Source organism: Anas platyrhynchos, chromosome W (genome assembly GCF_047663525.1).
Source record: "Anas platyrhynchos isolate ZD024472 breed Pekin duck chromosome W, IASCAAS_PekinDuck_T2T, whole genome shotgun sequence".
NCBI classification, from domain to species: Eukaryota; Metazoa; Chordata; class Aves; order Anseriformes; family Anatidae; genus Anas; species Anas platyrhynchos.
This window is the reverse complement of record NC_092620.1, coordinates 10,619,222-10,763,400: the sequence shown is the minus strand read 5'-3', so window position 1 is coordinate 10,763,400 and position 144,179 is coordinate 10,619,222. Positions and strand designations below refer to the sequence as shown.

General features: G+C 46.0%; 2 protein-coding genes across 5 annotated transcripts; both read right to left on the bottom strand.

Annotated features, from left to right (window-relative positions):
• Positions 1-59,622: 59,622 nt before the first annotated feature.
• Positions 59,623-133,303, bottom strand: LOC101795426 (zinc finger protein 131). 4 transcript variants are annotated; one of them, XM_072030469.1, is made up of 7 exons: positions 133,151-133,303; positions 82,666-82,804; positions 80,981-81,082; positions 80,543-80,687; positions 73,783-74,471; positions 69,282-69,412; positions 59,623-61,816 (listed from the first exon to the last, which is right to left on the bottom strand). In XM_072030469.1, exons 1-7 carry the CDS (start codon positions 133,301-133,303, stop codon positions 61,199-61,201), a joined length of 1,977 nt encoding a protein of 658 aa, XP_071886570.1. In that variant the 3' UTR covers positions 59,623-61,198. The 4 variants fall into 4 exon arrangements, with proteins under 4 accessions (XP_071886570.1, XP_038025405.1, XP_038025404.1 ...); XM_038169477.2 differs by lacking the exon at positions 133,151-133,303 and adding an exon at positions 88,675-89,364; XM_038169476.2 differs by lacking the exon at positions 133,151-133,303 and adding an exon at positions 85,038-88,300.
• On the bottom strand, positions 102,668-108,145 carry LOC140000530 (uncharacterized). The gene is made up of 2 exons (XM_072030472.1): positions 103,152-108,145; positions 102,668-103,051 (listed from the first exon to the last, which is right to left on the bottom strand). The coding sequence occupies exons 1-2, from the start codon at positions 104,193-104,195 to the stop codon at positions 102,920-102,922; spliced, it is 1,176 nt and encodes a 391-aa protein (XP_071886573.1). The 5' UTR covers positions 104,196-108,145; the 3' UTR covers positions 102,668-102,919.
• Positions 133,304-144,179: the final 10,876 nt, after the last annotated feature.

Sequence of the window (144,179 nt, the reverse complement as noted above, 5' to 3'; positions counted from 1 at the left end):
TTAAAGCTTCTTCGATGCTGTACATTTTCTTTAAATATGAATATTAGTTTAATTTTCCTAGTAACCTTAGGCAATTACTCCACAGAGTGTGACACTTCTTGTAGTTGAAGCAAGAAGGCCTCATCCTCACGCTCCCCTTGACTGGGTGGCCTGTAGTAGACCCTGACCAGGAGGTGTCCTTTATTGGTGTGGGCGTTAACTTTTACCCACAAGCTCTCAGCCTGTCTGTGGCTGTTTCTCAGAGGCATCTCTTCTCAATCAATCCCTTCCCTAACACAGAAGGCAACATTCCTGCCCCTCTTTCCCTGCCTATCTTATCTGAAGAGCTTGTAGCCCTCTATACCAGTGTTCCAGTTGTGTGATCCATGCCACTACATTTCTGTGATAGCAATCAGGTCATATTTGTCTAATTGCACCATGGTTTTCAACTCCTCCTGCTTGTTTCCCATGCTGCATCCATTGGTATAGAGGCACTTCAGCTGGGCTATGTCCATAGAATGTTCACAAAATGTCCACTGTGTTCTTTCACTCCATGACTTAGCTTTTATATGTTATGGTAGTTGTTCATGACAGGAGAGGCAGCGTGCTGCGTGGAGTTATTGGATGCAAAAGCCAGCTCAAGTCAGGTCACTGCTGTACTTGCACTGTGTTTTGTAAGCCTCTGTTGGTTTAAGTGGTTCCTCCTTTAGGACTTCCTATAACATGCAACTCAGATCATGGGTTACAGTATCTTAAAGGTATATTCATCTCATTTTCCACCCCTGGTCCCTTCAGACCAAGCCATAGGGTGGTGTAACACTGCAATGAACTCTGTCCCTCACCCCTGCTCCAGCCTGGGTTTGTCTACAGTCCCTTAGAGGAATCCAATATGGCCTTTTCCATTGGCCACAGTCATTTGAGAGGTCCCTTCAAACACCTGCTGTGTTGTGGTCTTATCCACAGCCAGACACTTTGAGATGTGTGTTTCTTTGGAAGACAAATGTCATCACTTCAAACGTACCCCCCCTTCCTCTTTCTTTACCCTAGCTTTTATTGCTGAGTTTGATGCCATATGGCATGGAATATCTCTTTGGTCAGTCTAGGTCAACTGTCCTGCCTGTGTCCCCTCCCAGCCTCTTCCACACCCTGAGCCTCCTCACTGGCAGGGCAGCACAAGAAGCAAAAAATACCTTGTTTCTGTGTGAGAAGTACAGTGTGAGAAGCTGAAAAGTCCTTGTCTTAGTGTAAGCACTGCTCTGCAACAACTTAAAACATCCATGTGTTATCACCACTATTTTCATAAAAAAATACAAAACACAGCATTGTGTGCCAAAACCATGACATGGCATCGTGCTGAACAATAAAACTTGGGGGGGGGGGGGGGGGGGGAGGGTGGACAGCACTTCTCAGGGTGGGGCTGGGCATCTGGGCATCCATCAGCAGGTGGTGAGCAATTGCACTGTGCATCACTTATTTTGTATATTCTTTCATCAATGTTATTATTATTCTCCCTTCCTTTTCTGTCCTTTTAAACTGTCTTTATCTCAACTCACAAGTTTCACTTTTTTTTCCCTCCATTTCTCTTCTCCATCCCACTGCAGGGGGGAGTGAGTTAATGACTGTGCAGTGCTTGGTTAAGCCGTGACAGTTCTCAGGGGTGCAGTAGCCACAGTGCCTTGCAAGCAAATAAACAAACTTTGAAAGCAAGTCATAGTATCATAGAACGGTTTGGGCTGGAAAGGACCTTAAAGATCATCTAATTCCAACCCCCCTTCCATGCGCAGGGACACCTCCCACTAAATCAGGTTGCTCAGAGCCCCAACCAGCCTGGCCTTAAACAATTCCAGAGATGGGCCATACACAACTTCTCTGGGCAACCTGTTCCAGTGCCTCACCATAATAATAAATTTATTCCTTATATCTAATCTAAATCTAAACTCTTTTAGTTTAAAGCCATTAGTCCTTGTGCTATCACCACACATACATACACAAATAATTCAACAATGTGACAGGCAACTACTAAACAAATTAGAACACATTTGTTATAACACACTTTGGATAGATCTATCCTTCTCTCAACCCTTCGTGAACCATATTGGGGGCCAAAAGAACTGTTGTGGTTTAACCCGGCAGGCAGCTAAGTACCACAAATAGCTAAGCTATTTGCTCATTCCTCACCCAGTGAGACGGGGAAGAGAATTGGGGAAAAAAAGTAAAATTCTTGGGTTGAGATAAAGACAGTTTAATAGGACAGAAAAGGAAGGGAAAGTAATAGTAGTGATAAAAGAATACACAAAACACGTGATACACAACACAATTTCTCACCACCAATGGACTGATGCCCAGCCAGTCCCCAAGCAACAGCAGCCCCCTCCGAGCTGCCTCACCCATTTTATTGTTCAGTATGACACCAAATGTTATGGAACATCCCTTTGGCCAGTTTAGGTCAGCTGTCCTGGTTCTGTCCCCTCCCAGCTTCTTGTGCACCCCCAACCTCTTTGCTGGTAGGGCAATATGAGAACCTGAAAAGTGCTTAGCTTAGTGTAAGCACTACTCTGCAACAACTAAACATCAGTGTGTTATCAGCATTATTCTCATCCTAAATCCAAAACACAGCACCATACCAGCTACTAGAGGGAAAATTAACTCCATCCCAGATGAAACCAGGACAGGCAGAGCGCTCAAATACTTCCATTCCTCCTAGATATTTCAAAGATGAAGTTAAACACTTACCTAATCAAGACATGCCAAGTATATGTTGTGGTGGTTTTACCTTGCTGGGCAGATGAACTCTACCACAACCATTCTCTCACTCCCACTCCTTAGAAGAAGAGGGAAAGAAGAAAGTAAGCAGAAAAGAAGAAAAGAAAAGAAAAGAAAAGAAAAGAAAAGAAAAGAAAAGAAAAGAAAAGAAAAACTAAAAACTCACGGGTTGAGATAAGGATAATTTAATTAAAGGGAAAAAGGAAGAGGGAAAAAAAAAAAAAAAGCAAAGGCCATGTGGAAGCACAGAGAGAGAGAGAAAAGAAATTACTCTCTACTTCCCATCAATGACCGATGTTCAGCCGTGTCCCAGGAAGCAGGGCCTCAATGCACATAGCAGTTGTTTGGGAGTGCAGACATCTTCATAACGAGAGCCTCCCCTCTTCGTCCCCTTTTCCACTTTTTCTTGTTGAGTGTGACATCATATGGTATGGAATACCCCTTTGGTTGGATTATGTCAGCTGCCCTGGTGATATCTTCCCACCTCTTGCTCACTCCCAGCCTGCTGGCTCTTGAGAGGGTTTGGAGAATCTTGATGCTGTTCCAGTATTGCTCAGCAGTAGACAAAACACTGGTGTGATACCAATGCTGTTCTAGCTACAAGTACAAAGCACAACATTGAAGGGATGCAAGACACGGACTCCTGATGGCTCTTGAACAGAAGGCCTTTATTGCCCTTTTTCACTACTACATATACTTTCCCTGTAGCCCCAAGCGCTGTCCACACACCCGAATCTGTCATACAATTGGTTAGAGACCCTCAGACACGCACCTCGAGCCAGCCAGCAACTGGTCACTGCCCAAAGCTCATCTTTAACACTGTAGCCAATTTACTTTGTTTCTACTGCTTATTTCCTCATTATCTCTAATTCAGGGATGTGTGAAACAGTGCGGAGCCACCTGCGAATTCCTTTCCCACAATTTCCCCTTTTTTATTTTCAATCAACCAAATGCTTTCTATAGATTTTTCTATCAAGCACCGCAGACATTGCAATAAGCAAGGTACAATAAGCAACAGGGTGAAAATCACATGCAGAATTACGATTGTAAAGTAGTGTGCATGCTAAAATCTACATCAGTCAACAAGACACTAAGCGCTAGGCATGTTGCTTTGCAGCGATGCTGCTTCTCACTCACACAGCACAATCACACAATCACGCAAAGAGGCCTCTTGCACTTCTCATTCATACCACAAGAAAATATCACTTAAAATAATTTGTCCACGGCTTCAGGAGGCCCTTGTCTACTCCCACGGTGAGCAGCTGAGAGTGGAGACCCCTCTGAGGAAAATGCTCGGGGTACACCTAGGGGCGTCCACTCCACAGTCGATCCCACAGCCGAGCAGAGCGGCTCCTGGCGCAAGGAATAATGCTATTATGGTTTTGTATAATTACACCAAAGAGATGCATTGCGATAAGGAGCAAGTGTGGCATTGATGATTAGTTTTATGATTTGTTTTTTGCCTGAGCAATTGAACCTTACGCATGCTGTTGCTGTTGCAATTCCCAGGATATCTAATTCCTGTGGCTCTAGGGGCGCTTACGGCAAGTAGACAGTCCAATCTTTGTCATCTGCCGGGATCCCCACCAAACATGTCGTAAACGGGTCATTACACAGAATCACAGAATCACAGAACTGTAGGGGTTGGAAAGGACCTCGAAAGATCATTGGGTCCAACCCCCCTGCCAAAGCAGGTTCCTCAGAGCAGGCTGCCCAGGTAGGCGTCGAGACAGGCCTTGAATATCTCCAGAGAAGGAGACTCCACAACCTCCCTAGGCAGCCTGTTCCAATGCTCCGTCACCCTCACCATGAAGAAGTTCTTTTGCATGTCAGCGCGGAACTTCCTGTGTTCTAACTTGCAGCCATTGCCCCTTGTCCTATCTCCACAAACCACTGAGAAGAGGTTGGCTACATCCTTCTGTCCCCCACCCCTCAGATGTCACTCCCCGATAGCTCCATCTGTCCCAGCAGTCTTTCAGGGCAGAAGAGATGGTGTGTGATGTTAAATCGTTGCACATTGAAGCCTGTTCTGGTTCCATCACACCACTGTATTTGTCCAAATCTATTAACATTGATTCATTGTTATCTGCAGGACTTATTGTGATACCATTAACAGGACATTAATACATAGCACTCATAATGGTGATGACATACAGTATTAGATAATAATTAACATAATACAATTCAACTCATGGGCTATTCTCACCCGGTATTAAGATACGCCTTGAGGTACACACTAGACCTCCCCATTCTTTTGCATTACGCACCAAGTTCACCCAGGTTACTGGGCAAATGGAATCCAACGAAACCCGGGTTTTCCTTTTCCTGAGGCAGGAGTAGCCCAGACTGTCTTACCCAGCATGTTCCTTACATGCACTACGGGGACTTTAACCCCTTCTACAGTACATAACAGGTTTGATTGGGCAGGTCCAGCTGGGTTGACAGATCCCCTAGTACTGACTAACCGGGTAGATTTTTCCAAATGTGTATCCCAATGTTTGAATGTTCCAGCACACGTTGCCTTCAGTGTAGTCTTTAACAATCTATTGTATTGCTCAGTTTTCATGGAGGCTGGTGCATGATAGGGGATGTGATACACCCATTCAATACCATGTTCTTTGGCCCAAGTGTCTATAAGGTCATTTCGGAAATGAGTCCCATTGTCTGTCTCAATTCTTTCTGGGGTGCCATGTCGCCATAGGACTTGCTTTTCAAGGCCCATAAACAGTGATCCGGGCAGTGGCATGGGGCACAGGATATGTTTCCAGCCATCTGGTGGTTGCTTCCACCATTGTAAGTATGTGGCGCTTGCCGTTGTGGGTTTGAGGGAGTGTGATGTAATCAATCTGCCAGGCCTCTCCATATTTATATTTCAGCCATCGTCCTCCATACCAAAGAGGCTTTGACCGTTTGGCTTGCTTGACTGTAGCACATGTTTCACAGTCATGAATAACCTGTGCTATAGTGTCCATGGTCAGGTCCACCCCTCGATCACGAGCTAATCTATATGTTGCACCTTGATGGCCTGAGGTGTCATGGGCCCATCGAGCTATAAGTAATTCACACTTATATTGCCAGTCCAGGTCCACCTTAGCCACTTCAACCTTAGCAGCCTGATCCACCTGCTGGTTGTTTCAATGTTATTCAGTGGCCCGATTCTTGGGTACGTGAGCATCTACGTGGCGTACTTTACAAGCAGGTTCTCTACCTGGGAGGAAATACCTTTCCACAGTGCAGCAGCCCAGATGGGTTTGCCTCTGTGTTGACAGTTCCATTGTTGTAACCACCACCACAGGGCATTATCGATATTAATTGTAATATATAATAACAAGCTTTGACTTCTTTCTGATTCTCTCCCTCATCCCACAGAGGTAGGGGGGTGGGTGAACAAACGGCTGTGTGGTGCTTAGCTGCCAGCCAGTTTAAACCACAACAGTCCTTTTGACACCCAACGTGGGGCTCAAAGGGTTGAGATAACGAAAGATCTGACCAGAGTGTGTTAAACCAAAATTGTTATAAGTAGTACATCTGCTTAATAGTTGCTAGTCACAATGCTGATTGCTTTGATCTCAGGTCAGCTGTGCCTGTTTTCCAAATTGAGTTATATAGCACATTACTTACTGTACGTGTTCACAGAATCACAGAATTGAAGGGGTTGGAAGGGACCTTGAAAGATCATCGGGTCCAACCCCCCTGCCAAACAGGTTCCTTGGAGCAGTTCCTGACGGGCCTTGAATATCTCCAGAGAAGGAGACTCCACAGCCTCTCTGGGCAGCCTGTTCCAGTGCTCTGTCACCCTCACCATGAAGAAGTTCTTTCGCGTGTTGGTGCAGAACTTCCTGTGCTCTATCTTGTGACCATTACTCCTTGTGATATCCCTGCAAACCACTGAAAAGAGGTTGGCCAAATCCCTCTGTCTCCCACACCTCAGGTATTTATACACATTGATGAGATCCCTTCTCAGTCTACCTTTTTCCAGGCTGAACAGACCCAGGTCTCTCAGCCTTTCCTCATAAGGAAGATGCTCCAGGCCCCGTATCATCTTTGTGGCCCTCCGCTGGACTCTTTCCAGGAGATCCCTGTCTTTCTTGTACCGGGGAGCCCAGAACTGGACACAGTACTCCAGGTGAGGCCTGACCTCAGGCCAGAGTAGAGGGGGAGGATCACCTCCCTTGACCTGCTGGCCACATTCCTTTTAATGCATGCCAGGATGCCATTGGCCCTCTTGGCCATGAGGGCACACTGCTGGCTCATGGTCAACTTGTCGTCCACCAGGACCCCCAGGTCCTTCTCCTCAGAGCTCCTCTCCAGCAGGTCGTCCCCCAGCCTGAACTGATACATGTGGTTGTTCCTTCCGCGGTGCAGGACTCTACACTTGCTCTTATTAAACCTCATTTGGTTTCTTCCTGCCCAGCTCTCCAGCCTGTCCAGGTCTTGCTGAAAGGCAGTACAGCCTTCTGGCTCCCAGCTTTGTGTCATCAGCGTACTTGCTGAGGGCAGACACTATTCCCTCATCAAGGCTGTCAATAAAGATGTTGAACAAGACTGGACACAACACTGACCCCTGGGGAACACCGCTAGTCACAGGTCTCCAGCCGGATTCTGCGCCGCCGATCGCCATCCTCTGAGCTCAGCCAGTCAGCCAGTTCTCAACCCACCTTACTGTCCACTCCTCTATCCCACACTTTCTCAGCTTTGCTATCAGGATGTCATGGGAGACAGTATTGAAAGCCTTGCTAAAGTCAAGGTAGACGACATCCACTGGTCTCCCCTCATCTACCCAGCTGGTGATGCCATCATAGAAGGCAACGAGGTTGGTCGAGCACAACTTCCCCTTCCCTTCCATGCTGACTACTCCTCATAACCTTCTTCTCTTCCAGTTGCTTGGAGATGGCATCCAGAACGAGCTGTTCCAACGCCTTTCCAGGGACAGAGGTGAGACTGACTGGCCTGTAGTTTCCTGGATCCTCCTTCTTGCCCTTCTTAAAGACCGGAGTGACATTGGCTATCCTCCAATTATCAGGCATCTCTCCTGTTCTCCAGGACCTTTCAAAGACGATAGAGAGCGGTTTGGCGATCACCTCTGCCAACTCCCTTAGCACACGTGGATGCATCCCATCGGGACCCATGGATTTGTGTGCGTTGAGCCCACTCAGACGCCAGACGCTCCCGAACCACTCCCTCATCAACCAGGGGGGAGACCTCCATTTCCCAGACTCTTTCTCCTCCCTCCAGGGTCCAGGAGTCCCGGGGGGGGGGGGGGGTCCTTGAAGCAAAGACTGAAGCAAAGAAGGCATTTAGTATCTCCGCCTTCTCAGCGTCTCCCATTACCAGGACACCCCCCTCGTTCAGCAAGGGACCCACATTATCCCTAGTCTTCCTTTTACTGCTTACATACTTAAAAAAAAACCCTTCTTATTATCTTTTATCTCTTTTGCAAGCCTCATCTCTAGGTGGGCTTTAGCCTTCCTTGTCGCGTCCCTGCAGGCCCTGACAACACTTCTATACTCCTCCCAAGAGGACAGGCCCTTTTTCCACATTTCATAGACCGTCCTCTTCCTTTTGATCTTATTGATGAGCTCCTTGCTCATCCATGCGGGTTTCCTGCCCCCCTTCCCCGATTTCCTACTCTTAGTGATGCACCGATCCTGAGCTTGGAAGAAATGCTGTTTAAATGTAGCCCAGCTCTCACATGCACCCTTGCCTTCTAGCAACCTAGCCCATGAGATACTCCCAAGCAGGTCCCGGAAGAGGTCAAAGTTGTCTCTCCGAAAGTCCAGGGTTGCAATCCTGCTTTTAGCCTTACTTCTTCCACCAAGTTCCATCTTGAACTCCACCACCTCATAGTCACTGCATCCCAAGCTGCCCCCGACCTTCACATCCCTAACAAGCCCATCCCTGTTGGTAAGGACAAGTTCAAGGAGCACCCCCCTCCCCGTCGGCTCTTCCACCACCAGCGTCAGAAAATTGTCTTCAGTGCATTGTAGGAACCGTTTGGACTGCACATGCTTGGCTGAGTTGCTTACCCAACAGATGTCTGCATAATTGAAGTCCCCCATGAGAACCAGTGCCCGTGATCATGAGGCTACTACCGGCTGCTTGTAGAAGGCCTCATCGACCTCCTCCTTCTGATCTGGTGACCTGTAGTACACCCCCACAACAGTGTCCCCAATACCAGCTCACCCCTTAATTTTCACCCACAAGCTCTCCACTGGTTCTTCACCCTCCCCCAGGTAGAGCTAGGTACACTCTAATTGCTCCCTCACACAAAGGGCAACTCCTCCCCCTCGCTTCCCCAGCCTGTCTTTCCTAAAAAGGACATAGCCCTCCAGAACAGTGTTCCAGTCGTGCAAGCTGTCCCACCACGTCTCTGTGACTGCAACAAGATCATGGCCCTGTTGCCGGACACAGGTCTCGAGCTCATCCTGTTTATTTCCCAACCGACGTTTTCCCAATGAGAGCCCACCCCTCCCCTCTTCTTCCTGTTTCCACCTTTTATTGCTGAGTGTGACATCACATGGTATGGAATATCCCTTTGATTGGTTTAGGTCAGCTGCCCTAGTGTTTCTCTCCTCGCTTTTTGCCCACCCCCTAGGAGGGTTAGAGAAAGGCCCAATGCTGTGCCACTGCTGCTCAGCAGTAGACACAACACTGGTGTGATAACACTGCTGTTCCAGCTACAAGTGCAGAGTACGGCACTGTATGGGCTGCTGCCGGGAAAGTTAACATTCCAGCCAGACCCAGTACAACCTCCACCCCTTATTCCATAACATTTGTGTCACACTCAGATCCCCATACTTTAGCATACAAGCATTCTCATCATTATTCCTTGTCCTTTAACAGGACAAGGATTTAACAGGACAGGATCAATAGGCAGGTGTATCTTTTCATTCCATAGGTCTTTCTTGGAAAATGTTCATAAGAACTGTTGATGATTAGGTCTTCATCTGCCAAAGTGGCCACTCAAGGCAGGTGGAGTTGGATGTCTGGACACCAGCACCAGCTTAGCTCAAGTCCTTGTTGCACTGCCCGGCTCCTTGCAACGTTGACCTGTCGTTGATCCTACAGCATCTTCCTACAACATATAACTTAGATTACAGATTAGTTTTCTCTCAATGTCAAATCTCCTCGAGGCACACACTTGATATCCCCATTCTTTTGCATGACCCACCAGGTATACCCTGGTCCTTGGGCGAAGACAATCCCACGAGTGGGTTTGCCTTTTCCCGAGGCAGGAGCAACCCACACTGCCTTCCCCATCCACCTTCCTACATGTACAGTATGTTTTGCACAGCTGGTCCAGTACGGACAGGCCCAAGGGCTACTGCACGAGCTATTTCTTGTTTGATTTGTTCAAATACCTGTTGTTGCTCAGGGCCCCACTCAAAATAGTTTCTCTTTCGAGTCACTCGATATAGAGGACTCACAAGCTGACTATAGCCTGGCACATGCATTCTCCAGAATCCCACAAGGCCTAAGAAAGCTTGCGTTTCTTTTTTGCTAGTTGGCGGAGACATTGCTGTTATTTTATTGATCACATCCATTGGAATATGGCGACGTCCATCCTGCCATTTTACCCCCAAGAACTGGATTTCCTGTGCAGGCCCCTTGACCTTGCTCTGTTTAATGGCAAAACCAGCTTTCAAGAGAATTTGGATTACTTTCTTCCCTTTCTCAAAAACTTCTTCTGCTGTGTTGCCCCACACGAGGATGTCGTCAATGTACTGAAGGTGCTCAGGAGCTCCCCCTTGCTCCAGTGCAGACTGGATCAGTCCATGGCAAATGGTAGGGCTGTGTTTCCACCCCTGGGGCAGCCGATTCCAGGTGTATTGGATGCCCCTCCAAGTGAAAGCAAATTGCGGCCTGCATGCTGCTGCCAAAGGGATGGAGAAAAATGCATTAGCAATATCAATTGTGGCATACCACTTGGCTGCCTTTGACTCTAGTTCGTACTGAAGTTCTAGCATGTCCGGCACGGCAGCACTCAGCGGTGGCGTGACTTCATTCAGGCCTCGATAGTCCACTGTTAGCCTGCACTCGCCATTAGACTTTCGTACTGGCCATATAGGACTATTAAAGGGTGAGCGAGTCTTGCTGATTACTCCCTGACTCTCCAGTCGGTGAACCAACTCATGGATGGGAATCAGGGAGTCTCGGTTGGTGCGATATTGCCGTCGGTGCACCGTTGTAGTAGCAATTGGTACCTGTTCTTCAACCTTCAGCAATCCTACAACAGAAGGGTCTTCTGAAAGGCCAGGCAGGGTAGACAGCTGCCTAATCTTCTCTGTGCTCAAAGCAGCTATGCCAAAAGCCCACCGATATCCTTTCGGATCCTTGAAGTACCCTCTCTTGAGGTAGTCTGTGCCAAGGATACACGGAGCCTCTGGGCCAGTCACAATGGGATGCTTTTGCCACTCATTCCCAGTTAGACTCACTTCAGCTTCCAGTACAGATAGTTGTTGGGATCCCCCTGTCACTCCAGAGATACAGGTGAGTTCTGTCCCTTGGTAGCCTGATGGCATTAAGGTACATTGTGCGCCAGTGTCCACTAGAGCTTTGTATTCTTGTGGTTCTGATGTGCCAGGCCATCGGATCCACACAGTCCAATAAATCCGGTTATCCCTCTCCTCTACCTGGCCAGAGGCAGGGCCCCTCTAGCCCTGGCTGGAGCGTCTGCCACTTAATTCTTGCAAATGAGAGGTAGAGGTCCCTTCATCAGGGTCAAGAATAACATCAGCTCTTCTACTGCCTCTGGGGTACTGCCCAATAGAAACTGGAGCAGCATTTCTCTTAGGAGCCCCTCTTCTTGCTGCTGTATTTCCTTTCAGTTCACATACCCGAGCAGCTAGGGTTGAAGTAGGTACACCATCCCATTTCCTCATATCTTCCCCATGGTCACGCAGATAAAACCACAAGGTGCCACGTGGTGTACGTCTTGGGTACTCTCTCTCTTGAGCAGGCGAATGCTGATTCTTAGTGGCTGAAGTATCACTCTGTCTAAATGAGGGGGAATATACTTGTTCCACGAGCTGGTCAAGTCCTTTAGACAGTTTCTCCACAGCTGAGACACAGGACTGTAGCGGAGCAGAGAGATTGTCTTCATATTTTTGAAGCTGGCAGGACACATCATACATTGTTGGTGCCATCCTCTCATCCCAGCTAATTACTGCCAGGGTACTGGCATGTGCTGATGGTGCACTCCGCACAAATTTACGCCACATGGATGTTGTGCACTGGACTTCATCAGGGTCTTGAGGTGTCTGGGCATTGTCCAAATCACTATAAATCATCTCCCGCACAGCTGATTCCCGCAGATGCTTGAGACCTTTATCCATAGATGTCCACTTGCCTATGTGATATACAATATCTTCCTTATGGGGATATCTTTCTCTCACAGCTGCCAGGAGTCGTCTCCAGAGCCTGAGGGCCTGTGCTCCTCTCCCGATTACTTTGTCAATTACCCTTTCTCTAGAGAGGGATCCCAGCTGCTTGGCTTCATTGCCTTCTAATTGTAGGCTATTGGCCCCAGCATCCCAGCATTGAAGCAGCCAGGTGAGGATGTGTTCACCTGGGCGTCGACTATAATCCTTTGGTATTTCTCGCAACTCACTCAAGGATAAGGATCGAGTGATTTCTGATTCCTTTATGATTTCCATCTCTTCTTCCTGCTGTTTTTGTGATGGCCCTGCTTTAGAGGTGCCTGCCATTTCCCCTTCTCCCTCCTTCTTAGGAGAGGCTTCTTCCCTTACTAAACGAGCTGACCTCCGTTTCCATTGTTTTGACTTGACTATGGGGGCGACTGATACCATAGTTGGTTGGTCCTCTGGGTCAGCCACAGCATGTGTTACTTGGTCATCAGATTCAGAGACTTCCTCCCTCTCTTCAAGTTGCTGGATGATGTTAAACAGTGTTTGATAGGAATAAGCCAGGACCCAGCACAATGCTGCAAGCTGTCGTTCTCCAGCATTATCAGGGTCAGGACATACAACTCTCAAACATTCTACCAAGTTTTTAGGATTTAGCACTTGCTCAGGGGTAAAGTTCAAAACTATTGGAGGAGACACTCGTGACAGGTATCTGCCAACATCATCCCACACACCTTGCCACTCACCACAAGACTGTTTCGGGACAGATTCCCAAGTAAGTTTTCTAAACAATCGACTAATCTTAGAGAGAAGAGGAAACCCGTTATTCAGAATTAGAAATAGCAATACATGGGTTACAGATGGATCTTCAAAATACTCCCAAACTGTTGTAATTAGCCCACTGTGAAAGAAGGGAAAGGTACCATTCCTAATATTATTAATAAACTGGTGTCCAGATGAGAAAAGGAAGGCAGTGTAGTTCTGAACATTCTCTGAAAGATAGTTTCTATGAGACCCAAATGATAACAGCGCAGAGCCTGAATTCCAGATTAAACCCAAGGTCAGTGCTTGGCAGCACAGCGAATTAAAAAAAGTGAACACAGATTGTAGCACTTTGTCGGATCGGATATATAGGAGAAAGGAGAATATGACACAGATTGCATGACATATGAACAAAGCTATTATTAACAGGACAATGTACATGGTTACTAGCAAGCGTGTTAGTTGTATGCGTTTAATCAATTCTATTGTTATTTCAACCCTTCGAGCCCCACGTTGGGCTCCAAAAAGGACTGTGGTGGTTTTACCGTGCTGGGCAGCTAAACCCCACAACCGCTCTCTCACTCCCCCTCCTTTAGATGAGGAGGGGGAGAAGTAAAGCAAAGAACAACTCACGGGTTGAGATAAGGATAATTTAATTAAAGGGAAATAATAATAATAATTAAATAAAGATTATTATGAACTAAACAATTTAACTAAGGGGAAATAAAAAGGGAAAGGGGAAAAGGGAGGAGAAAAGGGAAAAATAAAAAGAAGGGAGGAAAACAAACAAATAAAATAAATGAAGGCTATGTGGAAGTGCAGAGGAAAGAAATTACTCTCTACTTCCCACAAATGAGCAATGATTGACCACGTCCTTGAAGCAAGGCCTCAACGCACGTAGCCGGTGTTTGAGAGGAGGACCGACGTTTTCCCAACGAGAGCCCACCCCTCCCCTCTTCTTCCTGTTTCCACCTTTTATTGCTGAGTGTGACATCACATGGTATGGAATATCCCTTTGATTGGTTTAGGTCAGCTGCCCTAGTGATGTTTCTCTCCTCACCTTTTGCCCACCCCCTAGGAGGGTTAGAGAAAGGCCCAATGCTGTGCCACTGCTGCTCAGCAGTAGACACAACACTGGTGTGATAACACTGCTGTTCCAGCTACAAGTACAGAGTACGGCACTGTATGGGCTGCTGCCGGGAAAGTTAACATTCCAGCCAGACCCAGTACAAGGTCTCGAGCTCATCCTGTTTATTTCCCATGCTCCGTGCATTGGTATACAGGCACATTAGGGAAGCAGCAGGCACAGTTACCCCTGGAGGGATGCAAGGAGAAGAAAAAGAAAATTCCGGACGATGTATCGGACAGGGTATCCTTCTCTGAGGAGCCCTCGGACAATCCTATGGGACAACTCAGAGGTTTTTCCCTACTGTCTTCAACAGTGACAGCAGTGACAACTTCACCCAGCCCTTCTCTGTCACTTTTAGCTCCCCTCCCTTCCCCCGTCAAACCTAGTTTAAAGCTTTGGTAATTAGCCCAGAGAGCTTGCTCCCCAACACACTTGTGCCCCACTTACTGAGTTGAAGTCGGTCAGCAGCCCACATACCCGGCTTCTCAAAGGGCTGTCCAAGATCGAAATACCCAAATCCTTAGTCCAGACACCACCCCCTCAGCCAGTCGTTCACCTGTCCCATTCTCCTTTCTGGGTCCCGGTCACCCAGAGGGAGGTGTAAGTAGTACATCTGCTTAATAGTTGCTAGTCACAATGCTGATTGCTTTGATCTCAGGTCAGCTGTGCCTGTTTTCCAAATTGAGTTATATGGCACATTACTTACTGTACGTGTTCCCTGTGTGGAGTGATTGCCTACAGTAACTTGGAAAATCAAACTGCTATTCATATTCTAAAGAAAAGTACAGCATTGAAGAAGCTTTCAGGGCAGGGCATAGTTGCGTTACCTGAGTGTTCCCTAGGTTTCTAACCTTGGATGTTAACACATCAGGGGAACCTGGTGTGCTAACTCTAAGGAACAATACGGAGCGTAGAGTGGCATGGAGACACCGCGGCTAGGCTCTGTGACAAGAGGGGGACTCGATTGTTCTTGTGCACACCAAAACTGAAAAACTGCACATTTGCCACCCTGAGCCAAAGACCTGTCATGTTTTTGACAAAATGCTGTACTCTAGTGAACTTTTGCTCATTATAATAACATTATAACACCAAAACACACCTCCACCCAAAAAGCTACCCACCTCCAAGGTGCGACTACCCCTCACGGAGCACGCGCTCTGAATTTCTTGGAGCCTATACCTTTAAATGAAGGTGAGAAAACTTTTCAGCAATCCTGACTAAGATATGCTTGACTAGAGTCACTCAGGCTCCACCTAAAAGATAGAAAATAATATAAATTGGCTTAAGAGAGAGGGGATGTCAGGGAAGATACCATCATGAGGACCTTCTGACTTCTGGGATCAGTTGACGGGCTGAGCCTCTCTCCCCCCATTGGGACGCTGTGGGATAAGGTTTGATCACTTGGTTATACTGGGTGTCTCCGTGGAAACAGAAATTTCTAGAGTCTTTGTGCCTTCTAACGTGTTAATAGCCAAGCTGTGTACCTGTGTATTTTATGCATGCTAGCCTGCTTTTGCAGACAGTGAATTTATCACTGGCAACCCAAAGAACCTGCGTACCTGTTGCTGTAATAAATTGCACTTAATTGCATTGTTCCTAGCCGTGATAGTTCTCATTGAATGCGACTAGAGTGAAGCCATGCTACTTTATTGGTGAATCTGTCACCGTGACAGTTCAGTACCCTGAATCCGACCAGACCCATAACAGTTAATCGGCTAAACCCCTTAACGTGACACGCTCACAAGCTTTCATCCTGATGGGGGACTTCAGCCACCCAGATGTCTGCTGGGAAAGCTATACAACAGGCTGTAAGCAATCCAGGAGACTCCTAGAGTGCGTTGAGGATAACTTCCTGGTCCAGGTATTAGACAAACCAACTGAAGGAGAAGTGTTTCTGGACCTGGTGCTCACCAGTGCAGATGAACTCATTAAAGGGGTCAAGATTGGAGGCAGTCTGGGCTGTAGTGACCACTCCCTGGTTGAGTTTATGATCTCAAGGCATATGGGCCTGGCTAAGGGCAAAGTCAGGACCCTGAGCTTCCAAAGAGCGAACTTCAAGATATTTAAAGACCTAGTGGACAAGATGCCCTGGAACACTGTCCTCAGGGACAAAGGAGCTGAACAGAGCTGGAAACTCTTTAGGGATGCTTTTCTTAGAGCACGAGAACTCACTATCCACCTGTGCAAGAAAGCGGGTCTCTCCTGGGACTGGTACTGTTTAATATCTTTATAAATGACCTAGACAGTGGGATCGAGTGCACCCTCAACAAGTTTGCAGATGACAGCAAGCTGAGTGGTGCAGTCGATACAACAGAAGGAAGGAATGCCATCTAAAGGTACAAGCTTGAGAAGTGTCTGAGAATTCTGGAGTACTATTTTTGCAAATTTATTTCCTTTTTCTTACATCCAGAGTGTTATTTTCTAGTTCTTCAGTTATAGCTGAGATATTTACAATAGCTTTTTCTAATTCACTCACCCCTAACCAAGGTAAAAAACACCTTGCAAAACAATGAGCTGCCCTGTTTCTCTTTACTAGAGGATTATCTGGAGTCTGGTTAATTCTGCGTATGGTCTCAAGGGAGCTTTGGCTTTGTGGGTCTTCAATAATAGTTACATTTGGAATTATTGCCCCCAGGGTGCAAGCTCCCTTCCATCCTAGAGGAAACACCTTCCTGGCTTTATGGCCACATAGCCAGTACCACCCCTTGTCATTTCAGACAGGCCATCCGGTTACAGGATTCTCACCTTGTATCTGGTGTGCACTATGTATAGTAGCATTCCCATGGGTACCATATTCGGTACAGTATGGATTATTCCTTACTTCATGGATAATATGTCCGCACCCAGGGTCAGTACTATTGTCCCCTGAATTTCTATAAATGTTGTTTAAAAAGCACCTTTGATAACACGGTCTATTGTAGCCGGGATTATGTATAGGGAGATCAACTTCAAAATCGATTCCTTCCCGGGACTCAGTATTATCCATCATTTTTAGAAATCTAGAGAATCCAGACACAGTTGCGGCTGGAAATAGCAATCAGGGACAAGGCCTTTTCAGTTTTTCTAGGCATCTGGGTGCAAATCCAGCAATTATTTTGAGATAGAACTCGAGAGATATTCTGTATTAATTGGAAATGCTCTAAATGTAATTTAGAGGCTGGGAGTGCACATGGAGAGCTCCCCTTAGGCTGGGGACATTCATGACATCTTGAAAAATGCTCAGATTCTAGCAGGATCTGTTTTTGTGTTTTGTTTTTTTTTAAAAAAAAAAAAATTCCTCACTGGCAGGACAGTATGAGAAGTTGAAAAGTCCTTGGCTTAGTGTAAGCACTGCTCTGCAACAATTAAAACAACAGTGTGTTATCAACATTATTCTCATCTGAAATCCCAAACACAGCACCATACCAGCTACTAGGAGGAAAATTAACTCTATCCTAGCTGAAACCAGGGCACTCACTGTTCTAGCCCACCAGTGATGGGTAATAAATTATATTAATCTGCCTATGCTGAGTCTGTTTTGCCCATGATGATAATTGTTGAGTGCTCTCCCTGTCCTTATCTCAGCCCCCTGAGCCCTTTCCATCATATTTTCTCCCGTTTTCCCTTTGAGGAGGGGAAGTGAGAGAGTGGTTGTGGTGGAGCTCAGCTGTGCAGCAGGGTCAAACCACAACAGTCCTTTTTGGTGCCCAACATGGGGCGTGAGGAATTTGAAATAAGGATGATAACTGAGAGATGTAATGGGCAAAACATGGATTGGATATTGTCTAAGAATGTAATAGTTGCAAAGAATTTAAGACAGTAATTAAAAAAAAAAGTCAAAAGAAAACATTTCAGTAGTGCTAATGCAAAGTATCCACTCTTCTGCAGCATATAAATGATTGTTTTACATGCTTGATTATATGAGTTATCTTAATTTGAAGTGTAATCAGCTCCCTTTGTTGGAGTTTTCTCTTGATAGCAATTCAGTTGTAATTAATGTTGACAACTTCTTGCATCAGCAATGATTTTTTTTTTAAGTATTTTATTTCAAGGTCTTCTTGCTTATTCTTCTTTGTATTTTAGTTTTGGTTTGTTTTTCCCCATATGGTCTCCTCTGTCCCAGACCCCTTTTGTCTGCTTGTTGCCACTTGAAACAGCTGATGTCTTGCTAAATGGAAAAAAAGAGATGCAGGTTCCCTTTCAGCATCAAAGAGCTGGAGCATCAGTAAGAGCTGGGTTTGGCCTGTTTCCCAGGTGCAGATTATATCATCTTTGGTGGTTTTGGTCTCTGGTGACCCAGGATTTGATGACCTCCTGAGGATGTGTTTGGCAGAAAAATGAAAGCTCTGAAGTTAAGAGATATCCAAAACCTAGCCTTATGCGTCACATGAAAATATAGTCACTGAGTAATATGCATTGAATATACATGGGAATATAGGTTGTAGTTACCAAAACATCCTAATTTGCATTTGAGTGCTTCAAGTGTGAACTAAGAAATACAAAGGAGACAAGGCATTTTTGGTTTATTTAAAAATTACAAACGTAGCACCAAAACTTGTGAAGTGTGAATAAAGCCCATTGTTAAGTGTGCCAAGTATAAAGTCTGCCGTGCAGTTTATAAAATATGACATGGCTTAGATGTGTGCTTTATCCTATCATAAGAGCTGATTCCTTTCTTAAAGACATGTTCTTTGGGATATGGATGGGACATCATAGGGACATGTTCAAACATTTTTTTCTTATGTACTTTGTATAAAATAATTCTGTAGACACCTGTTACAGAGCTGTGCACGTGTCTTCCCCAGTTATTTTGAATTTGTTCTTCTGTAATTCACATTTTTTTCAGAGTATTTTTCACTTCAATTTCTTCCTCTTTGAGTGTACTGATTTCCGCTAAGTACTTTGGATCCAGTTTAAAACTCTCAGAGAGAGTTTTGATGCCGTGGAACTTGAGGCTGGGAATGATAAGGTTGAGTCCATATGGGTTAGGATCAGCGGGAAGGCCAACAAGGCAAGTATCCTGGTGGGGGTCTGTTATAGACTGCCGAACCAGGATGAGGAGACTGATGAGGAGTTCTACAGGCAGCTGACAGAAGTTGTGAAATCGTCAGCGCTTGTTCTTGTGGGGGACTTCAGCTTCCCAGATATATCCTGGAAGCACAACACAGCCCAGACAAAGCAGTCTAGGAGGTTTCTGGAGAGCGTGGAAGATAGCTTCCTGACGCAGCTGGTTAGTGAGCCTACCAGGGGAGGTGCCCCACTTGACCTTCTCTTCACAAACAGAGAAGGACTGGTGGGAGATGTGGTGGTTGGAAACTGTCTTGGGCAGAGTGACCATGAAATGGTAGAGTTCTCCATTCTCAGAGAAGCCAGGAAGGGGACCAGTAAAACTGCTGTATTGGACTTCTGGAGGGCTGACTTTGAACTGTTCAGGACACTGGTTGGCAGAGTCCCTTGGGAGGCGGTTCTGAAGGGCAGAGGAGTCCAGGAAGTCTGGGCGCTCTTCAAGAAGGAAATCTTAATGGCGCAGGAGCGGTCTGTCCCCACGTGCCCAAAGACGAGCCGGCGGGGAAGAAGACCGGCCTGGCTCAACAGAGAATTGTGGCATGAGCTTAGGAGAAAAAAGAGGGTTTACAATCTTTGGAAAAAAAGGGTGAGCCACTGAGGAGGACTATAAGGATGTTGCGAGGCTGTGCAGGGACAAAATTAGAAAGGCCAAAGCTCATCTGGAGCTCAATCTGGCCACTGCCGTTAAAGACAACAAAAAATGTTTTTACAAATACATCAACGCAAAACGGAGGACTAAGGAGAATCTCCATCCTTTACTGGATGCGGGGGGGAACTTAGTTACAAAAGATGAGGAAAAAAAGGAGGTGCTTAATGCCTTCTTTGCCTCAGTCTTTAGCGGCAAAACCAGTTGTTCTCTGGATACCCAGTACCCTGAGCTGGTGGAAGGGGATGGGGAGCAGGATGTGGCCCTCACCATCCATGAGGAAATGGTTGGCGACCTGCTACGGCACTTGGATGTGCGCAAGTCGATGGGGCCGGATGGGATCCACCCGAGGATAATGAGAGAACTGGCGGAGGAGCTGGCCAAGCCGCTTTCCATCATTTATCAACAGTCCTGGCTATTGGGGGAGGTCCCAGTCGACTGGCGGCTAGCAAACGTGACGCCCATCTACAAGAAGGGCCGGAGGGCAGACCCGAGGAACTATAGGCCTGTCAGTTTGACCTCAGTACCAGGGAAGCTCATGGAGCAGATAATCTTGAGAGTCATCACGCGGCACTTGCAGGGCAAGCAGGCGATCAGGCCCAGTCAGCATGGGTTTATGAAAGGCAGGTCCTGCTTGACGAACCTGATCTCCTTCTATGACAAAGTGATGCACTTGGTGGATGAGGGAAAGGCTGTGGATGTGGTCTACCTTGACTTCAGCAAGGCTTTTGACACTGTTTCCCACAGCATTCTCCTCAACAAACTGGCTGCTCATGGCTTGCACTGCTGTATGCTTCGTTGGGTTAGAAACTGTCTGGATAGCCGGGCCCAAAGAGTCGTGGTGAATGGAGTCAAATCCAGTTGGAGGCCGGTCACTAGTGGCGTCCCCCAGGGCTCGGTGCTGGGGCCGGTCCTCTTTAATATATTCATCGATGATCTGGACGAGGGCATTGAGTGCACCCTCAGTAAGTTTGCAGATGACACCAAGTTAGGTGCGTGTGTCGATCTGCTCGAGGGTAGGAAGGCTCTGCAGGAGGATCTGAATAGGCTGGACCAATGGGCTGAGGTCAACTGTATGAAGTTCAACAAGGCCAAGTGCCGGGTCCTGCACCTGGGGCACAATAACCCCAAGCAGAGCTACAGGCTGGGAGATGAGTGGTTGGAAAGCTGCCTGGCGGAGAACGACCTGAGAGTATTGGTGGATAGTCAGCTGAATATGAACCAGCAGTGTGCTCAGGTGGCCAAGAAGGCCAACGGCATCCTGGCTTGTATAAGAAGCAGCGTGGCCAGCAGGTCTAGGGAAGTGATTGTCCCCCTGTACTCGGCTCTGGTGACGCTGCACTTCGAGTACTGTGTTCACTTTTGCGCCCCTCGCTACAAGAAGGACATGGAGGTGCTCGAGCGAGTCCAGAGAAGGGCGATGAAGCTGGTGAGGGGTCTGGAGAACAAGGCCTATGAGGAGCGGCTGAAAGAGCTGCATTTGTTCAGCCTGGAGAAGAGGAGGCTCAGGGGCGACCTTATCGCTCTTTATAAGTACCTTAAAGGAGGCTGTAGCGAGGTGGGGTTGGTCTATTCTCCCACGTGCCTGGTGACAGGACGAGGGGGAACGGGCTAAAGTTGCGCCAGGGCTGTTTTAGGTTGGATGTTAGGAAGAACTTTGTTGCAGGAAGCACGGCCGAAAGCACGACAGACACCAGTAGAGTCAGATCATGCTCCATTTTATTGCCCGAATAGCCTTACTTTTATAGAGAACTTAACAGGGGTGGACAGTGTTTCACACAAGGTTATTGGTCAAAAGCACTCAGACAAACAACTATAAGAAAACAACCCCACCTGCAAGAAAACAACCCCTTGTGATTAGCAGTCACATAGACCTTGTCCTTGAAGCCAGCTACTGGTAACAATATTTTTCTGAATTCCTCAATTGGGCGATGTGGGAACACTGTCATGGGAACTTCTCATAGTTGCCCTGGTAGCTTGGTTTGCTCAGCTACAGCAAGCCATGGGATTTTTGCTGTTTCAAGAAATCCCTCAACAGAACTTCTTTACTGAGAGGGTTGTGAGGCATTGGAACGGGCTGCCCAGGGAAGCGGTTGAGTCACCATCCCTGGAGGTCTTTAAAAGATGTTTAGATGTTGAACTTAGCGATATGGTTTAGTGGAGGACTTGTTAGTGTTAGGTCAGAGGTTGGACTCGATGATCTTGAGGTCTCTTCCAACCTAGACAATTCTGTGATTCTGTGATCTTGTTTTTTTCCCAAATATTTTTGAGATCAGCCTCAATTCACCCCGTTTGGCCTACATATATACAGCAACTGGCATTAATTATAGTTCAACCCCCTCCTTGCAAGGCTAGTAATAAATCCAGTACCATTAGATTCTGGAATACTATTTTTGACAGACTTGTCACCTTTTCTTGCAGTGCCCGGATCACATCTAGAGTGTTATTTTCTAATTCTTCAGTTATGGCTAAGATAGCTTTTCACAATAGCTTTTTCTAATTCACTCACCTCTAACCAAGGGATAAACCACCTCACAAAACTGTGAAATGCCATTCCTCTCTCCACTAGAGGATTAATTGAAGTCCTCTTGATTCTGTGTAGATAGGTCCCAAGGAGGCCTGTGCTTTGGATTTACATATCCTCAGTAATGGTTATGTTCGGAATTATTACCCCCAAGGTGCAAGCTCACTTCCATCCTAGGGGCAACGTTTCCTGGCCCCATTGCCACATAGCTAAAACCACCTTTTGCCATTTGGGACTGGCCATCCGGTTACTCAATGATTCCTGAGCTGTGTTTGGTGTGCATTGTATAAATTAGCACTCCCATAATTATCATATTTGGTAGGTTTAGGCTTTTCCCCAATTACACATGGTATTCATTTTTTCCGTCAGCTTTCCTTACTGACAGGATAGGAGCGTTAAAGAGAGACATGCATGGCTCCAGTAACCCATCTTTAATCAGCCTGTTTATAACTGGTTTAAGACTAATTTGTCCTTCAGTTGAGATAGGGTATTGCTTCTGCTTTATTGCCTCATATCCTTCCCACATACCTGTCTTCAGGGGACTGATATTAAGCCCTCCTCCATTTTCCTTCCCTGACTCATACCATGGGGTCTCTCTCTTTTTCATCAACCTCTCACAATAACTTCATTGACACCGTTATTCCAGTCTAACAACTTACTATTCAAATGCCCAATTTCATCATCAAATCCCTTTCCAACAAGTTAGTCCCTGCCTCGGGTATATACAATAATTGCCCGGTGATCATTTTATCCCCTGGTCTCAGCTCGGTGCCCCCAAAAGTGGCACTCTTATCCCAGTCCCTTCTATCCCCATCACCTTTATGGTTTCATTAGTTAATTTAAGCCCTGATACTTTATGGGCCAGCATTGACCTAGCTGTCAGAGTGTACTGGGTTTACGTAGCAAGGTTCTGGCAGCGGGGAGGCTGCAGGAGTGGCCTCTGTGAGAAGAATCCAGCAGCTGCCCCATGTTAGATAAGCACCAGTTTCAGCCGGCTCCAAAGGGACCCACTGTTGCCCAGAGCCGAGCCATGAGCAATGCAGTTTAAATCTCTGTGAAAGCACATCCAAGAAAAGGAAAAAAAAAAAAAAAAAAAAAAAAAAAAAAAAAAAAAAAACTGCTGCACAACAGCAGCTGGGAGACTGAGGAGTGAGAAACAGCCTGGCAGACATCAAGGTCAGTGAAAAAGGATGGGGAGGAGGTGCTCCAGGTGCCGGAGCTGAAGTTCCCCTGCAGCCTGTGGAGAGGCCCATGGTGGAGCAGGCTGTCCCCCTGCAGCCCATGGGCTCCATGGAAGAGCAGATCTCCATGCTGCAGCCCATGGAGGAGTCCACGGTAGAGCAGGTAGATGTCTCCTGAAAGAGGCTGCGGCCCATGGAGAGAAACCACAGGAGGAGAGTCAGGGCCAGAGCTGCAGACCGCTGAGAGGAGCCCACACAGGAGCAGGTGATCTGGAGGGATTTGTCACCTGTGGGGGACCCAAGCCAGAGCAGCCCGCTCCCGATGGATGGACCCCACGACAGGAACCCACATCTGGAGCAGCTCCCAAAGAGACACCACCCGTGGAGAAGCCCATGCAGGACCAGCCCAGGAAGGATGGAACCCCGCAGGAGGGACCTCATGCTGAAGCAGGGGATAAGAATGACCATGAAGAAGCAGAGGAAATGAAGCACCATGGACCCACTCAGCCCCCCACTCCCTGTCCCCCCACGCCGCTCGGAGCGGGGAGGAGGTGGAAGAGAGTGGATGGGGGAAGGTGCCCCCAGCTTGTTTCTTTGTTTCTCACTGCTCCAGACCGTCAGAAATCAGTAATAAATTTTATTAATCTCCCTATGCTAAGTTGTTTTTGCCTGTGATGATAATTATAGTGATCTACCTGTCCTTATCTCAACCCTTGAGCTCTTTTCATCATATTTTCTTCCCCTTTCCTTTTGAAGAGGGGGAGTGAGAGAGAGGCTGTGGTGGATCTCAGCTGCCCAGCTGGGTAAAACCATCATACCCAGTATCTACTAGAAATACAACTTCTTCATTAGGTCCCACCACTATATTTATCAAAGGCTCTCAGTGAGACTAGCATTCTGAGAAGCCCTGACTCCCCTATTCTAATTTATTAACAGCAATCTCCCCTCCTTCTTCCACTCTGGACACTCTTGTTTGAAGTGGCCGTCCCGGCCACACTTAAAACATCTTCTCAAAGCCTGTCCTTGCTAGGATTTAAGCTGCAACACAGGTAGCTTTCCTTGCCTGCCTCTCCTTCATCTCTCTTGCTCTCCTTTCCATCCTGGGCCCAACTTCCCCTGAAAGTTTTCTTCCTCTATCTCCAACCCTCTGCCTCACTACATGGTCCACTGTGAAGATCTGGGAGAGGAATGGTTGGAGAGCTGCCAGGCAGAGAAGGACCTGGGAGTGATGGTGGACAGTCGGCTGAATATGAGCCAGCAGTGTGCTCAGGTGGCCAAGAAGGCCAACGGCATCCTGGCTTGTATCAGAAACACTGTGACCAGCAGGGCTAGGGAGGTGATCGTCCCCCTGTACTCGGCTCTGGTGAGGCCGCACCTCGAGTACTGTGTTCAGTTTTGGGCCCCTCGCTACAAGAAGGACATCGAGGTGCTTGAGCGGGTCCAAAGAAGGGCGACGAAGCTGGTGAGGGGCCTGGAGAGCAAGTCCTATGAGGAGCGGCTGAAGGAGCTGGGCTTGTTCAGCCTAGAGAAGAGGAGGCTCAGGGGTGACCTTATTGCTCTGTATAAGTACATTAAAGGAGGCTGTAGAGAGGTGGGGGTTGGCCTGTTCTCCCATGTGCCTGGTGACAGGACGAGGGGGAATGGGCTAAAGTTACGCCAGGGGAGTTTTAAGTTAGATGTTAGGAAGAATTTCTTTACTGAAAGGGTTGTGAGGCACTGGAACGGGCTGCCCAGGGAGGTGGTGGAGTCACCATCCCTGGAAGTCTTCAAAAGACGTTTAGATGTAGAGCTTAGGGATATGGTTTAGTGGGGACTGTTAGTGTTAGCTTAGAGGTTGGACTCGATGATCTTGAGGTCTCTTCCAACCTAGAAATTCTGTGAAATTCTGTGAAATCATTAGTTTCGCTCTCTGCTTTTCCTTCTCATCTCCCCTCCTGACATACACCTTCAGGGCCTCTTGCAGGAGGGTCTCCAGTGACTGTTCACCCCATCCTCCCACCTTCTGGATCTTTTTCCATGTATCTGACCAGGCTTTAGTCACAAAATGAACTTTCAAGATCCCTTGGGCTACTAGGTCCTCAGGATGCATCCCCAAGTACTTTCTCATTCTGACCTCAAGTCTCTCATATGATTTCTATGTTGTGGGCTGTTATGATCCCAGTTGGGGTCAGCAAGTGGATATTTCTGCTCTATAGGAATTACTCCCGGTCCCTGGAGGCAGGGCGGGGTTGGTTCTTTCCCATTCCTGCATAGCTGCCCGCCTAATCATTCCCCACTCTTCTCCAGTGAACAACATAGTCAAGACTGATATCATTCCCCCCCCCCGGGAATATCAATTAGGCCCTAGAAACTTATCTAACTCTTCTCCTAGTCCTATAGGTTCCTCAATTAAAGACTTCTTTTCCTTCTGAAAACTCCTAACTTCCCTGCTGGTAGTGGGGCAGTCCACATAACATATTTGTTCTTGTCCCACTGGGACCTCCCTAAGAGGATAAATACGAGTGTTAGTACTGTTAGTATCAGGGAAGGGGAAACTCTCAATCTCTCTTCTACCTTGTTCTTGCCAGAGCCTAGAGTGCACTCCTTCTCTAGGGACAGTGTTAATTGCAGTCCCTGTCTCCCTTCCTGGAGTGACTGCTGCTGCCACCGGTGCAGTATTGGGATTACAAGGAGGGGGTAAATTGCCCAAGGGTTCCCATCGACCTGTCCTTCCCTCTGACTCCTCTTTCTCCTTGTCCTGACTCTTTTTCAGTAAAACCTGACTTACCTCCTGCACCCAGCAGGCATCATAAATTAACTCCTCCTCTGAAAAAGGAGTCTTATTGTTTACATATAAATTTAAAACCTGAATTTCCATCAGACCCATATTTTGGCCAAAATACCTTTGTTCCCTTAATTGGTTCCTTTGTCCAGATTAATACGCAGTATTTAATCATTTTCTTTTCATCATTTCCTCTAATTTTGGGATTATTTTTCCAATTTCTTATCATTCTTCCTAAAGAACTGTTGGTAGACACTGCCCCAGGTATAGAATCATAGAATTTCCCGAGTTGGAAGGGACCCACAAGGATCATCGAGTCCAACTCCTGACTCCACACAGGTCTACCCAAAAATCTGAATTCAGAGCATATGACTAAGAGCATAGTCCAAATGCATCTTTAATTTCGACAGACTCGGTGCCGTGACTGTGTCTCTGGGGAGCCTGTTCCAGTTCATGACCACCCTCTCAGGGAAGAACCTTTTCCTGATATCCAAGCTGAACCTCCCCTGTCGCAGCTTGACTCCATTCCCAAGGGTCTAGTGATAGCACTAGTCACTAAAGAGAAAAGATCGGTGCCGGCCCCTCCACTCCTCCTCGTGAGGAAGGTGATCTCCCCTCAGCCTCCTCTTTTCCAGGCTGAACGGGCCAAGTGAACTCAGCCGCTCATCATACGTCTTCCCCTCTAGGCCCTTCACCATCTTCATAGCCCTCCTCTGGACACTCCCCAATAGTTTCACATCCTTTTTGTACTGTGGTGCCAGAAACTGCACACAGTACTCGAGGTGAGGCCAGACCAGCACAGAGTAGAGTGGGACAATCACTTTCCTCAACCGATTAGCAATGCCGTGCTTGATGTACCCCGGGATACGGTTGGCCCTCCTGGCTGCCAGGGCACACTGCTGGCTCATGTTCAGCTTGCTGTTAACAACAACACCCAGATCCCCCTCTGCAGGGCTGCTCTCCAACGTCTCGTCCCCCAGTCTGTATGTATAGCCAGGGTTGCCCCTTCCCAGGTGCAGGACCCAGCACTTGCCTTTGTTAAACTTCATGCAGTTGGTGGTCGCCCAGCTCTCCAGTTTGTCCAGATCTCTCTGCAAGGCCTTTCCACTGTAATAAATGGCTCAGTCTTCAAAATAGGACTATCATTTACTTTTCTTTCTGTTATTGTTTAACCCAGCGGGCAGCTAAACAACACACGGCCGCTCGCTCGCCTCCCCCCCTCCTTCTCTGGGATGGGAGAGAGAAATGGGAAAGTGAATCCTGTGAGTTGAGATAAAGACAAGAAAATAATAATAACAATAATAATAATTACAATAATGATAATAATAGTACTACTAGTAATAATGTGTACGAAACAAGTGATGCACAATGCAATTGCTCACCACCTGCTGTCCGATGTCCAGCCTAACCCCGAGCAGTCCGGCTCTCCTCCCAGCTCTTGCACCCCCAGCCTGGCCACTGGCAGGACAGAGTGAGAACCTGAAACGTCCTTGGCTTGGTGTAAGCACTGCTCTGCAACAATTAAAACATCAGCATATTATCAACACTCTTATCATCCTAAATCATAACATAGCATTCTACCAGCTACTAGGAAGAAACACCCTCATCATCAATCTTTGAACAACAATTACTAAAGTTAAATTTTCCACAGACTTCTCCTTCTTGTGCTAGTAAATAATCCAAAGCTAAGTGATTTTGATACAAAGCATTTCTCATCTTGGTATTTTGCTTTGCAATTAATCCAAGTGCCTCTCCGGTTTTATTTATAACTATTTCGATTACAGCTTGTAACCTAATTATTCTATTAAGTATATATATTGGGGTCCTATAGCCCCAGGATCCGTCTTCTGCCCACCTAGCTGGACCATAATAGGCAAACGCCTTCAATCAAGGGGTTAGGCCCGCTTTCAGGGTCGATTCAGGCTTGTTTTACCATTTGGCCTGTCAGGGTGATCCAGCTCCTGGAAAACGAATCACAATTTTATATAGGTTTAAAAAAAAAGGTTCTTATGTTATTTTCTCGGGACAACCTGACCTTAGTGTGGTAGAAGTCTGGTCGAGGCCCTCTCACTCGGCAGTCAATACCCATAGGGGTTGCCTCCCTCGGTAGACCATACACACCGTAGTGGAGGGTCCTGCCCCGGTCTTGCCTTCTCCCTTTCCTCCCTTCAGGCTTGTCCCCTTTATTTGGCATCCTTAATTCATGCAGAGCCTCGTTGCCAGAATATTAGTTCTTCCTTAGCAGCTTGAGTTTCAGTTCCCCAGGAGCGGACTCAACCCTCCAAGTTTCGGTAGTTACTGGTCCTTTTATTCTGGATGCGTGGGTCCAACCCCTTTCTGCTGTTCTCACAGCTGTTTCAGTAGTCAGTAAAACAAGGTACAGTCCCTCACATCAGGGGTTCAGTGATTCTTCCCTACAGGTTTATTTATTAAGACCTTGTCCCCTGGTTGTATCTTATGAATAGCAAACCCTAAAGGTGGTGTTTGAGCCATCATTCCAATTTCTCTTAGCTCTTGTAATCTCCTTCCAATAGTAATTATATATTTCTGGATGCTACGATCCTCAACTACATTGTTCCCTAGAGTCATCCCTTGAGAATAAGGAGAATAAGGCATAGATGTCCTGGTTTCAGTTAGAATTAATTTTCCTCCTAGTAGCTGGTGGAATGCTGTGTTTTGGCTTAGGATGAGAAGAGTGCTGATAACACCCCGATGCTTTAATTGTTGCAGAGCAGTGCTTATACTAAGCCAAGGACATCTCAGCCTTTTGCTCTGTCCTGCCAACGGGCAGGCTGGGGGTGCAGTAAGAGCTGGGAGGGGACAGACCCAGGACAGGTGACCCAAACTAGCCAAAGGGGTATTCCATACCATCTGACGTCATGCTAAACAATATATAGGGGTGGCTAGCCGGGGGGAGGGGGCCGGACTGCTCGGGGTTAGGCTGGGCATCAGTCAGCGAGTGGTGAGCAATTGCATTGTGCATCACTTGTTTGTACATATTATTATTACTTTCCTATTATCACCATTGTATTTTTATTATTATTATTGTTATTATTATTTTTGTTATTATTATTTTCCTGTCTTATTAAACTGTCTTTATCTCAACTCACGGGCTTCACTTTCCTTTTCTCTCCCCCGTCCCAGAGAGGGAGGGGGGAGGGTGAGCGAACGGCTGCGTGGTGTTTAGCTGCCAGCCGGGTTAAACCACGACAGTCTTTTTGGCGCCCAACGTGGGGCTCGAAAGGTTGAGATAACGGCAGATCTGATCGGAGTGTGTTAAACTAAAATTGGTGTAAGGTTTAGACCTGCTTAATAGTCACTTGTCATGATGCTGATTGCTTTAATCTCAACTCTGCTGCGCCTGTTTTCCAAATTGAGTATTATAGTACATTATTTTCCGTATTTGCTCTCTGTCATGTTGTTTATCCTCTCCGGGCCCTGGTTTCAGATCATTATGGTACTGAGTGTTATAGCAATGGCTTATGAGACGATAAGATATCTGGTCATGACTCTAACTTGGTATTTATACTCAGTAACATCGTGGACTCTGTACTTTGGAAACAGTATCTTGGGAACTATTAGCAATTATACCTATTGTTTTTCTCCATTAGAGAGTCAATCTGTGGAGGGGAAAGGGGAAGATATTTTTTCTTACTTGATTACTCTCCCTTTCTCCTTCACCACCCCTGTATCCTCCTGGATCACTCTGCCTTCCTCCTTCACCACCCTCTTATCCCCTGAGCTTGTCACAATAGCTCTCCAAGATATTGAATATTCTTGGGATACTCAGACCACCATAGTCTTGTTGTTCTGCCTCATGAATGCACTTCAGATCCTGCTTAAAGTTAAACAACTACTTAGGAAGCTCATCCGGAGATCTGCCCGGAGGCAGTATAGTTGTGGGTGGCAGGGAGTATGGGTGGATATGGGCAGGCATCTAGAGCAGTTGGCACCCCCAGTGTTTTGGAAATTCACCCCTGAACAATGGCAAAATCCTCAAAAACTGGCAGAATGCTTGAAAAAAAGGTGTCATGATTCTGGCAGTTCCAAAGTGACACAAATCATTGTAACGTGCTGGGGCCTGGCTCATGCCTATCGAGCTGCCATTGATACTGCTATCAACTTAGTGACAGACCCTGCGGCCACTCCAAGCCCTGTGACAGATCCAACGGCCACTGTGACCCCTACGGTGGACTCTGCAGCCGCTCCAGTCCCAGCTCCTGCAGCCGCTCCAGTCCCAGCTCCTGCAGCCGCTTCAGTCCCAGCTCCTGAAGCCGCTCCAGCTCCAGCTCCTGCCGCTACTCCAGTCCCAGCTCCTGCAACTGCTCCAGCTCCAGCTCCTGCAGCCGCTCCAGCTCCAGCTCCTGCCGCTACTCCAGTCCCAGTTCCTGCAGCCGCTCCAGCTCCAGCTCCTGCAACTGCTCCAACTCCAGTTCCTGAAGCCGCTCCAGCTCCAGCTCCTGCAACCGCTCCATCTCCGGTTCCTGCAACTGCTCCAGCTCCTGCAGCCGCTCCAGCTCCTGTGGCCGTGTCAGAGAAACAAGCTGTAGCAGTGCAAGTTGACCCTGCAGAGGGTATTTCAACCCCTGTAACAGGGTCAGAGAAATGAGCTGTAGCAGTGCAAGTTGACCCTGCAGAGGGTATTCCAACCCCTGTAACGGGGTCAGAGAAACGAGCTGTAGCAGTGCAAGATGCCCCTGCAGAGGGTATTCCAACCTCTGTGACAGACCCTGTAACAAAGTCAGAGAAACGAGCAGTAGCAGTGCAAGCTGCCCCTGTAGAGAAGGTGAAAAAATGGTATAGAGATTCAGGTCGTTTAGAACGCAGAGAGTCTTCTGCCAATCAAGGTAAGTCTTCTGCCAAATCTTGGTATAGAGACGACGAAGATGACGACGACGCTGGGCCATCAAGGATTCAGGAGGAGGAAGATGAGGATGCCGAAAAATCAACAGTAACTACCCGAAGCCTAAACGAGCGCGAGCTACGAGATGTGCGAAAAGATTTTGGTCGCTGTATAGGTGAGCAGCTTGTCACCTGGCTGCTCCGGTGCTGGGACTCTGGAGCCAATTGTGTGGAATTAGACGGCAGGGAAGCCAAGCGGCTGGGATCCCTTGCTCGAGACGCCGGCATTGACAAAGCAATTGCAGATGGAGCACAATCCACCAGCCTCTGGAGGCGTCTCCTCTCAGCTGTGAGGGAAAGGTATCCCTTCAAGGAAGAACTTTTATGTCTACCAGGCAAGTGGACCACTATGGAGAAGGGAATCCAGTACCTGAGGGAATTAGCTGTACGGGAAGTGATTTATGAGGATCCAGACCTCAGACAAACATCCAAAGACCCAGATGAAGTCAGGTGTACACGACCCATGTGGCGGAAGTTTGTACGGAGTGCACCATCATCATATGCCAGCTCATTGGCAATAATGGCCTGGAAAGAGGATGAGGAACCCACAGTGGATGAAGTGGCTAAACAACTCCGGCAGTACGAAGAAAGTCTCTCCTCTTCCTTACAGGCCTGCGTCTCAGCTGTAGAGAAACTTTCTGAAGAGGTCCACCAACTTAAAGAGAATATATCTTCCCCCCAACCTGAACCAACCAGTGTCCAACGACCGAAAGAGAACACTTGGGAGAAACTTTCTGAAAAGTTTCACCAACTTGAAGAGAGATTATTCTCCTCCGTACCTGTACAAAGCAGTGTCTCAGCTGTCAGGGGTAGGCGTTCACCCACACAAGGAAGACAATATGGTGGGTACTCACCCCGTGCTACCCTGTGGTTTTACTTACGAGACCATGGAGAGGACATGAGAAAATGGGATGGAAAATCTACCGCGACCCTAGAGGCACGGGTACGTGAGTTGCAAAAGAAAACAATCAGGAAAAAGGGATTCTCTGAAAAGTTTGCTGCTCCAACTTCCAGCAGACAGTCCTTCAAACACAGAAACGAAGAAGATTCTGACCAGGATTAGGGGGGCCCTGCCTCCAGCCAGGGGGAGGAAAGGGACAATCAAGTTTATTGGACTGTGTGGATTCAATGGCCTGGCACGTCAGACGCACAGAAGTATAAGGCTTTAGTAGACACCGGTGCACAATGTACTATAATGCCATCGAGCTATAAAGGACCAGAGCCCATCTATATTTGTGGAGTGACAGGGGGATCTCAGCAGTTGACTGTATTGGAGGCTGAAGTGAGTCTGACTGGGAATGAGTGGGAAAAGCACCGCATTGTGACTGGCCCGGATGCTCCATGTATCCTTGGCATAGACTATCTTAGAAGAGCATATTGCAAGGACCCAAAAGGGTTCTGGTGGGCTTTTGGTATAGCTGCCTTAGAGACAGAGGGCATTAAACAATTATCTACCTTGCCTGGTCTCTCAGAGGACCCCTCTGTTGTGGGGTTGCTGAGGGTCGAAGAACAGCAAGTGCCAATCGCTACCACAACTGTGCACCGGCGGCAATATCACACTAACCGAGACTCCCTGATCCCCATCCATAAGCTAATTCGTCAATTGGAGAGCCAAGGAGTGATCAGCAAGACCCATTCACCTTTCAATAGTCCCATATGGCCAGTGCGAAAGTCTAATGGCGAGTGGAGACTAGCAGTGGACTATCGCGGCCTGAACGAAGTGACGCCACCACTGAGTGCTGCAGTGCCGGACATGCTGGAACTTCAGTACGAACTTGAATCGAAGGCAGCCAAGTGGTACGCCACAATTGATATCGCTAATGCATTTTTCTCCATCCCTCTAGCAGCAGAGTGCAGGCCACAATTTGCCTTCACTTGGAGGGGAGTCCAATATACTTGGAATCGGCTGCCCCAGGGGTGGAAACACAGCCCTACCATTTGCCATGGACTGATCCAGTCTGCGCTAGAGCAGGGGGAAGCTCCTGAACACCTGCAGTACATCGATGACATTATTGTGTGGGGTGACACAGCAGAGGAAGTTTTCGAGAAAGGGAAGAAAATAGTCCAAATCCTTCTGAAAGCCGGTTTTGCCATAAAACAAAATAAAGTCAAAGGACCTGCACGAGAGATCCAGTTTTTAGGAATAAAATGGCAAGATGGACGTCGTCAAATCCCAATGGATGTGATCAACAAAATATCAGCCATGTCTCCACCAACTAACAAAAAAGAAACACAGACTTTCCTAGGTGTTGTGGGGTTTTGGAGAATGCACATCCCAAATTACAGTCTGATTGTAAACCCGCTCTACCAAGTAACCCGTAAGAAGAATGAGTTTGAATGGGGCCCTGAACAACGACAAGCCTTTGAACAAATCAAGCAGGAAATAGTCCATGCAGTAGCCCTTGGGCCAGTTCGAACAGGACCAGATGTAAAGAATGTGCTCTACACTGCAGCCGGGGAGAACGGCCCCACCTGGAGCCTCTGGCAGAAAGAACCTGGGGAAACTCGAGGTCAGCCTCTGGGGTTTTGGAGTCAGGGATACAGAGGATCTGAGGCCCGCTATACTCCAACTGAAAAGGAGATATTGGCAGCATATGAAGGAGTTCGATCTGCTTCAGAGGTGGTCGGTACTGAAGTGCAGCTCCTCCTAGCACCCCGATTGCCGGTACTAGGCTGGATGTTCAAGGGAAGGGTCTCTTCTACACATCATGCAACTGATGCTACATGGAGCAAGTGGGTTGCACTGATTACTCAGTGGGCTCGAATAGGAAATCCCAGTCGCCCAGGAATATTGGAAGATCATAGAATATCCTGAGTTGGAAGGGACCCTTAAGGATCATCAAGTCCAACTCTTGACACCGCACAGGTCTACCCAAAAGTTCAGACCATGTGACTAAGTGCACAGTCCAATCTCTTCTTAAATTCAGTCAGGCTCGGTGCAGTGACCACTTCCCTGGGGAGCCTGTTCCAGTGTGCAACCACCCTCTCTGTGAAGAACCCCCTCCTGATGTCAAGCCTAAACTTCCCTTGCCTCAGCTTAACCCCGTTCCCGCGGGTCCTGTCGCTGGTGTTAATGGAGAAAAAGTCTCCTGCCTCTCGAGGAAGTTGTAGACTGTGATGAGGTCTCCCCTCAGCCTCCTCTTCTCCAGGCTGAACAGGCCCAGTGCCCTCAGCCGTTCCTCGTACGTCTTCCCCTCCAGGCCTTTCACCATCTTTGTAGCCCTCCTCTGGACACTCTCCAACAGTTTCATGTCCTTTTTATACTGTGGTGCCCAGAACTGCACACAGTACTTGAGGTGAGGCTGCACCAGCGCAGAGTAGAGCGGGACAATCACCTCCCTCGACCTACTAGCGATGCCGTGCTTGATGCACCCCAGGACACGGTTGGCCCTCCTGGCTGCCAGGGCACACTGCTGGCTCATATTCAACTTGCTGTCTACCACGACCCCCAGATCCCTCTCTTCTAGACTGCTCTCCAGCGTCTCATCGCCCAGTTTGTACGTGCAGCCAGGGTTTCCCCGTCCCAGGTGCAGGACCCGGCACTTGCTCTTATTGAACTTCATGCGGTTGGTGATCGCCCAGCTCTCCAACCTATCCAGATCCCTCTGCAAGGCCTTTCCACCCTCAACAGAGTCCACAACTCCTCCAAGTTTGGTGTCATCAGCAAACTTGCTCAAAATACCTTCTATTCCTACATCCAGATCGTTTATAAAAATATTGAAAAGTACCGGCCCTAAAATGGAGCCTTGAGGGACCCCAATGGTGACCGCCCGCCAGCCTGACGCAGCCCCATTCACCATAACCCTTTGGGCCCTGTCCATTAGCCAATTGCTCACCCATCGTATGATGTTTTTATTTAGCTGTATGTTGGACATTTTGTCCAGTAGGATCCTATGGGAAACCGTGTCAAAAGCCTTGCTGAAGTCCAAAAAAATCACATCAGCTGGTTTCCCTTGGTCCACCATACGGGTGATCTTATCATAAAAGGAAATCAGGTTAGTTAGGCAGGACCTACCCTTCACAAACCCATGCTGGCTGGGACCAATGACTGCTTTGTCCCCCAGGTGCGCCTCAATAACTTCAAGAGTCATCTTCTCCATGATTTTACCAGGCACTGACGTGAGACTGACAGGCCTGTAATTGCTAGGGTCTTCTTTCTGACCCTTCTTGAAAATCGGCACAACATTTGCCAGCTTCCAGTCTACCGGGACCTCTCCAGACTCCCAGGATCGTTGAAAAATAATTGAGAGAGGTTCTGCGATGACGTCCGCCAGCTCTTTCAGCACCCGGGGATGAATCCCATCCGGACCCATGGACTTGTAGGGATCCAGGTGGAGTAGCAAATCCCGCACACGTTCAGGGTCGGTTGGGAGTTTGTCATCCCCACCGTCCCGGTCCTCCAGCTCAGGGCACCCTGGGTCCCGAAGCCCATCATCGGCATTGAAGACAGAGGCAAAGAAGGCGTTAAGCGTCTCTGCTTTGCCTATGTCATTGTCTGTGAGGAGACCTTCCCTATCAAGGAGCGGCCCTATGTATTCTTTAGTTCTCCTTTTTCCATTCACATATCTAAAAAAACCCTTTTTATTATCTCTCACAGACACAGCCAGCTTCAACTCTAGGTGTGCTTTAGCCACACGAATTTTCTTCCTACAAACACGAACAGCATCCCTGTATTCTTTCCATGTCACCTGACCCTCCTTCCAGTAGCGAAACACTCTCTGTTTCTGCCTAATCTCCATCAGAATGTTCCTGGTCAGCCACGCTGGCCTCCTGCCCCGCCTGCCTGACTTGCGATATTCAGGAACTGCCTGATCTTGTGCTTCTAGGAGGCATTGCTTAAAGAATGACCAGCACTGGTGGACATCGAGGCCTTCAAGAGCAGCTTCCCAGGGGACCTTGCTGACTAGTTCCCTGAGCAGCCTGAAGTCCGCCTTCCCCATATCTAGGGATGAGGTTTTGGTGGCACTTTTACTTCTGTCACCAGTCGCCCAGGAATCTTGGAAGTGATCATGGACTGGCCAGAAGGCAAATACTTTGGGATATCATCAGAGGAGGAGGTGGGTCGTGCTGAAGAAGCCCCACTGTACAACCAGTTACCAGAGGATGAAAAGAAATATGCCCTGTTCACTGATGGGTCCTGTCGTATTGTGGGGAAGCATCGGAGATGGAAGGCTGCTGTATGGAGTCCTACGCGACGAGTTGCAGAAGCTGCTGAGGGAGAAGGTGAATCGAGTCAGTTTGCAGAAGTGAAAGCCATTCAGCTGGCTTTAGACATTGCTGAACGAGAAAAATGGCCAGTTCTCTATCTCTACACCGATTCATGGATGGTAGCAAATGCCCTGTGGGGATGGTTACAGCAATGGAAGCAAAACAACTGGCAGCGTAGGGGCAAACCCATCTGGGCTGCTGCATTGTGGCAAGATATTGCTGCTCGGGTAGAGAACCTGGCTGTGAAAGTACGCCACGTAGATGCTCATGTGCCCAAGAATCGGGCTACTGAAGAACATCAAAACAACCAGCAGGTGGATCAGGCTGCTAAGATTGAAGTAGCTCAGGTGGACCTGGATTGGCAGCATAAAGGTGAATTATTTGTAGCCCGATGGGCCCATGACACCTCAGGCCATCAAGGTAGAGACGCAACATACAGATGGGCTCGTGATCGAGGGGTGGACTTGACCATGGACGCTATAGCACAGGTTATTCATGACTGTGAAACATGTGCTGCAATCAAGCGAGCCAAACGGTCAAAGCCTCTTTGGTATGGAGGACGATGGCTAAAATATAAATATGGAGAGGCCTGGCAGATTGATTACATCACACTCCCTCAAACTCGCAATGGCAAGCGCCACGTACTTACAATGGTGGAAGCAACCACCGGATGGCTGGAAACATATCCTGTGCCTCATGCCACCGCCCGGAACACCATCCTGGGCCTTGAAAAGCAAGTCCTATGGCGACATGGCACCCCAGAAAGAATAGAATCAGACAATGGGACTCACTTCCGAAACAACCTTATAGACACTTGGGCCAAAGAACATGGTATTGAATGGGTGTATCACATCCCCTATCATGCACCAGCCTCCGGGAAAGTTGAACGATACAATGGCCTGTTAAAGACTACCTTGAAAGCAATGGGCGCTGGGACGTTCAAAAACTGGGATACGCATTTGGCAAAGGCCACCTGGTTAGTCAATACTAGGGGATCTACCAACCGAGCTGGACCTGCCCAATCAAACCTGTTACGTACTGTAGATGGGGATAAAGTTCCTGTAGTGCATGTAAAAAATATGCTGGGTAAAACAGTCTGGGCTACTCCTGCCTCAGGAAAAGGCAAACCCATTCGTGGAATTGTTTTCGCTCAGGGACCTGGATACACTTGGTGGGTGATGCAAAAGAACGGAGAGGTCCGGTGTGTACCTCAAGGAGATTTAATACTGGGTGAGAATAGCCCATGAACTGAATTGTACCATGTTAATTAGTATATTATACTGTATGTTATCACTTCCATGACTACTAAAGGTGACTGATTAGAATGTATGGAAAAGAGTGTAACCTGAGCATGACATAAATGGTATGGAATAAGGGGTGGATAGATGTCCTGGTTTCAGTTAGAATTAATTTTCCTCCTAGTAGCTGGTGGAATGCTGTGTTTTCGCTTAGGATGAGAAGAGTGCTGATAACACCCCGATGCTTTAATTGTTGCAGAGCAGTGCTTATACTAAGCCAAGGACATCTCAGCCTTTTGCTCTGTCCTGCCAACGGGCAGGCTGGGGGTGCAGTAAGAGCTAGGAGGGGACAGACCCAGGACAGGTGACCCAAACTAGCCAAAGGGGTATTCCATACCATCTGACGTCATGCTAAACAATATATAGGGGTGGCTAGCCGGGGGGAGGGGGCCGGACTGCTCGGGGTTAGGCTGGGCATCGGTCAGCGAGTGGTGAGCAATTGCATTGTGCATCACTTGTTTGTACATATTATTATTACTTTCCTATTATCACCATTGTATTATTATTATTATTATTGTTATTATTATTTTTGTTATTATTATTTTCCTGTCTTATTAAACTGTCTTTATCTCAACTCACGAGCTTCACTTTCCATTTCTCTCCCCCGTCCCAGAGAGGGAGGGGGGAGGGTGAGCGAACGGCTGCGTGGTGTTTAGCTGCCGGCTGGGTTAAACCACGACAATACCATATAACATTTCATATGGTGATAATCCAGTCTCACTGTGTGGTTTAGTTCTTATGTTTAAAAGTGCCAATGGTAAGCATTTCGTTCATCTGTGTCTCGATCATTAATTTAGCCAATTGTTGTTTTATTGTTTGATTCAGTCTTTCTACTTTCCCTGAGCTTTGTGGGTGCCATGGAGTATGGTATTCCCACTGAATACCTAATGACTGAAATAATAATTTTATTATTTTAGAAGTAAAGTGTGTGCCCTGATCAGAATCAATGTACTGGATTATCCCATATCTAGGTATCAGGTGTTCTAATAGAATTTTTACCACCATTTGTGCCATAGCTCGTGCTACGGGATAAGCTTCTACCCATTGTGTTAAATGATCTACTATTACCAATAGATATTTCATTCTCTCTACTTTGGGCAATTCAGTGAAATCAACTTGTACTTTCTCGAAAGGCCTATAAGCTGTTTTGTTTTTGTGTTTTTTTTTACAGTGCTGAAGTAAAGGTTTATTTGCTCCTACTAATCACCAACAGGGCGTCGCTATTTATTTCATTGACAATTAAAGCCTCCACAGTAGTTAAAAAATACTTAAATTGCCACTGCTCTACACATAGGCAGAAAGGTTGGGTGTGTGAAGCTAAACATACATGTTTAGCTTGCTCAAAGACTGGGTCTTCTTCAGGAAAAGGAAGCGTCTAAACTCTATTTGAAAGTGTGACATAAACTGTAAATGTTGTAGACCACAATTCTACATGTCCAAAATATTAGTTTAAACAAATAATAGTGTATTAAGAAAGTCACAGGAAAATTAAATCAAGTCTAGATAAACAGTGAATGTGTTTGGAAAAGTTCAACAAGGCCAAGTGCCGGGTCCTGCACCTGGGGCGCAATAACCCCAAGCAGAGCTACAGGCTGGGAGAGGAATGGTTGGAGAGCTGCCAGGCAGAGAAGGACCTGGGAGTGATGGTGGACAGTCGGCTGAATATGAGCCAGCAGTGTGCTCAGGTGGCCAAGAAGGCCAACGGCATCCTGGCTTGTATCAGAAACACTGTGACCAGCAGGGCTAGGGAGGTGATCGTCCCCCTGTACTCGGCTCTGGTGAGGCCGCACCTCGAGTACTGTGTTCAGTTTTGGGCCCCTCGCTACAAGAAGGACATCGAGGTGCTTGAGCGGGTCCAAAGAAGGGCGACGAAGCTGGTGAGGGGCCTGGAGAGCAAGTCCTATGAGGAGCGGCTGAAGGAGCTGGGCTTGTTCAGCCTAGAGAAGAGGAGGCTCAGGGGTGACCTTATTGCTCTGTATAAGTACATTAAAGGAGGCTGTAGAGAGGTGGGGGTTGGCCTGTTCTCCCATGTGCCTGGTGACAGGACGAGGGGGAATGGGCTAAAGTTACGCCAGGGGAGTTTTAAGTTAGATGTTAGGAAGAATTTCTTTACTGAAAGGGTTGTGAGGCACTGGAACGGGCTGCCCAGGGAGGTGGTGGAGTCACCATCCCTGGAAGTCTTCAAAAGACGTTTAGATGTAGAGCTTAGGGATATGGTTTAGTGGGGACTGTTAGTGTTAGGTTAGAGGTTGGACTCGATGATCTTGAGGTCTCTTCCAACCTAGAAATTCTGTGATTCTGTGAAAGACAGGGCCGGTGATTGCTTATGGAGCAGAAGCAGCCTACCAGAAGGCATATGAAACAAAGGCATTATCAAGCACAGGTTCTCAAAAGTCCTTTCCAATTCCCAAAAGACTTGGACCAACATCTCCAGTGCATTTGCAATTTCAGTCGGTTTTCCCAGTGACATCCACAATTGCAAACTGTGGCTTTTCTATAGATCTACATGTAATAAATGTGGCTGCTTGTTGAAATTCTTTCTTATTTATCTTCTGATAAGTTATGCAATGTTGTGTAATTTGCTTTGCTATTTTAAAAAAACAACAACAACAAAAAAAAAACACAAACAGTGCAACCAAATTGTTTTAGTAAATGATCACTTAACGCCTTTGTACCCCAATGTGTTTGTGCATGCAAATGTCCCAATATTTGCTTCACATAATCTTTTGGCAATATCTCTTGCCTGTCTGGCAGTGTCCATTTTCCTTGTTCTAATTTAGCCCCTATTTTCTCCAGTTTCGTTTGTTTGTTTTGTTTTCCATTGGATTTCATAGTCGGTCCAAAAATTCTGTAGGGGTTTCTTTTGGATTTTGTTGGAACAGATTCTCAATTCCCAATTTAACCAGATTTTGGTATTTACCGTTCATTATTTCCAGGGTGACTATAGTCTCAGCGTGGGGTCGGTTAGGGGAATGCAATCGTCAACAGTTCCCTGAGCGGTCTCATTGGCAATCTGAGCTCACTCATAAACTCAAGTTGTTTTAAGGGTTAACTGCTTTTCTGTTTCCATGACGACTCTCTCGGACCCATCATGGTCCCTCTGCCCCAGAGGGCTCACAACCGTGATTTTGAGATCACAGCCTCCTGTTGAGGCAGAACTATTAACATTCCTACATCCTCTTTCCCTGCTCATTCAACTTCAAACAGCTCTGTTAAATACTACATGCCACACCTTTAACACCTTCAACAACCCTTTCAACCCTTCCTTTATTTTTCTCCAGCCTGTATTTTTCTCATGCCAACACCAAAGGCTAAGTCAGGGGCCAACTTAATTCCACTCCTTTTCCCTCTAAGATGCTGAAACAACATACCAGTATAATACATTTAATCCTATTTTCCTTCTCTCCTCAAAACCAACATTAATCGCAAGACAGTGTTATAGTCGATTGATCCATAAAGTGGCCATTTAGTTTATATAGTGGCCACCACTGATTGCAATACTTAGTGAAAGTCCTCTTCCTTTCTGTGCCCCCAGTTCTAACAATATCCTTCGAATGTGCCAATGTGCACCCAAGGAGGCTTTCTTTAAAACGTCTTTGTTTTGGATATTACCCATTTCCTTGATTTCCCATTCCCTTTTATTTGTTTATTTATTTATGTATTTATTACTATTCCTTACTAGTTACTGTCCTTTGTTTCAATTTCCATGCAAACCTTTTTACTGCGGGTTTTTACTATCTTTTCCTAATCTTCTTCCCAAATGTCCCAATTCTCTGGGATTAAACTCTTCTTCCCACATACAAACTTTACTATTTCAAATTATTAACGAGCCCCGTTTCAATCATAAATCCACGGAACTTCAGGAAAACAGCTGGAGCACGCAGCCTTCAGTCTTCTAGACAAACATTACCACCTTTTCCACAAAAATTTACATTTCAGCAGGACCGAATTTCAAGCCGAATGCCAATTTTTCTCATGCACTTTGTTAGTAAGCCCATACAAAACAAGGAATCTGTTGGGAATTGGCATAATTGTTCGATCTAAGCTTGCTTTAAGCAACCAGGGGTAGGCCTTAGAAATCTCAGGGCCTGCTGTAACTGAGCAAACCAAGCTGCCAGAGTAACTGTGAGAAGCTCCTACTGCAATGACTCCCATAGTACCCAATTAAGGAACTCAGATAATACTGTTATCAGCAGCTGGCCTCAAGGACTAGGTCTACGCGACCGTTAAGCACAAAGGGGGTTGTTTTCCTAACTTCTAATCAAAAGGGGGGTTCTTTTCTTGCAGGTGATGTTATTTTCTTAACGGTTTTGTCTGGGTGCTTTTGACCAATAATCTTGCGTGAAACACTGTTCATCTCTGTAAAATTCACTATAAAAGTTGGGCTATTCGAGCAATAAAGTTGAAGCATGATCTGACTCTACTGGTGTCTGTCGTGCTTTCGGCCGTGCTTCGCAACAAATGGCGCCCGAACAGGCTGAGACCTGAACAGGACCTGAACAGGACATCGCAGCAAGACAGACATCGCACCGGAGCGGACATCGCAGCGGCGCCGGGGCGAACATCGCAGCGCAGCGGGACACCGGCGGCGCCGGCACATCCGAACGCAGGTAAAGCGGGAGACCAGGTACATCGGGGACCAGCGGCGCCGGGTGCCGGGACATCGGTGCGGCGCGGGAACCAGCGGCGCCGGGACATCGGGGATCAGCAGTGCCGAGCGCCGGGACATCGGTGCGGCGCCGGGGCCAGCGGCGCCGCGACATCACAGCGCTGAGCCTGAGCCCGAGACTGAGACATCGGAGCGGCGCGGGACATCGGAGCGCCGCCGGAACATCGGACCGGACATCGGAGCGGACATCGGACCGGCGCCGTAGCCAGACACCGAGCCGCAAACGCTGTACACAGGACTTACGGTGAGACGCGCTACTCCCGGTCAGAGACGCGGAAAACGCGGTACTCCCGGTGAGAGACGCGAAAAACGGTGGGCCGCGGGGACTCACGGTGAGAGACGCGGTACTCACGGTGAGAGACGCGGGACACGGTGGGACGCGGGGACGCGGGGACTCACGGTGAGAGACGCGGGGTACGGTACCGCGCAGGACATTGAAGTAATCGCGAGACACTGAAGTAATTGCGGTAGAGGTAAAAGGGACGATAATCCCCGCACCTGCACTTTGACAGATGAACGGGACGTAAACGCGCAATCCCCGCACCCGGGAGCGCCCGGGAGCACCTATAGACGGTCCCTGCCAGTCACTTGTCTTGCAAAGGTTGTAACAGTATAAACGAAGGCATGGAGAGACAAGCGGCCTATGATTTGCTCAAATGTTTCTTAGAAAAGCGAGGCACGCAGGGAATAAACTGCAAAAAGGAGTTACCAGGATTGTTAGCATATGGTGTGGCACAGGGTTGTTTTACCAATCCGGATACAGTTTTTGAACAAGCAGAGTGGCGCAAATTCGGGGACAAATTGTTTAATGAAGTTATTAATGACAATAAGACTGCTAAAAAATTATTGAAGCCTTGGAAAGCAGTCACTTATGCCTTAGCTGCACATCAGGCTGAGCAAAGAATCGCTGCTGCTGCTACAGAGCGACTGGGTTTGCCAGGAAAAGCTGGTAGTGTTAACCCTCAACTGGGAGAGATGGAGGGAGCTGGGGATTGCCCATTGCCCCCTTCAGTGAGAACGATAACGCTGCCATCCTCTGAACCGTTATCCGTGCCCCCACCACCGACAGCACCACCACTGACTCCTACTCACGAAAGTGGGGAGATGAACGAGGAAATAAGAGAGCAAAAACTAGACAGAAAAAATACGAACCCGTTCACAGACGGTGTTCAACAGAGGCAGAGGATGTGGAACCAAATAGCAAATGAGGCCCTATGCGAGGGGGAACGCGAGATAGCTACACAATTGACTCCTGAGGCCTTCCCGGTAATATATTCACCACCGGACGCCCAGGGTAATATTACGGTTAATCTAGTGAATTTGGACTGGAAATTGTTAACTCAGCTGCGGTCCACAGTAAATGACTCAGGTCTGAAAGGTGAACCTACGAGACACATGCTGGACTACATTTGGGGAACAAATATCTTGCTTCCAGGAGACATACGCAGCATAATGAAGCTAATTCTGACCCAACACCAGCAGCTTTTATTTAATGCCCATTGGCATGCTGCTTGTCAAGAATGTGATAAGACCACCGGGAGACCCTTTACATGGGGTCACACTGGAAGAGTTGATGGGAATAGGACCGTATTTTAGGACAGAAGCACAGGCATTGCTGGGACCTGATAAAGCCAAGGAATCAATGAAAACGGCCAGAAGAGCATTGGATCAGATAAAGGGGCCAGGGGGAATACCTTCCTACATGGGAATCAAACAGGGTAGAGAGGAACCATTTGGGCTTTTTATTGATCGCGTTGCAAACGCCATACAGGCGGCAGGGGTGCCCGATTACCTCAAGGGCATGATATTAAAACAGTGCGCAATTCAGAATAGCAACCCCTCTACTCGCAATATACTAGCTTCCCTACCCGGGACATGGACAATCGAGGAAGGGTTGGAAAGAATGTCTCAGGTACCAGCAGGTCCACAGGCTATGTTAGTAGAAGCAGTAAAGCAATTAGGTGACAGCATGAAAGAACAGGCACAGGCTGTGAAACAGCATGTTCAGTCTACACAGAGTCAGGTCCTTGCAGCTCTTGCTCCTTTGAAAACCGCCGGTTCACGCTCTGGTGGTCGAGTACCACCCTTTAGTGGCCAATCACCACATCGCTGCTGATGTTATCGTGGTGCTTTTGGACACGTGAGACGAAACTGCAGAGCTGGGGCAGTATGGTGCCCAAATTGTCAGTCGAATAATCACAATGAAGCAGCATGTAGACGCAACGTGCCGGGAAACGGCCGAAACAACGGGAAGAGTCGCCCCGCGACGACACAAAACGCGGCCGCATACACAGCAACACTGAGGGGGAACCCGTTCCTCTCCGACCAGCCACAAGAGGAAGCCTCGGCCTGGACCTGGCAACAGCAGTAGATTGCACATTGATGGATTCAAAACCTGTTCGCATTCCTACAGGTGTCAAAGGACCAATTTGTATTAATGGACAAGCTGTGGGTGCATTACTTATAGGGAGGTCATCAGCGACCATGCTGGGACTTCAAGTATTAGTGGGACTTATTGATAAAGACTGTCAAGGAGAAATTCAAATAATGGCTCAGACGTTGTTTCCACCGTTATTTGTGCCTAAGGGCACCAAGATAGCACAATTGGTTCCGTTATCACATCTTGCGGAAGCCATTTTGCCCACGCAGGAGCAACCACGAGGGCAAGGAGCATTTGGCTCTACGGGAAATGTGGCTTTGTTAACTGTGGGGTTACAGAGAAGACCACGACACATGGTCACGGTGCAGTATAAAGAAGAAACCATAAGAATCAATGCCTTACTTGACACAGGAGCCGATGTATCTATAATTAGCACATAAAACTGGCCGCAGCATTGGCCAACATTTGAAACTAATACCACGGTAGCCAGGGTCGGAGGCCTGACACTTGCCCGTCAGTCACCACCCCTGCGGTGGACAATAGGGGACAAAGTGGTGAAATGTTGTGTCTCTGTTATTCCGTTGCCTGATGGGGTGCACGCACTAATAGGGCGAGACATCCTTGCTCAAGTGGGGATGGTTCTTACCTCAGAACACCCTTTATAGATATGGCCATTGTTTGGACTTTCCCGATCCCACTCCGGTGGAAGAATGATAATCCAGTGTGGGTCGAGCAATGGCCGTTAAAAAGGGAAAGTCTGATACAAGCACATAAGCTGGTTAAAGAACAATTTCAACAGGGGCACTTAAGGTTGTCAACAAGCCCGTGGAATACACCTATCTTTGTGATTAAAAAGAAGTCGGGAAAGTATCGACTGCTCCACGATCTGCGTGCAGTTAATAAGCAGATGTACGATATGGGAGCAGTGCAGCCAGGGTTACCTAATCCTGCGATGATACCTGAGGGATGGCATTTACTCATAGTGGACTTAAAGGACTGTTTTTTCACGATTGCTCTTCATGAAAATGATAGGCACAGGTTTGCTTTTACACTTCCTGCAATAAACTGAGAAGGGCCGGACCAGAGGTTTGAGTGGACGGTCCTGCCGCAGGGAATGAGAAATTCGCCGACTCTATGTCAGCTCTATGTCGACGATGCGTTACAGCCGTTACGACGGAAATGGTCAGGAACAATAATCTATCATTATATGGACGATATTCTATTAGCACAGTCAACACCATTTTCTTCACAACAAAAGGATGAACTGACGGAGCAACTTAAACAGAGAGGATTAGTAGTTGCCCCCGAGAAGGTACAGGAGACAAGCCCATGGAAATATCTTGGGTGGCATATCACTGATGCTACGATTCAACCACAGAAATTGACAATACAATCAGACCTTAAGACTCTTAACGACGCTCAGAAGTTGATGGGTGATTTGCAATGGATTCGACCAGTGGTTGGTATTCCCAATGAACTGTTAAATCAACTACGACCTTTGCTACGAGGGACAGACCCCGCAGCACCAATTCAGCTTACAGACCAACAAAAACAAGTACTACAACTAATAGCCTCAATGATTACAACTCGGGCTACACATCAGCGTATAGAGGGTGCGCCTCTTGATCTAACAATAATGTGTGGCCCCCAATATTTGATGGGTGCGATAACACAGCAAAAAATAAAAACGGGGGAGAAGCAGGGAGAGACGGTGGTATTAGAATGGCTAGCTCCTCTGTTGCAGCCACGATGGACAATTCAAGAAAAAATCACCACATTAGCAGAATTAATTAAAAAGGGACGAAGCAGAATTTTGCAAGTAGACGGGGTCCCTCCTAACACCATATGGCTACCCATAAGATCAAGTGATCTGGAATGGTATATACAAAATTCTGAGGAACTGCAAACTGCTCTATTGCATGATGGAGCCACATTAATAGCAAAATCGTTACAATCTCCTGTCTTGTCCTGGATGAAAAACCAGGGCTGGATAAGCAGACCAAAGCGATCACCCCAACCAATTGCAGACGCAGTAACAGTCTTTACAGATGCTGGTAAGCGCTCCAGAACTGCTGCAGTGACATGGAAGGATGAGCAGGGCTGGCAGCATCAGATTTTGCAAGCTCAGAAAGAGGATTCACTACAGACACTAAAACTGTTCGCAGTAGTATGGGCGTTTGTAAAATGGAAAGATGTTTCGTTGAATGTTGTATCTGACTCTCTTTATGTAGTAGGCATAGCCAATCGCATTGAGGATTCAAGTTTGCGAGAAGTGCAGAATGGGCGACTGATCCAACTATTGATGAGCTTGCGGCTTGCCATCGCACAGAGAAGTGAACCGTATGCAGTGATTCATATTCGCAGTCATCAGTGGGAACAAGGACTTGGAGAAGGGAATGCCCGAGCCGACCGATTAGTTGCTGCTACAGTTACTGAAGCTCCACTATCACCATTTTGCCGAGCACGAGAAGCTCATTCCATATTTCACCAGAATGTGAAGGGACTAGCTCGAGCCTATAATTTGTCTAATGCTGATGCTCAAGCAATCGTAAAGGCTTGTCCTATATGTAGTCATCATAATTTAGGAATTGGACTCGGGTGTGGTGTTAACCCAAGAGGGTTGAAAGCTAATGAAGTGTGGCAGATGGATGTCACGCACGTTGCAGCCTTGGGACTGTTAAAATACTTGCATGTAACAATAGATACCTATAGCCACATGATATGGGCTACTGCACAGCTCGGAGAAAAAGCTCGGGATGTGCGGCGGCACCTCACTAGCTGTTTTGCTGTGTTAGGGGTACCTAGTACTATTAAAACTGACAATGGTCCAGCTTATAATAGTAGGCCACTGAAGCAATTTATGCAATTATGGAATATCAATCATGTTACTGGTATCCCACACTCCTCCACAGGACAGGCGATAGTGGAAAGGGCAAATGGGACAGTGAAACGGTACTTAGAAAAGTTCAGAGACATTAAAGACATAAAAGAAAGAATAGGGAAGGCTCTTTTTGTACTTAACCATTTATGTGTGTTTGGCGACAGCACTGAGCCTCCTATAGTACGTCACCATGCTGGGGCAGAAACTTTTAAGCCACCACGCATGAAGGTGTTATACAGAGACATGAAAACAGGGCAATGGCTAGGCCCTGCTGAAGTGATTTACCTGGGGCGTGGTTACGTTTGTGTTTCTTCCCCTACAGGTACAATCTGGGTGCCTAGCCGATGCATAAAACCAGCCGTTGAAAACAAAAGTGACTGTCGTCAGAGGTAGAATATTGAAGAGTAAACAGCAGATAGAGTCAGCAGCCAAACTGCACGAATGAGATTGTGGTATGATTGAGAGTGAGATGTGTCAGAGGCCTCTGGATGTACGATTGTGCTGTGTATGTGTGATTGTGCTGTGTGAGTGAGAGTGCATATAACCATAGTTCAGGTTATCGTTGCCATAGCGCAGGATTACAGAATGTAACAATAGTTCAGGTTATTGTCACCATGGTGCAGGATCTTGGGATATAGCAATAGTACCGGTTATCGTTGCCAAAGTGCAGGATTCTGGAATATAGCCTTAGTACAGGTTATTGTTACCATAGCATAGGATCCTGGGATATAACCACAGTGCAGGCTGGCAAAAATCATAGAAAGATAGATTTATTAGAAAGATTCAATATGATATCAATCCTTTTAATCAATAGTTCACTGATTTGTTTGAAACAATGCACAGATGGTTACTGGGATTAGTCAAAGGGGGATTAGGTTTAAGTGTGTCACTATTAAGTTGTGTTACTTACTATTAGATTGTGTTACCATTAAGTGCTTACAGTAATTATAGTATCATTAGGGTTAAGTTGCATAGTTGTGTCGATCACCATTAAGTAATTAGGTTTAAGTGTGTTACTATTAAGTTGTGTTACTTACTATTAGATTGTGTTACCATTAAATGCTTACACTAATTATAGTATTATTAGGGTTAAGTTATATAGTTGTGTTATGTTGTATATTTGACACCTGCTGTAAAACCAAGTACTGCCTGTGTGATAAATTGGTGGGGGTTTGTTCATTGTCTTTGAGGAACTTGGAGAATCTGCTGAGGAGATAAGGTTGTACAATTTAATGGCCTTGATAAAGGGGGAGGATTAAGCAAGCAGATACCAGGAGGGGGTGTTGGGTAAACATCCTTGAGTGAAACCAGAGTCTGTGAAATTCCTTACCACGAGACATCCTTTTTGCCACTTCACTTCCCCCACCTGAACATGAAGCAGAGGAACAACGACCCCCCTCTCAACAATAGACTGCGCAGCCTCAGCCAGTTCAACAAGTCCTGATAAGCCGGAATTTGACTGCTATAAAACAGCAACCCTGGAAAGGGAAGTTGCGTGCTGTGGTGGAGCGGAGACTCCCCAGCCGCCCAGCGCTGTTTTGCTTGTGTCTGCTTACTTGATTAATAAAATAATTTCAATAGACCAGAAAATTGTGTGGTCTAAATTATAACAATTTGGTGCCGTGACTCGGATAAAGGCATCAGACTGAGGCGCATTTCAGGGGAGGCGCCCCGCCGAGTTCGGCAGCCTCTGAGAACGCAGGCCTCACTCGGGACCTTTTACCGACAAACCCTAAATTGGATACAAGCAAATAAAACCGGTAAACCTCAGGCAACCTTTGTGCACGAAGACCGAATGAAGACTCAGAGGAGGAGTGAGTAAAAAACGATAGGCCGGTGTTCCGTTCGGTTGGGGTTGGGTTTCCCAGAGTGTGACAACTGAGACGTCCAATTGCGGACGAAGCGAGAGTGGACCCCTCGGTAGTGCGGTTCCCACATCCCACGAGGGACTGGGCCACGAAAAGGGGGAGTGTGTGTGTGTGTGTGAGGGCACTCTGGAAGATGGGCCAGAAAAAGAGTAAGCTTTCTGGTTCCATGGGTGGGGGAAATAGTGGTAAGGATATGTCCTCCATTCCCCCCGATAGTCCTCTAGGAATAATGATTAAAAATTGGAATGTTTCCCCTTTTAGGCGGGGAAGGAATAAAGTAAAAATGATACATTATTGTGTTGAAGTTTAGGATGGTAAACAGATTCGAGGAGACCACCTTTACTGGCCTGTATTTGGGTCTTTTGAAGATTGGGTTTGTCAGGCCTAAATATTTATGTAAACTCAAAGGAACCCTTTAGTCTGGAAGAAAGTGAGTATGCGCACCTCTGGATAAATTCAGATATGAGGACGCATCTACATCTCTAAAAGAAAAAGGAAGGCAGGATAAAAAGAGAAAGGACTTAGAAGTCCTAACACCGCCCCCACCCTATATTCCACCGCCCGCACTAACAGCTCCCGTCCTTAATGGACTCCCCGAATTAGCTAATCCAGGAAAATCGGAATCGGATCATGAAACACAGGGGCCGGTAACCAGAAGCAGGGCAAGAAATCAGAAATCTGCTTTAAGGGAGGGATTATATCCCCTACGAGAAATAGTGATGGGGGGACCCCAGCCAGGAATGGAATATGTGGCCATCCCCATTAACTCTGGGGATGTCTGAGATTTTAAGAAAAGGACAGGAGGAGGGTAAGCGAGCTTTAATGGCAACTGGCATGTTTGCAGCTGCTGAGGAATAATTCTAACTGGAATAATAACTGTACATTGTGTATTGTATATATAAAAGCCCGGGCATTTTTGTTAAAGTACACTTTTATACACATGTTAATATGTAAATTTGTAAATATGTAAATATAAGGACTGCCATTGAGGTGTATGTCTAAGGGAACAAAATTTGCCCAGGCATATTATCGGCTCATCAGGTTTAAATGTCCTCAGTGTAATTGTCAAGAGGCAGTTAATTTACAGTGGTCTGATTTTACTTGTGTATCTATATATTGTAGATTTTGGAGGGATTGGGATTGACTAGTAAAGAGCTTCTAGGAAAACAGTGGAATATTGACCACTGTAGATTACAATAGGAAAAGTTCAGAGCAAAGAAATCCCGAGGAAAAGCCCTCTAGGATGTATACTAACACATTGGAGGGATGTAGTGGGGTGAGAGGGTACAGAAAGTAAAAGAACTCTTATCAAATATTGTAATCAATGGTGGCCACTTTATAAACTAGAGGATGGAGCAGAGTGGCCCCTAAATGGAACTATTAATTATAACACCATATTACAGTCAATGTTGTTTTTGTGGAAAGAAGAAAAATGGGATGAAATATGGTATATTGATTGATATGTTGTTTCAGTATCTTGGAGGGAAAAGGTATGGAATTAAGTTGGACTCTGACTGAGCCTTTGGTGCTGGTATTAGAAAAGTACGGGCTGGAGAAAGATAAAGGAAGTGTTAAAAGGGTTGCTGAAGGTGTTAAAGGTGTGGCATGCAGTATTTAACAGAGCTGTTTGAAATTGAATGAGCAGGGAAAGGTGATGTAGGCATTCTAGAAGTTTTGGTATATTTGCATATTTGCTGTGGTGTTTGTTCAGTTTCCCAAGCATCGGGGTGGGGGGAACAGCCTGCTCCACCAGGGGCCTCTCCAGCGGCCGCAGGGGGGCTTCGGCTCCAGCGCCTGGAGTGCCTCCTCCCCCTCCTTCTGCACTGACTTAAATGTCTGCGGGAGGGTTTCTCGCTCTCCCAACTGCTGTTGAGCAGCAGATTTTTTTTTGTTTCTTTGTTTGTTTTCGTGGATGTGCTCTCACAGAGGCACGGACTGTGTTGCTTATGGCTTGGCTCTGGGCAGCAGTGGGCCCCTTTGGGGCCAGATGAAATTGTCCCTTATCTATCACAGGGAGGTTTCTGGGTTTTTTCTCACGGGGGCTGCCACTGCAGTTTCCCACCCCCACACCCCTCACACCCCCCCGCCCCCCCAGAACCTTGCCATCAAACCCAATACACTGGGGCAGCTAAATGATTACTGACTTGTAAAGTATCAGGGATTAAATTAACTAATGTGATGGGGGTAGAAGGGACTGGGATAACAGTGCCACTTTTGGGGAATACTAAGCTGAGACCAGGGGATAAAATGATCACTGGACAGTTATTGTATGTATCCAAGGCAGGGACTAACTTGATGGGAAGGGATTTGATGATTAAATTGGGCATTCAAATAGTAAATTGTTAGACTGGAATAACAGTGTTATTAATGGAGTGCTCTCTGGCCCTGAGAGCAAACATACATGTATATTCACCTCTGATTGGAAAGGCCCTGAAATGGGGGCGGAAGCAACAATATAGGTGGACAATTTTACCTCAGGGGTTTACAGGGCCACCTATCTATTTGGGTAAATTCTAAATAAAAGATTTTGGAGCAATTACAACCTCCCAAGGAGGTATTAATGTTACAAATATGTGGATCATTTTAAGGAAAATCAATACTCCCTGATGGGAGAGAAATGCTGAATAAAGTGATAATGAGGCAAATATTAACTGTTTTACATCAGAAGAGTCATTGGGAGGTGCAAGCAATGTGTGATGTTGTGCTAAGAAAGCATATCTGTGTAGGAATATATACTTTAGGGAAACACACATGCAGAGGATGTACCATATGTCAAAAGGTAAATAAAAAGGTCTTCTGTAACCCATCTAGAGGGGGACGGGAGCCAGGGCTTTGACCTTTCCAAAGTATACAGGTAGACTTTACTGAGTTACTTGTTTGTCCTAATTGACCACGTGACTGAATGGGTGTAAAGCTTTACTGCAAGGATTAAAGCAGGCCTTAGAGATTGAGTGGGATTTTCACAGCCCCTGGCACCCCTCCTCTTCTGGAAAGGTAGAGCGAATGAATGGTGAAATTAAGAAACAACTAATAAAACTTATGCTGGAAACTAAGGCTTCTTGGGTAAAATGTTTACCCCTTGCACTGTTAAACATATGGATGCAGCCCAGAACTGATGTAGGAATTTCTCCTTTTGAAATGCTATATGGTATGCCCTATGACTTGGAATTGCCACTTGATCACCCTCAATTCTAATTAAGACTTGGAAAGAGACTTTTTTAACACCACGATGGGGAAGGTCCCTATGTTGTTTTGCTTTCTACAGAAACAGTCGTCCGGACTGTGGAGAAAGAATGGACACATGCCATCCGTGTTAAAGGACCCATCTGTGACAAGAAGTGGGAGATTGCTCCAGGAAACAAAGACCTGAAGCTCACATTGTGACGAACTCCATAGGTACCGTGGGTTAAGGTAGAGGCTCTCCCCTGAAGAACACTACTGCTGCCGAGAAGAACTAAAACCTCGTAGTTGGCTGCAACCCAACTGACGAGTGAGGCAGAGGAGTGAATAAGTGGGGAAAGAAATGGGCCTCAGCCATTCCTATCGGTATTTGGGGGTTCTCGCAGTGATTTCATCCTGCATAGTGACTCAACACCACCCCCACCAACCTTTTAAATGGACTTTAAGTCGATTCGAAGATCAACAGGTTATTGCAACCCAGATAACATCGGGGGGGGGCAAGCTTTACTTCTACACTATGTCAGCTGATCTCGAGGCCCTGATGCTGGGAATATATGGGATTTTATTTCTGCCCAAGTTCTAACCTGGGAAAGGGGTACTGTAAATGCCTGAATGTGTATTGTTGTGCATACCGGGGGTGTGAAACCGTTGCTACAGACTGGACACTCGGGGCTGGTCAGGATAAATTCTTACAAGTGGGATATTGGCTGCAAGGTTGTAACCGACAATTGGATCCTTGTTACAGGTGGCGAGGGCATGGTATAGGGTATACAGGAACCTTCCATGGAAATAAAGAAATTTGCAAGGTTCTATATATAAATATAACAAACTCAGACGATACTAGCTGGGTACTAGGGAAAAATGTCAGATTTTACTAACATGGAACAGATAGGGGAGGACTCATACCAATAAAGAAGGAAAAACCCAAGACTTCCAAGGTAGTCGGGCCTAATAAAGAGTTATTAGGGGAAGGTTTGGTTGTCCAGACTGTAAAGATACCTGGGACTGCCCAACCTACTACAGTGTTTTCTAATAAGTCAACAGAGTTATCCTTACCCACACTGCTTCCAAGCATTGTGAAAAAAAAAGAAAGGGGTTGTACCCGAGAGTAGTACGTGGAAAGTTATAAATGCTAGTTTCCAGGTACTAAATCGAACTAATCCTGAGATAACTGAAGGGTGCTGGCTATGTGTAAGTGTTAAGCCCCCATATTATGAAGCTATAGGAGATATGGGGAGGTCTGAATATTCAAACGAGTCAAATCCTTCCAAGTGCAGTTGGGGTCAGGAAATTGGGATAACTTTGACTCAAGTTATGGGAAAAGGTAGATGTATCGGCACAGTTCCAAGAGATAAAAATGATCTGTGCCATGCCACTGAAAAAAAAAAAAGGTACCAAACACACAAATGGTTAATTCCTGCAAATAACACTAGGTGGGTATGTTCATCGTTGGGAGTCACTCCTTGCCTATCTTTAAAATTGTTTAACACATGTCACGATTTTTGTGTACAGGTGGTCATTATACCAAGGATTCTATACCACACTGAAGAGTATATGTATACCCATCACACAGTGGCTGAATACCATCTGGTAAAGATCATACTGGGGTGGTAAGAGATACAATGACTAAATTGCGGGAAGGATTAGAAAAACGCAAAAGGGAAAATGAGGCTCGTCAGAATTGGTATGAATCCTGGTTTAATTACTCACCTTAGCTTACTACACTGCTAACAACCATAGCGGGGCCCTTGTTGTTATTTATATTAACACTGACTTTTGGACCATGTATATTCAATCGAGTAATCGCAATTGTGAAAAGACAATTGGAAGCTGCTCATCTTATGTTTGTGCGTGCTAAGTATGAATCTCTTGAGCAGGAGGAGGACAACGCAGAAACTTTGATGCTCAGCAAGCAAATATTGCAAAAATTCAATGAACAAAATATGTTAGAAAAAGAAAAAGGGGGGATTGTGATAAATTGGTGGGGGTTTGTTCATTGTCTTTGAGGAACTTGGAGAATCTGCTGAGGAGATAAGGTTGTACAATTTAATGGCCTTGATAAAGGGGGAGGATTAAGCAAGCAGATACCAGGAGGGGGTGTTGGGTAAACATCCTTGAGTGAAACCAGAGTCTGTGAAATTCCTTACCACGAGACATCCTTTTTGCCACTTCACTTCCCCCACCTGAACATGAAGCAGAGGAACAACGACCCCCCTCTCAACAATAGACTGCGCAGCCTCAGCCAGTTCAACAAGTCCTGATAAGCCGGAATTTGACTGCTATAAAACAGCAACCCTGGAAAGGGAAGTTGCGTGCTGTGGTGGAGCGGAGACTCCCCAGCCGCCCAGCGCTGTTTTGCTTGTGTCTGCTTACTTGATTAATAAAATAATTTCAATAGACCAGAAAATTGTGTGGTCTAACTTATAACAGCCTGTACAAAAAGAAAACGGGGGAATTGTTGGGAATTGGCATAATTGTTCGATCTAAGCTTGCTTTAAGCAACCAGGGGTAGGCCTTAGAAATCTCAGGGCCTGCTGTAACTGAGCAAACCAAGCTGCCAGAGTAACTGTGAGAAGCTCCTACTGCAATGACTCCCATAGTACCCAATTAAGGAACTCAGATAATACTGTTATCAGCAGCTGGCCTCAAGGACTAGGTCTACGCGACCGTTAAGCACAAAGGGGGTTGTTTTCCTAACTTCTAATCAAAAGGGGGGTTCTTTTCTTGCAGGTAATGTTATTTTCTTAACGGTTTTGTCTGGGTGCTTTTGACCAATAATCTTGCGTGAAACACTGTTCATCTCTGTAAAATTCACTATAAAAGTTGGGCTATTCGGGCAATAAAGTTGAAGCATGATCTGACTCTACTGGTGTCTGTTGTGCTTTCGGCCATGCTTCGCAACAGGAATCACTCCTGTGTATCTGTCAATATGGGGGTTTAAAAAGGTATTGACGCCTAAATAAATTCACTCTCCCCCTTCTTACCAAATTCTCAGGGCTCAAGCCCGAACCACCAAAGAAATGACTCTCTCCGTTCTACCGCTTTGATAATCAGTCTGCCCCCTTCCCCCCCCCCCCCCCCCCCCCCCCCCGCCAGTACTTGGGAAACTGACCAAACACAGCAGCAAATACACCAACAGTTCTCAACTGTTAGTTACTTAGATAATGCTCCCACCTTTTTCTTGTCACACTCAAAGCATTTAAGAGCAAAAACAGGATCACAAGATACACCGCCAGGCCCATATATTAGGCACCACAACTCAAAACTTGGATAAAACAGCACTTCTTTTCGGTCTGTCACGCACTTCGTTCGTCTCCGCCCACTCCCCTCGCGGAGAATACGGAACCACGGATCAGAACTCCTCACTCGTTTTGCAGCGACGCTGTGTCTCACTCACAGCACAATCATGCAATCACAGAGAGAGGCCTCTAGCACATCTCACTCATACCTGTCCTGGTTTCAGTTAGCACAGAATTAATTTTCTTCCTAGTAGCTGGTGGAATGCTGTGTTTTGGCTTAGGATGAGAAGAGTGCTGATAACACCCCAATGCTTTAATTGTTGCAGAGCAGTGCTTATACTAAGCCAAGGACATCTCAGCCTTTTGCTCTGTCCTGCCAACGGGCAGGCTGGGGGTGCAGTAAGAGCTGGGAGGGGACAGACCCCGGACAGGTGACCCAAACTAGCCAAAGGGGTATTCCATACCATCTGACGTCATGCTAAACAATATATAGGGGTGGCTAGCTGGGGGGAGGGGGCCGGACTGCTCGGGGTTAGGCTGGGCATCGGTCAGCGAGTGGTGAGCAATTGCATTGTGCATCACTTGTTTGTACATACTATTACTTTCGTATTATCACCATTGTATCATTATTATTATTATTGTTATTATTATTTTTGTTATTATTATTTTCCTGTCTTATTAAACTGTCTTTATCTCAACTCACGGGCTTCACTCTCCATTTCTCTCCCCCGTCCCAGAGAGGGAGGGGGGAGGGTGAGCGAATGGCTGCGTGGTGTTTAGCTGCCGGCCGGGTTAAACCACGACAACCGGTCCCAGTACTGACTCTTGAGGGACTCCACTAGATACAAGACTCCAACTCCACTCCATCCCATTAACCACAACCCTCTGGCTTCTTCTCTTCAGCCAGTTTACAGTCCACCTCACTACCCAATCGTCCAGACTGCACTTCCTCAGTTTAGCTGCAAGGATGCGGTGGGAGATGGTGTCAAAGGCTTTAAAGTAGCATTTTTATTCTCAATTGCAATGGTGGGCATCCTGCAAGCAGAAGCACAGAGCAGAAGTGTATTATAACCTTATATCCCCTATTACCAATGCTTGATTCCTCCAATTTCCTCATTGGCTGAGTACTACAGGTTCACAACCTATTCAATACTTATTACTATACCGTATATTGTACAATTATATTTGACCAACCGTTAATTTCTCCTTTACATTTTTTTCCTTCTTCTCTCGTGACTAGAGAGCCCGTGATTTTTGTTTTTACTGATTTGACATTGCTTATCTTGTTTTTCTTAGCTATCCTCCTTATTTTGGGACAGTGGGACCTTCCTCTTATGTGCTTAACATACTCCCCACTGTCATGCCTGCACAATCACTTTTGAACATGCAAGGTTACTGGAGTTTTCCACTGCAAAAACACAATGTAATTCTCACAATTTGAGCTGGTGAATCAGAAAAAGGTTCCATTGTCTGTGAGAACTGCCTGAGCTGGCAACTGGTTGACAAAAACAATTGCTATAAAAAAAGTGTAGCTCCAAAGTTACAAAATATTTGTACATATAGCAGCAAACACAAGTCTAAGAACAAAGCTGTTAGCAACAACAAAGATCCAACTGCATATTACATTTTCATATGATAGTCCCTGTTGAGGAGATGCTTCAATCCTTAAAAATAAGCAACCAAATTAAACATCTATTATAAATGTAATATAAAAAATCATTTGATATAATAATCAATTACAGAATCTCTGTGACAGTACCATATCCCGCACCATTAGCTAGGTAAAAGTTCTACTGCAGATTCACAAACAAAAGCAGAGGCTGCAAGATCCTCTTCTAGTGACTGTTTTGCACAAGAATGACATTTGATTTCATCCTCATAAGTCTGCAGATTAAACTTTCTTTAGCTCAAGGAAACTGTTTTCCAAAAAAGCAACCAATCCTTTCTTATATTGTCTGAATAATTCAGCAGCTCTCAAACTGTTGATCAGCTCCCTTTCCCTTCCTTGCCCTACTTTCAGAAATAGTTTTTGGCTTTTCATGAGTATCACATATAAATCCTGAAGTCTACCCGTAACCTCAGTCTGAATTTAATGCTCACATTTTATAACAAAACACATTTCTGCCTCATTAAAAAAGGGACTTTTCAGAGTCCAGTGCTTGGCTGTTTCAAAGCCCTGCCAAGGACTTTCACTGAGACAGTTTCACAAAGTTGAACATATTTAATAAGGTGACAGATATAACAGATTTGGAATTGCTGTTGATAAACACACTTACTGCAATAGCACTGATATATGATAATAGTGCTAGCAGAATACTATCCCAGGTATTTCTCACCAAATGGTGAAGGCACAGAGCTTACCAAGACGTCCCTGTTTTGGTGGAGGAGAAAGGGCACAGCCTCTTTTAGTTTTCCAATTTCTTCTTTCTCCCCCCCAGCTCTTTTTTTTTTTTTCTCCTCACTAAATTCATCTTCTCTTTCTACTTCTCTCTTTTTTTTTTCTTTCTTCTTCCCCTATTTTTAACACTGACTCCTAACAGTCTTTTATATCCTAGCCTTATCTGCTCCCTCCCTGGGGTGACATTTTGCATGATTCGGATGAAGAGTTGAGTACTATAGTTGCATATGTTTAGCATCTACTTCTTTAAGCTCATTATCATATTCAGGGATGCAAACTTAATATTCATTTTACACATAACAAAGCAAAAGGTTTCACTTGGGCACCGTGTATTCTCAAGATTCTGTTCTGCCTCCAAAACAGGGCTGTCCCACCAACACAAGACTCATAGCAATCTTAAGGACTTCCATCCACAAAGTTTGTATAAGAGATAAACAAGAACAAGCTGCTCAACTCCCATTTGCCCAAAGCTGGTGCTCATCAGTCACACTAACAAGTCTATTCTCCACAACCTCACGTGTTTCTGTTCATTCCGTCTTTTCCATTTCTCACTGCCTAAACCCCATTGCTTTATCTGATTAGTTTCATTCTGCATAAATTCAACTATTGACTCTATACGCCAAGACATACTGCAGACTGCAAGCATCAAGTGCTGCTGTATGCTGACCTGTTGCAAGCAATAGAACAATACAGGTCTCTGAGGATCAACAGTATATACGTATTTATAGGGAAGAACACCTATGGTGCTGGGTAGTTTGGAGAGGTCTGTGTGTCTATAAAGACGTTTGGGGTAGAAAGACCGTAGCAAAGAGACCACTACAGAGAGCAGCCACAACTTCTGATTCCCAAAAACTTCCCCCCCCCGCCAGTATCAGTTGCAGCATGGAGACATGGGGGCTTCCACTGGACTGACTCATGAGGTAGGATCAATTTGAACTTCAGACATTTGGGAAGGGAATTATAGGTAGGGAATTGGGATTTGCAAAGGGAAAAACTTTCCAGTGGAGTTATTGCTTGAAGAAAGCCTTTCACCCTGTCCCTAAGGCCTTCCCCCATGTTGAACCCAAACCCTTAACCCAGCATAGCCTCCACTCACACAGACAGGCACTGAAAGGCAAACTCTGCCTTGCTCAACACCTGGGAAAGGAACTCTATGGGTACAAATCACAGTTAGGATCTGAGACTGCTTTCATCCTGTGTAGAGGAGGAGCAATACAGTCAGCATCCTTCTCCTTTCTCCAGTAAAGGCAGAGATAATATGTTCCCTGCATGTTATCAAAAACTGGGCTTCTTATCAAAAGCCAACTATAAATACAATTACCAACTTTCACTTGCATGATTAACATTGGGCCACATTCTTCCCTTAGCACAGAATTACATCACATACTACTTGAATCTCAGGAAACACAACACGTCATTAAAAAAGAATGCAAGTTACATTAATCACATTGTTAAAAATTTTAATTGAGATCCATGTTTGTTTTGCAACAATTTCTCAAAGGGTAAGATGAAACACAAGAATTGTTTTGAATGAGACTAAATAGAAGCACAGATTTGAGGAAATATTTCTACCTTAGGAGAAGACTGAATAGAAAAGCTTGATTTTAACTAAGATCTACAGGATTACTAAGTGCATTAGGGAACTTCCTTGCAAGAATTCCTCCCTTCAGTTAAGGCTTTGAAAAGAAAGTTTTTCATAAGTATGGAATGACTCTAATCTCAAGGTAATAATTGAGAATTAGAAGTCCTTAGCATGGCTGAAAACAGAGCCAGACCAATATTTTCTAAACAAACCACAGTAATGAACTATTTATCTCATTAAAATGAGATTGACTCTTAACACTGGGATCTGGCACTGTAATTGCCAGTCACTCAATTGTTCCTAGTTTATTGGATGAAGCAAATAATGAACATTTCATGGTTGGTATTGCTTTATTGTTTAATATTGATTAAAATATTTACTCCTACTTTTAATCCACAGTTTAGCACTCATACTTTTACTTCTATTTTTAGCGTGTCATCTTTTTTGTCAAGTGTCAGAATTTAATTTCAAAAAAACAGGAACCTGATACCATAGAAATGAGTCTTCTCAATTTGTTTAAACACATTCATTTTCAAAAATGAAGATTTATAAAAGAGTATGCTGATAGCTTTCTTCCAGCTCATGTTTAGCACAGATTCTACTGAGCTTTTCCTATTTTAATGTGTTCCTTTTAGAATGTCCTATTGCCTCCATATGGAATGTTTCCTCCCTCAACCTGCCTCATTCTAAATTTAATGCAAAAAAAAATCAGTAGTTGACAATTAACTTTAAGCAAAAATATAAAGTATTATGACATTACTTACATTGCCTTTTACTGAACTAGGTTCTTGAACACACTAGGACCTTTGTGGAAATTTAACCAGTCAGTGTTGAAAAGGCACAGGATTTTTGTGCTCCAGCAAAAATGGTTTTCTCCCATACTGAAAGTTCAGAAGTTCCAGCTTGATATAAAGCTTCTCAGATTAAAGAAATGCAGGGACTGCTGTTAGATACAACACTGCAGTTGGATGGCAAACAGCCCACCCAGAAAACTCACAGGTACCCCATTGGTCATTTATATTAGAACCCACCAGATTTTACTAATTCTTCTGCCACAGACACTCTGCAAATCTATAACAAGAGTTTGCTTCTATGGCAAGAAGAAAAGAGGTTACTCTTACATATACCCAAGGATGATATAACAATAATTTGTGAGGATTATCAAAATCTTCACAAAGCCGTCCATCTCTATGGTATTTTGCTCTGTGTTATTACATGAGTGAGTTATTTTTCACATATGAGAGAAATTTAGTTGTACACAAAGAAAACTAACTTTGGTCCACTTGTCCGTATTTCTAAGGAAATAACATCGGAAAGATGACCACTGATGGTTCAAAAGCCAATGTAAAAGTTAACAAATATAATTTGGCATTTCATTTGTAAACCTGCACAGTGTGGTTGATTGTCCTAGTCATCCACCTTTTCATTCAGTGTCCACTAATTGTCTTCAGCTTGTTCATGATCTTCCTTATCTACATCATCTATGTGACTGGATTTCCTTTTTTCTGCTTCTCCTTGATCAACACTTTCATATTCTACTTGTTCAAGGTTTGTTCCATCTATAAGTTCAGCCCGTACTTCTTCCATCTGTATTTGATTTACATGCTCAACATGCAACTCCTCCGCATGAACTTCAGCACCTTGTTCAGTCTGAATGTGCTCAACTTCCAAATAACTAATTTGCACCTGTTCTTGCAGTTCATCCATCTGCATGCCTTTCACTCGATTGTCCTGTATGAGATCCTGGTGCATCTGTTCCACAGTTACCTGTGCAGGATCCACTTGTACCTGAATTACTGGTAGGACGTGGACTTGCTCCACCTGTTCTATTATAGTCATTGATGTTACTGGTTCAATATCCACAGCTTCCACTGGAAGAACCTCTTCTGTCACTAGTTGTTCTGAAATATCATGCATGTCTTTGAGATGCCTTCTAAGCTCACTGCCTTGCATAAACCACAAATCACATAAGGTACAGTGGTTGGGTTTGTCACCAGTGTGTGTTACCAAGTGATCTTTAAATTGATCCCAACTGTTAAACATGCTGTTACAAACCTGAAACAAAAGATACAGTATGTTAAACAGTGCCAACAGAAACATGACAAAGCATAGTGTCTATTTAAGACCACGGCTTCACATAGTGTAGCTTCTTGCCACTTAAATTAAAAAAAACAAAACACCAACAACAAAACAAACATGTTACAGGTAAAAGCTCAGAAGTCAGTGCAGTGTCCTGCACTTGGATTGGGGTAATCCTAAACATGAATACAGGCTGGGTGATGGGTGGATAGAGAGCAGCCCTGTGGGAACTTGGGGGCGTTGATGGATGAAAAACTCAACATGAGCTGGCAACATGGGCTTGCAGCCCAGAAAGTCAACCATATCCTGGGTTGCATCAAAACAAGCAACTCGGCCAGGCATGCACAGGCCAAACGGTTCCTACAATGCACTGAAGACAATTTTCTGACGCTGGTGGTGGAAGAGCCGACGGGGAGGGGGGTGCTCCTTGAACTTGTCCTTACCAACAGGGATGGGCTTGTTAGGGATGTGAAGGTCGGGGGCAGCTTGGGATGCAGTGACTATGAGGTGGTGGAGTTCAAGATGGAACTTGGTGGAAGAAGTAAGGCTAAAAGCAGGATTGCAACCCTGGACTTTCGGAGAGACAACTTTGACCTCTTCCGGGACCTGCTTGGGAGTATCTCATGGGCTAGGTTGCTAGAAGGCAAGGGTGCATGTGAGAGCTGGGCTACATTTAAACAGCATTTCTTCCAAGCTCAGGATCGGTGCATCACTAAGAGTAGGAAATCGGGGAAGGGGGGCAGGAAACCCGCATGGATGAGCAAGGAGCTCATCAATAAGATCAAAAGGAAGAGGACGGTCTATGAAATGTGGAAAAAGGGCCTGTCCTCTTGGGAGGAGTATAGAAGTGTTGTCAGGGCCTGCAGGGACGCGACAAGGAAGGCTAAAGCCCACCTAGAGATGAGGCTTGCAAAAGAGATAAAAGATAATAAGAAGGGTTTTTTTTTAAGTATGTAAGCAGTAAAAGGAAGACTAGGGATAATGTGGGTCCCTTGCTGAACGAGGGGGGTGTCCTGGTAATGGGAGACGCTGAGAAGGCGGAGATACTAAATGCCTTCTTTGCTTCAGTCTTTGCTTCAAGGACCCCCCCCCCCCCCCAGGACTCCTGGACCCTGGAGGGAGGAGAAAGAGTCTGGGAAATGGAGGTCTCCCCCCTGGTTGATGAGGGAGTGGTTCGGGAGCGTCTGAGTGGGCTCAACGCACACAAATCCATGGGTCCCGATGGGATGCATCCACGTGTGCTAAGGGAGTTGGCAGAGGTGATCGCCAAACCGCTCTCTATCGTCTTTGAAAGGTCCTGGAGAACAGGAGAGATGCCTGATAATTGGAGGATAGCCAATGCCACTCCGGTCTTTAAGAAGGGCAAGAAGGAGGATCCAGGAAACTACAGGCCAGTCAGTCTCACCTCTGTCCCTGGAAAGGTGTTGGAACAGCTCGTTCTGGATGCCATCTCCAAGCAATTGGAAGAGAAGAAGGTTATGAGGAGTAGTCAGCATGGAAGGGAAGGGGAAGTCGTGCTCGACCAACCTCGTTGCCTTCTATGATGGCATCACCAGCTGGGTAGATGAGGGGAGACCAGTGGATGTCGTCTACCTTGACTTTAGCAAGGCTTTCGATACTGTCTCCCATGACATCCTGATAGAAAAGCTGAGAAAGTGTGGGATAGAGGAGTGGACAGTAAGGTGGGTTGAGAACTGGCTGATTGGCTGAGCTCAGAGGGTGGCGATCGGCGGCGCAGAATCTGGCTGGAGACCTGTGACTAGCAGTGTTCCCCAGGGGTCAGTGTTGTGTCCAGTCTTGTTCAACATCTTTATTGACAGCCTTGATGAGGGAATAGTGTCTGCCCTCAGCAAGTACGCTGATGACACAAAGCTGGGAGCCAGAAGGCTGTACTGCCTTTCAGCAAGACCTGGACAGGCTGGAGAGCTGGGCAGGAAGAAACCAAATGAGGTTTAATAAGAGCAAGTGTAGAGTCCTGCACCGCGGAAGGAACAACCACATGTATCAGTTCAGGCCGGGGGACGACCTGCTGGAGAGGAGCTCTGAGGAGAAGGACCTGGGGGTCCTGGTGGACGACAAGTTGACCATGAGCCAGCAGTGTGCCCTCATGGCCAAGAGGGCCAATGGCATCCTGGCATGCATTAAAAGGAATGTGGCCAGCAGGTCAAGGGAGGTGATCCTCCCCCTCTACTCTGGCCTGAGGTCAGGCCTCACCTGGAGTACTGTGTCCAGTTCTGGGCTCCCCGGTACAAGAAAGACAGGGATCTCCTGGAAAGAGTCCAGCGGAGGACCACAAAGACGATACAGGGCCTGGAGCATCTTCCTTATGAGGAAAGGCTGAGAGACCTGGGTCTGTTCAGCCTGGAAAAAGGTAGACTGAGAAGGGATCTCATCAATGTGTATAAATACCTGAGGTGTGGGAGACAGAGGGATTTGGCCAACCTCTTTTCAGTGGTTTGCAGGGACAGCACAAGGAGTAATGGTCACAAGATAGAGCACAGGAAGTTCTGCACCAACACGCGAAAGAACTTCTTCATGGTGAGGGTGACAGAGCACTGGAACAGGCTGCCCAAGGATGTCGTGGAGTCTCCTTCTCTGGAGATATTTAAGGCCCATCTGGACACCTACCTAGGCTGCCTGCTCCAAGGAACCTGTTTGGCAAGGGGGTTGGACCTGATGATCTTTCGAGGTCCCTTCCAACCCTTTCAATTCTCTGATTCTGTGAAAACCTCTAATGAGCACACACCTTAATATACTGCGTTCAGTTTTGGGCCCCTCACTATAAGGACATTGAGGTGCTATAGTTTGTCCATAGAATGTTAACAAAGCTGGTGAAGGGTCTAGAGAACAAGTTTTATGAGGAGCAGGCAAGGAAACTGGGGTTATTTAGCCTAGAGAAAAGGAGGCTCAGGGAGATGTCTCTATAACTACCTCAAAGGAGGTTATAGCAGGGTGGGGGTTGGTCTCTTCTCCTAAGCAACAAGCAACAGGAGAAGAGCAAATGGCCTTAAGTTGTGCCAGTGGAGGTTTAGGTTGGATATTAGGAAAAATTTCTTCACCGAAAGGGGTGTGAGGCATTGAAACAGTCTGTCCAGGGAAGTTGAGTCACCACCCCTGGAGGTATTTAAAAGACACGTAGATGTGGTGCTTAGGGACATGGTTTAGTGGTAGTATTGGCAGTGCTACATTAATGGTTGGACTTCATGATCTTGGAAGTTTTTTCCAACCTAAGTGATTCTATGAAAAGATGCGTGACCAGCAGATAGAGGTGGAGAATGACCTCTCTCAAAAGGTACTAAGCTACTGTCCATCATATTTGAGAAATTATGGCAGTCCGGTCAAGTTCCCACTTAATGGAAGAGGGGAAACATAACTCACATTTTTAAAAAGAGAAAAAAGGAAGACCCAGGGAACTACGGGCCAGTCAGTCTCACCTCTGTGCCTAGCAAGATTATGGAGCAGATACTCCTGGGAACTATGCTAAAGCATGGAAAATAAGGTTATCAGTGATGGCTAACATAAGTTCAGTAAGGGCAGATCACACCTGACAAATCTGGTGGCTTTCTACGATGGGGTTACAGTGTTGGTGTATAGGGGAAGAGCAACTGACATCACCTACCTGGACTTGTGCAAAGCATTTGACACCATCCCACTTGATATCCTTCTCTCAAATTGGAGAGACGTAGATTTGATGTGAATAGGCCACTCAGTGGATAAGGAATTGGCTGAATGGTCACGCTCAAAGAGTTGTGATCAACTGCTCGACATCCAAGTGGAGATCAGTAAAGAGCAGTGTTCCTTAGGGGTCAATATTGGGGCCAGTGCTCCTTACCATCTTTGACACTGACATGGACAGTGGGATTGAGTGCACCCTCAGCACGTTGGTTGATGACACCAAGCTCTGTGGTGTCATGTGCAGTAGACAGGCTGGAGGGAAGGAATGCCATGCAGAGGTACCTGGACAGGCTTGAGAGGGGGGCCTGTGCAAACCTCACGAAGTTCAAAAAGGCCAAGTACAAGGTCCTGCATCTGGGTTAGGGCAATCCCAAGCACAAATACAGGCTGAGGGGAGAATGGACTGAGAGCAGCTCTGAGGAGAAGGACTTGGGGGTGTTAATTAAAGAGAAGCTCAACATGAATCAGCAATGTGAGCTTGCAGCCCAGAAAGTGAACCGCATCCTGGGCTGTGTCAAAAGAACCATGATCAGCAGGATGAGGGAGGTAATTCTCCCCCTCTACTCTGCTCTCATGAGACCCCACCTGGAGTACTACATTCAACTCTGGGGCCCCCCAACATAAGGTTGATCAGAGGTCTGGAACATTTCTTCTACGAAGACAGGCTGAGGGAGTTGGGGTTGTTCAGCCTGGAGAAGAGAAGGCTCCAGGGAGACCTTATAGTAACCTTCCAGTACCTAAAGGGAGCCTACAAGAAAGCTGGGGAGGGTCTCTTTAAAAGGCAGTGTAGCAATAGGACAAGGGTTAATGGTTTTAAACTAAAAGAGGGTAGATTTAGATCGGACATTAGGAGGAAATTCTTTACTATGAGGTTGGTGAGGCACTGGAACTGGTTGCCCAGAGAAGCTGTGGATGAACTCTTCCAGGGATGAGGCAAGACCAGGTTGGATGGGGCGTTGAGCAACCTGGTCTAGTGGGAGGTGTCCCTGCCTATGGAATTAGATGACCTTTAAGGTCCCTTCCAACCCAAACCAGTCTATGATTCAGATGAACAGAGCGTCTATTATTACTATTTAAGAAATAGTGCCATTTCATAGAATCATTAAGGTTGGAAGAAACCTTCAAGATCATCTGGTCCAACCATCACCCTACCACCAATGTCACCCACTAAACTATGTCCCTAAGCACCAGGTCCAACCTTTCCTTGAACACCTCAGGGACAGTGATGCCAACACCTCCCTGGGCAACCCGTTCCAATGCCTGACCACTCTTTCTGAAAAGAAATGTCTCAGAATTTTCAACCTAAACCTCCCCTAGAACAACTTGAGGCCATTCCCTCTAGTTCTATCACTAGTATCACTAATTACCTGTGAGAAGAGACCAACCCCCAGCTCCCCACAACTGCCTTTCAGGTAGTTGTAGAGAACAATAAGGTCTCCCCTGAGTCTCCTCTTCTCCAGACTAAACAACCCCCATTCTCTCAGCCACTCCTCATAGGATGTGTGTTCCAAGCCCTTCACCAGCTTTGTAGCCCTTCTATTTATACATAAACAGGATACTTACTGAATTTATGAGTTTAGTACAGATTTTGAAATTTTTCTTATTTCAACCTTATGTGAAATTCACATACAGAAGCATGCCCCAATAAACATCTGTTACTAGAATTTTGAGCAGAAAACTGTATTTGTGTAATAATATTGCATGATGAAAGTATGATACAAATTGTCCTGTTACTGAAGTTCTAGATGTAGTACCACTAGCCCCCTTTCCCTCATCATCTTTATTTTGTTCACAGCAATGTGAGGTTTAACCAGCTAGAGTAAACTCTCCTATTCGGCTATTAAAAAAAATCTCAGTAGATAAAAATCTCTTAAAAACTCCATCCCTTTAAGTCTTCTCCACCTAGAAGTACTGCCTAGGCTGCAGAGGCACTATTTTCACAAAGCACTTGAGCACACTTTCATTTCTTCCCTTCAGCTGGCACTGACTGAGGTGAGTAGCCTGAAAATAATACACAGAAACACTGCAGAAACAAGGTGCCAGAGAGAGAAGAGTGGGATAAAGTCGTACTTGGAGTAAAGAAACAGACTCAGGAGTCTTTTTCAACAGAACTGTTCTCAGTTGCAGAAAGAAGCAAAGAACATGTTTCAACACTCCTTCACTGTCAGCAAGCATTTTTGAAACAGTGTTCCATCTCCTCTTAATTTTTGACAACAACACATAAGGATGATGGAGTAACTGACAGGAATTAACTCAAGGAACAGGTCATGTAATGGATCTGAATATCCCCATTTTACTGTTGAAGTCTGTTAAAAACAGGTTTATGATGCTAGTGCCAGGCTTCCTTCTGCCCAGACTCATGCTTTAGAAAGATGTTGTACAAGCGTTTAAAATATTAACCTTATAAATAAACACACAAAATTACTTAGTCATATATAAAGGTAATAACTATTAATAATGTCCAAGCACATAATTACCGCTCTTGTCACATGTAGCCTAGTTCAGTCCTCAAGACATACACTGAAAAGCAACAGAAGTGCTCATCAAGCAAGTACAATTTTGTTTTCTCCTCGTTCTGCAGTGAGCCAAGATTTTATTTATTGAATACTATTCAAATTTAGTTCTAAAGATAAAAAAAAAAAAAAAATCAAGAAAAAAATATCCAGGAATTACTGCTGCTGCTGCGGGCTGAAGTAACACTAATCTACATTTACAACATCTGTAAGAGAACATGGTATCAATTTAGAAAGAAAGAGCTATGACACAATGCAATTAAACCAAAGGGTTGCAAAGACAAAACAGTATATTCAGTCTGATGCTACTAGATATAACTTTGTGTTAACAGCAGTTCTCATGCTCAAAACAAACATCTTTAAAACATAGGTATGATCACAGAAATTAACTTTAGACTAGCATAAAAACTAAATGATGCAACAGAATCAGTGAAACTTCTAATTAAAGTGTGAATTAATTGCGTGTTGCTAATCATTCATCTGCAGTATTCGCTTTCTGTGAATAAAAAATGTTCTCTTTTGAAACAAATAAAACCAATGTCCAGCAGTTTTCTTCACTACACAAGCCAAATTAACTTCAAACCACAGCTTATCTGTCAACTGAATAGGATGAGAGCCTTGTTGGGTGGGGGGTGGAGAGAGAAGTGTATTTGAGACTGTTGCAGAACTGAAGCAGCAAAATGGCAAATAAAAAAAAAATGCTACAGCCAACCTTAGTTCTCATATTATCTAGCTTTTAAAAGCTGATTCTTAAAAGTTAAGTAACTTTCTTCTGAACAGCTTTTTGAACCTCAGTTACATATAGTGACCAAGTACTTCTTATGTCTATCTACAGCATTTATATTTGCTTAAAAGATATGGATTGTCATCATAAGATAGAAAGACTTTATAGATCAAGTCAATATATTGGGTATCAAACAGAAGAATAACAAAATAGGAAAATAAAATAGTACTTCGTAATTTGGACTTTAGTGAAGCATGCTCACAAGCGGGAAAGGCCTAGGTCAGTGCATCATGAAAAGGAAGCAGAAAGTATTATGAAGATCCATATCAGTAATTCCATGTTTTAAATGGAACTACTTGGACAAAATAATTTATCTGCATGTTGTGGTTGAATGTGATCCTTATATTTATTTTACTAATAGTAGTTCTTGGAGATATGAGCCCACTCTTATTGTCTTTCCTGTGTAGTATTCATTCCCTCAACACAGGAAGGAGGTATCTAACCTCAGACTGCAACTTCCATTACCCACCTGACATTCATATAGCTTCTTTCTTCCCTTTTTAGCTCCAGCTCCAGACTGACAGGCTGTCAAGTGACATTTGAGTGTGCTATTCCTAGCAAAACGTTCGTGGCAGTTTGGACATTCAAATGGTTTTTCACCTATCAAGACAAACACAGGGGTTTAAGTGTATAAAAAAAATGGTTTTCTGTCAGCTCTTCCTTTGTCCTCTCTCCATTTTGCATAGATTGATAGATATGCTGTAAAAACTTGGCCAACAAATATTCTACAGAAGAAAAAGACATTGCATGCAATCTTTATTTATGTAACTAAAAGGTAAAAAAACTAATGGGGAGTCATAATTCTCAATCAGACAATGACAATCTAATATAATTGCTAGTGCTGTTTAAAGTACATTCATTTTTTTTATGGAAGTTAGATTGCTATCCTGTCAAAATATCTTAATGAAATAGCAGCTATATAGTCTTTTCACCTGATAATATTTATACTTAAAGACTCAACATTAGAAATTATACAAAGTTACACATTACAGAAAGTATTAAAAAAAAATACAGTTTTATTTTTAAGAACAAAAACAGCTCATGCTCAAGAGCTGAAATTGAGCTCCAGACAAAGAAGCTGGCACAGAATGACCTGCTGACCATGAAGTAACAATTCATCAGCATTTTAAAAACATGCAAAGAAAAAGCACAGAAGGACATAGATGGGCACAAGCAAGATAAAAAAATCTTTCTATTTAGTCACTTTCTTTCAAACGTAGTACCAAAAAGAAGAACATTTTCCACTGGGAAGCCAGCTAAGGACAACAGCAGGGAAGGCTGAAAATAGGTCCTGTTTTCTTTTTTTCATCCGAGGTAGTATATTGTTATTACTGTCATGAAGTAGTAGCCAAGTACAACTGGTGTCTGTTTACTAATTTAATCACATACATACACAATGAAATTCAAAGAAATTAAAGTACAAAAAATTAGGAACAGTATGTTTCTTCTGAAAATCTGATAATTAATCTGTGAAGGTACTGGCATCAATGTAACTACTGAAACAAACTGCTTAATGAATTCCAAAAGAGGATGAATTCCAAATAAGGATTATTTCAGTGAATAATATAAGAATATATTCTAGCTAGATAAAATTTAAAAGCCTACATTTTTAGGAAGATGGTAGTTACGAACTGGGATGGAAAGCCAATAAACCTATATTTTCAGAAACACCCAACTAGCTTTTCAACAGAAATCCACAAGTAGCCTATAATTCTGGCTTACACACCTAAAGGCTATCAAAAAAAGTTAAATGGTATGAATATTCCCCTTAATGATTACAGAAGGCTATGTTTATAGAGACTGTTGTAAGGTAATACAGAGGATACTGAACTGCCACCAGTCTCTAATGTCAAAAATTACAGACTTTGCATGAGCAACCACATACAATGGCAAGCCAAGAAGATAAAACAGCACAAAACTCACACCGCAGAACTTCACCTGCCCTGTGATTTAGGCCATATTTAAATAGTTACTTGGAGTAAGCCACCACACAGTAAGGGACAGATTTATTCTATTCTTACTGAAATTCTTCAGTAATCTTCAACAGATTCTGACAAAAGTAACTGAAAGTGACAATTTAATGATAATGCTAGCAATATCCAAGGGCCAAAAGAACTCACGTGACTTCTTGCACAGCACAAATCAGCACTGTGACCCAAGTTGTACATCTCACAAGGGTGACAGAATGCATGCACGGCATGCCAGGCCGCCGTTACCTTGAGAGAGGCACTGGCAATGTGAGCAGGGGGCTGAACGCCTCTACTAAAGATGACAGCCTGTTTCTCTTCTCCTGAGTATGATTCAGCTGCAAGTTTAACCTCATCTAATTGAGATATTCTAAAGAGGGAGGTTTTTGACTGGATCTAGTGTTGATCTTTTTTTCACTGTATGAAGAAGAATGAGATTTCCCTCACCAATTGTGAGTAACTCACAGGACAGAAATTCTGAGAGAAGACAGTCTGATATTGTGCTGGTCCCTTTGTAATCCTATAGCCACAGGAAGGAGATGGTCCAAAATAAATATTGTTAACCCAAAGAAATGTCTAACAACACTGATTTTTATTTGCCTAATGTGTAAGAAATACCAAGGAATACATCCCTAACTATAAAGCTACCACGTCATTATTTGTGTTTAGAAAGAAAGAATAAACCCAGCTTTTTATTTTTTCCCCCCACAAGTACCCCAAAGGTAGGCATTTATCAAACAAACTCTTTGCAATTATTTATTCAAGGTATTCAGAGTCCACTTATTCACAACTATGGAAGATGTTAAAGTACACTTCCTGTAAAAACATATTTTAGATTTACCACACAATAGCAAAGCCCTTATTTTTTTCCTAACAAGTTTGTATAATCTGTATACAAATCACTTCACTTACAGAGTTTTCAGACGTTTAGCTGCTTGGAGCACATCAAAACTCCCTCACTTCCATCTTCACTCATGTGAGCAAACTCATGCTCCATAAAAGTTAAAATAAATAAATAAATTTGAGAAATATTTAGAAGTCAAAATTCCCAGTAAAATCAGAGGAAATCAAAGCTGTCCAGTGTCTCTTTCTGCTAGGGGATATAGGCTTTCCAAAATACCAGGATTAGACAAGCATATCGAGAGCAATAGCTTCCTTCTAAGATTAACTTCTGTATGAGGAAATTGCTCTTCTTGTGCAAGACAAATTAGAGCTATTGACTTCAAAGGATATACATTAAACCTGGCAGAATTTCTGTCCTGTGAGTTACCTACAATTGGCAAGCAAATTCACATTGATTCTCATGCAGTAAATAAAGAATCATTACAACATGCAAAAAAATCTTCCTGTTTATAAATTCTGGAGATGACTTTGTTAGTATGTTCATGGGCACATGACATGCAAGACAATTTTGAGTTGTTTTTTTTTTTTATGGTTTCTTAAGAGATTCAGAGGATTCTTAAGGCACTGTAGAAGTGTGTGAGAAAGAAGCTCCAAGGTTACCCTTCCTAATTTATTTTCTTGAAACAAGAGAACAGCTTTTGCTGATATCAAACTCCTACATCAAGAAGAATTACCAAAATTAATAAGGTGTCTATTTCTTCTGCACTTGTTACTTGAATGTCATTGCTGGTGCTGTGATTAAACAACAGCAGGATGAGATAGTTTGTAGGAAGTTTTCTTCATGGACTCTTCATTTTTCATTTTAGTATTCAACCAATGCTATACAGAAATCAGAGTTCAGAAAGTCTTTGGGCTCAACAGGATTTTTTCCACTGATCTTAGACCACAGTGAAATGGTAGTATCAGGTCTGATTTTAAGCTTAAGGCTTTCAAAATGCTAAACTAAAAGTAATTACATTCCATGTGTTATATTTGTATCAATAAATATTGATAAAGTACTATACATTGTTTGTGATATGCTAAGTTGCTTGGTCCCCAAAGTTCTTTGTCACAACAAACCACCACCACCATATGGTGATATTTGGTTTACTCTGTTAATCTGCCATAAACTTTTCTCTGAAAACGCTTTCATTACGTAGCTCGTAGTTGACTTAGCTATATTGAAGAAACACTTCCTACTTTATAGGGAATAAGGATTTGCCAAAGACTTTTTACAAATGCAACTTTTAAGGGGCTACTGGGATTAGACTGGATACAGCGTCATGTATCAATAATCAGGAGTCCCATACACAGATGCAAAGAAGTTCAAATAAAAGACTTCAACAACAAGCTGAGAAAGAAGAGGGATGCTACCCTCCATTAAATTCTTACTGATGACTCATGACTGACATATTAAATAAAAACATATGGAAGGATCAGGACCATATATTTTACATTCAAAGAGTTATCTATATAACACTAAGTATCTGTACAGACAGTAAAGACATTTCAATGAGATGAAGTAGCATGTTAACCTCCCACATTATAAGAAAGGAGCACAAGTAATTTTGTACTCAGAAGATGCTATTGTAAAATCTGCCTTTATGAAAACTGGATAACAAAAGTCTACTATAGTCAATAGAAATACTTTGTTGTGTTAGTTAACAAACAAAATCAAATCATGAGATGAGATGTTAAGAGCAAGGATAGGGGTGGTATTTCACCCTGACAAAATCACAGCTGCGAAAATAAAAGTAGCTACTCAGTTTGGCACTTTTTAAGAAGTAAACATGCCTTACAAAGTATTAAAAAAAAAAAAAAAAAAAGTTTAACACACTTGAGAGAAGCTTCATTAGGATTTTCTGGTTTTAGGTGCCTATTTTTAACCACTTTAAAAAAAAAAAAAAAATCGATTCCTCACAGTTTATATCAATGGGAAAAAAAATCAGCATAGAATCAACACCAAGATTCTATGATTTTAGTTGTAACTAGAAGCCAAGTATTTCTAGCATTTGGGACTTGCGTGTTCTCTTCAGCATATTCTCTACTTCCCCAAAACATGCAGAAATTCAAAGTGCTAGATTCAAAGCCACATGTACATGCCTATAGTAGTACTCTTACCTGTGTGCTTCCGGAGGTGCTCTTTAAAATGTCCAAAGTGGTCAAACTGTTTTTCACAGTACTGGCATATATGTATTTTTTTGCCAGGTCTTTGCTTCTTGCTGGCACCACCTTCATCAACGTGGTAACAGGTGAGGTGCTGTTTCAAAGCACTCTCTCGTAGGTACCTTTTATTGCATATGTCACACTTGTAACTCTCAGTAGAATGTGTTTTCATGTGTTCTTTAAAATGGTAAAACAATTTAAATGAACAGTTACATTTCTCACAGTGGAATAAATTGTTCATGTGTGATAGCTGAAGTTCCACAATTTCAATACCTTCTACCTGTTTGCATAAGGGATCAGTTGCACTGTCACCTTCTTCTTGGATCTGGCATTTTCGTTCTCCCTGACGATACTTGCTGGTAATATCTGCCAAAAGAGCCAAAGCAGATTCATCTGATGTACCCGTTGTCTGTATGCACTTTATGGATTGCTCTGCAAAAGCTACTTCTTCAAGTGTCTTGACGCTATCATCTTCCATTTCAATTGTCCCTTCAGCAATCTCAACCTCAATTTCAATAGGCTCCGATTCTGCAGATGGCAGTGTTTCTGTTATAACATTAGAGGTCTCAGCTATCTTCCTCTTTTTCACTTTATCTTTACCTTGTATTTGATTTGATTCTAAGGGTGATGAATTTTCTTTGTTCCTGTAAAGCATTTGCATAAACATGGTTAAAATCCACAAGCACTTACGTAATAATTCCTGCCTGATAGTGAGTTTCTGCATTAAACATTTTCTAGGTATTTCTCAAAGAAATTGAATAATGAATGACCACATATCCTGTGTGCATTTCAGAAGCTAATCTGTCCTTAACTGATACTCCTTAGAGCTGTAAAATAGCAAGGTTAAAGCTGTATAGCCTTTTACATAAGGTTACTGAAGTGTTTTAAAGTGCTGTGTCATGATTTTGGCTGGGATGGAGTTAATTTTCTCCATAGAGGCTCACACAATGCTGTGTTTTGGATTTCCGATAAAAATAGTGGTGATAACACACCAATATTTTTAGTTGTTGAAGAGCAGTGCTTACACAGAGCCAAGGACTTTTCTGCTTCTTATGCTGCCCTGCTAGCAAGAAGACTGGGGTGCACCAGAATGGCAGAGGGGACACAGCAAGGACAGCTGACCCAGATTGACAAAATAGATATTCTATACCATATGACATCATGCTCAGTAATAAGAGCTGAAACAAAGGAGGAAGGGGGGGAGGGGGTTGTAGTTGAAGTGATGGCATTTGTCTTCCCAAGAAGCCGATGAGCTCTGTTTTCCTGGAAGCGTCTGAACACCTGCCTGCCAATGGGAAGTAACAAATGAATTCCTTGTTTTGCTTGTGTGTGTGGCTTTTGCTTTACTTAGTAAGCTGTCTTATCTCAACCTATAAGTTCTTCCACTTTTACCTTCCCAGTTCTCTCCCCCATCCTACCTGGGGAGAGCAAAAAAGCAGCTGTATGGTACTTATCTGCCTGCCAGCATTAAACCACAACACTCTTGCTTGAATGACACAAAACACATCAATAAGACCAGTTTGGGCTAATGGTATAGGTTTATCTAAGAAACTTGTGAAATTCTGTACTTGGGAAAAAGATTTACCCAAAGGGTGGAGTTCCAACTCAAAAATAAGATTAAGACTTAGACTGAGGCACTGTATTACAATTCCTCCCCCTTATACTTTGGAGAAGAGCCTGACAGCAATACTCAAGTTTGCTTTTCTACCAAAAATCTTTCCTATGTTTCCTCCAGCTCTGTTCCTTTTGCCTCTGCACCAGGCACACACAACCCTCTTCCTCCAAGATGTCAGGGATAGGCAGAGCTGAGCGAGCCAGTGCTTTCAAGTGAGACCCTCAAGACTATCCACAGCACTTACATTTCAGTATTCAGTTTCAAAAATGGGCAGATGATCTTCCCCTCAAATCAGACTGAGGAGAGTATGCTTTTACTTTCCTCTGCAGCCTGATGAATCATTTCACGTAATCTAGTCCCTATCACTTCTGGGTCATCTAGTAATAGGCAAATATGGCTTCAAGTATTTATATGTCAAATGCCAGAAATATGTGGCTAATGACCTAATGCAGGATACAGCTTATCAAATTACACCTTACAATATCCATAGGAAGATAAAACAGTTAAACTTGCTGTTTCGTATACCCTGTATTTCTGTCTAGAAAGTGTCAAGTTACTTTGCACATTACCACAAGTAGCTCCAGAATTATATACCAAAAGAATCAACTGCTCAGGAAAGAGGAGACTAATATTCTTGAGCACACTGTGTGGTTCACGTGTGAAGCTTTGTATAAGGATACACACCATACAACTGCATTTTAAGGAATAACAGCTGGTTGTTTTCTTTCTAGTCTAGGTAGTAATGTCCAACTCTTGGATACATTATACAAGAGATTAGTGCCCTGGTTTTGGCCGGGATTTCATTTTCTTCCTAGTAACTGGTTGTAGTGGGTTTACGTGGCAAGGTTTTGGTAGCAGGGAGCCATAGGGGTGGTTTCTGTGAGAAGGATCTAGAAACTGCCCCATGTTTATGAACGGCCCCATTGTTTTCCAGAGCTGAGCCAATAAGCGATGTTGTTTTTCACCTCTGTGAGAGCATATTTAAGACAGGGAAAAAAAAGCTGCGTCACACAGCAGCTGGGAGAGTGAGAAACAGCCTTGCAGGTGCCAAGGTCAGTGTAGAAGGAGGGGGAGAGGTGCTCCAGGCGCCGGAGTCAAAGTCCCCTGCAGCCTGTGGTGAGGACCATGGTGAAGCAGGATGTCCCCCTGCAGCCCATGGAGTACCACGGGGGAGCAGGGTTCCATGCTGCAGCCCGTGGAGGAGACCACAGTGGAGCAGGTGGCCCTGCACCGACGGAGGCTGCCGCCTGTGGAAGACCCCTTCCAGAACAGATTCCGTGCCAGACCTGTAGCCCGTGGAGAGGAGACCACGCAGGAGCAGGTGACCTGGCAGGAGCTGCTGCCCGTAGGGGAGCCAGGTTGGAGCAGTTTTCTCCTGAGGGATGGACCCCGTGGTACGGACCCATATCTGGAGCAGCTCTGGAAGAGCTGCTGCCTGTGGGAAGCCCACGCTGGATCAGTTCATCAAGGACTGTATCCCATGGGTGGGACCCCACAGCACAGGGGACGAGAGTGACCGAGAAGGAGCAGCAGAGAAGAAGTGCTGTAGACTGACCATAACCCCCATTCCCCTGCACCGCTCGAGGGGGAGGAGGTGGAAGAGGGTGGATGGGGGGAGAAGGTGCTTTTGGTTTCTTTCCTTTGTTTCTCACTTCTCTAGCTCGTTAGTAATAAGCAATAAATCTTACTATCTCCTTATGCTGAGTCTGTTTTGCCCGTTACAATAATTATTACGTGATTTTCTTGTCCTTATCTCAACCCTTGAGCCCTATTCATCATATTTTCTCCCCATTCCTCTTTGAGGAGGGGGAGTGAGAGAGCGGCTGTGGTGGAGCTCGGCTGCCCACTCGAGTGGAACCACGACACTGGTGTGGTGCTGTGTTTTAGATTTAGGATGAGAATAATGCTGATAACACACAGATGTTTAGCTTAAGCACTGCTCTGCAACAACTAAGCCAAGAACTTCTCAGCTTCTCCTATTACCCTGCCAAGGAGGAGACTTGGGGTACACAAGAAGCTGGGAGGGGCACAGCTAAGACCCCTGCTTGGGGTCTGGCTAGGCATCAGTCAGCAGATGGCAAACAATTGCATTGAGCATCACTTGCTTTGTATATTCCTTTATCATAATTTATCAACATTATTTTCCCTTGCTTCTCCCCCCCATCCCACTGCTGGGGAGCGAGCAAATAGCTGTGTGATACTCAGATACCTGCTGGGTTAAACCAAAATGGTTAGTTCAATTATCATTTCTACTTCAGCTGGGTTCTGAAGCTTATCCTTTTCAGTCAGAGTTTAGACCAAGACACTGTATTGCAATCCCCCCCCTTTCTACTGTGGAAGAGACTGACAGTGATACTCAAGTTTGTTTTTCTACCAAAACAACAACAAACAAACAAAATAATCCCCCCCCCCACAACCTTTGCAGTCTATGAACAATGGAAATAATTAAGCATATACTGGCTTGCATGCATCTGTTAAGCAAAACATTTAATTCTTACGTTACAAGGAAATACAATGTTTACTAGACGTAGATAACCAATAAACTACATAACATTACGTAGTAATGTGGAATAATTAATTGCAGACTGGACAGTTTAGCTTGATGGATTGATCCGAACCTTGTTTCAACAGCTCTACAGTTGGTACATACCAACTCAAAGCAATACCAATTAGAACACACTTTTTCAGTTTTAAGTTTCTTTTCAATTTCTCAAGCAGACTCCAAAGGTCTGCTTTTTTTTTTTTTTTTTTTTAAATCAAATCTGGGGGAAAAAAAGAGAGTTATTTTGATTCTACCACGCTTAATCTTAATGTCAAAAAGAGATGTGTTGGTGTTGTTGGAGGGTAAGACCAGAAATGCACAATTCCACCTCTCCTATTAAGGAAAAAATACCCATTTTCAGCTCAATTGCCAATCCCCAGAATAAGCACAGAATAAGTTAATTCAAAAACCAAAAAAATCAACACTGATGTTGAAAACCAAGTTTCCCATATCATGTCATGGAGGTTTGTTTTTTTTTTTTCCTCTTATTTTTTAAAACAAAATGCTAATGGACTACTAGGAGAACTCTGGGCCAATGCCACTCCCCTTGGCTAACACATTTATGGGAAGATAAAGAGGAATCTTAGCCTTGATGCAAAGGCCAGTAGGTCTAGAAGAGAAAGCAAGGATAACCATAAGACCAGGAGACATTTATTGCCCATCCCTCTGCTTCATGATGAAAGAACAGAGGAGAACACAGAAGGAATGATAACATAACAGCACTCTGTGAAAGTAAAAGGGAAAGAAGGGCAAGAAAAAAAAAAAAAAGCATGATGGGAATAGCACCTACTTTTCTCAGGTTGGAGTTCTGTGATGGCGCACAGTTACAGGTACTGGATAAAAGGTGCCATAGCAACATCTGATTATGTACTAATTCAGTATAAAACTTGTTATAACAATTATATTTCAGTTGACAAGGCAAGACCGACTGATGTCATCTACCGGGACTTATGTAAGGCTTTTGACACTGTCCCACATGGCATCCTGATTTCTACAGTGGAGAGAGATGGATTTGAAGGGTGGACCATTTGGTGGATAAGGAAGTGGCTTGATGGACGCACCCAGAGAGCAGTGGTCAATGGTTCTATGTCCAGGTGGAAGCTGGTGATGAGCGGTGTCCCTCAGGAGTCTGTCTTGGGACTGGTGCTTTTCAATATCTTCAACAGTGATGCAGATGATGAGACTGAGTGCACCCTCAGCAAGTTTGCAGATGACACCAGGATGAGTGGTGCAGTTGATATAACAGAAGGAAGGGATGCTGTACAAAGGGACCTGGACAAGCTTGAGAAGTTGGCCCACATGAACCAAAATGAGGTTCAACAAGTCCAAATGCAAAGTGCTGCACCTAGATTGGAGCAATCTCAGGCATGAGTACAGACTGGAAGAACTCCTTGAGAGCAGCCCTGCGGAGGGATTTGGGGGTTCTGGTGGATGAGAAACTCGACACGAGCCAGCAGTGTGCGCTTGCAGCCCAGAAGGCCAACCGCATCCTGGGCTGCATCAAGAGAGGCATGGCCAGTAGGTCAAGGGGGGTGATTGTCCCCCTCTACTCCACCCTTTTGAGGCCCCACTTGGAGTACTGTGTCCAAGTCTGGGGCCCCCAGCACAAGAAGGATGTGGACCTGTTAGAACAGGTCCAGAGGAGAGCCACAAAGATGATGAGAGGGCTGGAACACCTCTCCTATGAAGAGAGAGCTGAGAGAGCTGGGGATGTTCAGCCTGGAGAAGATAAGGCTCTGGGGAGACCTCATTGTGGCCTTTCAGTACTTAAAGGGGACTTTTAAAACAGATGGAGAGGGACTCTTTACTTGTGTAGATAATGATAGAACAAGGGGGAATGATTTTAAACTAAAAGAGGGGAGATTTAGATCGGATGTTAGGAAGAAGTTCTTTACTCAGAAGGTGGTGAGGCACTGGAACAGGTTGCCCAGAGAGGCTGTGGATCCCCCATCCCTGGTGGTGTTCAAGGCCAGGCTGGATGGGGCCCTGGCAAACCTGATCTAGCGGGTGGCATCCCTGCCTATGGCAGGGGGGTTGGAACCAGATGACCTTTAAGGTCCCTTCTATGATATGATTTACTCAAGAAGTTTGATATTTTGTATTTTCTACCAGGAAGCTTCAAAATCACTGCCTATTCTCTCAGAAGCAGCATAAAGCTGCATGAAATCAAATACTAGCCCATACTTGTTAATGTGGTCTAATTACCTAAGGCACACTGTCACCTGTACATCCAGCTCTCAATCAGGTATGGGCAGTCAGATAGCACAGACCTGGTATTAGTTACCACAGACATTATAGGGCTATGAATTTTTGGTGTTTACCAGCCATGTCACTTGCCACCAAGTTCCAGCTCAAAGAATGCGACATTCCTTTTTATTTCTTTTTAGCCTTTATACTCTTCTACTATAAGATATGGATCAGAATTATACAGCCCCCCACAAGTTCAGGAGGTTCCAGGATAAGGAACAACACTGCAAAATACTTGCAGCCAGCTCTGTTAAAAGGATTCTTAAGGCTATATTTAAGTGCTGGGAAGAAAAAGAGGCTTATGTGTTTACCTGATTTCAAGTGCTTTGATTGCTTCTAACATCTGTAAATACTCAGCTGCTTTCCAAACATCATTTGCTTCCTCCTCACCTTGGACCATTAGTTTTGCTGTATAGGTGAACTCTATTAGGTGACGAAATGCCATATTACTTACACCTGTTTATAAGCAAGGAAAGCAAGTTAGCACCTCAGAACCTCACACTCTCCCTTCTAAAAGGCTTAATTCAAAACTGACATTTTTCTTTTTGTTTTTATTTCAAGGGAAGCTTTTTCCAGTAGCAACAGCTGCCTCAGAACAATTCAAGAGCTGAGACATAAAAAATTATCTGGTATGACCAAGCATGCATATCAGCCTGTACCAAGGATATCACATTCATTTCAAGCTTTGATATACAACTCTCTCTCTCTTTTTTTTTTTTTTGATTTTTTAACTGCATCAATCATACTACCTTCAATCTCCACTAAGGGCTCCTGAGTGAAATCTTGGAAGAATTTGTAGAAGAACTGGCTACAAGCAGCAAGAACAGCCTTATGAGCTTTGAAATGGTGACCTGCAGACAGAAAAAAATTTTGTTTAGGAGAACACTTTTCTTACTTATACTGCAGAATAAGTGACAATACACAAAACAGCTGTAAAACCCAGTCTACAAATCTACTCTAGCACCATACATTCACTTAATGTCTCCCTGTAACATGGGATGCTACTGCAGCTAGCTTATCTCATTCTCATACAGACCCTTGCTGACATCACTTACCTTGCTGAACTCCCAGGAAGAATGTCTGGAACTGACAATTAGACTACTAAAATTTCCTTAGACCCAATGAGTATCAACTATCAAAGTAGAAGGCTCAAATTGCACAAGAAGCGGTAACATATTAAGGTTTTGAAATTCTAAAGGGGCAGACAGTTAAGTACTGAAAGGAAGGAAGCTATTTGCCAACTCCCAGAATCTCTGAATGTTCATGAATTAAGGTCTTTCCTGGGAATGGTACTGTATGTAGATTTCCTCTGCAACTCAATCAGCTAAAGAACTCATTCACTTCAGAGTGTTCCTCTTTTCAGATATTTAAATCATGGCAAATCTTTGCATGAACTTTTTTCCTGTATGTCTTGAACTCAACTGCCAGGTTTTATCCAAGTTAGCTGTGCTTTTTGCCACTCTTACAGACTGATCTATTTTATCACCACTTCAGCTAGCATAAACATCCCAGCAGAACAAAAGCAGTTCTGCTCTGCTCTTCCTGTTTTCCAGGCTTTGTATTCCCCATAACTCTGTTGCCTTCTCCTTGGCACAGGCATGAACATTCATAAGTCTCCACAGGATAGAAACATTCACGCTAAGTTTTGTGCGAGCACTGTCAGAGAAACTATGGCAATTCCAGAACAGTCTTTTCTTCATTTGTTTCCTTTTTTCTAATCCAGACTCTATACAACTCTTTTACTTCAAATGAGTTATTGCTATCCTTTCAAGGGTCAGGTGGTATTCCTTTAGCTAAGTCTGTCCTACTGGACACTGCCTGTCTTCCTTGAAGTGCTCATTCATTCTAAGACACATTTGGGATAAGAAGCAATCTTAAGCAATCAGACACCCCCCCTTTTCTAATGGGATACACCCCCTTTTCTAATGGGATAATAAGCACTTATCTCTGTCTTCCTTTTAAACTAATACTTATATCTCTAGAACACAGAAAAAGAAAAGTGAGTTCTTCTACCTTGTTTTAACTATGTATTAAGAATAGTAAGCAGATACTACAGAAGCAAGCTTTTGCTTTTTAAATAATATGTATACAAGTTCTCTGCATGCAAACAGGTTAAGTTAGAGAAAAACATTTTTTGCAGCATTTTGGAAATACTTAGATAACATTAAATAAGTATAGCAGTTACAAAGTGGTATACTATCTGAAAATATTTAGCCACTTGTTCAGAAAAGCAGAAGCACAATTATTAATCACTACTGGAGACTGTTTATCCCAAGACTTTAAAAGAAAATCTGCAAGCAACTCATAGACCAGTACAGAATAAAGAACTTGTTAGCAGCCCAGTTTGACAGCTGACCCATGACAAACCCACCATCTTCCCAGCACAGCTTTCAGAATTCTCTGTATACCAACTGGTCCACAGGCCTATACATACCATCCACAATCAGAGTGATGTCTGTGAACTGGTCCTGCTCACGTTGTTCATTCAGTCTATCCAAAATAACTTTATAGTGTTCTGGGAATTCCTGGATACATTCCATCATTTCTTCAGCTTCCATGGCCAAAGTAGTAGTCTGGGAAAGATGCATTAGCAAAGAAAGAATACTGAGTCGTTCAGTAAACACTATGCACAGTCAAGTTAGCATACAAACACAAATTAAATGGCACTTCTCAGGGACTATAAAAAACAATAGAAGCACCAAAATGTCATGGTAACTGGTTTATCTTATTTCAGCTAACAGGTAGGAAACATCAGGGTTAATGAAGTATGAGTATGGCCTTCTATATGTACACATCAAAGAACAGTCAAACTGTGTATTTCTTTATTCTACAGATTTAGCAAGGACCCACCTGCCTCAAAGTAAATAAAGTAGGGATGTAACATCTGCACATCTAACTATTTAACAGCATCTCATCAGCATAACATCAAAATCTTTATGCAGTCACTTCCTACAATTCTACCAATCCACTTAGTGGAAGAACAGTTCTTAACATTTCCTTATTTAACTCACATTTTGTATCTAGCGAACACAAGATGTTTAATTAAGGACTGTGAGAATCAAAGTTGTGTTTTTGCAGTAGAAAACTAACCATGTATATTTAAAAGTAATTGTGCAATCATAACAAAGGGCAATGTTAAGCAGATAAGGGGATAGCAGAAGGTCTCATTGTTCCAAAATAAGGAGGATAGCTAAGAAAAACAGGACGAGCACTGCAAAAACAGTAAAAACAAAAATCATGGGCTCTCTAATCACGAGAGAAGAAGGGGGGAAAAAAGGGGAAAAGGAGAAATTAAAGGTTGGTCAAATAAAATTGTACATATATGGTATAGAAAAGCATTGAGTAGTTTGTGAACCTGTAGTACTCAGCCAATGAAGAAATGGGGGAGGAATTAAGCATCAGGTAATAGGGAATATAAGGTTATGATATACTTTTACTGTGCACTCCTGTTTGCAGGACGCCCACTATTGCAATTGGGAATAAATTCGCTTCACAGAAGACCCTGTCTGAGAAAATTATTGAGATATTTCTCACAGGATGTAATAAGGCAGTACTGTTCAGCTTCTGAATACATAGAAGCTGCCAGGGATTTAAAGTGTTACTACACTTTAGTAATTTGATTTGTAATTTGATGGCCCTTCCTCCCTTACTAATATAATAAAAATAGCTAGGGGTGGGAGTTGCAGAAGTTCTCAGACCTGAAGAGGTTAAGTAAAACTGTGCCCATGGAGGAGATGTAGATGTTAGTCTGCTGCTTATGCAGAACCACCTCTTGCTCCCTGACTCCTGGTACAGATTTTTGTGTGTGATTGGAATTGGAAAGTCCTGAGTATAAACCTGTCTTGACATGTATTAACTACATCTGAGCTGATGCCACCATGTGTACTACATGAATTCTACCTTACTTCCAACAAATGCACATACTGGTATATGGTGTTTGACAGAAACAGAGAGGAAAAGAATGACCTGGTTATGATGAAGGCAAAAATTTTCTTATGACTAATATATCAAGTAAGGAAAATTGTGATTAAAACACAAATTTGACAAAAAACACTCTTCCTTGCATCTCAGAAAAACTGTCCCATGAAAAGGGAAAGGAAAAAAACAACTGCTTATGAAAGTCTAGTTCTACCTGCTACTAACGGTGCTTTGCCAAGTGGATGCTGAAATACATATCAGGCTCTTAAAGGGGACAGAAGAGACCAGTCTGTTGGGGTCAGGGGGAAGGTGAGGTGGAAGAGGAAGGACACTGCTGCTACCTTCACTTCACCTCATCTGTAATGAATCTTTGAACAAAGGCAGGAACTGCTAGTCATCTCTTCTGTTATCTGGTATTTCACATTAGATTTTATCAGCTATTTACTTCACTGTTTAATTCTTCCTACCCATTTTTGAGAAGTGGTACGAGGATAGATGACTTGCAGTTAAAAATATAATTCCCTAAAAATTAAACCAAACCAATTTGACCTCCAAATACATTAAAAAAAAAAAAACACACATGAAAAACATACAACTTAAAATATGTAAATCAGTGTCCCAAATTAACATGAAACTCAGTGATATTGAAAAAAAAAAAAAAAAAAAAAAGCCCAACATAACAGCATATGTTCATTGAGAGCATGAATATTCTTGAGCAAGAAGTGAAAGGCACAGTACCCAAAGAAAAAAAAAGAAAGAAAAAAAAAAACAGAAAACACTAAGAAAACAAGAAGCCAAAGAAGGCAGATAAAAGTGATCCAAGCTGATGGTTGGTTACATGCAAGCTCATAGATCAGCAAGGGAAAATTGACTGCTTAAGCTGCTTACCTGCATTTTCTTGGAAGACTCGACCAACTATTGTCTTAACCTCACCAACTTGTGAAACGATACGCATCTCACATGATAAGCATACAAATGGCAGATCTATCCTTATAAATGTACCTCAATGAAACTATGTGATCCATAGAATCATAGAAATGTTAGTTTGTAAGGGACCTTAAAAACCATCTAAGTCCAGGCCCCGCAATAAGTAGGAACACCTTCCACCAGGTTGCTCAAAGCCTCATCCAGCTTGGCCTTAATCACTTCCAGGGATGGGGCATCCACAACTTCTCTAGGCAACCTGGTCCAGTGCCTCATCAACTGCAGTGGGTTTTCATAGCAAGGTTTTGGTAGCTGGGGGAAGGCTGAAGGGGGTACCTTCTGTGAAAAGAATGCAGAAGCTGCCCCGTGTTAGAGAATGGACAGTTCCATCAGGCTCCGAAGGGACCTGATACTGCCCAGAGCAGAGCCAATAAGTGATTTTATTTGCATCTCTGTGAGAGCATATTTAAGAAAGGGAAAAAAAACAACAGCAGCAGGGAGAGTGAGGAGAGGGAAACAGCCTTGCAGGTGCCAAGGTCAGTAAAGAAGGAGGGGGAGGAGGTGCTCCATGCACCAGAGCCAAAATTCCCATGGGGCCTGTGGAAAGGACCATGGTGAAGCAGGATGTCCCCCTGCAGCCCATGGAGTACCATGGTGGAGCAGGGTTCCATGCCACAGCCCGTGGAGGAGACCACAGTGGAGCAGGCAGATCTGCCCTGAATGAGGCTGTGGCCTGTGGAAGACCCCCACCAGAGCAGATTCTGGGCCGGACCTGTAGCCTGTAGAGAGGAGACCACACAAGAGCAGGTGACCTGGCAGGAGCTGCTGCCCATGGGGGACCCGGGTTGGAGCAGTGTGCTCCTGAGAGATGGACCCCATGGTGCAGACCCCTATTTTGAGCAGTTCTTGAAGAGCTGCTGCCTGTGAGAAGCCCACGCAGGACCAGTTCGGGAAGGACTGCATCCCATGGGAGGGACCCCACATTGGAGCATGGGAAGAGAGTGACCAAAAAGGACCAGCAGAGAAAAATCATTATAGACTGACCACAACCCCCCTTTCCCATTTCCCTGTGCCACTCGAGGGGAGGAGGTGGAAGAGGGTGGATGGGGGGGAAGGCATTTTTGGCTTCTTTCCTTTGTTTCTCACTTCTCTAGCTTGTTAGTAATATGTAATAAATTATATTAATCTCCCTATGCTAAATCTGGTTTTCCCACGATGAGAATTGTTGAGTGATCTTTCTGTCCTTCTCTCAACCTATGAGCCCTTTTCATCATATATTGTCCCCTTTCCCTTTGAGGAGGGAGACTGAGAGCAGTTGTGAAGGAGCTTAGCTACCCACCTGAGCAAAATCACCACTTCACCCTCACTGTAAAGAATTTTCTCTTAACATCTGATCTAAATCTACTGTCTTTTAGTTTAAAATCATTAACTCTTGTCCTATCGCTACACTCCCTGACAAATAGTCCCTCCCCAGCTTTCCTGTAGGCCTCCTTTAGGTACTGGAATGCTGCTATAAGGTCTCCCTGGAGCCTTCCCTTCTCCAGGCTGAACAACCCCAACTCCCTCAGCCCGTCTTCACAGGAGAAATGTTCCAGCCCCTTCATCATCTTCATGGCCCTGCTCTGGACTTTTTCTAATACTTTCACATCCCTCTTGTGCTGGGCACCTCAGAGTTAAACACAGTACTCCAGGTAGGGTCTCATGAGAGCAGAGTAGAGGGGGAGAATTACCTCCCTCATCCTGCTGGTCATGGTTCTTTTGACGCAGCCCAGGATACAGTTTGCTTTCTGGGCTGCAAGCTCACATTGCTGATTCACATAATCATAGAATGGCCTGGGTTGAAAAGGACCTTAAAAATTATCTAGTTTCAACCCCCCTGCTCTGGGCAGAGCTGCCAACCACTAGAGCAGGCTGCTCAGAGCCACATCCAGCCTGGCCTTGAATGCCTCCAGGGATGGGGGTATTCACACACTCTCTGGGCTACCTGTTCCAGTGCCTCACCACCCTCTGAGTGAAGAACTGACTCTTAATTTTTAACCTAAATCTTCCTGTCTTAGTTTAAAACCATTCCCCTTTGTCCTATCACTAATAACACATGTAAGCAGGCATTCCCCCTCCTGTTTATATGCTCCCTTTAAGTACTGAAAGGCCGCAATGAGGTCTCCCCAGAGCCTTCTCTTCTCCAAGCTAAACAAGCCCAGTTCCTTCAACCTTCCTTCATAGAGGTGCTCCAGCCCTCTGATCATCCTAGTGGCCCTCCTCTGGACCCATTCCAAGAGCTCCACATCCTTCTTCTGCTGGGGGCCCGAGGCCTGCACGCAGTATTTCTGGTGGGGTCTCACAAGAGCAGAATAGAGGGGGACAATCACCTCTCTCTCCCTGCTGGCCACCCCTTTTTTAATGCAGCCCAGGACGCAGACGGCCTTCCAGGCTGCAAGCGCGCACTGCTGGCTCATGTCCAGCTTCCCACCCAGCAGGACCCCCAAGTCCTTCTCCACATCCATTTTGATTCATGTTGAGCTTCTCATTAATTAACACCCCCAAGTCCTTCTCCTCAGAGCTGTTCTCAATCCATTCTCTGCCCAGCCTGTATTTGTGCTCGGGACTACCCCAACCCAGGTGCAGGACCTTGTACTCGGTCTTTTTGAACTTCACGAGGTTTGCATAGGCCCCCCTCTCAAGCCTGTCCAGGTCCTTCTGCATGGCATCCCTTCTTTCCAGCACATCTACTGCACCACATAACTTGGTGTCATCAGCCAATTTACTGAGGGTGCATTCAATCCCACCATCCGTGTCAGCATCAAAGATGCTAAACAGCACCAGTACCAATACTGACACCTAAGGAACATCACTCTTTATTGACCTCCACAACTTCTATGGGCAACCTGTTCTAGTGTCTCAGCACCCTCATAGCAAAAGATTTAGATTGGTTATAAGGAGGAAATTCATCTTCCTTTAGCTTAAAGCCATTTCCCCTTATCCTATCACTAGACTCCCTGATAAACCTTTCCCTTGCTGGAACAGAGGCCCATACACCCCCTCCCGGTACCACATTTCAGCTCCCTGCCACGCCACGCCCAGCCGACGCGCCGAGAAGTACCCCCCACAAACGATCGACACCGCTCGCGGAGGCTCCGCAAAACCAACTAGCAGTTGCGCCTGCCTCCTCTGAGCTTCAGTCCGCGCGCCCCGTGCCCAGCCACAGTCCCATTGGCGAACACTGATAGCAGTCAGCGCAAGCCCTGCCAATGGCAAAGCGGCGGCAGAGCCCGCCCCAGGCAGAAAAGCCAATGAGCGCCCGCCAAGTCCCAGGAACAGGAGAAAGCGGAAGGCCTACCCTGCACTGAGCGTCCGCAAGGCACGGTCGCTCTAATAACATTGCGGGCGGCCGCCGGTAAGCGCAAGTATTTCATGGGGGGTGTCCCTGACGCGGAGACCCAAACGACCGGTGTCGGCCCGAACCATGCGCCTGGGAACACCACCACCTCGTTAGCCGTTATTACGCCATCAAAGCTCGCATTAAATCGATCCGTTTTCAATTCCCGGCCAGGTTACACTCTAATAGCGCTCACGCACTTCGCGCAGTCCTCTCAGTACTCACCACAAAGAACTTTCGCCCTGCCGTTCCTGTTCGTTACCGCTTCGTGCTCCTCGGCTCGGTGGAAAGCGGGGCAGGCGCTGGCTAATCGCGACTCGTATTCCCAGCCTGCACCATGCGGTGGAAGTGACGGCATAATCACCTTTCACACAACAAAGGGCGAGGAGGTGGGGCTCGCTGGCCTGGTGCATTATTGTAGGTGTAGTCTGAGAGGGGCACTGCCATGAGAAGTCGCGGCCAGGACCTTTTGCGGAGCTTTCGGTCTGGACTTGTGTGGAATAATTGCCTAAGGTGACTCGGAAACTAAACTAATATTCACATTTTAAAGAAAATGTACAGCACTGAAGAAGCTTTAAGGGTGGAGTGTAGCCGCACTACCTAAGCGTTCCCTAGGCCTCCAACCTTAGATGCTATTGCGCTGGGGGAGCCTGGTGTGCTGACTCTAAGGAATAGTACGGAGTGCAGAGCGGAGTGGAGACACCGCGGCTAGGCTCTGTGGCCGGATGGGAACTTGATTGTTCTTGTGCACACCGAGACCAATAAGCTGTACTTTTTGCTACCCTGAGCCAACAACCTGTCATGTTTTCGACAAAATGCTGTACTCTAGTGAACTTTTGCTCATTATAATATCATTTTAATACAAAAACACACCTCCATCCCAAAAGCTACCTGCCCTCCAAGGTGCAACCACCCCTCACTGAGCACGCGCTCTGAATTTCTTGGAGCCTAGACCTTTAAATGAAAATGAGAAAACTTTGATAGTTGAAATGGTAGCACCAATAGTAGTTGAAAAGTCCTTGGCTTAGTGTAAGCACTGCTCTGCAACAATTAAAACATCAGTGTGTTATCAACATTATTCTCATCCTAAATCTAAAACACAGCACCATACCAGCTACTAGGAGGAAAATTAACTCTATTCTAGCTGAAACCAGGATAATGTCCTATTAGTGGTATCACAGTAACAGTCATGCAGATAATGACGAATTAATTTTGATAGAACCGGACAAGCATAGTGGTGTGATGGAATCAGAAGGGACTTCAGCATGCGACAATCCAACACCATCTGAAAGACTGTTACAAAAGATGGAGCCCAAAGTCAGTCAAAGGGGATGTGAGGGCCAGAGGGCAGACCCGGGAAACTACAGGCCTGTCAGTTTGACCTCAGTACCAGGGAAGCTCATGGAACAGATCCTCTTGAGAGTCATCACGCAGCACTTGCAGGGCAAGCAGGCAATCAGGCCCAGTCAGCATGGGTTTATGAAAGGCAGATGCTGCTTGACGAACCTGATCTCCTTCTATGACAAAGTGACGCGCTGGGTGGACGAGGGAAAGGCTGTGGATGTGGTCTACCTTGACTTCAGCAAGGCATTTGACACCGTCTCCCACAGCATTCTCCTCAAGAAACTGGCTGCTCTTGGCTTGGACTGGCGCACGCTTCGTTGGGTTAGAAACTGGCTGGATAGCCGGGCCCAAAGAGTTGTGGTAAATGGAGTCAAGTCCAGTTGGAGGCCGGTCACTAGTGGCGTCCCCCAGGGCTCGGTGCTGGGGCCAGTGCTCTTTAATATCTTCATCAATGATCTGGATGAGGGCATTGAGTGCACCCTCAGTAAGTTTGCAGATGACACCAAGTTAGGTGCGTGTGTCGATCTGCTCGAGGGTAGGAAGGCTCTGCAGGAGGATCTGGATAGGCTGGACCGATGGGCTGAGGTCAACTGCATGAAGTTCAACAAGGCCAAGTGCCGGGTCCTGCACCTGGGGCACAATAACCCCAAGCAGAGCTACAGGCTGGGAGATGAGTGGTTGGAGAGCTGCCTGGCGGAGAACGTCCTGAGAGTATTGGTTGATAGTCGGCTGAATATGAGCCAGCAGTGTGCTCAGGTGGCCAAGAAGGCCAACGGCATCCTGGCTTGTATCAGAAACAGTGTGACCAGCAGGGCTCGGGAGGTGATTGTCCCCCTGTACTCGGCTCTGGTGAGGCCGCACCTCGAGTACTGTGTTCAGTTTTGGGCCCCTCGCTACAAGAAGGACATCGAGGTGCTTGAGCGGGTCCAGAGAAGGGCGACGAAGCTGGTGAGGGGCCTGGAGAACAAGTCTTATGAGGAGCGGCTGAGGGAGCTGGGCTTGTTCAGCCTGGAGAAGAGGAGGCTCAGGGGCGACCTTATTGCTCTCTATAGATACCTTAAAGGAGGCTGTAGTGAGGTGGGGGTTGGCCTGTTCTCCCATGTGCCTGGTGACAGGACGAGGGGGAATGGGCTTAAGTTGCGCCAGGGGAGTTTTAGGTTAGATGTTAGGAAGAACTTCTTTACTGAAAGGGTTGTTAGGCACTGGAACAGGCTGCCCAGGGAGGTGGTGGAGTCACCATCCCTGGAAGTCTTTAAAAGACGTCTAGATGTAGAGCTTAGGGATATGGCTGAGTGGGGACTGTTAGTGTTAGGTCAGAGGTTGGACTCGATGATCTTGAGGTCTCTTCCAACCTAGAAATTCTGTGATTCTGTGATATACCCATTCAGTGCTGTGCCTCTTGGCCTAGGAGGTGACAAGATTGTTTCAGAAGTGAATCCCATTGTTGGACTCAGTTCTCTCTGGTATATCAAGACACCACAGAACTTGCCTTTCCAGGCCCAAGATGGTGTTTCCGGTAGTGGCACGTAACGCTTGCCTTGGAGTGTCTGTGGGAAGACTCACCATATAGAAAAAATAGCCACCAGACCCCACTCAAAATACTTCATCTTTCAAGTCACTCGATATAGAGGACTCGCAAGCTGACTATAGCCAGGAACATGCATTCTTCAGAACCCCGCAAGGTCTAGGAAAGATTGTGTTTCCTTTTTGCTAGTTGGTGGAGACATAGCAGTTATTTTGTTGATCACATCCATTGGGATGTGGTGATGTCCATCTTACTATTCTACCCCCAAAAACTATTTCCTGTGCAGGTCTCTTGACCTTGCTCTGTTTAATGACAAAACCAGCTTTCAGGAGAACTTGGATTATTTTCTTCCCTTTTGTCCTGGTTTCAGTTAGAACAGAATTAATTTTCTTCCTAGTAGCTGGTGGAATGCTGTGTTTTGGCTGAGGATGAGAAGAGTGCTGATAACACCCCGATGTTTTAATTGTTGCAGAGCAGTGCTTATAGCAAGCCAAGGACATCTCAGCCTTTCGCTCTGTCCTGCCAACAGGCAGGCTGGGGGTGCAGTAAGAGCTGGGAGGGGACAGACCCAGGACAGGTGACCCAAACTAGCCAAAGGGGTATTCCATACCATCTGACGTCATGCTAAACAATATATAGGGGTGGCTAGCCGGGGGAAGGGGGCCGGACTGCTCGGGGTTAGGCTGGGCATCGGTCAGTGGGTGGTGAGCAATTGCATTGTGCATCACTTGTTTGTACATATTATTACTTTCCTATTATCACCATTGAATTATTATTATTATTATTTTGTTATTATTATTTTCCTGTCTTATTAAACTGTCTTTATCTTAACTCACGGGCTTCACTTTCCATTTCTCTCCCCCGTCCCAGAGAGGGAGGGGGGAGGGTGAGCGAACGGCTGCGTGGTGTTTAGCTGCCGGCCGGGTTAAACCACGACAGTCTTTTTGGCGCCCAACGTGGGGCTCGAAAGGTTGAGATAACGGCAGATCTGACCAGAGTGTGTTAAACTAAAATTGGTGTAAGTATTAGACCTGCTTAATAGTCACTTGTCATAATGCTGATTGCTTTAATCTCAAGTCTGCTGCGCCTGTTTTCCAAATTGAGTATTATAGTACATTATTTTCCGTATTTGCTCTCTGTCATGTTGTTTATCCTCTCCGGGCCCTGGTTTCAGATCATTATGGTACTGAGTGTTGTAGCAATGGCTTATGAGACGATGAGATATCTGGTCATGACTCTAACTTGGTACTTGTACTCAGTAACATCGTCGACTCTACTTTGGAAACTGTATCTTGGAATCTATTAGCAATTATACCTATTGTTTTTTTTTCCATTAGGGAGTCAATCTGTGGAGGGGAAAGGGGAAGATATTTTTTCTTACTTGATTACTCTCCCTTTCTCCTTCACCACCCCTGTATCCTCCTGGATCACTCTGCCTTCCTCCTTCACCACTCTCTTATCCTCCGAGCTTGTTACAATAGCTCTCCAAGATATTGAATATTCTTGGGATACTCAGACCACCATAGTCTTGTTGTTCTGCCTCCTGAATGCACTTCAGATCCTGCTTAAAGTTAAACAACTACTTAGGAAGCTCATCCGGAAATCTGCCCGGAGGCAGTATAGTTGTGGGTGGCAGGGAGTATGGGAGGATATGGGCAGGCATCTAGAGCAGTTGGCACCCCCAGTGTTTTGGAAATTCACCCCTGAACAATGGCAAAATCCTCAAAAACTGGCAGAATGTTTGAAAAAAAGGTGTCATGATTCTGGCAGTTCCAAAGTAACATAAATCATTATAACGTGCTGGGGCCTGGCTCATGCCTATCGAGCTGCCATTGATACTGCTATCAACTTAGTGACAGACCCTGCGGCCACTCCAAGCCCTGTGACAGATCCAACGGCCACTGTGACCCCTACGGTGGATTCTGCAGCTGCTCCAGTCCCAGCTCCTGCCGCTACTCCAGTCCCAGCTCCTGCAACTGCTTCAACTCCAGTTCCTGCAGCCGCCCCAGCTCCGGTTCCTGCAGCCGCTCCAGCTCCTGCAGCCGCTCCAGCTCCTGTGGCTGTGTCAGAGAAACGAGCTGTAGCAGTGCAAGTTGACCGTTCAGGGGGTATTCCAACCCCTGTGGCAGACCCTGTAACAAGGTCAGAGAAACGAGCAGTAGCAGTGCAAGCTGCCCCTGTAGAGAAGGTGAAAAAATGGTATAGAGATTCAGGTCGTTTAGAAAGCAGAGAGTCTTCTGCCAAATCTAGGTATAGAGACGACGGAGATGACGACGATGCTGGGCCATCAAGGATTCAGGAGGAGGAAGATGAGGATGCCGTAAAATCAACAGTAACTACCCAAAGCCTAAACGAGCGTGAGTTAAGAGATGTGCAAAAAGATTTTGGTCGCCATATAGGTGAGCAGCTTGTCACCTGGCTGCTCCGGTGCTGGGACTCTGGAGCCAATTGTGTGGAATTAGACGGCAGGGAAGCCAAGCGACTGGGATCCCTTGCTCGAGACGCCGGCATTGACAAAGCAATTGCAGATGGAGCACAATCCACCAGCCTCTGGAGGCGTCTCCTCTCAGCTGTGAGGGAAAGGTATCCCTTCAAGGAAGAAATTTTATGTCTACCAGGCAAGTGGACCACTATGGAGAAGGGAATCCAGTACCTGAGGGAATTAGCTGTACGGGAAGTGATTTATGAGGATCCAGACCTCAGACAAACATCCAAAGACCCAGATGAAGTCAGGTGTACACGACCCATGTGGCGGAAGTTTGTACGGAGTGCACCATCATCATCTGCCAGCTCATTGGCAATAATGGCCTGGAAAGAGGATGAGGAACCCACAGTGGATGAAGTGGCTAAACAACTCCAGCAGTACGAAGAAAGTCTCTCCTCTTCCTTACAGGCCTGCGTCTCAGCTGTGGAGAAACTTTCTGAAGAGGTCCACCAACTTAAAGAGAATCTATCTTCCCCCCCACCTGAACCAACCAGTGTCCAACGACCGAAAGAGAACACTTGGGAGAAACTTTTTGAAAAGTTTCACCAACTTGAAGAGAGATTATTCTCCTCCGCACCTGTACAAAGCAGTGTCTCAGCTATCAGGGGTAGGCGTTCATCCACACAAGGAAGACGATATGGTGGGTACTCACCCCGTGCCACCCTGTGGTTTTACTTACGAGACCATGGAGAGGACATGAGAAAATGGGATGGAAAATCTACCGCAACCCTAGAGGCACGGGTACGTGAGTTGCAAAAGAAAACAATCAAGAAAAAGGGATTCTCTGAAAAGTTTGCTGCTCCAACTTCCAGCAGACAGTCCTTCAAACACAGAAACGAAGAAGATTCTGACCAGGATTAGGGGGGCCCTGCCTCCAGCCAGGGGGAGGAAAGGGACAATTGAGTTTATTGGACTGTGTGGATTCGATGGCCTGGCACGTCAGACACACAGAAGTATAAGGCTTTAGTAGACACCGGTGCACAATGTACTCTAATGCCATCGAGCTATAACGGACCAGAGCCTATCTGTATTTGTGGAGTGACAGGGGGATCTCAGCAGTTGACTGTATTGGAGGCTGAAGTGAGTCTGACTGGGAATGAGTGGGAAAAGCACCGCATTGTGACTGGCCCGGATGCTCCATGTATCCTTGGCATAGACTATCTTAGAAGAGCATATTGCAAGGACCCAAAAGGGTTCCGGTGGGCTTTTGGTATAGCTGCCTTAGAGACAGAGGGCATTAAACACTTGTCTACCTTGCCTGGTCTCTCAGAGGACCCCTCTGTTGTGGGGTTGCTGAGGGTCGAAGAACAGCAAGTGCCAATCGCTACCACAACTGTGCACCGGCGGCAATATCGCACTAACCGAGACTCCCTGATTCCCATCCATAAGCTAATTCATCAATTGGAGAGCCAAGGAGTGATCAGCAAGACTCATTCACCTTTCAATAGTCCCATAAGGCCAGTGCGAAAGTCTAATGGCGAGTGGAGACTAACAGTGGACTATCGTGGCCTGAACGAAGTGACGCCACCACTGAGTGCTGCAGTGCCGGACATGCTGGAACTTCAGTATGAACTTGAATCGAAGGCAGCCAAGTGGTACGCCACAATTGATATCGCTAATGCATTTTTCTCCATCCCTCTAGCAGCAGAGTGCAGGCCACAATTTGCCTTCACTTGGAGGGGAGTCCAATATACTTGGAATCGGCTGCCCCAGGGGTGGAAACACAGCCCTACCATTTGCCATGGACTGATCCAGTCTGCGCTAGAGCAGGGGGAAGCTCCTGAACACCTGCAGTACATCGATGACATTATTGTGTGGGGTGACACAGCAGAGGAAGTTTTCGAGAAAGGGAAGAAAATAGTCCAAATCCTTCTGAAGGCCGGTTTTGCCATAAAACAAAATAAAGTCAAAGGACCTGCACGAGAGATCCAGTTTTTAGGAATAAAATGGCAAGATGGACGTCGTCAAATCCCAATGGATGTGATCAACAAAATAACAGCCATGTCTCCACCAACTAACAAAAAAGAAACACAGACTTTCCTAGGTGTTGTGGGGTTTTGGAGAATGCACATTCCAAATTACAGTCTGATTGTAAACCCGCTCTACCAAGTAACCCGTAAGAAGAATGAGTTTGAATGGGGCCCTGAACAACGACAAGCCTTTGAACAAATCAAGCAGGAAATAGTCCATGCAGTAGCCCTTGGGCCAGTTCGAACAGGACCAGATGTAAAGAATGTGCTCTACACTGCAGCCGGGGAGAACGGCCCCACCTGGAGCCTCTGGCAGAAAGAACCTGGGGAAACTCGAGGTCGGCCCCTGGGGTTTTGGAGTTGGGGATACAGAGGATCTGAGGCCCGCTATACTCCAACTGAAAAGGAGATATTGGCAGCATATGAAGGAGTTCGATCTGCTTCAGAGGTGGTCGGTACTGAAGCGCAGCTCCTCCTAGCACCCCGATTGCCGGTACTAGGCTGGATGTTCAAGGGAAGGGTCTCTTCTACACATCATGCAACTGATGCTACATGGAGCAAGTGGGTTGCACTGATTACTCAGTGGGCTCGAATAGGAAACCCCAGTCGCCCAGGAATATTGGAAGTGATCATGGACTGGCCAGAAGGCAAATACTTTGGGATATCATCAGAGGAGGAGGTGGGTCGTGCTGAAGAAGCCCCACTGTACAACCAGTTACCAGAGAATGAAAAGAAATATGACCTGTTCACTGATGGGTCCTGTCGTATTGTGGGGAAGCATCGGAGATGGAAGGCTGCTGTATGGAGTCCTACGCGACGAGTTGCAGAAGCTGCTGAGGGAGAAGGTGAATCGAGTCAGTTTGCAGAAGTGAAAGCCATTCAGCTGGCTCTAGACATTGCTGAACGAGAAAAATGGCCAGTTCTCTATCTCTACACCGATTCATGGATGGTAGCAAATGCCCTGTGGGGATGGTTACAGCAATGGAAGCAAAACAACTGGCAGCGCAGGGGCAAACCCATTTGGGCTGCTGCATTGTGGCAAGATATTGCTGCTCGGGTAGAGAACCTGGCTGTGAAAGTACGCCACGTAGATGCTCATGTGCCCAAGAATCGGGCTACTGAAGAACATCAAAACAACCAGCAGGTGGATCAGGCTGCTAAGATTGAAGTAGCTCAGGTGGACCTGGATTGGCAGCATAAAGGTGAATTATTTATAGCCCGATGGGCCCATGACACCTCAAGTCATCAAGGTAGATGCAACATACAGATGGGCTCGTGATCGAGGGGTGGACCTGACCATGGACGCTATAGCACAGGTGATTCATGACTGTGAAACATGTGCTGCAATCAAGCAAGCCAAACGGTCAAAGCCTCTTTGGTATGGAGGACGATGGCTGAAATATAAATACGGAGAGGCCTGGCAGATTGATTACATCACACTCCCTCAAACTCGCAATGGCAAGCGCCACATACTTACAATGGTGGAAGCAACCACCGGATGGCTGGAAACATATCCTGTGCCTCATGCCACTGCCCGGAACACTATCCTGGGCCTTGAAAAGCAAGTCTTATGGCGACATGGCACCCCAGAAAGAATAGAGTCAGACAATGGAACTCATTTCTGAAAGAACCTTATAGACACTTGGGCCAAAGAACATGGTATTGAGTGGGTGTATCACATCCTACGCAGAAATCTTGGATTTTTCGACCATGGGGCAGTTTACTCAGCACCTGGACTGATGGCCGTAGACGGGTCCCTATCCTTTAGGGGAAAAAGGATCCTGGGCCAGGAGCTGGCGGGGCTCATTGATAGGGCTTTAAACTAGGTAAGAAGGGGGATGGGGCTGAAGCAAGGACTGTTGGGGCTGTGCCAGGGGGAGCAATGGCAAGGCCGGAGGATAAGGTAAAGGCCCAGCTGAAGTGCATCTACACCAATGCACGCAGCATGGGTAACAAACAGGAGGAGCTGGAAGCCATCGTGCAGCGGGCAGGCTACGACTTGGTAGCCATCACGGAAACGTGGTGGGACCAGTCTCATGACTGGAGTGCTGCGATGCTTGGCTATAGGCTCTTCAGAAGGGACAGGCAGCACAGAAGGGGTGGTGGTGTGGCTCTCTATATTAGAGAGTCTTTCGATGTTGTAGAACTCGAGGCTAGGAATGACAAGATCGAGTCCCTTTGGGTTAGGATCGGCAGGGACAACAAGGCTAGTGTCCTGGTCGGGGTCTGCTATAGACCGCTGAACCAGGATGAGGAGACGGATGAGGAGTTCTACAGGCAGCTGACAGAAGTTGCGAAATCTTCAGCGCTTGTACTCGTGGGGGACTTCAACTTCCCTGACATATCCTGGAAGCACAACACAGCCCAGAGGAAGCAGTCTAGGAGGTTTCTGGAGAAAGTGGAAGATAGCTTCCTGACGCAGCTGATTAGTGAACCTACCAGGGGTGGTGCCCTGCTAGACCTTCTCTTCACAAACAGAGAAGGACTGGTGGAGGATGTGATTGTCGGGAACAGTCTTGGGCAGAGTGACCACGAAATGGTGGAGTTCACTATTCTTGGCGAGGCCAGGAAGGGAACCAGTAAAACCACTGTATTGGACTTTTGGAGGGCTGACTTTGGGCTGCTCAGGACACTAGTTGGTGGAGTCCCTTGGGAGGCGCTTCTGAAGGGCAGAGGGGTCCAGAAAGGCTGGGCGCTCTTTAAGAGGCAAATCCTAATGGCACAGGAGCGGTCTATTCCCATGCGCCCAAAGTTGAGCCAGTGGGGAAGAAGACCAGCCTGGCTCAACAGAGAATTGTGGCTTGAGCTTAGGAGAAAAAAGAGGGTTTATAATCTTTGGAAAAAAGGGCGGGCCACTGAGGAGGACTATAAGGATGTTGCGAGGCTGTGCAGGGACAAGATTAGGAAGGCCAAAGCTCATCTGGAGCTCAATCTGGCTACTGCTGTTAAAGATAACAAAAAACGCTTTTATAAATACATCAACACAAAAAGGAGGACTAGGGAGAATCTCCATCCTTTACTGGATGCAGGGGGAAACTTAGTTACAAGAGATGAGGAAAAAAAGGAGGTGCTTAATGCCTTCTTTGCTTCAGTCTTTAGCGGCAAAACCGGTTGCTCTCTGGATACCCAGTACCCAGAACTGGTGGAAGGGGACGGGGAGCAGGATGTGGCCCTCACCATCCACGAAGAACTGGTTGGTGACCTGCTACGGCACTTGGATGTGCACAAATCGATGGGGCCAGATGGGATCCACCCAAGGGTACTGAGAGAACTGGCAGAGGAGCTGGCCAAGCCCCTATCCATCATTTATCAGCAGTCCTGGCTATCGGGGGAGGTCCCAGCTGACTGGCGGCTAGCAAACGTGACGCCCATCTACAAGAAGGGCCAGAGGGCAGACCCGGGGAACTACAGGCCGGTCAGTTTGACCTCAGTACCAGGGAAGCTCATGGAGCAGATCCTCTTGGGAGTCATCATGCGGCACTTGAAGGGCAAGTAGGCGATCAGGCCCAGTCAGCATGGGTTTATGAAAGGCAGGTCCTGCTTGACGAACCTGATCTCCTTCTATGACAAAGTGACGCGCTGGGTGGACGAGGGAAAGGCTGTGGATGTGATCTACCTTGACTTCAGCAAGGCTTTTGACACCGTCTCCCACAGCATTCTCCTCAAGAAACTGGCTGCTCTTGGCTTGGACTGGCGCACGCTTCGTTGGGTTAGAAACTGGCTGGATAGCCGGGCCCAAAGAGTCGTGGTTAATGGAGCCAAGTCCAGTTGGAGGCCAGTCACTAGTGGCGTCCCCCAGGGCTCGGTGCTGGGGCCGGTCCTCTTTAACATCTTCATCAATGATCTGGATGACGGCATTGAGTGCACCCTCAGTAAGTTTGCAGATGACACCAAGCTAGGTGCGTGTGTCGATCTGCTCGAGGGTAGGAAGGCTCTGCAGGAGGATCTGGATAGGCTGCACCGATGGGCTGAGGTCAACTGTATGAAGTTCAACAAGGCCAAGTGCCGGGTCCTGCACCTGGGGCGCAATAACCCCAAGCAGAGCTACAGGCTGGGAGATGAGTAGTTAGAAAGCTGCCTGGCAGAGAAGGACCTGGGAGTATTGGTTGGTAGTCGGCTGAATATAAGCCAACAGTGTAATCAGGTGGCCAAGAAGGCCAACGGCATCCTGGCTTGTATCAGAAACAGTGTGACCAGCAGGGCTAGGGAGGTGATCGTCCCCCTGTACTCGGCTCTGGTGAGGCCGCACCTCGAGTACTGTGTTCAGTTTTGGGCCCCTCGCTACAAGAAGGACATCGAGGTGCTTGAGCGGGTCCAAAGAAGGGCGACGAAGCTGGTGAGGGGCCTGGAGAGCAAGTCCTATGAGGAGCGGCTGAAGGAGCTGGGCTTGTTCAGCCTAGAGAAGAGGAGGCTCAGGGGTGACCTTATTGCTCTGTATAAGTACATTAAAGGAGGCTGTAGCGAGGTGGGGGTTGGCCTGTTCTCCCATGTGCCTGGTGACAGGACGAGGGGGAATGGGCTAAAGTTGCGCCAGGGGAGTTTTAGGTTAGATGTTAGGAAGAATTTCTTTACTGAAAGGGTTGTTAGGCACTGGAATGGGCTGCCCAGGGAGGTGGTGGAGTCACCATCCCTGGAAGTCTTCAAAAGACGTTTAGATGTAGAACTTAGGGATATGGTTTAGTGGGTACTGTTAGTGTTAGGTTAGAGGTTGGACTCGATGATCTTGAGGTCTCTTCCAACCTAGAGATTCTGTGATTCTGTGATCCCCTATCATGCACCAGCCTCCGGGAAAGCTGAACGATACAATGGACTGTTAAAGACTACCTTGAAAGCAATGGGCGCTGGGACATTCAAAAATTGGGATACGCATTTGGCAAAGGCCACCTGGTTAGTCAATACTAGGGGATCTGCCAACCGAGCTGGACCTGCCCAATCAAACCTGTTACGTACTGTAGATGGGGATAAAGTTCCTATAGTGCATGTAAGAAATATGCTGGGTAAAACAGTCTGGGCTACTCCTGCCTCAGGAAAAGGCAAACCTATTCGTGGAATTGTTTTTGCTCAGGGACCTGGATACACTTGGTGGGTGATGCAAAAGAACGGAGAGGTCCGGTGTGTACCTCAAGGAGATTTAATACTGGGTGAGAATAGCCCATGAACTGAATTGTACCATGTTAATTACTATATAATACTGTATGTTATCACTACTATGACTACTATGGGTGACTAATTAGAATGTATGGAAAAGAGTGTAACCTGAGCATGACATAAATGGTATGGAATAAGGGGTGGATAGATGTCCTGGTTTCAGTTAGCACAGAATTAATTTTCTTCCTAGTAGCTGGTGGAATGCTGTGTTTTGGCTTAGGATGAGAAGAGTGCTGATAACACCCCGATGTTTTAATTGTTGTAGAGCAGTGCTTATAGCAATCCAAGGACATCTCAGCCTTTTGCTCTGTCCTGCCAACAGGCAGGCTGGGGGTGCAGTAAGAGCTGGGAGGGGACAGACCCAGGACAGGTGACCCAAACTAGCCAAAGGGGTATTCCATACCATCTGACGTCATGCTAAACAATATATAGGGGTGGCTAGCCGGGGGGAGGGGGCCGGACTGCTCGGGGTTAGGCTGGGCATCGGTCAGCGGGTGGTGAGCAATTGCATTGTGCATCACTTGTTTGTACATATTATTACTTTCCTATTATCACCATTGAATTATTATTATTATTGTTATTATTATTTTGTTATTATTATTTTCCTGTCTTATTAAACTGTCTTTATCTCAACTCACGGGCTTCACTTTCCATTTCTCTCCCCCGTCCCAGAGAGGGAGGGGGGAGGGTGAGCGAACGGCTGCGTGGTGTTTAGCTGCCGGCCGGGTTAAACCACGACACCTTTCTCAAAAACTTTTTCTGCTGTGTCATCCCACACAAGGATGTTGTCAGTATACTGCAGATGTTCGGAAGCTTCACCCTCTTCCAGTGCTGCCTGGATCAGTCCATGGCAAACGGTAGGGCTGTGTTTCCACCCCTGGGGCAGTCGATTCCAGGTGTACTGGAGGCCCCTCCAAGTGAAAGCAAGCTGTGGCCTGCATCCTGCTGCTAGAGGGATGGAGAAAAATGCATTAGCAATATCAACTGTGGCGTACTACTTGGCTGCCTTTGACTCTAGTTCATATTGGAGTTCTAGCATGTCTGGCACTGCAGCACTTGGTGGTGGTGTGACTTCGTTCAGGCCATGATAGTCCACTGTCTCCACTCACCATTAGACTTTCACACTGGCCATATGAGACTATTGAAAGGTGAATGAGTCTTACTGATCACTCCTTAGTTGTCCAGTTGACGAATTAGCTTATGAATGAGAATCAGGGAGTCTCAGTTGGTGTGATATTGCTGCTGGTACACTCTTGTAGTAGCGATTGGCATCTGCTGTTCTTTGACCCTCAGCAACTGTACTGGGTCTGGCTGGGATGAAATTAACTTTCCCTGCAGCAGCCCATACAGTGCTGTGCTCTGCACTTGTAGCTAGAACAGCACTTGTATCACACCAGTGTTTTGTCTACTGCTGAGCAATACTGGCACAGCATCAGGACTCCGTCTAACCACCCCCTCGCGAGAGCCAGCAGGCTGGGGGTGGCCAGGAGGTGGAGAGAGGACATCACCAGGGCAGCTGACCTAAAGCAACCAAAGGGATATTCCATACCATATGATGTCACACTCAGAAATAAAAAGTGGAAAAAGGGAAGGAGAGGGGAGGGGTGGGCTCTCATTATGAAAATGTCTGTCCTCCCAAACAACGGCTACATGTATTTGTGGTGGTTTTACTCAGGTGGGCAACCAAGCTCCAGCACAACCGCTCTCTCAATCCCCCTCTTCAAAGGGGAAGGGGGAGAAAATAACATGCAAAGTGCTCAAGGGTTAAGATAAGGACAGGGAGCTCACTCAACAATTATCGTGACGGGCAAAAAAGACTCAGAGTAGGGAAACAGTAAGATTTATTGCCTAATACTAAGAGCTAGAGAAGTGAGAAACAGGAAAGAAACCGAAGATGCCTTCCCCCACCAACTTCCTGCTCCAACCTGGGTCCCCCACGGGCAGCAGCTCCTGCCAGGTCACCTGCTCTTGTGTGGTCTCCTCTCCACGGGCTACATGTCAGACCTGGAATCTGCTCCAGCGGGGTTCTCCACAGGCCGCAGCCTCCTTCAGGGCAGGTCCACTTGCTCCACTCTGGTCTCCTCCACGTGCTACAGCGTGGAACCCTGCTCCACCGTGGTACACCATTGGCTGTAGGGAGACAACCTGCTTCAGCATGGTCCTCACCACAGGCCGCAGGGGACTTTGACTCCAGCGCCTGGAGCACCTCTCCCCCTCCTTCTTCACTGACCTTGGTGTCTGCAAGGCTGTTTCCCACTCCTCTCACTCTCCCAGCTGCTGTGGCAGCAGTTTTTTGTTTTGTTTTGTTTTCCTTTCTTAAATATGCTCTCACAGATGCACAAACAGTATCACTTATTGGCTTGGCGTTACAGTTTGCTTCATCAGTGCCATCCAGACAGTCTCTCACACCACTGCACTGCCTACTCCCATGGACACAGTTCCCATCTTCACATCTGAACTGGTCTGGCCTGTAGGTCTGAGAAAAGCAGTTAATTTCATCACTTCCATCCTTGCAATCAGGATCTCTATCACAGTCTTTTTCACCATCACATTTCCAGGACACTGGGATACACTGGGTTGACTGAGGACCACAGCTGATTTCATTTACCTGGCATGTTCTCATATGACACAGCTCAGCAGTGCACAGGCAGGCGGGGGCGAACAGCAGGCAGAGCGCCCCGCAGCGCAGCAGCGCCCACCGCCACCCCGCACCGTCACCTGTGTCACTTATACCACTCCTATTACCCATGCTGTTAGTGTCAGTGGCATCCTCCTGGTACCGTTTCTGTTTTTGTCGCCCCTTACTCTCCCCCTTTTCTTTTTTCCACTGACCATTCACCACAAATGGATGAGACACATGATTACTAGCTAGGAAAGAGAGTGTAACGTCTGCTATACGGCTGCAGGCAGTGCCAGCTGCATCCCTAGAAGCTGTTTGTGAAAGAGCCTGCTGGTGGTCATTTGGCAGTGTAATCTGCGTCTCTGCACTCCTGCCCCGCAATAGAGCTAAGTCGTCATTAGTAATAGTTATAACACCGATCTGAGGACGAATAGTCTTTTTTGCATTGCAAGATAAACCTTTTATAAAAAGAATGCTAGAGTGAAGCAGCACAGCCGCTGCTGCCGCTGCCTCCATGGTTACGTCAGACAGGCTGCAGGGTCCTGATGTCCGCCCCTCTGCTATGTGCCGACTCGCCACACGGTGAGGATCGGCTGCCGTTGTCCACTGACGCCTCTGGTCTCCCGTAGCAACTCGATCTCGGATGTCCCGCATCGCACCGCGATTATTTCAATGTCCCGCGTTTTCCGCGGCTCCTTTTCCCGCGTCCCTGCGCGGTTCCGTTTCCCGCGTTTCCCCGCGGATCTTTTTCCACGCTCCCCACGGTTTCTTTTCCCCGTGTCTCACCGTGAGTCCTTTGTCCGGGTCGGTGCTTGGAGTTTCTCAATGCCTCTCAGGTGTTCCGGCTTCTGTCAGGTCTATTCTGTGTCTCTCAGAGCCGTCCGTGGCTCTGCAGCGTCTCTCAGGGCTCTCTCCGTCCGGCGGTAGTCCCTCCGTGTGCCTCGGGTCTCCCGGCGCCGCTCCGATGTGCCGGCGACGCTCCGATGCCCCGCGCCGATCCGATGTGTCGGTCCCGCGCCGATCCGATGTGCCGACGCTGCCGCTCTGATGTCCCGGCGCCGCTGCGATGTCTCGGTCCGCTGCTCTCCCTGGGCTCCCGGCGCCGTTGGTCTCCCGCTGCGCTGCGATGTCCTGTTCAGGTCCTGTTCAGGTCTCAGCCAGTTCGGGCGCCATTTGTTAGGAAGCACGGCCGAAAGCACGACAGACACCAGTATGGTCAGATCATGCTGCTCCATTTTATTGCCCGAATAGCCTAACTTTTATAGTGAACTTAACAGGGGCGGACAGTGCTTCACACAAGATTATTGGTCAAAAGCACTCAGACAAACAAGTATAAGAAAACAACCCCACCTGCAAGAAAACAACCCCCCTTGTGATTAGCAGTCAGGAAAACAACCCCCCTTGTGATTAGCGGTCACGTAGACCTTGTCCTTGAGGCCAGCTGCTGGTAACAATATTTTTCTGAGTTCCTTAATTGGGCAATGTGGGAGTCATTGCCGTGGGAGCTTCTCACAGTTACTCTGGTAGCTTGGTTTGCTCAGCTACAGCAGGCCATGAGATTTTCTAAGGCCTACTTCTGGTTGCTTAAGGCAAGCTCAGATCGAACAATTGTTCCACGGACTCATGTCCAGGCCCTGTATGCCAATTCCCAACACACGTTCTACTTGTCAAACACACAAGGCACACAAAATACACAGCAACAGTGTCATGATTTAACCCGGTTGGCAGCTAAACACCACACAGCCACTCACTCACCCTCCCCCCTCCCTCTCTGGGATGGGGGAGAGAAATGGGAAAGTGAAGCCTGTGAGTTGAGATAAAGACAGTTTATTAAGACAGGAAAATAATAATAACAAAAATAATAATAACAATAATGATGATAATAGTACTACTACTAATAATGTGTACAAAACAAGTGATGCACAGTGCAATTGCTCACCACCCGCTGACCAATGCCCAGCCTAACCCCAAGCAGTCCGGCCCTCCTCCCCCCGGCTAGCCACCCCTATATATTGTTTACCATGATGTCAGATGGTATGGAATACTCCTTTGGCCACTTTGGGTCACCTGTCCTGGGTCTGTCCCCTCCCAGCTCTTGCTGCACCCCCAGCCTCCCTGTTGGCAGGACAGAGTGAGAAGCTGAGACGTCCTTGGCTTGGTGTAAGCACTGCTCTGCAACAATTAAAACATCAGCATATTATCAGCACTCTTCTTATCCTAAGTCAAAACATAGCATTCTACCAGCTACTAGGAAGAAAATTAACTCTGTCCTAACTGAAACCAGGACAAATAGCTATATGTGTTTTCCTACATTTCTGCTCTCTGGGCTTTATGTATTCCCAGCTGCAAGGTCACTTGAGCATATTTACAATCCTCCTCACCAATCTTGCATTTTCAACCCATCCTCCTCACCAATCTTCTACTTTTAACCCATTCCTCCCAACATCTGATGACCAGATAACACACACTGTGGCTAACCCAGAGGACCAACCATCTGTGGTATCAGTCGCCTCCATAGTCAAAACAATGGAAACGGAAGTCAGCTCGTTTAGTAAGGGAAGAAGCTCCTCCTAAGAGGGAGGGAGAAGGGGAAAAGGCAGGCAGCTCTAAAGCAGAGTCATCACAGCAATAGCAGGAAGAAGACACAAATCATAAATGAGTCATAAACCACACGATTCCTGTCCCTGAGTGAGTTGTGAGATATACAAAAGGATTTCAGTTGACACCCAGGTGAGCACATCCTTACCTGGCTGCTTCAGTGCTTTGACACTGGGGCAGGTAGCCAGGAACTAGAAGGAAAGGAAGCCAAGCAGCTGGGATCCCTCTCTAGAGAAAGGGTAATTGACAAAGGAATTGGGAGAGAGTCACAGGTTCTCAGCCTCTGGAGGCGATGTCTGGCAGGTGTGAAAGAAAGGTATTCCTGCAAGGAAGATATTGTATATCACCTAGGCAAGTGGACCACCGTGAAGAAAGGTCTGTTAGGCATTGGAATAGGCTGCCCAGGGAAGTGGTGGAGTCACCATCCCTGGAGGTCTTTAAAAGACATTTAGATGTAGAGCTTAGTGATATGGTTTAGTGGAGGACTTGTTAGTGTTAGGTCAGAGGTTGGACTCAGTGATCTTGGACGTCTCTTCCAACCTAGATGATTCTATGATTCTGTGAACTCGTGTGACAGGCCCCAAGGCTGGGCCAGGGAAACAGACTGTACCAGTGTCAATTGCACCCGTATCCAAGATGAAACAATCGATGAGAAAGGTTGTTTAGAAAGCAGCGGAACTCCTACTCATACTGGGGAGGAAGAAGACAATGAGGCAAGCTACTCCAAAGTGTCTGGGCCATCAGAGGAGCAGGAAGACAAAGAGGAAGATATCATAAGAGCATCAATAGCTACCCGAGGTCCATCCCAGCATGAGCTATGAGTTATGTCAAAAGATTTCAGTCATTGTTCAGGTGAGCACCTTGTCACCTTGAAGCACTTTTCAATTGGACCAAAAATGCAAACTATAGCAAACCAATTAGTATGAAAATGTCCTGTATGCTGTGCTAACAACCCCAAGATTCAGCCAAAACCACCACGAGGGGAGACAAGAAAAGTAATGAAGCCTGAGGAATATTGGCAAGTGGACTTTTCTGAATTCCCTAGGGAAGGACTGTATCAGTATCTTCTAGTACTGGTGGACACATTCACTGGATGGCCAGAGGCCTTCCCCTGCTGAACTAATAAAGCTAGGGAAGTTGTATAGGCTTTATTGAAAGAAATAATCCCATGCTTTGGAATACCAGAGGGATTTTCCTCAGACAATGGACCTCATTTTATATCACAAGTAGTAAAAGAAATATCAGGGCATTACATTTTAAGTGGGATTTGCATACTGCTTGGAGACCACAATCGAGTGGGCAGGTAGAAAGAATGAATCAAACACTAAAAAGACAGTTGACTAAAATTTGCCAGGAAGCTCAGCTAAAATGGCCAGAAGCCCTACCAATAGCTCTGATGAGAATTAGGATAGCCCCCAGAGCTAAAGAAAAAGTGATCCCATTTGAATTATTATATGGCAAAACATATCCAATAAATGAATTGTTGACAAAAGGGAGTCAAATGCATGTTGGGGGGGGGGGGAGGGTTGGGTCAGACAATATTTGCTGTCTTTGTCTGCCATGTAGTCTTCTCTCCATAGATATGTACAGGAGCGATTATCAATTCCATTGGATGTTCCGGTACACCCATTCTGACCTGGACATCAGGTATTGATTCGAACCTGGAAAGACAAGCCTCTGAAGGAGAAGTGGAAAGGACCCTACACTGTCTTGCTCCACACCTACACTGCAATCAAGGCGGAAGGGATCAAGTCATGGATTCTCTGCACTCGTGTGAAGGCAGCACCACCACCAGAAGAGGAGAAGCAAGAGTGGACCTGCACTGAAGGAGGCTGCTGCCTGTGGAGGACCCCCACCAGAGCAGATTCTGGGCTGGACTTGTAGCCCGTGGAGAGGAGACCACACAAGAGCAGGTGACCTGGCAGGAGCTGCTGCCCATGGGGGACTCATGTTGGAGTAGTTTGCTCCTGATGTATGGACCCCATGGTACGGACCCATATCTGGAGCAGTTCTGGAAGAGCTGCTGCCTGTGGGAAGCCCATGCAGGATCAGTTCGAGAAGGACTGCATCCTGTGGGAGGGACCACACTTTGGAGCAGGGGAAAAGAGTGACCGAGAAGGAGCGGCGGAGATGAAGTGCTATAGACTGACCACAACCCCCATTCCCCCGTTCCCCTGCACCGCTCAGGGGGAGGAGGTGGATGGAGGGAAGGCATCTTTGGTTTCTTTCCTTTGTTTCTCACTTCTCTAGCTTGTTAGGAATAGGCAATAAATCTTACTATCTCCCTACTCTGAGTCTGTTTTGCCCATCACAATTATTGTTGAGTGAGCTCCCCGTCCTTATCTCAACCCTTGAGTCCTTTGCATCATATTTTCTCCCCTTCATCTTTGAGGAGGGGGAGTGAGAGAACGGCTGAGGCGGAACTCGGCTGCCCACCCTAGTAAAACCACCACAGTGGTACAACCGCGCAACGGTCTGAGGAATCCACCAAATGTCTGGGGATCAAGGGGAAGTTACTGGACTGGTGAGTAGAATTTCTATCTTCCTATGGGTATATGGAGAGCAGATTGTCAGCCTCACATTTAGACGCTGTGATTTAGCAAGAACGGGAAATAGCCCCGTGAGCTACCAGGATAAAGCCGAGTGTGAGCAGCTGCTAGAGGAAATGGGAAGCAGTCAGTCCAGAACACCCCCTCCATTCTTCCCCCTGGGATGCATCCTCAGAAATTGGTCTAAAATTGGTGGTGGTTATTTGATAAAGGATAAAATGAGGCACTACTGTAATCAGGAGTGGACTCAGATTAGATGGTGGAGAACGATGGCCAGAAATTGGATCCTTTAAGTATGATACCATATGGCAATTGCTTTTATTTTGCCGGTGGGAAGGAAAATGAGATGAAGTGATGTATGTTAGTCCTTTCCTGTCACTGCATCGGGACTTGCAAAATCAGATGGAGTGCGGATTGTGGGAAGATCATGCTATGTTATGCGCTGAAAAGAAAGGGAAAAAAAGAGAATTATAAACCCACTAAAATTTATCCAAGTCTAGAACAAGAATAAGTTCAGTTTTTGGTACCCTCAGCACTACCACCGCAGTGTGGACTAGAGGCTTCCCCTACCTCTGGGACTTCTGTGGGGACACCAGAGACTTCCCCTGGGAGTTGGATTTCTGAGGTCTCTACTAGGACATCGGGAATCTTCCCCAAAACTCAGACTGCAGGTGGTTAGATGGTTCTGCAGAGGTTTCTGCAGGGACAGAGGTTTCTCCTGAAGCTGCGAGTATCTCTGTGGGCATGTCTGTGGGTATTTCTGCAGCAGGTATTTTGGCAGACGTTTCATCGGGGACATCAGGAATCATTCCTGGGGCTCAGACTGTAGAGGTCCCCACAGGGACAGAGGTCAGTCCTGGGACTCGGGCTGCAGAGATTCCTATGGAAACATTGGAGTCCTTCCCTGAGGCTCGACTTGCAGATGTTTCTGTAGGGACATCAAAGACCCATCCTGAGGCCCAGGATGATTAATTATAGCCCAGTAGCACTTCCAACCCGAAAAAGGGTAGGGCCAATTATCCAGGCTCTGTTAAGACAGGCAGTGGGACCAGAAGGAGAACCTATTTTTGTTCATATTCTGTTTACAACATTGGATTTGTTAAACTCTCTGTTGGGCCTTATAGGGAGAATCTGTCAGAAATGTTGTTAGAAACTATTATGATTTCCCATAACCCTAACTGGGGGGATATGCAAGTCCTGTTAAACACATTATTGACTGTAGAAGAAAAGAGAATGGTCGTAGAGAAAGCTCAGGCAGAAATGAAGAACTTGTACCTGAAAGAGGATGTAGAAGAATTGTTACCTGTTAAGAAAGATGCTAAGTGGGACCCAAGTACTAGCAGGAGTCAGCGATTAATAGAACAATATCGACAATTAATCCTATATAGGATTCAACACAGAGTACCAAAACCAAGAGACCTCTCTAAATTATACGAGGTCCGCCAGGGCCTGGATGAGAATGCATCTGCTTTTTATGAACTCCTCTGTAAAACAGCCAGAAAGTGGACAGATTTAGATCCAGATGAGCAGGTGAATGATTGACTGTTTGCCATGCTGTTCATAGGGCAATCAGCCCTAGACATTAGGAAAAAGCTGCAAAAGATAGAGGAGGCGGATGGAAGAATGTCAATGTCACAGCTGATCGACAAAACCTATAAGGTTTATAACAGCCGGGAAGAAAAGGAAGACAGGGAGAGAATGAAAGTACAGGAGTCACTGATAGCAGTGGCTGTGAGAGATGGAGGTAGGAGTAGGGGTGAACGAGAGGAATTTTCAGGGAGGCAAGGGCAAGAAAAGGCAAGGGAGGCACAGAAAACGACTTTCTTGGTCCCTAACCAGTGTGCTATCTGCAAGAAGGAGGGGCACTGGAAGAAAGAATGTCTGCTGAGGAAGAAAAAGAAAACAGCAGACAGTGAGAAACGAGAGCAGGTTTTGATTATGCTAGAGGACTCAGACTGAAGGGGACCGGGAGATGAATTTCCTGTCTCCCCAACAGATCCCCCGGTTCCAGTGAAGCTGGGGGGAAAATAATTGATTTTCTCTTAGATAGCAGAGCAACTCATTCAGTAGTAACAGATTACAAAGGACCCTTAAGTAAAACAAAAGTTCAAATTATAGGAGTGACCGGGAAATGGACTAAGACCCTTTTTACAGCCTATGGATTGTGAGATCGGAGGGAAGGTTTTGATACACCAGTTTTTATATATGCCTGAATGTCCTCTCCCTTTATTGGGAAGAGATCTGGTGCTGGTTGCTCTGATGCTGGGATAGCAGAGCCAATAGCCTGGAATTAGAGGGCAGGGAAGTCAGGCAGATGGGACCCCTTGGTAGGGAAGGGGGCATTGACAAAGCAATTGGAAAAGGAGCAGCCTCTGGAGGTGTGTCCTGTCAGGTGTGAAGGAAAGGTATCTGAAGGGATGAAAGACATGGACTCCTGATGGCTCTTGAACAGAAGGCATTTACTGCCCTTTTTTCTCCACTACATATACTTTCCCTGTAACCCCATGTGCTGTCCATTTGCCTGAATTGGTCATACAGTTGATTAGAGACCCTCAGACACGAGCTTCAAGCCATCCAGCAATTGGCCACTGCCCAAAGCTCATCTTTAACATTGTAGCCAAGTTAATTTATCGTGACCTTGCTCAAGTTCTTGTTTATAACTCTTATTTCTTCATTGTTTCTAATTCAGGAACGTGTGAAACAGCACAAAGCCACCTGCAAATTCCTTTCCTACAATTCCCCCTTTTTTATTTTCAACCAACCAAACGCTTTCTATAGATTTTTCTAAGCACCGCAGACATTGCAATAAGAAAGCAACAGAGTGAAAATCACAAGCAGAATTAAGATTGTAAAGTAGTGTGCCTACTAAAATCTACATCAGTCAACAAGTCACTAAGCTCTAGGGATGTTGCTTTGCAGCGATGCTGCATCTCACTCACACAGCACAATCACACAATCACGCAAAGAGGCCTCTTGCACTTCTCATTCATACCACAAGAAAATATCACAAAATAATTTGTCCACGGCTTCAGGAGGTCCTTCTCTACTCCCGCGGTGAGCAGCTGAGAGTGGAGGCCCCTCCGAGGAAAATGCTCGGGGTGCACCTAGGGGCGTGCGCTCCACAGTCGATCCCACAGCCGAGCAGAGCGGCTCCTGGCGCAAGGAATGATGCTATTATGGTTCTGTATAATTACACCAAAGAGATGCATTGCGATAAGGAGCAAGTGTGGCGTTGATGATTTGTTTCATGGTTTGTTTTTTGCCCGAGCAACTGAACCTTACACATGCTGTTGCAGTTACACTTCCCAAGATATCTAATTCCTGTGGCTCTAGGGGTGCTTGCGGTAAGTAAACAGTCCAATCTTTGTTATCTGCCGGGATCCCCACCAAACATGTCACAAACAGGTCATTAGCACTAGCCAGGGACAGGCACAGTGCTTCTTGTCCTGTCATGTTGGCGAGAGTGACCCATACGTTGTGGTGTGGTTGGATGGAGACCCAGGGTTGGCAATAACCGATGACAGCAGTGTGAAATATGTTCATCTGATTCGTGTCAATATGGAACAGTGCTAGGGTCTCATAATGAAATGTGACCTTCTGTCTTACATACCCTTGTATAAATAACCACAAGTCCAAGAGAAACAGAGTGCTTAGTGTATATAGTTAGAATCATAGAATCATAGAATATCCTGAGTTGGAAGGGACCCTTAAGGATCATCAAGTCCAACTCTTGACACCGCACAGGTCTACCCAAAAGTTCAGACCATGAACTTAGTTTTGACTAAGTGCACAGTCCAATCTCTTCTTAAATTCAGTCAGGCTCGGTGCAGTGACCACTTCCCTGGGGAGCCTGTTCCAGTGTGCAACCACTCTCTCTGTGAAGAACCCCCTCCTGATGTCAAGCCTAAATTTCCCCTGCCTCAGCTTAACCCTGTTCCCGCGGGTCCTGTCACTGGTGTTAATGGAGAAAAGGTCTCCTGCCTCTCGACACCCCCTTACGAGGAAGTTGTAGACTGTGATGAGGTCTCCCCTCAGCCTCCTCTTCTCCAGGCTGAACAGGCCCAGTGACCTCAGCCGTTCCTCGTACGTCTTCCCCTCCAGGCCTTTCACCATCTTCGTAGCCCTCCTCTGGACACTCTCCAACAGTTTCATGTCCTTTTTATACTGTGGTGCCCAGAACTGCACACAGTACTTGAGGTGAGGCCGCACCAGCGCAGAGTAGAGCGGGACAATCACCTCCCTCGACCTACTAGCGATGCCGTGCTTGATGCACCCCAGGACACGGTTGGCCCTCCTGGCTGCCAGGGCACACTGCTGGCTCATATTCAACTTGCTGTCTACCACGACCCCCAGATCCCTCTCTTCTAGGCTGCTCTCCAGCGTCTCATCGCCCAGTCTGTACGTGCAGCCAGGGTTTCCCCGTCCCAGGTGCAGGACCCGGCACTTGCTCTTATTGAACTTCATGTGGTTGGTGATCGCCCAGCTCTCCAACCTATCCAGATCCCTCTGCAAGGCCTTTCCACCCTCAACAGAGTCCACAACTCCTCCAAGTTTGGTGTCATCAGCAAACTTGCTCAAAATACCTTCTATTCCTACATCCAGATCGTTTATAAAAATATTGAAAAGTACCGGCCCTAAAATGGAGCCTTGAGGGACCCCGCTGGTGACCGCCCGCCAGCCTGACGCAGCCCCATTTACCATAACCCTTTGGGCCCTGCCCGTTAGCCAATTGCTCACCCATCGTATGATGTTTTTATTTAGCTGTATGTTGGACATTTTGTCCAGTAGGATCCTATGGGAAACCGTGTCAAAAGCCTTGCTGAAGTCCAAAAAAATCACATCAGCTGGTTTCCCTTGGTCCACCATACGGGTGATCTTATCATAAAAGGAAATCAGGTTAGTTAGGCAGGACCTACCCTTCACAAACCCATGCTGGCTGGGACCAATGACTGCTTTGTCCCCCAGGTGCGCCTCAATAAGTTCAAGAACCATCTTCTCCATGATTTTACCAGACACTGACGTGAGACTGACAGGCCTGTAATTGCTAGGGTCTTCTTTCTGACCCTTCTTGAAAATCGGCACAACATTTGCCAGCTTCCAGTCTACCGGGACCTCTCCAGACTCCCAGGATCGTTGAAAAATAATTGAGAGAGGTTCTGCGATGACGTCCGCCAGCTCTTTCAGCACCCGGGGATGAATCCCATCCGGACCCATGGACTTGTAGGGATCCAGGTGGAGTAGCAAATCCCGCACACGTTCAGGGTCGGTTGGGAGTTTGTCATCCCCACCGTCCCGGTCCTCCAGCTCAGGGCACCCTGGGTCCCGAAGCCCATCATCGGCATTGAAGACAGAGGCAAAGAAGGCGTTAAGCGTCTCTGCTTTGCCTATGTCATTGTCTGTGAGGAGACCTTCCCTATCAAGGAGCGGCCCTATGTTTTCTTTAGTTCTCCTTTTTCCATTCACATATCTAAAAAAACCTTTTTTATTTTCTCTCACAGACACAGCCAGCTTCAACTCTAGGTGTGCTTTAGCCACACGAATTTTCTTCCTACAAACATAAACAGAATAGTTCTTGTATCTTGCAAAAGAATGGTCTAGCAGTTCGCGTGGATAGAGGGTTTGAAGGGTAAACCTTGAGACTCAGGTCTGGGAGATGAGAATAGGGGGCAGTTTTTTGATATAGCTGCTGACTATTGCACGAGACACAATTTTCTGACATCTGGCCCAGAGACTACTAATTAAGGAGAATGGGGGGAAGCTGAAGAGCGACTGAAGGACAAAGCCTGGGAGGAAGACTACGAACCTTCAGTACGAGCGACCCCCAGAGGGACCACCGGAGACTGATACTCATGCATCTGTGGGATGGTTCGGGTCCCAGGAAACTAATTATAATAACCCTGCCTTTTCCAAAAGTGGTGATGAATATGTATTAAAGGGAGTTTAAAGGGAGTGTCTACTATAGGTGGGGCCATTGCCGGTTTTTATTTCCTTTGGGATGCCTAGAGCTGCGAAAGCGACACAGAAGTGAGCCTGGATATGGCAGCTAGTTTCACCCGCTGCGGCTGTCGCCCAAGTAGCATGAGAGAAAGTGTCTACCGATACGTGAATGTATTTCAAGAGACCAAATTCTGGAATATGCGTTACGTTGGTCTGCCATAACTGTAAGGACCGTAGACCTCTAGGGTTTACCATTAAAGACGTGGTTGAAACATGTTGTTGACAGTCAGGACATGTTTGGACAATCAATTTGGCGTCAATGATCGATATAGCGAATTGTTTCGCCAAGACTTTGGTGAATTGATGGAAGAAGGCATGGGATAACCATGCTTCCTCCTTAGGCACCTCAGGCACCGGGGCAGTCAGGGTCATATTAGTTAGCTGGTCAGCGTATGCGTTACCCTCTGGAAAAATACCGGGTAACATGGCGTGGCTCCGCATGTAAATAATACAATACGGGTGCGCTCACTGCTCCACCAAAAATAACAGCTCCTTAAATTTTAGAAACAAGTTTTCTTTTGGGATATGTCTCAAATGTGCCCTCTCAATGCGCTGAGCATATTGCGAGTCTGATACAATATTCAAAGGTACTGTTGGCCAGCACTTAAAAGCCATTATAATAGCATGTAGTTCAACTATCTGTGGGGAACCGTGGATCCGCTCAATCTGGTGTTGCCACTTTCCACCTTCTTCCCAAGATACTACAGCTTTGCCTGTTTTTCCAGACCCATATGTAAAGACTGTCCGGCTATCCACTGGTTCCCATTGGCACAACGGCCGCTGTTCAATTTTTATATTATTATAAAAGGAGAATATTTTATGAGATGGATGGTGGGTATCAACCTGTCCGTTGAATCCCGTCAACACTATTTGGAGCTCTAAACTATTCTGCAAGCACCGGGTGAAATAGTCTTTTACTACAGGAATTATAATCAGATTGGGCTCTTCTCCCACTAATTCAAGTATTCTCTCACATCCTTTCTTTATTAGGACGGCGAACATTTCCAGCCATGTTGCAATAGCTTTTGAGGGTTGATGGGGTAAAAAGACCCATTCCAGGACCACTAAGGGGTCCTTACGGGAGGGGTCCCATTGCCCAATAATAGCCACTGGTTGTCGTTCTTGATTACAAATATATAATTGAAGGGGGAGGTTCTCACTACGACGATGGCATTACTGTGCTGAGATTCTTTCGTTAACCATTTGCAATGCTTTATGAGCCTCCTCAGTCCATCGCTTTGGGGCATTAATAACAGTGTTTCCCTTTAATAACTCAAAGAGAGGCGCTAATATCGAATTGTCTATCCCACATTGTAGTCTAATCCAGTTTATATTGCCTAGTAATTTCTGTACATCATTCAGTGTCTTAACATCTGCATTAATGGATATCTGCTGTGGTTGAATGGTTTGCTGTAAAATCTTCCACCCCAGATACTTCCAAGGTGCTTGGGTCTGCACCTTTTCAGGTGCAATTTGGAGTCCTGCTGTCTGTAACGCTTGTTTTAAGGTAGGCAGTGCCTCTTGGACCTTATCACTAGAAGGTCCAGCTAGTAGGATATCGTCCATGTAGTGGTATATGTATATCTCCGGAAAGCATTGGCGTACTGGTTGGATAGTTTTTGCGACATAGGTTTGGCACGTGGCTGGGGTGTTTTTTCATGCCTTGTGGTAGTACGGTCCAATGATATCGGTCCATAGGCTCCTTCCTATTGATCTTTGGTACTGAAAAGGCAAAACGAGGAGAGTCATCAGGATGCAAAGGAATTGTGAAAAAACAGTCTTTCAAGTCCATAACAACGATGTCCCAATTACAGAGTATCATTGTAGGTGAGGGTAATCCTGGCTGCAAGGAGCCCATGTCCTCGATCACTGCGTTGATTCGTCGCAAATCATGCAGTAATCTCCATTTCCTGCACTTCTTCTTGATGACAAACACTGGTGAATTCCATGGGCTGTTTGTTGGAACAATATGTCCTTGCTGGAGTTGTTCTTGAACCAACTCCTGCAATGCCGCAATCTTATCTCTTGTAAGCGGCCACTGATCCACCCGTATTGGTGATTCCCTTTTCCATGTGAGACAGTGTCGGTCGCTCATCAATGGCCGCTACTGAAAATTTTCAGGAGAGGAGATGGTGAATTTACATTGTCCCATCACATCTCGCCCCATCAGGCTGATGGGGATATTAGTAATGTAAGGGTGTGCTGTGCACGTAGTATCTTCTTGGGTTTTTATAGTAAGCGTCGTGGCACTCTGAAAGGTGCTTGACATTCCTCCCACTCCAACCAATCCACCTGAGGGAGTTGTCATGGGCCAAGCAGAGGGACAGTCTTTAATGGCAATTACAGTAACGTCCGCTCTAGTGTCCGCCAGCATCTTGCATTGACTGGAGGGTGGGTGCTCAGAATTATTCCAAAGGGTAACAGTAAGCATTGGCTGATGCTGGGCTATGTCGGCAGCCCAAAACTTGGGGTTGTTGTGCCCCAGGTGCAGGACCTGGCACTTGGCCTTTTGAACTTCATACAGTTGGCCTCAGCCCATCGGTCCAGCCTATCCAGATCCTCCTGCAGAGCCTTCGTACTGTTATATATGGAGTGGTAATTCATGTCGAGAAAATGGTTGATATTAATAAAGAAGGGGGAGATTTGGGAGTGTGGCCATGGGGGTCAGAAAGCCTCGTGGTTGAGATAACATTAGACTCTTCATGATGAGGCCATCAGGAATATAAAAGAGTTTAGAGGGAACAAAGAAGGGTGATTCAGGAGACTCCATGCAGTCTCTGGTTGCTTATTCTCCAGCTGGTTTCTTGTTCTCCAGCCATTAAGACATGGAAACTTCTGCGTGTTTGCTGTTGTTGTTATATTCAAAGTTGTTTGACCAATTGTGGTGTAATTGCCTGAGGTAACTAGGAAAATAAAACTTAAAGAAAATGTACAGCACTGAAGAGGCTTTCAGGGCAGGGCATAGGTGCATTCTCTGAGCGTTCCCTAGACTTCCAACCTTAGATGCTATCGCACTGTGCTAGCTCTAAGGAACAGTACGGAGCGTAGCGTGGAGTGGAGACTACACGGCTAGGCTCTGTAACCAGGTGGGGACTCTATTCTTCTTGTGCACACCGATACCAATAAGCTGCACTTTTTGCTACCCTGAGCCAAGGACTTCTCATGTTTTGACAAATGCTGTACCCTAGTATTATAAACGAAGTCTCAACTCAATCTGAATTTAGTAATATTTATACTTATAAAAGGTATAAATGGTATAAAAGCTATAAAAGGTATAAAAGGCAAGTAGACAGCGCTGGGTGTGCGGGGAGTCTACGCTCCACCAACAAGCACACACGAACATCAAACATTCTAAATAAACAGAACATTGCTTTACATACTAAACCCAAGTATGCCTATACATACATACAATCAGGAAAGAACAATCCTTTAAGTTCCATGACTTAACAGTCTCCATTTTCCTTTCCTTTTCTTGATTACTAACAAGTCTCCATTTTCCATTCCTTTGAACAATATGTCTCGCTTTAAGTTGTCAAGCAACTCAGTCTTCAGGCCTTATGTATCCCATTCTTCCCATATTGAAGGAAAGCATATCCATCTCCTTTTCAAGGCCAATGAGGCCTGGGTCAAAAGGCACGTCCAGGTCAGCAGGGGGCATAACAGCAAAAGACTTCGATGGCTGTAGCAGCAGAGGGGCTCTCAATTGAGTCTCAATCATCAATTTGGCCAATTGGTGTTTGTCTGATTCATTCTCTCGACTCGTCCAGAACTTTGAGTATGCCATGGCGTATTATATTCCCATTTAATGCCCAGGGCCACAGTCAAAGCCTTTAAAACCTTTGAAGTAAAGTGTGTCCCCTGATCGGAATCAATGCTCCCGATTAAACCAAAGCGAGGAGTAACATTCTCCAACAGGTTTTTAGCTACCACTGCAGTGGTGGCTCATGCTGCAGGATAAGCCTCTACCCAATGTGTTAGTTGATCCACAATCACCAACAGATATTTATATCTTCCTACTTTTGGTAGTTCAGTAAAGTCCACCTGTATGGACAAATGGTCGATATGCAATCCTTCGTCCTCCAGCAGGTGCTTGCCTAATCGCCTTCTTATTTACCTTTTGACACGTTAAGCATCCTTGGACGGTTTGTTTGGCTATCTCATATATTCCTACACACCCATAAAATTTTAGAAATTGATCACTCAGTGCTTTTGTTCAGTGGGTTTGTAGGTGTAGCTGTAAAAGTAGACGCCTAGTTTGTTCCTTTGGCAGTATTTCTCTTCCATCAGGCAGAATCCTTTTTCCTTCTTTCAGTTCTGCTCCTATGGTCTTTATAATTTTTATTTCTGCTTCTGTATACTTTTTCTCTTGTGTCCCTTTTCCGTTATCCGTTTCTTGTAGGGTTAGGACTACATCATGCTTCCTAAGAGCTGCTTCCCTAGCTTCTCTGTCCGCTAGGTTATTCCCTCTTATGTGGAAGCCAGTTCCCTTTTGATGTCCTCTGACATGTACCACAGCAATCTCCCTAGGTCCTCTCAATGCCTGCAATATTTGAGTAACTAAAGTTTGGTGAATCAGCCCTTTTCCCTGGGTGCCTATGAGTCCCCTTTCTTCCCAAATTTTCCCAAATGTGTGGACTATTCCATAAGCATATTTAGAGTCTGTATAAATAGTGCCACTTTTTCCTTTCAATAGTTCTAGGGCTCGTAATAATGCATAAAGTTCACATGCTTAAGCGGACCAGGCAGCGCTGAGTGGTCCTGATTCTATTAGGACCATATCCCCATTTACGACGGCATACTCTGATCTTCTTTTTCCATCTACTACTTTGGATGATCCACCAATAAATAATTTTTCCCCTGTTTCTAATTCTGTCTCCTTGAGATCGGGTCAGATTTTGGTTTGCAATTCAATCACTTCCATGCAGTTATGTTGTAGTTCTGTTAGGGGTTCCCCCATATAGAAATTGCGCAGGACTCTGTGCAGCAGTTACTTTTAGTTCTAAATCAGGGGAGTCGATCAGGGTGGCCTCATACTTCAGCATCCTACTATCAGTTAACCATTTTTCAGCCTTTTGCTGGAGTACTCCCCTAACATTATGTGGAGTATATATCTTCAGAGGTGCCCTAAAAGTGACTTTTCTAGCTTCCTCAATCAGTAAGGCAGTAGCCACAATTGCCTGTAAGCACACTGGCCACCCCCTACTCACAGGGTCTAATAGTTTGGAACAATATCCCACAAGTTTCTTGATTCCTGCCCATTCTTGAGTTAGTACTCCATATGCAGTTTGGTTAGAAACATTTACAAATAAATAAAAGGATCTTTCTAAATCTGGGAGGCTCAGCACTGGAGCTTCTATTAATGTTTTCTTGATCAACCTCAACTTTTCCTCATCTTCCTCGTTCCACTTAATTTTTTCTCCAGTCAATTTTTCATATAAAAACTTTGCCTTTTCACTAAACCCTTCAATCCAGGGTCTACAATATCCCAAGAGGCCGAGCAGTTGCCTCACTTCTTCGTTTTGGGTGATGATAGGGCTAAAATCCCAGATACCCTGTCAGGATCCAATTTTTTCTTTCCTTGGCTAAGCCAATGTCCTAAGTACCTTACTTCCTTTTCCACAAATTGTAATTTAGATTTTGAGACCTTCAATCCTTTTTTCCCTAAGAAATTAAGTAATTCAATAGTGGTTCTCCATGTATTTTTTTCAGTCTCCCCAGCTATTAATAGGTCACCCACATATTGCAACAATTTCACTTCCCCCTTTACCTCAAAAAGTTGTAATAATTTTTCTAAGGTTTGGCCAAATAAATTTGGGGATTCAGTAAATCCCTGAGGAAGTACAGTCCATCTAAGCTGTTGTCGCCTTCCTGTTTCGAGGTCTTCCCATTCAAAGGGAAGTAATTCCAAGACCCTTCACTTAATGGGCAGGTGTCAAATCTATTACACTATACCATTTATGCTGAGGTGTTAGGTGGTTTAATAAAGTATATGGGTTAGCCACCACTGGAAATTTGGTTATGGTTCGCTGATTCACAGCCCTAAGATCCTGAACCAACCTATATGATCCATCAGCCTTTTTTACTGGCAAAATGAGGGTATTATGTGGGGACATACATGGTTCCAGCATCCCCTTTTGGAGCAACCTGTCTATAACTGGTTTGAGTCCTCTTTTCCCCTCCAATGGGATAGGATATTGCCTAATCCTTATTGGCTGTTGTGGATCCACTATTTCTACTACCAAGGGTTCCATATCTAATTTTCCTGAATCTCTCTCTTGATACCATACCTGTGGGTCTATTTCTCCCTCATCTTCTTGGGTTAGGGTATATAGCTGAATTTTTATTTCTCCCCCCTGGCTCTTGATTTCCAACCCTAATCTTATTATTAAGTCCATTCCTAATAGATTGTGCTCAGCCTCAGGCACCTTGTATCATTATGGTCCTAAGATCCCTCATATTTTGCCTCCCCTGAGCAGCCTGATGATCCCAGTTAGGGTTGGTATTTGGCCATTTCTCATCCCCTGGAGGACCTCCCTGATTTTGTCTTTCCCACAGTTTCATTCCTGCTTGCCTGATCATTCCTCTTTCTTCTGTAGTGAAGAGGATTCCTAATATGGACTGCATTTCTTCCCAGGTATACGTGTTCGGACCTAGGAACTGGTCCAATCTTTCGGCAACTCCTAAAGGGTCATCTAAAAGGCTTCCCATTTCCTTCTTAAAATTTCTTACATCTGACGTGTTCAAAGGAACCACTACAAACCCTATTCCCCCCTGGTTCCCCCCAAGGGGTACCTCCCTCAAAGGGTAAAGGCCTCTTAAATTGTCAGTCCGGCCTCGTGTTTCACTTTCCTCCCTTTCTGTGGCTCTTATCTTACTTCTAGTCCTTCGTGCAGGAGGAGAGGGAGACAGAACAGGGGCCGTGGGCAATCAAATGTCAAAATGTGGCGGTTCTGGGGTTTTGGTTGCCATGAATAGGGAGGGGGTATATTATCCAGAGGTTCCCATTCTTCCTTTCCCCTGTCAGTTCTTGTATTTAAAGTGAATATTTGTTTTGGGGGAAATGAGTTTGAGGCTCCAACCCATAGAGCCACGTAATCACTTTCTTCTTGGTTAAAAGGCTCCTTAGAGTTAACATAGTGGTTTAATGCCTGACATACCCAATCCTCAAAGGATCCAAAAACTGGCCAAAAAACATGTGGCCCTAAAGGTCATACAAAATCGAGCCATTTTCTCTTTATTTTTTCCTTTCCTCAATTCCCAAACATCCCAATATTTTAACATTATCCCTAATGGGCTTTCTGGTGGAATGTCTGGGCTCTCTGAGTCTCCCAGGTCAGAGAACCTACTTTCCCCCAGACCCATCCTGGAACCTTCAAATAACTTCCGAATCCCTGGAACCCTTAAAGAGGTTCCGAATCCCTGGAATCCTCAAAGAGGTTCTGAATCCCTGGCTGAATCCCTGGAAGCTTAAAATGAGTTCCGAATCCCTGGAAACCTTAAAGAGATCCCGAATCCCTGGCTGTGTTTGTGTAGAGGTGTCTTGCAAGTGGTTAACCCACCCATGAATTACTAGACCAATTGCTTCGGTCCTTCACTGGCCGAATCCCTCGCGTAAGATCGGAACTGCGGTTAGAAGACCTCCGCACTCGCTTCGGAACTACGTTCCGTCTCAGTCACACCCTTACACACAGTCACACAGCCGAATCCCACCCAACCGAACCGTATACTCACAAATCCTCTTTGTTCAGGTCTTCGCGCGCAAGATTATGGGTCATTGACGAAGAGCTCTTTTTTTTTTTCTTTTTTTTTTTTACTTGCCTTTTATGTTCGAAATCTTGTTGAACTCTAGCGCCGCTATCGGCAAGGACCACTAGGTGGGGCGCCTCCCTTTACCGGTCGCAGATCCAAAGTCCAAGAAGATCATGTGGGGGTCACCAATTTGTTATAAATGAAGTCTCAATTCAATCTGAATTTTGTAATATTTATACTTATGAAAGGTATAAAAGGTATAAAAGCTATAAAAGGTATAAAAGGCAAGTAAATAGCGCTGGGCGTGCGGGGAGTCTACGCTCCACCAACAAGCACACACGAACATCAAACATTCTAAATATACAGAACATTGCTTTACATACTAAACCCAAGTATGCCTATACAATCAGGAAAGGTAACAAACAATCCTTTAAGTTCCATGACTTAACAGTCTCCATTTTCAATTCCTTTTCTTGATTACAAACAACACTCTCCATTTTCCTTTTGAACAATACAAAAAACTACTCCGCAGCCGATCCTGCAGCCAAGCAGAGTGTCTCCTGTCTGACTCGCCAAAATGACTCACGGAAAACTAACTCCACAATCAGTAAGATTGTAAAGTAGGTATGTTTACTCAGCGCTGGGCGGCATGGGGGGGGTAGTCCCAACAAAGTCGTGCAGGCCTAACATGGCATTCTATCACAGATCACAGAATCACAGAATTTCTAGGTTGGAAGAGATATCAAGATCATTGGGTCCAACCTCTGACCTAACACTAACAGTCCTCCACTAAAGGATATCCCTAAGCTCTACATCTAAACGTCTTTTAAAGACCTCCAGGGATGGTGACTCCACCACTTCCCTGGGCAGCCCGTTCCAATGCCTAACAACCCTTTTGGTAAAGAAGTTCTTCCTAACATTCAACCTAAAACTCCCCTGGCGCAATTTTAGCCCATTCCCCCTCGTCCTGTCACCAGGCACGTGGGAGAACAGACCAACCCCCACTGCGCTACAGCCTCCTTTAAGGTACCGGTAGAGAGCAATAAGGATATCCATTCCTCTCCCAGTCTGTAGCTCTGCTTGGGGTTATTGCGCCCCAGGTGGAGGACCCGGCACTTGGCCTTGTCGAACTTCATGCAGTTGGCCTCAGCCCATCGGTCCAGCCTATCCAGATCCTCCTGCAGAGCCTTACTACCCTCAAGTAGATCAACACACGCACCTAACTTGGTGTCACCTGCAAACTTATTGAGGGTGTACTCAATGCCCTCATCCAGATCATCGATGAAGATATTAAAGAGGACCGGCCCCAGCACCGAGTCCTGGGGAACGCCACTAGTGGTTGATGATAACATTAGACTCTTAACGATGAGGCCATCAGGAACGTAAAAGAGTTTAGAGGGAAAAAAGAAGGGTGATTCAGGAGACTCCATGAAGTCTCGCGTTGCTTGTTCTCCAGCCATTAAGGCATAGAAGTTGCTGGGTGTTTGTTTGCTGTTATATGCAAAGTTGTTTGACTAATGAAAAGTTATCAACACGATGAAGTTATGTCGTCAATAGAGAAGCAGAAAGAAGGAATGAAAAGGAACAGGCTGGCAGAATGGATACCAGGACGGGAACAGATACATTGATTGCCTCATTGTCATACTTCCACTCAAGTGGGCAGCCGAGCTCCACCACAGCCGCTCTCTCACTCCCCCTCCTCAAAGAGGAATGGGAAAAAATATGATGAATAGGGCTCAAAGATTGAGATAAGGATAAGAAAATCACGCAGTAATTATTGTAACGGGCAAAAGAGACACTGCATAGGGAGATAGTAAGATTTATTGCTTATTACTAACAAGCTAGAGAAGTGAGAAACAAAGGAAAGAAACCAAAAGCACCTTCCCCCCATCCTCCCTCTTCCACCTCCTCCCCCTGAGCAGTGCAGGGGAACGGGGAAATGGCGATTATGGTCAGTCTACAGCGCTTCTCTGCCACTCCTTCTCGGTCACTCTCGTCCCCTGTGCTGTGGGGTACCACCCACGGGATGCAGTCCTTGATGAACTGATCCGGCGTGGGCTTCCCACAGGCAGCAGCTCTTCCAGAACTGCTCCAGATATGGGTCCGTACCACAGGGTCCATCCCTCAGGAGAAAACTGCTCCAGCCTGGCTCCCCCACGGGCAGGTCACCTGCTCCTGCGTGGTCTCCTCTCCACGGGCTACAGGTCTGGCACGGAATCTGCTCTGGAAGGGGTCTTCCACAGGCGGCAGCCTCCGTCGGTGCAAGGCCACCTGCTCCACTGTGGTCTCCTCCACAGGCTGCAGCGTGGAACCCTGCTCCCCCGTGGTACTCCATGGGCTGCAGGGGGACATCCTGCTTCACCATGGTCCTTTCCACAGGCCCCATGGGAATTTTGGCTCTGGTGCATGGAGCACCTCCTCCCCCTCCTTCTACACTGACCTTGGTGCCTGCAAGGCTTTTCCTCACTCCTCTCACTCTCCCAGCTGCTGTGTGTGGCGCAGCGTTTTTTTCCCTGTCTTAAATATGCTCTCACAGAGGCGCAAAACAACATCGCTTATTGGCTCAGCTCTGGAAAACAATGGGGCCCTTCCCAAACATGGGGCAGCTTCTAGATCCTTCTCACAGAAAACACCCCTATGGCCCCCTGCTACCAAACCTTGCCACATAAACCCACTACAGAGGTGCACCATTTTCCCAATTTCCTCAACACCTGCTACTTCAGATGCCTAAGTTTGCCACAGTATGAATGAAATACATTCATTCTGTTCAGGGTCCTGTTCAGAAATCTTAATTTGTTTACATTTGCAAAGCTATGGAAAGGAAGCTTGGGCAGTAGTCCTGAAGTGCTGGTTGTAGTATGTTAATCGCTAAAGGCCTATTATGCAGGATGGTACATAAAAGACTAGGTTAACAACATACATACTGGAGTAAGTGAAAAATATAGGGCAGATTGCTAAGCAGCAGACTTCACATATTTTCTTTGGTTCATGACAAGTCATTTGTTGCTTTTTTTTTTAGAGGATGCTGTGGATTTTTAACTTGAATTCTTCAGCTTCTTCTCTTTGTGACTGTTAATCCAGAATGACTCTGCTGATTTCCATGGAATTATTCCCAGTTTACATTTTGTGACAGCAGGATTAGTTTCATGGTATACAAAGTAACACTGAAGAATAGAAGAGAAATGATGCTGTAAAATCGTTCTTTGGGATGTAATTTTTTTTTCTTTCCAGTTTTTCTAATTTCTGACTGTGTTTTAATGCATTTACATTTTCAAAGAGGCCAGAATATTTGCAAAAATGAAATAAACTATTAGTTGCAGACAAATTCACATCTTAAGAGCTTCCATTTGAGATTTTGAAATTAAGGAAGTGTTGAAACGGAAGGTTTTGGACCATTGTTTTCAACATGTACCAAACAAGAACTTTGATGAATTTAAGACACTTTAAAGCTTTGGTAACCCTGTCCAAATATAAAGTAATTAATCTTTTAAAAAACTCTGTTTACCTATATTTAGGTAAGCATTTACATTCTTATTTTCCAAATGAGGAAAACAATGATGAAGGGATTCACTGAATAAAAGCCTCATGAGAGTTGTTTGTCAAAGCCCTGATGCCAAATCCCTTGCTATCTCTGTATATGTCTAAGTTGCAGAATTAAACAATGTTGCATCTCTGTAATTTGTAAGGAAAAATGCTGTTGTGGTTTAACCCGGTTGGCAGCTAAACACCACACAGCCGTTCGCTCACCCTCCCCCCTCCCTCTCTGGGATGGGGGAAAGAAACGGGAAAGTGAAGCCTGTGAGTTGAGATAAAGACAGTTTATTAAGACAGGAATGTAATCATAACAATAACAACAACAATAATAATAATGGTAATCGTACTACTACTAATAACATGTACAAAACAAGTGATGCACAACGCAATTGCTCACCACCTGCTGACCAATGCCCAGCCTATACCCAAGCAGCTGGCCTCCCACCCCAGCTAGCCACCCCTACATATTGTTTAGCATGACATCAGATGGTATGGAATACCCCTTTGGTCAGTTTGGGTCACCTGTCCTGGGTCTGTCCCCTCCCAGCTCCTGCTGCACACCCAGCCTGCCCACAGGACAGAATGAGTAGCTGAAAATTCCTTGGCTCTGTGTAAGCACTGCTCTGCAACAACTAAAACATCAGCATGTTATCAGCACTCTTCTCATCCTAAGCCAAAACATAGCACCCTACCAGCTACTAGGAGGAAAATTAACTCTGTCCTAACTGAAACCAGGACAAATGCGAATCAGCAATGCTCTGCAGGATCTTCCTGGACTGTTTGTGCTTAACTGCGTTGTCTTTCCAGCAGATATCAGGGTGGTTGAAGTCCCCCATGGGAACCAGAGCCTGTGATTGTGAGGCTACTTCCAGCTGCATATAGAAGATTGTAGTGGTTTTACCTTGCTAGGCAGCTGAACTCTACCACAACCGCTCTCTCACTCCTCCTCAGAAGCGGAGGGGAAGAAAGAAAGGAAAAAAGCAACTCATGGGCTGAGAAAAGGATAATTTAATTAAAGGAAAAATAGTTATTAAGAGAAAATTATTATTAAGGGAAAATTAAATAATTTAACTAAAGGGAAAAGGAAGGGGGGGGGCAGGGAACAAGCAAAGGCCCTGTGGAATCACAGAGAGAGAGGAAAGAAAGTACTCTCTACTTCCCACCAACAAGCAATGCTTGATCATGTCCTTGAAGCAGGGCCTCAATATGCATAGCCGTTGTTTGGGAGGATGAATGTTTTCATAATGAGAGCCCACCCACCCCCTTCCCCTTTCCCACTTTTTATTGCTGATTGTAACATCATATGGTATGGAATATGCCTTTGGTTGGTTTAGGTCAGCTGCCCCAGTGATGTCCCTTCCCCACCTCTTGCCCACCCTCAGCCTATTAGCTCCTGGGGGGAGGGGGGGAAGTTAGAGGGAGTCCTGATGCTGTGCCAGTATTGCTCAGCAGTAGACAAAACACTGGTGTGATACCAATAGTGTTCTAGCTATGCGTGCAGAGCACAGCACAGAGAAACGGGAAAGTGAAGCCCGTGAGTTGAGATAAAGACAGTTTATTAAGACAGGAAAATAATAATAACAATAACAATAGCAATAACAACAACAATAATAATAATGGTAATCGTACTACTAATAACAATGTGTACAAAACAAGTGATGCACAACGCAATTGCTCACCACCCGCTGACCAATGCCCAGCCTATCCCCAAGCAGCTGGTCCCCCCACCCCAGCCTGCCCCCCCATTTTAATTGTTCATCATGACATCAGATGGTATGGAATACCCCATTGGCCAGTTTGGGTCAGCTGTTGTCCTGGTTTCACCTAGGACAGAGTTAAGTCTCTGTTAAGAGACAGCTTTATCTCCTACATAATAAATAAATAAATAAATAAATGCATACAGGACTGTTTGTTCAAGGTCTTCTATGTCATTTTCATCAAAGAGTATCGCAAATGCATTTCAATGTACTGAGATCTCTTCTGCCTAAGGGGAAAACACCATTTTAGAAAGATACCTGTTTAATGCATGCTACTGACAAAGCTATAAATCAATGTCCCAGAGAGACAATCACTTCAGGAAAAGTAGTGGCCTCATCGTTAAGAGTTCCCTGAGTGGCAGGGAGTGTGAGAGGATAAGGGCAGACATCTAGAGCAGTGGGCACCTCCAATACCTTGGGAATTCACTCCTGAACAAGTGCAGAATCCTAAAAACCTGGTAGAATGCTTGAGAAAGGTGTGTCATGACCCTGGCAATTCCAAAGAGACACAAATCACTGCAACATGGTGGGCCTTGGCCTATGCTTACCGAGCGTCAATCGATGCCACTATAACCCGAGTGAACCAACCAAAGGCATATTCCATACCATATGATGTTACAATCAGCAATAAAAAGTGGGAAAGGGGAAGGGGGTGGGTGGACTCTCTAGTCACTAGTGACCTGCCTCCAACTGGACTTGACTCCATTCACCACGACTCTTTGGGCCCGGCTATCCAGCCAGTTTCTAACCCAACGAAGCGTGCGCCAGTCCAAGCCAAGAGCAGCCAGTTTCTTGAGGAGAATGCTGTGGGAGACGGTGTCAAAAGCCTTGCTGAAGTCAAGGTAGACCACATCCACAGCCTTTCCCTCGTCCACCAAGTGCATCACTTTGTCATAGAAGGAGATCAGGTTCGTCAAGCAGGACCTGCCTTTCATAAACCCATGCTGACTGGGCCTGATCGCCTGCTTGCCCTGCAAGTGCTGCGAGATGACTCTCAAGAGGATCTGCTCCATGAGCTTCCCTGGCACTGAGGTCAAACTGAAAGGCCTGTAGTTCCCCGGGTCTGCCCTCCAGCCCTTCTTGTAGATGGGCGTCATGTTTGCTAGCCGCCAGTCAACTGGGACCTCCCCCGATAGCCAGGACTGTTGATAAATGATGGAAAGTGGCTTGGCCAGCTCCTCCGCCAGTTCTCTCATTATCCTCGGGTGGATCCCATCCGGCCCCATCGACTTGCGCACATCCAAGTGCCGTAGCAGGTCGCCAACCATTTCCTCATGGATAGTGAGGGCCACATTCTGCTTCCCATCCCCTTCCACCAGCTCAGGGTACTGGGTATCCAGAGAACAACTGGTTTTGCCGCTAAAGACTAAGGCAAAGAAGGCATTAAGCACCTCCTTTTTTTCCTCATCTCTTGTAACTAAGTTTCCCCCCGCATCCAGTAAAGGATGGAGATTCTCCTTAGTCCTCCGTTTTGCGTTGATGTATTTGTAAAAACATTTTTTGTTGTCTTTAACGGCAGTGGCCAGATTGAGCTCCAGATGAGCTTTGGCCTTCCTAATTTTGTCCCTGCACAGCCTCGCAACATCCTTATAGTCCTCCTCAGTGGCCCGCCCTTTTTTCCAAAGATTATAAACCCTCTTTTTTCTCCTAAGCTCAAGATGCAATTCTCTGTTGAGCCAGGCCGGTCTTCTTCCACGCCAGCTCGTCTTTGGGCACGTGGGGACAGACCGCTCCTGCGCCATTAAGATTTCCTTCTTGAAGAGCGCACAGACTTCCTGGACTCCTCTGCCCTTCAGAACCGCCTCCCAAGGGACTCTACCAACCAGTGTCCTGAACAGTTCAAAGTCAGCTCTCTGGAAGTCCAATACAGCGGTTTTATTGTTCCCCTTCCTGGCCTTTCCAAGAATAGAGAACTCCACCATTTCGTGGTCACTCTGCCCAAGACAGCTTCCGACAGCCACATCTCCCACCAGTCCTTCTCTGTTTGTGAAGAGAGGGTCTAGCGGGGCACCACCCCTGGTAGGCTCAGTAACCAGCTGCGTCAGGAAGCTATCTTCCACGCTCTCCAGAAACCTCCTAGACTGCTTTGTCTGGGCTGTTTTGTGCTTCCAGGATATGTCTGGGAAGTTGAAGTCCCCCTCGAGAACAAGCGCCGACGATTTCGCAACTTCTGTCAGCTGCCCGTAGAACTCCTCATCTGTCTCCTCATCCTGGTTCGGCGGTCTATAACAGACCCCGACCAGGACACTAGCCTTGTTGGCCTTCCCGCCGATCCTAACCGAAAGGGACTCAACCTTGTCATTCCCAGCCTCGAGTTCCACGACATCAAAAGATTCTCTAATATAGAGAGCCACACCACCACCCCTTCTGTTCTTCCTGTCCCTTCTGAAGAGCTTATAGCCAGTCTCCGTGATGGCAACCAAGTCGTAGCCTGCCTGCTACACGATGGCTTCCAGCTCCTCCTGTTTGTTGCCCATGCTGCGTGCATTAGTGTAGATGCACTTCAGCTGGGCCATTGCCTTCTCCCCTGGCCTTGCCATTGTTCCCCCTGGCACAGCTCCAACAAGCCTTATTTCAGCCCCATCCCCCATCTTACCTAGTTTAAAGCCCTCTCAATGATCCTCGCCAGCTCCTGGCCCACGATCCGTTTTCCCCTTAGAGATAGGGATCCATCTGCGGCCATCAGGCCGGGTGCCGAGTAAAGCGCACCATGGTCAAAAAAAAACAAGATTTCTGTGCTGGCACCAGCCTCTGAGCCACATGTTTATCAGGTGGGCTTTCCGTGTCCTCTCTGAACCCCTCCCTGCCACCGTAGGGATGGACGAAAACACCACCTGTACTCCCGCTCCCTCCACTAATCGTCCCAGCCCCCTAAAGTCCTGTTTGATAGCCTTGAGGCTTCTCTCTTCAACGTCGTCACTGCCAGCCTGGACTATCAAAAGAGGATAATAGTCAGAGGGGTGAACCAGGTTGGGAAGCTTCCTGGCAACGTCCCTGACCCTGGCCCCAGGGAGGCAGCAGACTTCCCTACGGGTAGGGTCAGACCCTCTGTTCCCCTGAGAAGGGAGTCAGTCGCCCACTACAATCACCCTTCTTGGTGGAGGCAGTCCTGAGGCGTGGAGTCCACTTCCTCACCCAAGGCATCCTCCTGGGTACACTTACTACCTCATCCTCACCCACGGGTCTCTCAAGCTCCAGGGCCTCAAACCTGTTGTATAAGCGCACCTGGGAAGGCGGGGCTGGAAGGGGAGGGCATCGCCTGCGAGGTCGAGCATGGACCTGTCTCCATTCCTCCTCAACTCCCAGGTCCCCTCCCTCTGCCCGACGGCGACAGGGCAGGGGGTCCACCCCCATTTGGGATGTCTCACCCCGGTACCTCTCCTTGAGACCCTGCAGTGAGTTGCTCCACCAGTCTATCTCCCGCTCGCACTCCCTGATATCCCTCAACCTCTCCACCTCCTCCTTTAGCTCTGCCACCATGTGGACCAGGTCGTCCACCTGCTCACACCTCACGCACGCAGTGTCTCTGCCTCCCGCCGATGGCAGCAACAGGCTCAGACACTCCCCGCATCCAGTGACCTGAACTGCTGAGTTTTTGAACGGAGTAGTCAGTCTGGGTGTGTACCGTCTTTCTGGAGAGCGCACCGTGCCTGGTGGAGACCATTGCAGCCTAGCTAACGGCTGTCATTACAGGAGGTGTTCGTATGGGCGGGGGAGAGCACTCTGCCCTTCCTGCTCGCCCTGCCTGCAGGAACTGCCGTGCTAACTGCCGCGCCACTCCCTTCTGACAAGCCATGCCCTGTTTGCCCGCCCTGTTTGCTGCGCTCCTGATCGCTCGCGCTCCCTAGGGGCAGCTTTTGAACGGCCAGGGAGGGGGCCCTGCTGGCTCCGCCTACACCTCGCCAGCCTCTCTCAGGAGGGCTGCCGGGTCCTGGCGGCTCCCTCAAGTAGGCTCGATGCTGGAAAAATTAGCCCTGCCTGGCCCGATCCCCCACTCCGCTGCAGAACGCGTCTGCCCCGGAGACGATTGCCTCGGCAAGTGGCCAATCATATAATACTGGACCATTTTTAATTTACTCTTTCATTTTCTGGGGCCCCTATCGTTCCAATTTCTAATCATTACTCCTAATGGACTTTCTGGTGGTATGTCTGGTAATTTGCTCCCTTTCTTCTGGTCCTTGGTCTTCAATTCTGTCTGACCCATCTAGGAATTTTACTATGGCAATTCCCACAGCCCTTGGTTACCTTAGTAAGAGTGTCTTGCAGGGGGTTTAGGACCTATCACCCACCCACGAATCCTATAGGAATTGCTTCGGTCCTTCACTGGCCAAGTCCCTCACGGGAGATTGGAACCGCCGTTAGAAGACCTCCACACTTGCTTCGGAACTAAGTTCCGTCTCAGTCACACTCTTACACACACAGACAACCGAATCCCACCCAACCAAACGGTATACGCCTTAAAAACTTACGACTCCGTCGTCTTCGTTCGGCTCTTCGCACGTAGAATTACGGGCAAAATATAGTGCTGCAGCCGGCAAGGGAGCTCATAAAAAATTAAGATCTTTGCTTGCCTTTATTCAGGTTCAAGATGGCGTTAGTCCTGACCCAACTCGAACAGGAGCCACCAAATGGTGGGGCGCCTCTCCTAGATCAAATCAGAATTCAGGAACCAAAGCCATCCCGGATGAGCCCTGAATTGTAATAAATGACTGAGTCCCAAATAGGATTGCAATTAAAGTTTACAATTTATTAAACGAATAGAGGCAAGCAAACAGTGCTGGGTGCGCCGGGAGTCTCTACTCCACCAAGACTCACACCAGTTACATCAGGCGGCTGGTTTTTATGCTCCTAGGCTAATACATATTCATCACCACTTTTGGAAAAGGCAGGGTTATTATAATTAGTTTCCTGGGATCCGAACCATCCCACAGATGCATGTGTATCAGTCTCCGGTGGTCCCTCTGGGGGTCGCTTGTACTGAAGGCTCGTAGTCTTCCTCCCAGGCTTTGTCCTTCAGTCGTTCTTCAGCTTCCCACCTCTCTTTATTTAGTAGTCTCTGGTCTGGATGTCAGAAATTTGTGTCTCGTGCAATAGTCAGCAGTTATCTCAAAAAACCTCCCCCCTATTCTCTTATCTCCCAGACCCGAGTCTCAAGGTTTACCCTTCAAACCCTCTATCCACGCGAACTGCTAGACCATTCTTTTCCAAGATACAAGAACTGTATACACTCACCACTCTGTTTCTCTTGGACTTTTGGTTATACAAGGGTATGTAAGACAGAAGGTCACATTTCATCATATCATGCGGCCCTAGAATTGTTCCATATTGACACGAATCAGATGAACATATTTCACAATCTGTAAGGTTACCAGGATATTTTTTGTTTCTAAGGACATATGATTCCCCATAGCACGCAACTGCTTACCTTCGGCCAGTGAGGGGCAGTTGTGTGCGCGGGTCTGCTTCTCTCAGCTTGAGGTTCTTTCCAGCTCCGGTGCACCAATTTCCAGCGACTTTCTCCACGAGCTTCTTTCTTCTCTACGAGTGGTGTGCTGAGTTCAGCTGAACCTATCTTCATGAGGTGATCAGTACCCCTGTTCCTGTCCTGGCCCCTGTTCTGCTAGCCTGTCCCTATTCATTCTTTTTTTTTTTTTTATTTTTGTCCCTGTTCTGTTAGCCTGTCCCTGTTCCTGTTCTTCAGGTTGTTCCTGTTTCTTTTCTTCATGTCCCTGTTCGGTTGCCATTTGTGGCATAAAGACCACATGGACAGCAGGGTTCTTTTAGGATCAGTAACTGCTACTTCTTTATCGATGACATAACTTCAGCTCTCTCTTACCAAGGGCCTATCTTTATCTCTCATATTGAGGACATAACTTCATTATCTTGTTGCATCCCATGTTGAGGACAGGCTCCCTTCTTATACCCTTCGCCCCACTGCAGTACTTTTCCACTAACTATTCATTGGTCAAACAACTTTGCCCGGCAACCAGCAAACCCCCAGCAACTTCCATGCCTTAACTGCTGGCTGGGGAACAAGCAACCTGAGACAACAAGGCATCTCCTGAATCGCCCTTCTTTGTTCCCTCTAAACTCTTTACATTCCTGATGGCCTCATCGTTAAGAGTCTGATGTTATCACCAACCACGGGGCTTGTCGACCCCCATGGCCACACTCCCACAAGAGGACTCCTATCATCACAAGGGAAATCAATTCCAAGCGGTATATCTGCCTTCTGAAGTTGCCATTATGCATTGTAAAGGACATCAGACAGAGGATACTGATATTGGAAGAGGAAATAGATTGGCTGACTCAGAAGCCAAAGGGCTGGCAGAACAGGCATCTGAGACTCAAATTTTGGCACTAGTACCAGGAACAGAAAACAGGCATTAACAAAAGCCTTAGAAAATGAAGTAGAATGTTCTAAGATTATAAGCAATTAATTGAAGATGTAGACGCAAAGTGTTACCTACAGGTTTAACACAAATAAATGATGGGAGAATTGTGATACCATATTATATTAGATGGTAACTGGAGAACATAATAAAGCATGCTGGGGAGCTGAAATATTATAACAGTTTTTAAGTAGAAAATGGATAAGACCTAATTTGTATACCATTGTCAGACAGGTATCGAAACAATGTATGCAAATGAGGCAGGACGAATTGAGACTGATCTCAATAATAATAATAATAATAATAATAATAATAATAATAATAATAATAATAATAATATTTTGGAAAATACCAAGATCTTACATAAGCTAGTTCAAGATGACACCTTGTGGGTTTTTCGAGAATTATGGAACAAACTGACCTCTTGGTTACCCAACTTTTCTTGGCTTAAGCAATTGTTTATAGGAATACTGATCTTGCTTTTACTAGTATTCTTAACCTGTGTATTAGTACAGTGTGCATTTTGGTGCTGTATGAAAGGACTAGATGATTATGAAACCTGTAAGTGTAACTGAATCAAGCACCATGTAGAAACTGGTAAGAATTTTATGAAAACTTTGAATCAAGGAGTTGAATCATTGGGATTAGAAATTAGAGAACGATTGATTAAGAATGAATAGGTGCTATATTTGCGATGTACTGTGCCTGTGCTGCGCTTAGGCCTCCAGATAACAGGAGCCCCTCAGACCTCAAGAACCAGATCAAACCAACCTTATGGCCCAGATTGTGAACAAGGCCTCAGAGAGCATGCGCAAAGAGATGAGATGAAAAGTTCAACCCTGTTGAAGACATCTTACTTCATCCCCACGACCCTCAACGCCCACCACCACAAGGCACTGAGCAAGCGCAGACAAGAGGAATTTATGGAAATGACTTCTTGTAGCTAATTTTAATACTAAGCAGGGACAGGTTATGCATATGCATATGTTATATATGGAGTGGTAATTCGTGTCGAGAAAATGGTTGATATTAATAAAGAAGGGGGAGATTTGGGAGTGTGGCCATGGTGGTCGGAAAGCCCCATGGTTGATGATAACATTAGACTCTTAACGATGAGGCCATCAGGAATGTAAAAGAGTTTAGAGGGAACAAAGAAGGGTGATTCAGGAGACTCCATGCAGTCTCTGGTTGCTTCTTCTCCAGCCATTAAGGCATGGACCTCAGTACCAGGGAAGCTCATGGAGCAGCTCATGACCTCAGTACCAGGGAAGCTCATGGAGCAGATCCTCTTGAGAGTCATTACGCAGCACTTGCAGGGCAAGCAGGCGATCAGGCCCAGTCAGCATGGGTTTATGAAAGGCAGGTCCTGCTTGATGAACCTGATCTCCTTCTATGACAAAGCGACGCGCTGGGTGGATGAGGGAAAGGCTGTGGATGTGGTCTACCTTGACTTCAGCAAGGCTTTTGACACCGTCTCCCACAGCATTCTCCTCAAGAAACTGGCTGCTCTTGGCTTGGACTGGCGCACGCTTCGTTGGGTTAGAAACTGGCTGGATAGCCGGGCCCAAAGAGTCGTGGTGAATGGAGTCAAGTCCAGTTGGAGGCCGGTCACTAGTGGCGTTCCCCAGGGCTCGGTGCTGGGGCCGGTCCTCTTTAATATCTTCATCGATGATCTGGATGAGGGCATTGAGTGCACCCTCAATAAGTTTGCAGATGACACCAAGATAGGTGCGTGTGTCGATCTGCTTGAGGGTAGGAAGGATGTGCAGGAGGATCTGGATAGGCTGCACCGATGGGCTGAGGTCAACTGCATGAAGTTTAACAAGGCCAAGTGCCGGGTCCTCCACCTGGGGTGCAATAACCCCAAGCAGAGCTACAGACTGGGAGATGAGTGGTTGGAGAGTTGCCAGGCAGAGAAGGACCTGGGAGCGATGGTTGATAGTCGGCTGAATATGAGCCAGCAGTGTGCTCAGGTGGCCAAGAAGGCCAACAGCATCCTGGCTTGCATAAGAAACAGTGTGACCAGCAGGGCTAGGGAGGTGATTGTCCCCCTGTACTCGGCTCTGGTGAGGCCGCACCTCGAGTACTGTGTTCAGTTTTGGGCCCCTCGCTACAAGAAGGACATCGAGGTGCTTGAGCGGGTCCAGAGAAGGGCGACGAAGCTGGTGAGGGGCCTGGAGAACAAGTCTTATGAGGAGCGGCTGAGGGAGCTGGGCTTGTTCAGCCTGGAGAAGAGGAGGCTCAGGGGCGACCTTATCACTCTCTACAGGTACCTTAAAGGAGGCTGTAGTGAGGTGGGGGTTGGCCTGTTCTCCCACGTGCCTGGTGACAGGATGAGGGGGAATGGGCTTAAGTTGCGCCAGGGGCGTTTTAGGTTGGATGTTAGGAAGAACTTCTTTACCGAAAGGGTTGTTAGACATTGGAACAGGCTGCCCAGGGAAGTGGTGGAGTCACCATCCCTGGAGGTCTTTAAAAGACGTTTAGATGTAGAGCTTAGGGATATGGTTTAGTGGGGACTGTTAGTGTTAGGTCAGAGGTTGGACTCGATGATCTTGAGGTCTCTTCCAACCTAGAAATTCTGTGATTCTGTGAAGTTTCTGGGTGTTTGCTGTTGTTGTTATATTCAAAGTTGTTTGACCAATGAAAAGTTTTGAAAAGAACTGCTGTGGAGAGAAGGGTATAAGAGGGGAGCCTGCCCTCAAGATAAAAAAAGAAAAAAAGGCAACACAATGAAGTGATTAAGTTATGTTCTATATATTTAGAATGTTTGATGTTCGTGTGCGCGTGTTGGTGGAGTATAGACTCTCCGCACACCCAGCGCTGTTTACTTGCCTTTTATAGCTTTTATAGCTTTTATAGCTTTTATACCTTTTATAAGTATAAATATTACTAAATTCAGATTGAGTTGAGACTTCATTTATAACACAGGGCAGTGCTTGCACAAAGCCAAGAACTTTTCAGGTTCTCATACTGCCCTATCAGCAAGGGGGCTTGGGGTGCACCAGAAGCTGGGAGGGGACAGAGACAGGACAGCTAACCCAAACTGGCCAAAAGGATATTCCATTCCATATGACATCATGTTGGACAAAAATAGTGGGAGGGTCGTCCGGGGGGAAACCACTGCTCAGGGACTGACTGGGCTTTGTTTGGCAGGTGGTCAGCAATTGCGTTGCACATCACTTGCTTTGTACACATTATTATTATTATTATTATTATTATTATTATTATTATTATTATTATTATTATTATTATTATTATTATTATTATTATTATTATTATTATTATTATTATTATTCTTTCTGTGATATATGGAGTAATAATTTGTGTCAAGAAGATGTCTGATGTTAATAAAGAAGGGAGAGATGTGGGAGTGTGGCCATGGGGGTCGACAAGCCCCGTGGTTGGTGATAACATCAGATTCTTAACAATGAAGCCATCAGGGATGTAAAGAGTTTAGAGGGAACAAAGAAGGGTGATTATGATCCTGAAATATGGGACCAAACTTGGTGAAGGTGTGGGACTCTGCAACTAAAAACGACAAGGTTGTGGTGGGATTGCTCGGCACCTGGCGAGCAGTCTCTGAGGCCTTAAAGAGCCAGGTGGGACTGCAATCAGAAACAGTGTGGTTTGCCAGATAGTGAGGGAGCTGCGGACTCGTCCACCGATCCTTCTGCTACACCATCGGCCCCCGCACCACTACTGCCATCGCAGGCCTTTGCTGTTACGCCCCCTGCTGACCTGGACGTGCCTTTTGACCCAGGCCCTATTGGCCTTGAAAAGGAGACTGTCCTGGTTTCAGTTAGGACAGAGTTGTTTTTCTTCCTAGTAGCTGGTGGAATGCTGTGTTTTGGCTTGGGATGAGAGGAGTGCTGATAACATGCTGATGTTTTAATTGTTGCAGAGCAGTGCTTACACCAAGCCAAGGACGTCTCAGCTTCTTGCTCTGTCCTGCCAACGGGCAGGCTGGGGGTGCAGCAAGAGCTGGGAGGGGACAGATCCAGAGCAGCTGACCCAAACTAGCCAAAGGGTTATTCCATACAATCTGACGTCATGCTGAACAATATGTAGGGGTGGCTAGCTGGGGAGAGGAGGGCTGGACTGCTCGGGGTTAGGCTGGGCATCAGTCAGCAGGTGGCGAGCAATTGCATTGTGCATCACTTATTCTGTACACATTATTATTAGTAGTACTATTATCATAATTATTGTTATTATTATTGTTATAATTATTTTCTCTGTCTTAATAAACTGTCTTTATCTTAACTCACAGGCTTCACTTTCCCTTTTCTCTCCCCCATCCCAGAGAGGGAGGGGGGAGGGTGAGCGAACGGCTGTGTGGTGTTTAGCTGCCAGCCGGGTTAAACCACAAGTGAGACAGATCTGTTTCCCTTTGATCCGGGAAGAATAGGATACATAAGGCCCGAAGGCTGATTTTCTTGACAACTTAAAGTGAGACGTATTGTTCCCATGACTAGCCCTGGAATTTTCCAGTGTTTGTAATCAAGAAAAGGAATGGAAAATGGAGACTGTTATATGATCTGAGAAAAGTTAAAGAAGTCATGGAAGATATAGGAGCACTTCAACCAGGATTATCAACTCCAACTGTGCTCCCCTAGTCATGGACATTAATAGTAATAGACTTAAAGGACACTTGTCTTTCAAAGCTTTGCCATTTTTATGTTTCAATTGATACCTTTTCTGATTGTACATATGTATAGGCATACTCGGGTTTAATATGTAAAAGCAATGTTCTGTATATTTAGAAAGTTCCATGTTAGTGTGTGTGTGTTGGTAGAGCGTAGACTCCCCGCGCACCCAGTGCTGTTTACTTGCCTTTTATAAATATTACTAAATTCAGATTTGTTGAGGGATTTTTGAAACAGCAAGGAGGCCATGACTTGCTGCAGCTGAGCAAACCAAGCTACCAGGATGACTATGAGAAGTTCCCATGACAATGTTCCCACATCGCCCAAGTGAGGAATTAAAAAATATTGTTGCCAGCAGCTGGCTTCAAGGACAAGGTCTACGTGACTGCTAATCACAAGGGGGTAGTTTTCTTGCAGGTGGGGTTGTTTTCTTGCAGTTGTTTGTCTGAGTGCTTTTGACCAATAATCTCATGTGAGACACTATCCGCCCCTGTTAAGTTTGCTATAAAAGTCAGGCTATTCAGGTAATAAAGGTAGAACATGATCTGACCATACTAGTGTCTGTCGTGTTTTCAGCTGTTCTTCCTGCAACAAATGGTGCCCGAACACGGTGAGACCCGGTGAGACATGGAGAGACGTGGAGAGACGAGAGACGCGGAGAGACACAAGACGCAGAGAGACACTGAGAGACCTGAGACACCTGAGACGCGGGACGCAGAGGAACTTGGAGAGACGCAGAGAGACGCAGAGAGACTAGGAACAGAGACGAGGTAACACGCGGGACGCGGAGACACTCGGAGCACAGACCCGGACAGACGTGGACAGACGCGGTGAGATGCAGAGTGGTGTTGGGGTTGAGACACGCAATAGTGTCGCGGTGAGCTGCGGAGTAGTGTCGCGGTGAGACGCAGAACAGTGTCGCAATGAGACGTGGAGAAGTGTCGCGGTAAGACGCGGAATAGTGACGTGGAGAGATGCGGGACATCCGGGGCCGAGTTTCTACCGGAGATCGGAGGCGTCAGTGAAAACGGCAGACGAGCACCACTGCGAGGCGAGTTGGCACACAGCAGAGGGGTGGAGATCACGACCCTGCAGCTCGTCTGATGTAACCATGGAGGAGGAAGCAGCTATCCAGCTTCTCTCTAGCATTCTCTCTAAGACCGGTGTATCTTGCAATGTAAAAAAGATCAAATCTTTGGTGCGCTGGGCTCAGAAGGAGGGTTTTCTGAAGGAAATCCCTCTAATGTTTAGCCCAGATGAGTGGCGGCACGTAGGAGATCACTTATGGGATAAAGCCATCTCAAGTGGAAAGCTAGATAAAGATGTAAGTGGTGGCGGCGCAAGCTTTGTCAGTACCGTCTGGGACTGACAGAATGCCGAGTGCAAAATCTGAGACCTCAGAAACGTGGTGGGCACGATTCTTTTCGTCGGTTCCTGCACCCACCCTGGTTCGGGGTATGACCTCTTCAATAAAGGAATAATCGGCAGAAGTAACTAAGGGACTATCGGAGCAGAGTGCTGATGGGGAGTGAGGGCTGCCCTCCCCACCCTCTGCGCCGAAAAATCTTGATGAAGCTGCGCTGCCAGCATCCGTGCCGCTGCCAGGCAGCAATACATCCACTCGGGATGCTTCGCCAATGAGAGGTGCAGCAGCAGCTTGCGAAAATCGACCTTCAGTGGAGGAGCTGTTCCAAGAACTCTTAGAGAAATTGGAGAACTTAAAAATTAAGGATTCGGAGGAGCTTCCTTTCTCGTCTGCCCCACCGGAGCCAACTCCCTCATTATCCGTCGCTACAACACTGTCGGCACCAAGGAGGGACAGGTGCTCCAACGTCATACGTCATACCATCATAGAAGGGCATTGGCATGCTACATCCTTGGCCTGCCCTATTATTATCGACCCTGTGCAAGGCACTGTGTCGTGGTAGCCGCATGACTGGAAGCTTTTACAACAAGCTCGAAAAACGGTTATGGACTACGGTTTACAATCCCAGGCGTCTCGACAGATAATTCAATGGATTTTTCAGGCAGAACTAATGTGTCCACTTGACTGTCAAAACTTGGTGTGTTTATTGTTAACTCCTTCCCAATTGTTATTGTTTGAAAGGGAATGGTTGCGGTTGGCGTAGGCGAAAGCGAGTCGACTGCGTCAACCGGGGGAACCTCTGTATGGGATTACTGCAGAGATGTTAACAGGGACGGGTCCTTATCTCAATACCCAGGTTTAGCTGCAGTTCCCTGTGATTATTCACCAAACAGCTGCACAGCTCGCAGTGAGGGCTCTTCTTAGTCTCCCAGGGGAAAAGAAAGCACCTCCATTCGCATCAGTATAACAGGCCCCTGGGGAACCATATGCTAAATTTATCGATTGGTTGTGGGCAGCAATTCCTGATCATCCTGATCTAACAGTGGCGTCTAAAAGCAGTATGTTTAAAATGCTTGCGTTTGATAATGCAAACCCAAAAACTCAAAACATCTTAGTTACACTGCCGAAAACCACACCCGTAGAAGAGATGTTGGAAAGAGTAGACAGAGTTGATCAGTCCAGGTAAGCGGATAGTGTCCAGGAGACACTATCCGCCCCTGTTAAGTTTGCTACAAAAGTCAGGCTATTCAGGTAATAAAGGTAGAACATGATCTGACCATACTGGTGTCTGTCGTGTTTTCAGCCGTTCTTCCTGCAACACAGATTGAGTTGTATCTTCATTTATAACATTTCTTTTCTGTCCTAATGTCTTAATCTCAACCCACAAGCTTTTACTTTTTTTTTTTTTTCCTGATTCTCTCTGCTATCCCAATACGGGGGAGGAGGGGTGAGTGAACAGGTGAGTGAATGGCTGCGTGGTGCTTAGCTGCTTGATGAGCTAAACTGCAACAGCCAGCTAAGTTTTGTTTATTTTATTCAGATCTCACAATACTGCACAATTATTTAGCATTTTTTTCACAGTTTTGAAAGAATTTTACTTCTTTTATAAAGCTGTTAAAGAAAATTTAACTTTACTCTTGCAAGACAAATAAAGAGCACTCAGTCTTCGTTTGGGTATTGTACGTAGTAAGGAATATATATTGTGGCACTAACACATCTTTTAATAAACAGATACAAACGGGGAATATGTGATGTTGCCATAACAGTACATATAGGCACACAGAAGCCTATCATAGAATTGTAAAATCATAGAATCATTTAGGTTGGAAAAGACCTCTAAGAAAGTCTCCCCCATCCCACTGGGTGTGTGTGTGAATGAATGGCTGTGTGGTGCTTAGCTGCCTGCCAGATTAAACAAGAACAAAAGACCATTTACAGTCTACATTAAAAAAACTAAAGAAATTAACAGTCAGGTTCACTATATCTGTAAATAGTACTATAGCATTAAATTGCCTTTTCTTAATGATATTAGAACATGTGCGAGGAAAAAAAGGATCACTTGTTTTGTACATGTATATGTATATAATAATATTAATAATAATTAATATTACTATTATTGTCCCTGATTTGCGCCAATCAGACTCTATAACCTCGGAATAGTTATGAAGCATGTATGTTTATTCGGCACTGCACACACACGCCGGGCACAAGGGAGATAACTCCACTGAGCTTGCGCACCAAGGGTTACTGGCAGTGCGCTTATATTAGTGGGATAAATACGTGTTCATTTCATCTCCCATAAATCTCTTACATATTCATCAGGAATCCGAAGAACCATTTACGTAGGTTCCCGCCCCTATTCGCATGCGTACTGGAGTCCTTGGGTTGTCACCGGCATACTCTGGTGGTCTTTTGATGAAGGACAGAAGTCCTCCTCGCTGCTAATCTTCTGGCCTTTCCTGTCTTTGACAGACTTCAGCAGTCAAGCCAGTTCTTGCTGGTTCCATTATCTATGCATACAGTCTTTTACTCCCTTATCTTTGGAGTCGTTAACATACAATTGTGCTAGCTAAGGCCTACAGAATCAACATCCTTTATCTTGTTCCCTGTCTTGAGTCCCCCTTTTTCTTTATCCTAAGCAAATTCTTTTGCTTATAGCGCTCTGACTCATGGTAAACTAACTCCACATTCAGGAAGATTGTAAAGTAGGTATGTTTATTACAGGGGTAAGACAGGGAACAAGATAAAGGATGTTGATTCTGTAGGCCTTAGCTAGCACAATTGTATGTTAACGACTCCAAAGATAAGGGAGTAAAAGACTGTATGCATAGATAATGGAACCAGCAAGAACTGGCTTGACTGCTGAAGTCTGTCAAAGACAGGAAAGGCCAGAAGATTAGCAGCGAGGAGGACTTCTGTCCTTCATCAAAAGACCACCAGAGTATGCCGGTGACAACCCAAGGACTCCAGTACGCATGCGAATAGGGGCGGGAACCTACGTAAATGGTTCTTCGGATTCCTGATGAATATGTAAGAGATTTATGGGAGATGAAATGAACACGTATTTATCCCACTAATATAAGCGCACTGCCAGTAACCCTTGGTGCGCAAGCTCAGTGGAGTTATCTCCCTTGTGCCCGGCGTGTGTGTGCAGTGCCGAATAAACATACATGCTTCATAACTATTCCGAGGTTATAGAGTCTGATTGGCGCAAATCAGGGACAATAATAGTAATATTAATTATTATTAATATTATTATATACATATACATGTACAAAACAAGTGATCCTTTTTTTCCTCGCACATGTTCTAATATCATTAAGAAAAGGCAATTTAATGCTATAGTACTATTTACAGATATAGTGAACCTGACTGTTAATTTCTTTAGTTTTTTTAATGTAGACTGTAAATGGTCTTTTGTTCTTGTTTAATCTGGCAGGCAGCTAAGCACCACACAGCCATTCATTCACACACACACCCAGTGGGATGGGGGAGACTTTCTTAGAGGTCTTTTCCAACCTAAATGATTCTATGATTTTACAATTCTATGATAGGCTTCTGTGTGCCTATATGTACTGTTATGGCAACATCACATATTCCCCGTTTGTATCTGTTTATTAAAAGATGTGTTAGTGCCACAATATATATTCCTTACTACGTACAATACCCAAACGAAGACTGAGTGCTCTTTATTTGTCTTGCAAGAGTAAAGTTAAATTTTCTTTAACAGCTTTATAAAAGAAGTAAAATTCTTTCAAAACTGTGAAAAAAATGCTAAATAATTGTGCAGTATTGTGAGATCTGAATAAAATAAACAAAACTTAGCTGGCTGTTGCAGTTTAGCTCATCAAGCAGCTAAGCACCACGCAGCCATTCACTCACCTGTTCACTCACCCCTCCTCCCCCGTATTGGGATAGCAGAGAGAATCAGGAAAAAAAAAAAAAAGTAAAAGCTTGTGGGTTGAGATTAAGACATTAGGACAGAAAAGAAATGTTATAAATGAAGATACAACTCAATCTGTGTTGCAGGAAGAACGGCTGAAAACACGACAG

Coding starts and splice junctions, on each gene's coding strand:
- LOC140000530 (XM_072030472.1), bottom strand. CDS start 104,195: ATGCGGGACATCCGAGATCGAGTTGCTACGGGAGACCAGAGGCGTCAG. Junction 103,052..103,151: donor ACAGCCTTGCAGACACCAAG/GTCAGTGAAGAA, acceptor GTCTCCCTACAG/CCAATGGTGTACCACGGTGG.
- LOC101795426 (XM_072030469.1), bottom strand. CDS start 133,303: ATGAAGATAGGTTCAGCTGAACTCAGCACACCACTCGTAGAGAAGAAA. Junction 81,083..82,665: donor CATCACTCTGATTGTGGATG/GTATGTATAGGC, acceptor TTCTGTCTGCAG/GTCACCATTTCAAAGCTCAT. Junction 74,472..80,542: donor ATCAAAGCACTTGAAATCAG/GTAAACACATAA, acceptor AATGCTTTACAG/GAACAAAGAAAATTCATCAC.